The sequence below is a fragment of the Globicephala melas genome, chromosome 4 (assembly GCF_963455315.2).
Source record: "Globicephala melas chromosome 4, mGloMel1.2, whole genome shotgun sequence".
NCBI classification, from domain to species: domain Eukaryota; kingdom Metazoa; phylum Chordata; class Mammalia; order Artiodactyla; family Delphinidae; genus Globicephala; species Globicephala melas.
The window spans coordinates 98,041,075-98,185,253 of NC_083317.1; the positions used below are offsets into that span (position 1 = coordinate 98,041,075).

General features: G+C 37.4%; 2 protein-coding genes across 4 annotated transcripts; one reads left to right on the forward strand and one right to left on the reverse strand.

The window, feature by feature from the left end:
- Positions 1-11,718: 11,718 nt before the first annotated feature.
- On the reverse strand, positions 11,719-79,179 carry SERPINI1 (serpin family I member 1). Of its 2 annotated transcripts, none has more exons than XM_060298435.1 (9): positions 78,694-79,179; positions 39,268-39,535; positions 37,606-37,836; positions 35,337-35,531; positions 33,429-33,633; positions 27,019-27,116; positions 13,875-13,961; positions 12,406-12,495; positions 11,719-12,047 (listed from the first exon to the last, which is right to left on the reverse strand). In XM_060298435.1, the coding sequence occupies exons 2-9, from the start codon at positions 39,515-39,517 to the stop codon at positions 11,971-11,973; spliced, it is 1,233 nt and encodes a 410-aa protein (XP_060154418.1). In that variant the 5' UTR covers positions 39,518-39,535; positions 78,694-79,179; the 3' UTR covers positions 11,719-11,970. The 2 variants fall into 2 exon arrangements, with proteins under 2 accessions (XP_060154418.1, XP_030720047.1); XM_030864187.2 differs by having other exon boundaries at positions 78,683-79,175.
- PDCD10 (programmed cell death 10) lies at positions 78,928-118,957 on the forward strand. 2 transcript variants are annotated; one of them, XM_030864224.3, is made up of 8 exons: positions 78,928-79,694; positions 95,624-95,834; positions 103,282-103,335; positions 108,093-108,210; positions 109,382-109,508; positions 114,834-114,912; positions 115,215-115,297; positions 118,325-118,956. In XM_030864224.3, the coding sequence occupies exons 2-8, from the start codon at positions 95,739-95,741 to the stop codon at positions 118,404-118,406; spliced, it is 639 nt and encodes a 212-aa protein (XP_030720084.1). In that variant the 5' UTR covers positions 78,928-79,694; positions 95,624-95,738; the 3' UTR covers positions 118,407-118,956. The 2 variants fall into 2 exon arrangements, with proteins under 2 accessions (XP_030720084.1, XP_030720078.1); XM_030864218.3 differs by lacking the exon at positions 78,928-79,694 and adding an exon at positions 80,088-80,236 and having other exon boundaries at positions 118,325-118,957.
- Positions 118,958-144,179: the final 25,222 nt, after the last annotated feature.

Sequence of the window (144,179 nt, forward strand, 5' to 3'; positions counted from 1 at the left end):
TCAGTAATGAATAAATTTAAAAATGAATAACTATTCATTAATAGGATCTCCTATTGTCCTGCCTGACTTCTTTTCCTGGTGGCTCAGACCTGGGAAGAAATGATGGGGGTAAGGATTGTTAATACCTGTAGCAGCCTCAGCCTGAGCGTGTGGGAGGGCGATCTATCAATCAGGTCTCTTCTTAAGTGCAGTTTAAAGTTCCTGAGAGAGAGAATCAGGCAAAAGATGCAGTGTCCTGAGGATGACTGGTCCGGGAAGCAAAGAACTGTTTCAAGTATGTGGTTCTTGGAGTCAGAAGCAGAGAGGTGGTATAAATCCTATCAATATCTATTAGTTGACACAGTAGGCCTGTGCAAGGGAGCTGCATAAGGTGCCAGCACTTGAAAATCCTTCCTGAAAATAATGTCCTGCATTATTCAACAGTTTCTAATGAAAGCGACCTCACAAAGATCGAGCATTAATGTAAAATAAATATGTCTTGATGATTGCAGACCACCTTGTATCTGGGATGAGTATATTACATAGTGTATTATTTTGATAAAACGTCAAGGACGAGAAAAACGGAAAAAAGGTGAAAAGGTATACAGCATGCATATGAGAATAAATCAGTTATATGTATGCTTAGAAAAGTCACAGTAGACTAACTGCTATAATAAACAAACAAATGTAGTGGCTTAACTCTACAAGTTTTGGTTTTTGCTCGTGCACAGGTCAAATGAGTCTTCCTGGTCCCTTGGCTCTTCTGGACATCTCTTCTACAAGTGGCAGCTCAGGGAACCAGACTCCTTCCCTCTTGGAGTTCTTCCAGCTCTTAGGGCCTGAGCCCCTTGAGAGATATTCCACAGCCAGTCAGCAGATGAAGGGAGAGAAAGTGGTGACATGACATACATAATTGCTCACATACCTTTGGCCAAAATTTAGTTACTTAGCTGGACACCACTGCAAGGCAAGCTGGAATCTGCTGTTCCCAGGATAAAAAAGGAACGAGTGGTGAAAAGTTAGCCATTTTTTTGCCAAAGGACTAGTCCTGTCTTTTGCCTTCTATGAACTGTTAGGTTTGGGGTTTTGAGGTGCCTTTTGAGCACCTTCAGTCCACGCCCCTCTACCCCTGGCCTCTGGCAGCCACCAATCTGTTCTCTGTTTCTGTGAGTTCAGTCTTCTCAGATTCCACATGTGAGATCATGCAGTATCTTACTTAGCATAATGCCGTCAAGGTCCATCCATGTTATAGCAAACAGCAGGATTGCCTGCCTTTTTTATGGCTGAATAATATTTCATTGTATGTATACATCATCTTTTCTTTATCCACTCATCCATGGGTACTTTATCCATGGGTACTTAGGTTGCTTCCATGTTTCAGCTATGCTAAATAATGCTGCAGTGAATATGGGGGTGCAGATATCTCTTTGAGACAGTAATTTCATTTCTTTTGAAAGTATACCCAGAAGTGGAATTGCTATATCATACAGTAGTTCTAATTTTAATTTTTTGAGGAAACTCTATACTGTTTTCCATAGTGGCAGCACAGGTTTACATTCCTACCAACAATGCACACGTGTTCCCCTTTCTCTACATCCTTGCCAGTACTTGTTACTGCTTGTCTTTTTGATGACAGCCATTCTAAAAGGTTTTGATTTGCATTTCCTTGATGATTAGTAATGTTAAGCACTTTTTAATTTACCTGTTGGCTATCTGAATGTCTTCTCTGAAAAAATATCTATTCGTTTCCTCTGCTTATTTTATAATCATATTGTTTGGATTTTTTTTTCTGTTATTGAGGCTTTTTGTTTTGATAATTGTAAAATTTAAAAAAATCTAATTCTCTGAGGAAAATATCTTCTGTTTGACAGTAGCTGACATTCTTACTTTAAGAGGAAGCCACAGCAGGAACTAGGTCAGACCAAAGAAGATGGTTAGGGTTCCAGGGTGGGTATGGGAATGTCTCGGACCTAGTTTAGGCGGCCAGTACTTGAGTTTATTCCCCAAGGAGCAAAGAAGCCGGTCAAAGATGCAAACACCACCAGATGTGAGTGGGTGGGCACGGTACTCCATTCCTACCTTAGAGAGGTTACCCAGGAATTGGTGGTCCTGGTGATGTTTTTGGAGAGAGATCTCCCCAAGGTTGGAAGACCATGAGGACTGTGAACTTGTTCTTGTCTACTTCCAGCCAGGTCATTGCCCAGGATCAGCTTATATGTCTGTCCATGGCTAGAAATCTACCACGTAGGAACTCTGTCACCTTGTAATGATGTAAAACCTCTGGCCACAGAAATTCTTTCTGTGCCAGCACTGGAGTAATCTCTGTTCCCTGAGCCTGAATGTCAAGGCCAAGGAGTTTGCCATGTATGCCTGGGCTGGGACTTCCCACAGGTAGGTTTAGCTGTGGCTATCACAGAGGAGAAGCTGTTTTCCTAACTCCGGAGACTAGGTTTGGGGATCAAAACATGCTTTACTAATGGGGACAGAACTTCTAGCTGACAAGATAAACTCATAGGATTTTCTGTATCTCTATTCTCCATTAAAGTATTGTAATTTTTTTTCACCTTTTCCTTTTTTACAGACCAGGAGATCAATAGACAAGCACTTCTTTGTTGCAGTAAGTTATGTGCTGAAGCAAGTAAGTGTGGGATTCCATATGATTATGCAGCCACATGAGCATTACTTCAGAGAACATCTCTTTAGAAATGTTTTCTATCTCCAAGTAAACAATTTCTTATATTTCATTGACATTAACAATGAAATGGTTGGTTTGATGAGTTAAGTAAATTTTTCAAACCGAAAAGAAAACTGAAATCATGCATTTTGGCAGGTTTTCTTTCAGTTTAGAGGGAAATAAATCAGCATGTCTAGTGAAAAACAGTCATCTGAAGGGCTTTGTTACCTCCTGTTTGAAATTTATATAGACTGGACCTCTTTACCCCCCCTTCCTGGTGAACTCACCTTTTCATCTATGCCCAGCTGCACCCAGTATGAGCTTCTATCCTAACCTCATCTGCTTAAACAGTTGCTTCCTTCAACTGGGTTTCAAGAGCTTTAAGAGTCTGTTGGCTCTGTGTCTGATTCATCTTTGTAGCTCTTTGTAGCATGATTAACTAGTAATTAAGTGAATAAATATGGAAAAAATTTCAGTAAAAGCAAAAGTGATGACCAAAGTTGCAGGTGGCGAAGGCTTTCATATAACTAGTTACAGGGATTTGCTTTTTAAAATTTTTAAATAGAAGTATAGTTATGTATAATATATTACCAGTAGTTTCAGGTGTACAACGGGATTTGCTTTTTAAAATGTTTTCAATGAGACATTCCTTTTTAAAAAGGGACAACTTTTTTTTAAAAAAGCCTCTAAATCCATGTATGCAAAACAATCAGTCCCTTGTAACTACAGCCTAAAAGTTCTGAATATAATATTATTTTACATGTTCAAAACATTAAAAGAACTTTCTTTAATAAAATCACAGGTTGTCCTCTCTACCAGTAATGGTAAAAGTGATCTTGAAAGAACCAACTAAACTCACTTTTCCCCATGAGTTTTTCATTATAGTTGAAACCGAGGTTCATACATTCCCTTTTAATCTGTGTGCTTTGACTATAGGATGTGAATCAGAAGGAGATTTTCAACTGGAAGTTAACAAGAATGAGTAGTTCACTTATAATTTTTGTTTTGAGTATATTACCAGGAAAGATTTTTTTTCCTTTTTTTTTTAATGGCCCACGCTGTGTGTGTTTGTTGTTTTTTTTGTTTTTGCGGTACGCGGGCCCCTCACCGTTGTGGCCTCTCCCGTTGCGGAGCACAGGCTCCGGACGCGCAGGCTCAGCGGCCATGGCTCACGGGCCCAGCCGCTCCGCGGCATGTGGCATCTTCCCGGACCGGGGCACGAACCCGTGTCCCCTGCATTGGCAGGCGGACTCTCAACCACTGCGCCACCAGGGAAGCCCCACATGTGTTTTTCTCACAATTTTATGTCCATTCTGGCTGGCAGTGGAGTCTTCCATAAACATCAAAGGCATCATAGAACTGGTATAAAGAGCTTTTATTGCATCTTTAACCTGGAGTTTTTATTTCCAATGAGTCCAAAGTATTATCCTACTTGAAATCTGAATCAGAAATAGGCTAGATAGGGCTTCCCTGGTGGCGCAGTGGTTGAGAGTCCGCCTGCCTATGCGGGGGACACGGGTTCGTGCCGTGGTCCAGGAAGATCCCACATGCCACGGAGCGGCTGGGCCCGTGAGCCATGGCCGCTGAGCCTGTGCGTCTGGAGCCTGTGTTCTGCAACGGGAGAGGCCACAACAGTGAGAGGCCCGCGTACAACAACAACAACAAAAAATAGGATAGATAGAATTGTGTCATAAAAATGAAGATGATTTTATTTAAGAAGAATGAAAGATTCTTACTCTATTCTATGAAAGTTGTCATTGAATGCCAGAGGCTCATTCCAGGGTGTACTTTTTATAGTTATGTTTAGATTCGAAAAGATAGACGGTAAAGCTACCAACTGCTTTGTGCCTATTGTGAGAGTTTTTTTCTCACCTAACTTCTTTAAATGTTGAAATAAAAGCAGTTACTACACTTATCAGTTTATGAGGATTACAGTGACATCTTGTGGCATGTTATTTTCCCTTTTAAAACTTGCCCAGGTAAAAGCTAACACTTTAGTTCTTGCTAAAGAATTTTAGCTTTATTAATGTAAGAGATATTAATTAAAAAACTCAGAAACTACTATTTGAAGTAGAAGCCAAATGAACAAAATGCATTCCACCTTATTTGGTTCAAGTAAATATTTCTGAATAATTTCAATTAGAAAAATATTTTCTTTCAGAAATACCAAGATCTAGCATTCATATAAAATTTTCTTCCATTGACATCATTATGACATAGGAAACGCCCTAGAAATCAATCCATGTAAAGACAATGAAATTAAAAATTAAAAGTCTGTTGCTAAGGAAGTATTGTGTGATTATAGCTTCTATAGCTTATGAATTGTTAAGACCAGCTAATTATAAACAATCTTATTGGAGGAAAGATTTTTATTGGAAGAAAAAAAATTTTCAGGACAAAATTAAACCTCTGGCATTTAATCTGATAATTATCAGCCTCCTCATGGATTGCCTCTAATTAGCATGTACAGTATGTAAGGCGAGAATGTTAAGCTACATTAAGAGATGTAATTTTTTTTAAAAAAGATAAACTAGATTTAATATCCCCACCCTCCCACTCTGCCTTCCTTACATGCATTCTGGTCATTAACAGTCACTTCTATGTGATGGATGTAAGAAAAATTCTTGTTTCAGATGTTTTTTAATGACCAAGTTCAGTCTGCTTCAGATACTGTGGAGTCATTTTGCTGAAAATAATTACCATTTGCAAGTAGCTTGTGAATATTTGCTGTTCTACTCCCTTTTTCCTTTCCTCTCTCACACACTCTCCCCTCCCCTCTTTTTGAATTTGAACTTCTAAATAACCCTTCTGAGAGCCAATGAAAGCAATCTCCCTGGGAATTTATACGTGACAACATTTCCACTCGCTATGTACTTTAATAAATGTGATTCCTTCACAAGTCTTGCTGTGAATAATATGCTAGTTCATCCAATTCAAGACATCAGTTGTAGGACACTCCTTTGTTTTACGTACAGCTTAGAAAGAAAAAAATCACTTTCAGTAAAACTATGACATGTTAAACAGAATGTTTATTTCAAACTCATTTGAAACATTAAGTATATCTTCCATTTAGACTTATTTAAATACATTTTATTGTAGATCATACCTATGTATATATTAAAAAGAAAATATAAGCAAAGTAAAATGTTTCTAAAATACAGAGTCCGGCTCCAAGTCACTCTCTGTGCAGTGATTGATGTCCACGTTTGCCCACACCATTATCCTCTACAGCACTAAGAGCACTGGTGACACAGTCATGCCCGTAGTGCAACTTCTGTCTCTAGGACTTTCTTCTAAGCTATTGATAAGTATTCCACGAGTTTTGAAACTGGCACTTTATCTGACAGAAAAATCAGTGAAGGTTTTCAGATGATAACCAGGATTCACAATGCTTCTTCAAATAGCCATTATGATTCTTTCTCAAATGGTTTGTGGACTGAGAAGCCAAGAGATTACAGTCAGACAGCCGTCATGCAACAAGATTACTGTGTGCGCGGGCAAGGCCGTCTAAGTCTTGGTTGTTACCTTCACCAGCAACTGTAAGACACCATTGATCACTCCATTCCCTTAATGTTAAAATGTGAAAAATTATGTGCCTTAGAAGAGCTGAAATATGGTAATGTTAATGCTAATTGCTAGCCTTTCATGACTGACTGCTTTGTGTCAAGTACTTATTATATTCCTCATATACATTATATCATTTAATCCTCAGATAATCCTATGAAGTAGTTGTTACTATTTGAATATACAGATGAAAATTAAACAACCTTGTTCCAAGGACAGACATCTAGTAAGTGGCAGATCTGTTTAAACTTGGTTCTCTCTCATGCGCACAGCCCATGTTTTTCCATAGGTACCTGGTTATAAATATTTAAGCAGAAAATACTTGAAGGGAGGTGACTCAATCATATAGAAAAATATGGTCTCTCCATCAGCAATTTTCCTTGAATAACAGATAAAGAGCAATTGCGTGAACAAGTGTCAGATTTATATATTTGTGAATTATCACAAAATTTTCAGAAAAGGGGAGAGATGAAACACTGTCTCCTATTTGAAAAAGAGAAAAAACTGCTGTATCAGCTAGTAGCTGGGATGACTGCTGAAAAAACGTTTTCTGGAACATGCCATATGTCACAAATAACCATGTAATTTTCCCCCAAATAGACCAAAAAACTCTGCAATTTTCAAAGAGAGGAAAAGTGTGTCTATACTCAATACATAATAAAGGGTGAATTTGGACAAAGGACAGTACGTGTTTTATTTGCATTGGTTTTGTTTTATTTTATTAAACACCTTTTTCACAAATCCATGCATCTTTGTCTCATCAAAATCAGAAGCCAATATATATATAATGCACCTTTAGCTTTTAGCTTATTAATGTTAAACTATCTTCTATAAGTAAACGGATTATTTTGTGGAAATATCTCTTCCAGTTTTCATAACTCACAGTTTTTTTCATGAGCTATTTTTATGTGCATGTAGAGGCTTCAGACTTCTCAAGAATAACTTAGTTGGCAGACATGAAACAAAGCAGCTGAGTTAAGTTTCATATTCTCTAGGTTTGCTCTCTTAGAAGAAAACATAGGGGAAAATATCCTGATACTGGTCTTGGCAATAATTTTTTGGATATGACACCAATTTTTTGGATATGACACAAAAGCAAAAGCAACAGGTGGGATTACATCAAACTAAAAAGCTTCTGTAAAGCAAAGGTAACTATCAACACAATGAAAAGGAAACCTACAAAATGAGAGCAAATATTTGCAAACCATATATATGACAAGGAGTTGATATCTAAAATATATATCCAAAGGAAAAGAAATCAGTATCTTGAAAAGATATCTGTAACTCCCGTGTTTATTGCAGCATTATTCATAATAGGCATAAAACAACCTAAGTGTCCACTGATGTATGAATGGATAAAGAAATGTAATATATGCATTCCTGTGTAACATATGTATATATACAAATACACACAAATGTATACACACACACAAAGGAATATTATTCAGCCATAAAAAGATGGAAATCCTGCCATTTGCAACAACAGGGATGACTCTGAAGGATACCATGCTAAGTGAAATAAGCCAGACAAAGACAAATGCTGTATGAACTCACCCATAATGCAGAATCTAAAAATAAAATAAAATAAAATAAAATAGTAGAATACACAGAAACAGAATAGAATGGTGGTTGCCAGGGCTGAGGGGGTTATTTATAATAACAGAGATAAACTCAGAAGGCCTTGTGCTATGTGAAATAAGCCAGACAGAGGATAACAAATACTGTATGGTATCAGTTGTATGCGAAACCAAAAAAATAAAATAGACTCATAGAAACAGAGAGAAGAATGGTGGTTTCTAGATGCTGGTGGGTGGGAGAAATAGGGAGATATTGATCAAAGGGTACAAACTTTCAGTTATAAGATGAATAAGTTCTGGAGATCTAACGTACAGAATGGTGACTATAGTTAAGAATACTGTATCGCATGCTTGAAATTTGCTAAGACAGTACATCTTAAGCATTCGCACCACACACACACACACACACACACACACACACAAAGGTAACTGTGTGAGGTGATAGATGTGTTAATCAACTTGATTGTGGTAATCATTTCACAATGTATACATATATCAAATCATTGCATTGTAAATTTTAAATATATATAATTTTATTTGTCAGTTATACCTTGGTGAAGCTGAAAAATTATTTAAAATAAAAGCAGATGTATAACTGTTGTTGATTCCCCCCCCCCAAAATATAAGAAAAATAGAAAAGTTTTCATAAGCTGGCTGTGCACATTGTGTGTGTGTGCGTGTGTGTGCATGGGTGTATCTGTGCTAACATACATTTTAAAGGAAATGGAACTGAACTATTTCATTTTTCTCCTCAAAAAATTAAAAATATAACTACCATATGATCCAGTAATTCTACTCCTAGGTATATATCTGAAGAAAATGAAAACACTAATTTGAAAAGATATATGCACTGCGGTATTCATAGCAGCATTATTTATAATAGCCAAGATATGAAAGCAATCTAAATGCCTATCGATAGATGAATGGATAAAGATGTAGTATATGTATATGTATGGAATATTACTCAGCCATAAAAAAGAATGAAATTTTGCCATTTGCAACAATGTGGATGGACCTAGAGGGTATTCTGCTAAGTGAAATAAGAGAAACAAATACTGTATGTTATCACTTGTATGCTGAATCTAAAAAATAAAACAAACAAATGAATATAACGAAAATGTAACAAACTTACAGATATAGAGAACAAACTAGTGGTTACCAATGGGGAGAGGAAAGAGGGCAGGGGCAAGATAGCATAAGGGAGCTAAGAGGTACAAACTACTATGTACAAAATAAATAAACCACAAGGGTATATTGTACAGCAGTGGGAATATAGCCAATATTTTATAATAACTTTAAATGGAGTATAATCTATAAATATTTTGAATTCCTATGTTGTATACCTGAAACTAATATAATATTGTAAATCAACTATACCTCAATTTAAGAAAAAGAAACTAAAAAATAAGAAGATTTACTTTTTCAATAGAAAGGAAATTATTGAAGAAATTATAAACAAAATCAAACAATAGGAAAAACTTGGTACTATCAAGTATTCTATTTTTAAGCACTCCACAAACATGCTAATAACAGGGCAGAATCCATTTTCATTTAAGGGACATCTAAATTGTATTGAAATATTTTATGGTAAACATTCTGAATGGTAGAGTTTAATCTTATGTCAGCTAACACAAATTGCATTTTGGGCTTTATAAAAGCCACACGCTTGTCTAATAATGTTTACTCTTCCTTATAGGTAACTCATTTAGTTGACTGATGGCTACACAGGTATAGCAATATATGTAATGCTTAAGAAGTAGTGATGGGCTTCCCTGGTGGCGCAGTGGTTGAGAGTCCGCCTGCCGATGCAGGGGACACGGGTTCGTGCCCCGGTCCGGGAAGATCCCACATGCCACGGAGCGGCTGGGCCCGTGAGCCATGGCCGCTGAGCCTGCGCGTCTGGAGCCTGTGCTCCGCAACAGGAGAGGCCACAACAGTGAGAGGCCCGCATACCGCAAAAAAAAAAAAAAAAAAGAAGTAGTGATATGGTAATAAAGAACATCACAAACTCAGAATATCAATACTGAATCAACATTAGTTAGCCCAACCTGTGTACATTATAAATGAAAACAAGAACACTGGTCTCCAATAACCCAGCTTTATGAATATGTCTTCTGAATATACAAGCAGTAAAAGATTCAGTGATAAGTATTGTGTCCTTGGATACTCATAAATTCTTTCATGGGCATTGCCTATAAATGTCTTTATATTTTTAAAAACTGTATTTCAAGTATTCTAATATGCAGAGGAAGTCTGCATTTTTCCATGTGTAACAGAAAAAGAAACTTTAGGGTGAAACCATTTTTTTCTTTTTGTATAAATTCATAGCACTCTTAATGTAAACTACAACCCCAACTCCTGAATCTCTCCAAGTTGCATGAAAATTATACAGTTTTTCTGTTTCCATAAGTAAAAATATCAAACATGTAAACCTATGTTAAGTGGAGCTTTGCTACCAACCTGAATCCGTGGGTCAGCAGCCATGGCGTCACCTGGGAACTTGTTAGAAATATAAAATCTCTGGTCCCACTGCAGATCTACTAAATGAGAATTTGCATTTTTAATAAGATCCCCAAGTGATTCCATTACACATAAATTTGAGAAGCACTAATTTAGGATACTTCATTGATTGACCTAATTTTCTGTAAATTAATCATATTTAAACAACTAGTGTATAAGTGTTCCACCTGTATCCTTTATTTTAGCAATATTCAAGATGTAATGTATAACAAAATCACCAAAGGAACTTGTTTAAAATGCAAATTTTCAAGTTTTTTCTCCAAGTTTAGAATTCAGTATGTCAAGGATCAGGCCTGGTTGCTTCAAACCACAACTCTCCTGAACAGAATTAAAGTTAATAATAATATCAATTCTTCTTAACAGCTCCAAACCATAGCAAAATGCCTAACACACAAGAGAGTCACATACAAACTGTTTCTGTTAAATTTTGAAACGTTTCAAACTTTTTAAGAAATTATTAATCATAGAATCAAAAATTTGGTAATAAATGGACCTGGTTCCATTCATGGAACACGACAAGACCATTCTTTTTTTTTCTTCCCCCCAAAGGAATGCCATTATTTCAGCCACAGGATAACAAAATAATTTACTGGAGAACTTAAGAAATTGACACTGTCCCCATTGGAATCGACTACTCTTATACTAGAAAATAAGACCAAAATATTATGCAAAGGACTTATTACAACTCTCAAGAGGTCTCAAACACAAATGCATCCTGGAGCCATCAGGTAACCAATGGGGAAACAAGGAATGTGTTATTCCAGTTACAGACATTCAAGTTCAAAACATGAAAACCTCTTGCACAGAACAAACAAAAACATCCCTGTGGGCAGCTCTCAGCCTATGATCTGCTAGTTTCTAGTATCTGTACTAACAGAGTTTTTCTAGTTAACTCTCCAGTGACATACCAGAGGGCATATTTTTATCATTAATTTGCTCATTTGACTTATTGGGGGACTTTTGGGAACTACGTTACAGTTCAGATTTTACTTGCCACAGCAAAACATGGTGATATATCAGGCTCATAGTCTACATCACCCTTATAAAGCCAATGATCTTTAAAGACAAAGTCAGTAAGCTATAGCTATAATCTATGGGTTGGCATAGCCCTATTTTTTTCTAACAAGTTTTGTGATGGAGCCACACAGAAGATGTTCAGTGTGCAGGTTTTTATATTACACTATACACTGTCTTCAGAGAAACAGCAGTTAGAATTTTTGCAGAGTACCTGTCTTCACCTCACTTGTTGTTGCTTGTTATGTATAAGTGTATGATGCTAATTTACTTTGGTGCTTTGTTTCTGCATGATTATAAAAGACTTAAGATGTCCAGAAACATCATTGTTTCCAAATTTCACCTAGAGGTATCTTTATACTACAACTTCTAAAATGAAAAACAGAGCTGTTCACACGTTCACTATGTACTTTTATTTTAAATTCTAGCACAACAAACACAATGACATGAGAGGATCATTACCTCAATAATACGGATAACATTCCTTGAGAAGTTGGCTTATAATTTACATACATTGCTTTTATCGGGAGCTATTTTAAGTATTATCTTAAGATATATTGTAAAACACAAGTCTCAAATATATACCAGTTGCAAACATAATGTGCTTAGTTACTATTTTCCTTATTATTTAAATAAAATGATTTAAAGTTCCTCAAAATCATGCCCACTGGTGTTCATGGTTTCAGGATGCATGACTCGTCCCATGAATAGGATTGTACCTGCATTGGGTTGGGAATGAACAAAAGAGGAGTTGAACAAAAGATATTTATTTTCCTTCTTGCTTACAATTAGCAATGTTCTAATTGTACATTATAAATGAAAGCAAGAACACTGGTCTCCAATAACCTCAGATTTATGAATAAACTATAAGTTTTCTGAATATACAAGCAGTAAAAGATTCAATGATAAGTATTGTGTCCTTGGATACTCATAAATTCTAAAGATAAAAATGTAAGTAAATTATTTTCATTTAAAAAATCATTTGAACACATCTGATAAATAATGCGGAAAATGTTTTCAATTAAAAAAATGATTTCTTTTTGGCTTATTAAAGTTCTGTTCTCATAACAGCCTTACCTGTTCTCCTGTTCCTAATAAGAAAGAAAAATGGATGGTCGACAATAACTTGAGGATACAGCACAGCCATCCTGCTAATTGCAATCATTCCTGTAACGCAGAGAGAAAGTAATTACATGTCTGTGGATGTGCGGGGACTAATGAGTAATTTCTCCAAACTATCTATGTTTAATGCAAAGGTAATGATTTACACGAAACAAGATTTTAAAGACTTAGAGAAAAATTGTAAATGTGTTAACATTTCTACTTGATCTTAAAAAAAATCAAATACACACACACACACAGTTCCCTCCCTATAGAACCATTTATTTTGCATGTTACAAATTTTTATTCTCAGATAAATACTTACAGCTTTACTAAAATGACCTTTGAGTCAAGGAAAGGGGAAAAAAAAACACCGCAAACAAGCAAAAATCAGTTTCTTTATATTCTCAAATCATTATTTCTTTTACATGAAATGGGGATTTTTACATAGCAAGTCACCAGGCTTCTAGCAAGTGGCCAGAACAGCAGTGATTAAAGAGAAAATACAGCAGGGAGAGATGCAGTGGTGTTTCCTACAGCTGGGAAATTGAATTCCCTCGAGATCCTTATTGTGGGATAATCATTTTATACTTTCTGCAGGGTGATTTGTTGTCAGGAGAAGGCCAAGATTAAATTATGTAAGATTTTAAGCTTTCTCGGTGCCTGAGACTACTGTTTCTATTTCCTCCCGAAAACACCATTTTAACTGATGAGATCCTTTTAATGGACAAATGTATGCAGAAGTTAAAAAGAATTTGCGCAAATATGATATGTTGCATTTTACCGGAGAAGGGAAAAATCCTGCCAAAATTTCATGACGGCTGTTGAACATGATATTGAAACAAATCCAAAGAAACAAATGAAAAAAAAAAAGAAAAATCCTTCTTGCTTAACTAAGGAAGTCAGAACATTCAAAATAACCAAGGACATTTACCATTTTGCTTTGGACACGTAATTTAGGTAAATTTAAAAAGAATTTTATTTATAATTATTTTATTATTAACTTAAAATTATGTATTGCATGCTATCATGCACTCTTGTTTGTACATGTGCTTTTTAAAAACTCAAAGCTCTTCCCTGACAAAATTAAGAAGTAACTTCCAAAAATAATTAAGTAGAAAGAAAAATGATTAACTGGGCAGCAGGGAAATATTTAAAATATTTAAACAGGCAGCACAGCAGGAAAATCTATTCTGCAGAGCTGACAATCTTCTCCTGCCTCTCATTAGAGACGGGAGTTACTCTGTATGGGGCACTGAAATGAGTGCATGCTTCATATCCTATTTGGAAAATTCTAGCAGGTTCATCATTAGCTTGACTTCTAAGTTAGAGCAGGGTCAGTTTTTTGGCTTAGTTCTAAATGATCCCCATTCGCCACCCAAGATGGCTTTAAAAATACAAATCTCAAAAAAGTGAGAAGATTTTGGAAAACAATAATTTGGCACCTGAAGCAGCAGCAGCTTCTGAACCTTCTTCATTAACCTCTATGAAGGACTTGTGAATTGCTTTAGAAAGGAAAATCTCTTTGTTATCTGCAAAAAAAGAGATAACAGAAGCATTTTTTCGGTATCAGAGAAAGGGAAGCACTTTTTCTTTAGTTAAACAGATTTGAGAAATATAAGTGATATAAGATACTGATATAAAACATAAGAGATAATGTTGTAAGATTACATTCATGATTTGAAAGAACCATTGAAGATGTATTTTCTGTTTTGTCCTTATTTGATATTCTCTTGTTGATTTTCTCCTTCATTTTTATTGGTAATTTTCCCATCGTTTATTTCTTATATTGCCAGGAAAAGCAGAAACGTGGCTCTGTTTTTAATAGCAACCTCAAATTAGTTCATAACTCAGGATAAAACTTCTTACATGTTTCTCCCTAACTTGAAATTTCAAAACATAAAATGAAAACAGAAATCCACGTATAACCAGAATAAAAAGTTTTTAAAACTCTAATCTCTAATTACTGTGATAATAGAAATATCCTTGGCAAAGGAAAACAAAATTGACTTCTAGGTTGTAGAAACAGGAATATATTAAAAAGCTATTTCCCATTCCAATTAATTGGTTTATCTGAGGATTCAAAAACATGCTTTATCCTAAAGTCAGAGGAAATAACACATTTTTAATATTAGGAGGACTGTCTTTCCCTTTGAATTGTCTTTCTAGTTATGCTTACTTTTAAATTAATGGCTGTTACAGGCTGAATTTGTTCTCTAAAATTCATATGCGGAAGCGCTCACCCCCAAGGTTTCAGAATGCGACTGCATTTGGAGATAGTCTTAAATTTAAATGAGTCATTCGGGTGGGCCCTAATCCAGTATGACTGGTTTCTTTACAAGAAGAGGAAACTTAGGCACAGACAGGTACAGAGGGAAGACCAGGCATGATGGTTAATTTTATGTGTCAGCTTGGCTTGGCCACAGTGCCCAGATAATTGGTCAAACATTATTCTGGATGTTTCTGCAAAGATGTTTTCTGGATGAGATTAACATTAAAGTTGGTGGACTTTGAGTAAAGCAGATTACTCTCATCATGTGGGTGGGCCTCGTCCAATCAGATGAAGATTTTACTAGAACAAAGACTAGCTTCCTCTGAGCGAGAAGGAATTTTGCCAGCCTTCAGACTCCTTCCTGTGTCTCTGACCTGCTGACCTACCCTGCAGATTTTATATTTCCGAAGTCTACACAATTGTGCAAGCCAATTCCTTAAAATAAATCTCTTAATCTCTCTCTCTCTCTCTCTCTACATATATATAGACACGCAAATGCATATATCCATCTCTCTCCATATATATATATGTACATCCATTCATCCTGTTGGTTCTGTTTATCTGTAAAACCCTGACTAATACAACATGGGAAGACATAGGGAGAAAATGGCAATCTATAAGCCAAGAAGAGAGGTCTCATAAGAAATCCACCCTGAAGACAGCTTAATCTTGGACTTCCAGCCTCCAGAACTGTGACAAAATAAATGTCTGTTATTTAAGCCACTCAGTCTGTGGTGCCTTGTTACGGCAGCCCTAGCAAAGCATACAGTACAATAGCCTTCAGTCTTGGGTTTCCTACTTTTCCCCAAGATTAAAACAAAACAAACAGAAGATACTTCAATATATATAAAAAGGAAAATAGCACAAGAAGCAAGATAAAGGATTACTCAAGTTGTACCGTTTTTTTTTTCTAATCCCAGGAGGTCTACTTCAAATTTAAGATAGATAAACTTTGTTGCTCATGCCCAGCCCTATTTAGTAAAAGCACAATTGACTTCCCACTAAACTACTTAGTAATACTTTCAAAGACACATGATTAGCTGATGCCGATAGAAAACGATGTTCAACAACATTTTTGGTACACCTGTTGCAAAGCACCTGCTTATTTTGAATAAGCCCCAAGACAAACTGGTGGCATCTCTGAATATATTTTAATAGGGATACTCCTTCCTCAGCTCATATTCAGCATTAAGATAGAAGCACTGCATTATGAAATTGTCCATCTCACAGATTATGATATTTTCTTCTAGAATGCATTTGATAACCAGAAGAAAAATTAAAAGCAATAAAGTTTTACATCAAACAATTAAGTATAATTAGCTTTCTCAAATCCAGATGACTAGGCTTTTTTAGCAAATGGAAAGAAAAAATATCAATTGCATTAAGTAACTAGTCAAACTAATTTAGTAGGCAAAACAAACACTAAATTCCAAGACAGTAAAACGTAACTATTTAGTAGTTAACAGATGCTATATTATTTCCAGATTCTGCTGCCCATTTTCATCAGTCTGCCAGTTAAGGTAGAGTCATGCATCAATGGCCCTAAATGCGAAAGTGACAGCACCCAGTTCCTAAAGGATAAGGAGTGTCCACATTGCCAGGTAAGCCCTGTTCAGAAATTTGAGGGGAGGAACTTCCCTGGTGGTGCAGTGGTTAAGAATCCGCCTGCCAACGCAGGAGACACGGATTCAATCCCTGGTCCAGGAAGATCCTACATGCCGCAGAGCAACTAAGCCCGTGAACCACAACTCCTGAGCCCGCGTGCCACAACTACTGAAGCCCGCACAGCTAGAGCCCATGCTCCGCAACAAGAGAAGCCACCGCAATGAGAAGCCCGCGTGCAGCAACAAAGACCCAGTGCAGCCAAAAATAAATAAATTTATTAAAAAAAAAGAAAAAGAAATTTGAGGGGAGTTTTCAATAACACCGAATGATATTTCAGACACATTAATTTGCACAAAGGAAACTGCCTCCAATATCCCCTGAGCCTGATTTGCTGACTGTACTAAGCACCTTCAAAGAAGGAATCTCCTCCCTTCAACCCTGGCGTCTGCCCCAAGTATACCCTCCTCTAGACTCCAAACCTCTCATGTGCTCTCATTTACCTCCACAGAACGGTTTTGAGGGGAGGGATGCTGCAAGACATCATGGCAGAAAGATCAAGAAAGCAAGAATGCCGAGGGTTCTTCCCAGAGAGCTAGTTATTTAAAAGATAATGAAATGGACAAACCTATAATGAGATTCACAAAGAAGAAAGAGAAATTACCCAAGTAAACAATATTAAGACAAAAAAGTAGAACATACCTAAAGATAACAGAAGAGAATTTTTAAAAATCACAAAAAATACTATATAATTTTCTGCAGATAATGTTAACTTTAAAGGGTATACTTTATTTACTACTCATTGTATCTATTTATAATACACAATTTGGTAAATTTTGATAGATGTATATATCTATGACCCCACCTCTACAAATAAGATAAAGAATATTTCCAACTCTCCCCACAAGTTTCTTATGCTTCTTTATGCAGATAACTTTGAAATAGAAGATTTGCCATCAACTACAACTTTATAAAAATATTTAAATTATAAAGTTGAATCAAGGAAAAAAATAGAATGAATAGTCCAGTAACCATTAAAGTAGTTGAATCAGTAGACAGAATCTTCCCCTACCCTCAAAATTAAAGACTCCACGCCTAGATGGTTTTCTAGGGAACTTTAACCAAACCTTCTAGCAACAGAATTTTCTGAGATAAAACTATTCCAGACTCTAGAAAGAGAGTAAAAGCAATCTAAGTCACCTCTGGGTCATCTTACTTGCTATTAAAATTTAAAAAGGACTGTCTAAGAAAAGAAAATCATAGACCAAACTCACCTATTAATATGGAGGTAAAAGTTCTTCGAAATCAGAAAATTAAACCCAGCAACACATACAAACAACTTTTTTAAATGAGTTTCTGGGGATGTCAGTGTATCATGACACAGCAGTTAAAACTACTCTAACTGCCTCCCGTTCACATTAAAGCTTCCTCTGGGATGATCATCAAATACAAACCAATTCATGCTACTCCCCTACTTAAAACCCTTTATCACCTCTCCTGCTAGCTCTACCTCCCATCTCCCCCTCAGTATATAACACACCTGCTCAGTATGTAATATGAGGGCCTCCGTGAGGTTGCCTCTGCCTCTTCCAAATAGCATTCTTCACTCTACACACTGTGCTCCAGATTATTTGAATGGCAATGGCCTGATCATACCACACTTTATCACTTCTGTGTCTTTGCTTCCCCAGAAACTCACTGAACCCTTGTACAGTGAGACACCTAATCTACTTTTAAGGCTCAGCTTCAAACCCTACCAGGACTTTTCTGCTCTCTCCCGATTCCCACCCTGCGACTAAAGTAGAACTGACCACTCTTTCCCACGGAACCCACGATCTAATTCTATTTAAGCCTTCATAATATATCATATTCACATTGCTATCTCTCTCTTCCTGGACTGTCCACTTCCTTCAGGCAAGGATTGTGTCCTTCCCCTAGTGCCCCTGGCTTCTGGCATTTAGGGAGCTTAATGAATGAACTAACCTAAGTAGAGGGAGTTTGCTGGTAACGTGTAATTTTCCAGTAGTTAACCCAACATTTAGTAACTGTTGAATGAAAGGTGTTAGTTATTTCATATTGTAAGACTTTGGGTGTTGTCACTCTGTGGGCACCACGACCACAATTCTGTTCACAATTATGGCTATAAAGTTTATTCTTGTTATAAATAAAATATGTGACACTAACTAAGTAGATGGTCTAGGAAAATTGATGGAAAACAGCCCCAGAGAGAGAAAGAATACAAAGACCACACACAGACTAGAAAACTTAAAAATCTAATTGAGTAGAAGAGCAAAGGGGATGGGATCTAACAGACCACTGTCATCATATATATTTCAAAGACAGCAAAATAAAGATTGAATCCAATGTTCCAACTCCTGGGGGTGACTAACTGCTACACCAAGGACAGCAAATGTCTCCAGTTGTAAACAAGACTTCACAACACTTAACCTTCAGCAAAACACCACCCCTTTGGATGTACAAGTAGGAGAAAATGTAACAAGGAAGAAATCACATCATGAACACTGAGGGAACAAAAGAAAATGAAACTTTTTTCTCTAGGCACAAACTTCAAGCTGTCACATTAAAATAAAATATAAGCTGAAAGTAGTTTAAGCAAGAATGTGTCTGCTGCCACATCTTAGAAGGAGATCAGATCATACAGGAATACAGGCGAGTTCATAGCTTCTATGTTTGGCCTCCAGTATTGCTCATTCTTGTGTAATTATATGTCAATCAAGGCCATTTTTCCTGCCATGCACTTATTCCCTGAGGGCCTGGACCCTCCTGTCCTATTTATCTCCTCTCCCTATCCCCAGTTCCTTGCACACTTCCCGCCACCAAGTATGCACTCAGGTATTCAAGGAATCATAATATGAGGGGAGTTAAAGAGATTTACACTGATGAGTTTGTCTTATTTGTTAGAGAAAAGTTAACTATTCTCTAAAAATGGAAATCAATCAATCAATGGCAAACAGAACTACCAAAAAAAAAAACCCACACACTGGTCCCAAGCAGTCTTCTTCTTCTGGCCACAGCAGACATTGCCGCCAAATAACTGGTCCTACTTTTCTCCAGGCAGCATGGAGCAAGGCTTTTCACGATGGATAAGATGGAAACAGTGCCAGCAAACCCTAGGTTCCCCAGAGAAGAGCTGGACAGTAATTCAAGCTCTTCTGGAAAAAGCAAGGCCAAATACTAAGGCATTCATTCAGTCACTGAGCAAATATGTATCAAGTACCCTGCTCGTATGAGGTACCGTGCAGGGCACCAAAGGCTCTAAGTACCTGTGACTGACATAACGCTGGCCAGATGGCCATTCATGCAAGAGTATGCCCCTACTTCCTTTGTGGCACTGTTCCTAATCAGCCAATTTTAATGGATTTCTGCATCACCAAGGACATGCTTAAAATAACAGAATGAACGGAGTTCCATAACAGAACCCTAGGATACCAAAAATGTCTCTGTCTCTGTACTTTAGTTGCTAAAATACTTTTAGCTTTGGCCCCACCCATGAACTTTAGAAAGGTTTTTAGAATTTGAACTCCTTCAAGGTAGGAATAGTGTTTGCTTATTTGCTTCTCTGCATAGATTTTGTTATAGACCAGCAAATATTCATTTATTTATTCACTCATTCATTTATTCATGTACTGAGGACCTCCTATGTGCCTGACATTGTTGATGCCCTGGGTATACTATGGTGAGCTAAATAGTTCCTTCCGGATGGGGGAGCGAAGACATTAAATAACAAGGACAATAAAAAAGCAAATCAGGGCTTCCCTGGTGGCGCAGTGGTTGAGAGTCCGCCTGCCTTTGCAGGGGACACGGGTTCGTGCCCCGGTCCGGGAGGATACCACATGCCGCGGAGCGGCTGGGCCCGTGAGCCATGGCCGCTGAGCCTGCGCGTCCGGAGCCTGTGCTCCGCAACGGGAGAGGCCACAACAGTGAGAGGCCCGCGTACCGCAAAAAAAAAAAAAAAAAAAAAGCAAATCAATAAATGACCACAGTTTCAGGGTATGGTAAGTATAAGAAATAATATAAAGTGATGGGTTGGCTGGTGACTAGGGAAGGGAAGAGGAGCTACTTGACACTGGATGTTAGGAAAGGCTTGTCTGAGAAGGTTAATCTGAGCTGAGACCTAAAGAATACAGAGGAGCCAGTCCCAGGCAGACTGGCGGGAAAGGCTGGTGCAGAGGCAGATACAAGCCAGGTGTGTTCAAGGACCCAGAAAAAGCCTGTGTGGCTGGAGCATGGGGACTGAGGAGGGCCAGAGGCTTGAGAGAAGCCCGCAACTTGGAGCAAGGCAGAGCCCAGCACCATCTTCTCAGGGCACGCACCCACCCAGCATCTATCCTGCTCCCCACACCATGCTGGGCTCTGAGGACAGAAAGATGTCTATGACACAGTCCAGGCTTCTGAGGGGCTCCGAGCTCAGTGACAGGTATAAGAACAAACAATCCAAGGAAAAAGTAGAACTTGTGAGAGCACTTTGCACCATCAGAATCCAGATAAGGGAAAGTAAACCATCTAGGAAGGGCAGGACGTCAGGGGAAGCTTCTCAGGGATGCTGACATTTGGACTGGTTCTTGAAGAATAAGTGGAAGAGTGAAAGTCAGAGAAGGGGACAAGGGCATTCCAAACAGAGAATTATATCTGCAAAGTGAGAGAAGCAGCGGTGAGGACCTGAAGGTCCAACTGAAGCTGGGGCTAGAAGGAGGAGGGGAGTGGCAGGGAATGTGCTTGATTTTAAGAGCTTGGACCATGATGCTAGAGAGCCCGGGCTTTGGCCACAAGTAACAGGACATGACAGCTTTGATTTTAGAAGATATCGGTGGCAGCAGCTGTAAAGCGTGAATTGGATGAGCAATCAGCTGGGAGCAAGAAGATCAACTGTGTCAGCTGTTGCAACAGTCCAAGCAAGAAAGTGGGGCAGAACTGGAATTACGGTGCTGGAAGAGAAAGACAGCTCTCTGACTTACAGGTAGAAGGAGAAAGAGAACAAACAAGGGCAGGATGTAAGAGTCAGTCCAGCATAAATCTAAGCGCTCGAGTCTGACCTGAATATGGCTTTTGCTGTGTCTTCTTAATTCCTTTATTTCATTGGCTCCTTTATTAAAGCTCATACTTCGTGCTGAAGGATTTAGTACTCTCTCTTTCCCCTTACACCTTCCAAGAGGATTATCTATTAATCCAAATGCTGATGGTCCTTCATTTCCCTTACAAAAATAGCCCTACTCTATAACAGGATCTTCGCTGCAACTAGATGAGCATTTTAAATAGAGCCTGAGAAGAAAATGATTCTCAGCACTCTCTAGATTCCATGTTTATTGCATGAGTCTTTACTATGTTTTATGTTCATGGAATTTAGCGTCAAAAGCAATGGACATCAAAGTGAGGTGAAAAAATAAACACAATAAATACAGAGCATCTCATCTTATTTGTTCCTTCATTCAGGGAGTACGAAGCAGAAAGCACGGTGCTGGGTGCTTCTTAAACACACATAAGGATCAATTATGTGGAAGTTTAAATTCTGGTGGGAGAGATACAATGCATAAATAATGATAATATGAAATTAAATGTGGTATGTGGCATAAGAAAAATAATAGAATATTGTAGTATTTAAAAAGGAGTGATTACTTCTCGTTGGTGTAATCATGGTGGCTTAATAAAGTTGGAGATATTTGACCTGAGGCTCAGTTCAAAAGGTATTTCAGGTGGGAGAAATTTCATAAAGATGAGGGCTGGGGGGATGTGAGGTGCAGAGCGAATGTTCAGTTTGGCTGGAGCACACGCTGTGTGTAAGGAATCAGCCAGAGATGAGGCTGGACGGAGCTGAGGTCTGAACGCCCTGCCGAGCGGTGGACGGTGCACAGCAGACCGAAGGGAGGCTCTGAACAGGAGCTGGAATGATCAGAGAGTGAGTTTTAAGGTGATTAATCTTGGCAGTGGTAGATAAGACAGATTAGATGGTAGAGAGATTGGAAACCGTTTAGGAGGCTATTGAAATAGTCTAGGGCAGCAGTAATGAGAGTCTGAAATGAAAGTAGATGCCATGGAACAGAAAATGAAAGCATGGATTCAAGAGGTCTTAGCAAAAGACTCCCAAGTCATTCCATTTTTCAGAAGCAAGAGAATGTCATGTAGGGTATTTTTGGTCCACTGCTGAATCACATTAACTATTTTTAAAGAAAGATAAAAATCTCATTACATGATTTTAGAATGTAGTAGTGTCCCAATAGTACTGAATTGGTTTCTGGGTACTTTCGAGTTTTCAAATTCTACTAATAATGTTATTTTTAAAAGATTTCCCCAGTTTTTACATAAGGCTTTTAATTAAAGAAGTAATACATACACAAGGTAAATTTCCAAGCAGTACACAGTGGTCTATGAAACGAAACCCCTGCTCTCATCTAAGAGCCTCTGGCCAGTATTCTCGAGGCAACCACTTCTATCATTTTCTAAGATGTTGTTCAAAAATGTCCTATGCATTTAGAAGCTTAAATACATGCTTATGAGGGGGGTGATCTAAGATGGTGGTGTACAAAGATCCTGAGGTCACTCCTCCCACAGACACACCAAACCTAAAGCTACATATGGAACGAGTGTTGAAAAAGAACTAATAATTAGCTGACCAACTGGAGGCACCACAAAGGATAGAAGGGCCTCACGGCAGGAGATGCAGAGGGTCAGTCCCACCAAAAACTCCATGCCCCTGTGCAGAGACCTCCAACAGGGAGGAGTCTCATAGGTCCAGAGCTACACTCCGAGGAGCAAGGTATTTGTGCCCCACGTTGGGCACCCCAACCCTAGGGACCTGCACTGGGGACACGAGGTCCCCAAAACATCTGGCTTTGGAAACCTAAGAGGCTTATGTCCAGGGCACCCAGGGCGGTGTAGAGACCTGAGATACTCCTTTGAAAGGACTTGCACACTGTCTCACTCATCCCAGGACCCAGTACAAAGGCAGCAGTTAGAGAAGTGCCTGGACCATATGTGAAGGAGGTTCATTTGCTCATCTTAAAGCATCTGCTGGAGGGGCAGGGACAAGTTGGGACTTTCTTTGGGGACAGAGGCATGGGTGAGCGCCGTTTTACCTTGCTAGTGCAGGTGGGCACACACAGCATAGCCTTGCTGTAGCCTTGGGTGTGCCCCATTCCCAGCGCTCTTGCTCTCCCTCGCTAGAGGCAAGGGTGTGCCCTTCCCCCAATGCTCTTCCCTGCTGGGGGCGAGCACAGTCCACACAGGGGGCGCCCCTTGATTGTCTGGCCCTGGTGGCCAGAAGGGCTTGCATTTCTGGGCCCCAAAGGACTGTGACAATCAGAGAAACAGTTCTGTGCAGGCTATCACCCCCCGGGGCACTGCACAGACAGCAGACTAAAACCATCCCCAGTCTGTCTGTGAAAAAGGTCCATTTCCTTGTCTTGGGGCTGCAACCCGAGGGACAGGCTACAGGTTTGTTACACATCTAGGGGCTACAGAGGAGCTCGCAGGGAACGTAGGCAGGGAGATACCATCCTTCAGCCCTCCCTTGGCCTCGCCACAACTTACTGGTACCTCCCCAGAGTTTATTCATTCATGTGAAACGCTGATTTTTGCAAACTGTCACGCAGGAACATGTTCAGGTCTGGTCTGGAAGTCAGCAGGGTTTGTAATTGTGGACCCACAGGGCTGCATGGATTTGCATACTTTAAAAGCTGCTGCCTGAAGAGCTGGCTTCTAATCAGCCTAAAACCAGGTGCTGACTGAGATCCGTCTTATTGGAACACTGCTGGGTTTTCACACACTGTCCACACCTGGGATTTATCAAGTATTAACCAGGCTACTTAGACAATCACAAGGGTTCAGGAGTCAACCAAGAGCTGGGGAAAGGTTGAACAATAAGGTTCATCTCCTACATGTGGTCATTTCATCAAGACTGGGAGAGGCACCTGTTTCGCTTAATTCATAGAAACAAACACAGAGAGTCAAGCAGAATGAGGGAGCAGAGGAGTGTATTCCAAATGAAAGAACAAGACAAAACCCCAGAAAAAGACCCATTAAAATGGAGATACAGAGAATAGATTGGTGGTTACCAGAGGAGAAGGTTACCAGAGGAAGGGGGTGGGCAAAATTGGTGAAGTAGGTCAATTGTACAGTGACAGACGGTAACTAGACTTAACAGTGGTGATCACTTTGTAGTGCATACAAATAGCAAATTGTGTTGTACACCTGAAACTTATGTAATGTTAGCTACCAATTTTACCTCAATATGAAAATAGAAAGAAGAAAAATACATATAGTCTCTTCCTCCATCTTTTGACCCAATATGCTCCCTCCCATTCTCCCCTTTGATTTTTTTCCTTTCTGCTTCCGTAATGCTTTCTCTAGTACAGAGTTTCTCAACTCATTGCTATAGAAATTTTGGGCTGGATAATTCTTTGTCATGGAAGCTGTCTTGTGCAGTGTAGATCACAGGGATGTAGAAGCATCCCTGGCCTCCACCCAGTAGATGGCAGTAGCTCTCCCTAATTGTGACAACCAAAAAGGTCTCCAGCTATTGTCAAATGTTCCCTGAAGGGCAATATTGTCCTGGTTAAGAACCGCTACTGCAATAATACATTTCTATCACTCTTCCTTTTATTAAATCCAGCTGTTTATGTCTTTCTCCCCACGAGTCTATGTGCTTCTTCAGAACAGGTAGGATATCTTAATTATTTCTTCATTTTTATGACCTACTTTGCTCACACTATCTGCCTCACAAAGAGTTGTTAAATGAAAGGAATAGACATGGCATTGAATAGAATTAATCTGTATATCCTAAACACCATGAAAATTCTCACTAAAGTAGAAAGTAATAACCAAATACATGCTAATAATTTCCCTGGGTACTTGTGGGGTTACTGAGTGTCATAAACACTTTAATCATCAAGGTTTTCATGTAATTTGGGGAGGCAAAGAAGTATACATGTGAACAGGACACCAATCATGTAAGGCAGAGCATACGGTGCCCCAAAATGATGCAGGGAATAAAGGCTATTGAATTTAGAGGAAGCAGAAAGGAAAGTTTTACAGCTGTGTCACTAGAAAGTTCTTGAATGAATGATTCATAAAGTAATGTATGTATTTGTGTATATGTGTGTGTGTGAGTGAAAGAGAGAGAGAAAGAGAATGAAGACCGTATCGGTTGAGGTAGCTGGCATGCCGGGACTTCTAAGACTGTGGCAAAACTAGAAATTTAAGAATCAAAGAATTCCCACCGAAAACTTGAGAAGCTGGTTTTAGATCAGTTATCCTGAAGACCTGAACTGGGTAGTGTTTGAGGATGACCAGGTACTGGGAATGCAGCTGTGAGCAAGATGCTGAGAAGGATTCAGGTCTGATGGAGGGTTGATCAAAGAGCAAAGACTTTCCGCTATAGACTCTATGAACTCTGAAAGAGCCTAGTGTGATTTCAAATCTGCACTCATATGTACATTTATGCCCTATTGTCTCTGTACATAGTAAAGGCAATTAAATATTACCTTATAAACCTTCCAGATATGTCAAAAAAGTTGACCTACACTGACCACAATAATTGATTTGCCACTGCAGTGATACTCCTTCGGGACTGAAAAGCAGTAAATATTCTATGTGTGTGAGATAACTGCCTAAATGTTTGGGTGACACACTGAGGAATCTCTAATCAAACTGAAAACAGACCCATGGTAAGAAAGCAAAATATAATTATTTAGTTGGAATTTGGCCAATATAGCATTCGTTGAATTCCTAAGGAAAGGAGCATATGAATTTTAAATTATCCTGTGCTTGAACCACAAATATATATATATTTCTGCCTCAAGTACAATGTACCCATTACCCTTTGAATATCCACTTATTCTACCTTCATGGCTCACATCCAAGCTCCTAGGGCTCTAAACTCTTGTTTTATCTTGATATCAATCTGTCTTTATCTCATCAGAAAACATACTGTTTTTTTTCCTATGTTCTATAGAAATGATGAAAATTATCATTAGCTAAGCTAACTAAATCTTACACTCACAGGTACCTTAATTCAATACATGTCTTGGGATTAGCTGCTTTAAAAATATTTCCAAAAGGATTTTACATTTCTAAGTACTTTAATGTTCCTAATATGTTAAGATTTTTATCCTGACCAAATTAGGGCATCTGAATCAAATAATTTAACTGGTTGTTTTCCCTTGGGATATTTTAAATAAATTACTCAACACCCGATATGTCAAGTATATTTTGAAGCTAATTCTTCAAAACCACTGTTCTTTATTGAAGACTTAAGATAATAGTTACATCATCTCACAGGTGTTCTTTTTAAAAGCATCTAGTTCTCACAGCAGGCACTCATTTATCCTCTCTTCCTTCTTTCTTTCCCATATGATTTATTATAACCGGACATATTGAGATATTCAATCAATACATTTATTGATTATCTGCTCTGCAAGGCATTCTGTCAGATGTGATGGGGAATTCAAAGATGCATAAGACAGGTCTTCTGGAGAATATAATCTGCTATCAAAGATAGACATGGAGCAGAATAATACAAACAATGTTGTGACTGTGTTTATAGTTTCGCTTGTAGAAGTTAAATATATTTCTTATATTTATCTGGCAACTGATAACTATATTTTACCTCAGAACTCCTTAATAAATAGAGGTTTCACCACCATCATTTTAAAAAAACTTTATGGAATAACATTTTTTTTAAATTGGTGTTTATTTCCTACCAGACAAGGCTGTCAAATTTGCATTTTTGATGAAAACTTCAGTTATTCCAAGAGCCTTCAGAACATGTTTTAAATCAATTTCCTGTTCCACTGTGAACCTGGAGAACACAGAGGGGAAAAAGTATTTAGTTACAGCATTTTAAAAGTATTTAGTTACAGCCTTTAAAAAGTATTTAGTTACCCTGCTACCTGGGACAGGAATAAAATGTTAGATATGTTGATTTTTAAAAGTCTGTTTTATAGAGGGTAAATTATACTAAAACTGGATTTTGACTATAAGTAGTATTTGATTGTTATTGTAAAAAAAAAAGGGAGCATCGAAAAGAATAACATAACAGAATAGTATTAAATTATTAAGTAGGAAGCCAGATTGGTCTTAATATGGAATCTCTCCCAATGAGATTGTATCAAACCAATGAATTGTATCACCCATCTTTCCAGTGAAACATATGGACCGAGCATGGCTGTATTAACAAGTGCAGTTTTTAAAAGCAAAGGCTTTTATTACTTTTTTATAAAAAGTGAAAAACTGGTTAGAACTAAATATTTCCTTTTTTAAAAGATGTTGCCTCCTAATCAATACAGATCATAAATATAAGTTTTTAGGCAATGGGCTGTGTCCTTAAAAAAGCTAAGTCTGTAATAGTCACTAAACATTACTTTAGCATCATTTCTGATGTCTGGTTTTAAGAAGAATGAAAAGAGAATGATTGCTATAAACAAGACTCAGACACCAAGAGGAATAATCAGGGGAAAACCAACAGATGAGTAGAAGTATAACAAACATATTAGACTAAGTACTAAATTTTATCTATTTTAAAATAGATACTATTTAAGTACTATTTAAAAATAAGTACTATTTTTATCTTACACTTTAACTTGCACCTAACATTGTTTATTTTGTTTTCCACAAAAAGCGGATATTAACTGTGAAAGCAGAAAAGGGGGATGAGTAGGGAAATACATTGGAGAATATATTCAGTGACTTGAATGAATTCTTAAAGTGTTTTCTCTGTGTGCTTTGTTATTTATTTGTTTGTTTATTGGTCACATATGTAGCTTACTATATAATAGGAACTGTTCCAACAATATAAAACAGATTAATTTAACAAAAACAGATTAATTTAAATATCACTACAGCTCTTTGAGGTAGGTATTATTGTCCTCAGGTAATATTTGAAGAAACTGAGCAGCAGAGAGATGGAATAACTTGACCGAGTTCATACAGCTAGTAAGTGGCGGAGTTGAGATGTGGATCCAGGTAGTAGTATATATATCCTGATCTACCTAAAATAAGAAAGTGAAGGAAGATTTCAGTAAAGGTTCTTTTTACTTCTTAAAAGCAGCTTGGTTTGTTTCACACTTTTTAGGCTGTTTAGGTGACAATGCTATTTTAGCTAGATTGAATTTGGGCAAGTTCTCTAATTTCTGAACCTTGGTTTTGGCATATGGAAAATGGCAATAATAATGCCTACTTCACAGTATTGTTGAGAGGATTAAATAAGTTTTCTAAACATCTTAGGATGATGCTGGCTTGTAGGAGGCATGCAGTAAAGGGCAGATATGTTAAGAGTACTTACCATATTGCAGTTATGTGTAACATTCACATTATTATCAATGTTAAGGTGTTGAATATTTGCATTTTAGTAGTGGTGGAGTAATTTGATTAAATAGGTATACTAATCTCTGCTACTTTAACTGTAAATTTGTCAGATCTAGTGTTTTTTTCATTTTAATATTTGTAGTATCTGGCATAAGACCACATACGTAGGGTGAAGTGAAATAAAATCTAGGTGTCCACGAGAGTGTTTGTTTAAAGTTGAAGACAAGATGTAAACAATTTCCACTTATCCATTCCTTGTCTTTGTTCCTTATCAAACTATTAAAAAATAGCTATTATCCATATACTCTCTCTTTCCTCTTTATATAGACTAATATTAATATAAATAATCATTATCATCTCCCATATACTGAGTGTTTACTATGTCCCAGGCACTATGCAAATCCTTTTATGTCTAGTATCTCATTTAATCATCCCTGTGATAATCTCACACAATCCTATGAGACAGGTATTGTTACCTCTATTCCACAGAAGAACAAACTGAAGTTCAGTAAAGCTAAACAACTTCCCTAATCACACAGCTAGTAGGTGGCAGAATAAAGATATGAACTGAGATCTTTCTGACTGCGAAGTCCTCCCACCCTTAATCACTATAATGCCAACAATGGCTTATTTAAAAACAAACAAACTACAGGAAGATTTTACATTTCACCCACTGATTTTAAAAATAAAAAGCCACAATGCTACTTTTTTAAAACCAAAAGTCATGGCTGTTTTTGTAAAGGCATTTGATGTAATCTTGTATTTGCAATTTTCTATCTGAATAAATTAAAGAGGTATGCGGAGGGCAGAAGCATCGGAGACTAAGCAGGGACAGTGTGGAGCAAGTGTTAGAAAAGAACAAATATATATTACACATAAGGAGATTTATAAAAATGTGTAAGAATTAATCAAATTCTTTGAAGAAAAACCTAATAAAAGCACTCATGATAAAAAATAAAATCAGATGGCTTATGCACTGGTTTTCTTTAACAGACATGAAACTGAAGTGCTTTATTAGTAGACAGTCACTTCAAAATAGCAGGATGGTTTCTGGTTACAAAATAGAGAACACTTATCCTTTGATTTCTAGTACTCTGATCACAAATGAAAAACCTAAGACTACAAAGGTAAGAGTGGAAAGATACTACAGCCAGGTACATCTGCATTCCAAGTATTAGAGATTTCATTTTTATTTTATCAATAGAAAGATCTTTTTATACCTAAGCTGTATCAGTAAGACTGAAAAGTAAGAATATACAATGAAGAGGGTAATTTCATTAGAACCAAGTTTAAAAAAATCCTACTTAGGGAAAAGTATATAAAAAGATTGATTAACAAAAGATAAATACTAGGACTTAAAAATAAACAAAAATAGTAATATTAGATAATAATTATATGATGCTTACTTTATGGCAGGCATCATTCTAAAGTGCTTTTTAGATATTTTACATATATTATATATATATATATATATATAATATATACTTTTACATATTAGCCAAACTATTTTTTCTACCATGGATAAATTTTCTACCATGGATAAATTGGAAGAATATTTGGCAATCTCATTTAAATCTTAGAGATGTATGACTGTGCATAAATCTTGTGGTATTTCACTGGATTTGGTGATATCACATAGAAATAGCAATCTTACCCTCTTCTGAATAGATTCTTGTATTTTGGATAAAAATACAATTTCAATTCAGCATCTGATTCCTGTAGGATTTACTGTTTAGGGGAAAAAATATTAATACAAAAGTAATTGCCTTTCCCCCCCTCCCCCTCCCCCCAAGTACCGTATGCCTCTTAAGGGAAAGTATTTTAAAGCAACTTCTATAAAATCTGGTATAATAGAAAGTAAAAGTACCTGTGAAGTAGGACAAGAATGTGGTCAAATTCAGAAATGCACAGTTGCATTTTTAGAGTAATGTCTCCATGTGAAAAAACTATACAAACCCTTTAAGACAGACACTTGAGTAAAGCTGGAGCACAACTATTAGAAAACTTTTACCTTTGCTAAAATTGAGTCACATAAATCACTTCCTTCACTGAACATTTGGTGGGTCCTAATGCTGTAAAATGGAGGGATGGATAGTGCCCATTGATTATTACCAACACATTGGTATTTGGAAACACTCAATCTCTTAAAAAGGGACACCAAATTTATCTTATCTAGCTACTTAGCCTCCCACTCTATGCATTAGCCATGCAGAAGGAGAATTCATGGAACTCCTGGAGAAATGGATACATGGTAATTAACCATGCCTAGTTTAGTAACAGGCATTAATATGAGCAAGCAAGCTAAACTCTTTCATAATTGAAGAGTATCTCTTAGAGAATGAAAATTTAATTTTCTTCTGCTGCCGCATTCAGTTTCTCAGTGGACAGGACCCGAAGGCCACATTTTCTAGTGAATGTGGTTGAATTACAATATGTGATACTTAATAAACATTCCTTTAGAATTCTTTTAAAATACTCTTAAATAATTTTGCATCCCTACAGAATTAAGGCATTTGGAGATGCTGCAGTCAATTCATAGAATTTAATAAAAGAAGCATTAACTCTCTACTGAATTTCTCATATTATCAAAAAGAATTCCTTATAAAAATGCAAGGGAAAAATACAAAATTAATGATAAAAGGTCACTGGATGAAGGTTTAAATCTGATTTAGTTATTTACATCTAATTAATATTTAGAAGTAAATTGTTCTTTTAGAGTTAAGATATATTGTTCATATATTAAATATGTAGATGTCAATTATCATATATTAAAAAAAAAACCTGGTTTTGTATGTTAGATATTCATTGGCTACCTCTCCTTGAGAATAGACTTACAGTGAAATCTTTCTACATAAATGTATTGTCATGGTAAGTTATGCAAGCTAAATATCTTAGCTAAAAAGAAAAAACATTTGGACTATGATTACCTTAATTTTTATATGTAGACTGAGAAGTATATGGCTATATACTATATATGGCTGTATATTATGAACTACATTAACATAATGCATCAATATATGCATATTTCTAGCCAAAAATGTCTACAGTTCCAAATAGCTCTCCTTCATTAACATAATGTAGCAGACATCAGCTAAGTTTTGGAAAAATAAGCATTCATATAAGATGTAATTTTAAATGACAATTCCTGAAATTAGAATAAATATGAATGAGTCAATGAGGTTTTAGTAATTCAATTTTTTTTTTTGCGGTACGCGGGCCTCTCGCTGTTGTGGCCTCTCCAGTTGCGGAGCACAGGCTCCGGACGCGCAGGCTCAGTGGCCATGGCTCACGGGCTCAGCCGCTCCGCGGCATGTGGGATCTTCCCGGACCGGGCCACGAACCCATGTCCCCTGCATCGGCAGGCAGGCTCTCAACCACTGCGCCACCAGGGAAGCCCAGTAATTCAATTTTAATACTAATATTTATCATCCTTCAATATTCATACTAATTAATCATATTTGTGTAATTTTCTTACATGCAATGAATATTGGAACTCTACTTCCACATACACACACACGCACATGTTTATTGGCTGTTTGCGTGTTTTGTTTTCTAGCCTAGAATTTATATATTATGTTTATAAATTTGGTTTGCTGGTCTAGCTCCCCTATTACGTTTTAAAGTATTCAAGGGCAGAATAATATCTTTGGTTGGGTTTGATTTTGCAAACACACTGTATCTCTAGGATAGGAGAGAGAACTGACTTTACCCTAGAAGAATTTACAGAAGGAAAGCAAGACCTACAAAAAAGGTAATTTTGTTGTGGGGTGGTAATGTAAATGTACTGTCATAACAGGGAGGTGCATAAGTGAGGCAAAGTGAGGGTCACCTGCTCCATCACACGGTTCATGGAAGGCTTCCTAGAAGAACTGGTGCCAGACCTGTACGCTGAAGGCTAAGTAAATAACATCTGGCAAAGGTATGTGAGGAGGGCACTTTAGGCCAATGCAAAAACATACGTAAAGGGCTTCCCTGGTGGCGCAGTGGTTGAGAGTCCACCTGCCGATGCAGGGGACACGGGTTCGTGCCCCGGTCCAGGAAGATCCCACATGCCGCGGAGCGGCTGGGCCCGTGAGCCATGGCCGCTGAGCCTGCGCATCCGGAGCCTGTGCTCCGCAACTGGAGAGGCCACAACAGTGAGAGGCCCGCGTACCACAAAAAAAACCCAAAAGCAAAACAAAAATCCATACATAAAGACCCTGAGGCATAAAAGAGCCTATGGTGTCTGTGGCATAACTACAAGCACAGGGATAGTACCTACTACAAAAAATTGAACGTGGTGAGTGGCCCGAGATAGGGTCGAGGAAGTGGATGGTAGTCAGAACATCAAGGCCCTGCACGGAGAATTTTAAGCTTCTTCCTACTTATTTATGGTTGCATCTTGGCACCTAGCCCATGACTTGCTTGCACTTCTTACAACAAAGTAGAAGATTATTTTTTCTCCAGCTATTATCAATTTAAATATGAATGAAATACAGAAGACTGTAGATGCAAATGATATTCAGAGACAATCTGTTGAAAAATCTTCTAAAATGAAGCTAAGAATATTGATTCATATCTGAAACTAGGTCTTGATAAGTAGTATAGAATGATCAATGAGTCAGCCTGTGTCTCTGGGCAGGACTGAATGAGTATGAAAGAATACTTTTTAAAAGATGGAGGAGGTGGAGGAAGAGAAAGAAGAGGAGGAAGAAGAGAGCAACACAAGACAGAATTCAACAGCAGTGGCAAGAGTTTCTCTGCGTCAGAACCTTCATTGATACCCTCCCTCCATGCTATCAGAGAGAGTCACACAGGAACCTCTCACCTGGGGAGGTACACTTCCACTTTTTGCTTCTTCACAGAGTTTGCCCATTCTTCAATCAGCTGTGCTTTGACCAATGGCTCCAGAGTGGCCAGTGGAACTTCCTGTCTGGACAAGACCAGCATCATACTTATCTCATCCCCCTCATAGGGTATTTCCAAGACTTGGTAGATACCACCAGCTTCATTGGAGCCGTCACTAAATTCCCCTAAAAAGAACAGAAAGGTGATAAAAGGCCCCTATCAAGGCTTAACTAAAATGTTTACATTTGTTATAACTTTCTTCCAAAATAGTGTGTAGAACATAAAAAATTCAGGCATCTGAGAAGAAGAGGGTTTATTTTAAAGTAAGCCCTGAAATTCAAGTGAATCCTCAGCCCTACAGAATTTATTTTATTTTAGGATCCCCAGAATTGTTTCACATTTGTCATATCATGTTCTCTAGATTTACTTTTTATTTTTAAATGAGATATCTCAAATGAATATATTTTAAGGATATCATTAAAAAAGTGAAAAGTCATGATTAGAAAAATAAAGCCCTGGATCCAAGCTGGATGTAAATCACATTTACCAATACCCACCTGATTTCTGAGAAGGGAAAAACTGACTACATAATACCTGGTACTCTATTATTACCACAGCTAAAAGTTTTGAGGCCAAGGTAGCACAGCCAAAGTGAAATCTACTTCATTCGGCAGTAGTTATCCAGAGCATTTGTGGTGATTAAAATCTCCAAATTAGGTAATTAGGTAAATTAGGTAATTGGCTTTGTGTTCTATGAACTTAGCTAAGTTGACCAGGCTTTCACTAAAAAAAAAAAAAAAAAAAAAAAAAAGTCTTTAAAACAAATGGTCCTGCCACTACTTTCAAATTTCCCCCATTTTCAAAACAAACATAATGCTTTTGTTCTGAATATTTTCATTTAACTGATCTAGGTCCTTTAGATGTCACATTAAACATTTTGGTTCTCAAATAAATAGGTATTTCCCTTTCTTATTTTGACTGTTCATTTGATTAACTGTGATTATAATATTTTAATTTTACTGTGTACCTTTGAATAGAATAAAATATTAGTTCTAACATATACTTAGCTTGCAATTACATTTCTGCTTATGACAATAAATAATTACAGTTCAGTATGGTATGGAGAAAGGATTAGCACCCTAAACTTCTGAAAAGGCCAATGAAATATCCCTGAAAACAATGCCAAGGATGCTGACCTGTATCACAAATTATAGACTCTCAGTAAGTGAAACTATGAATGAATAATTACGCCTGACCAAACATAAACAAGTCTGAAAGCAAAATTTTAAAGGAATGCTTATAATTCAAAAAGTGGGGCTTCCCTGGTGGCGCAGTGGTTGAGAGTCCGCCTGCCGATACAGGGGACACGGGTTCGTGCCCCGGTCCGGGAGGATCCCACATGCCACGGAGCGGCTGGGCCCGTGAGCCATGGCCGCTGAGCCTGCGCATCCGGAGCCTGTGCTCCGCAACGGGAGAGGCCACAACAGTGAGAGGCCCGCGTACCGTACCGCAAAAAAAAAAAAAAAAGTGATGAGGTGTCCAAATCAAGAGCTGGTGGAACATATGGCTCACTGAAAACCACCCCAAAGCGAATGACTTTCTGGAGTGACTCAGAACATTCTGACACAGGTCAGGTATTTTCACATGAATAAAGCCACTCTGTAGGTGTAATCAACTTCATAAATTAAGAAACATATTGGAAAACTATCAAAACATATCATATTCACTCAGGATCTAATTAGAGGCCTGTGAAAATGGGGCCAAGAAAATTGAATTGTAGCCCAAACCAGATTGTTGAGAAATCTGAGTAACGAATATTTCATGTTTTTTTCTTAGAAATTTGTTGATACACTGCAAGAAGAGAGAAATAAAAGCCAAACTGTCTTACCATAATAAAATTCTCCTTGTTGATACATCATTGGAATTTGGACTTCACTTTCATCATCTTTAGTGAAGGAAAAAGTTCTGGTATTTTCAGGTCTAAATTGTGACTTCCAATTCCCTTTGAAATAAACAGCATTGATGAGGGCCAGATGAGTGACGGCGTCAAAATCCCTTGGGGATACCAACTCTTTCAACAGACCTATTCAGGAAAAAATGAATGGATGAAAATTCATATTAAATTTGAAGGTGAAAGGAAACCAAAAGATTATCAAACTACCATCCAAGAGAGTGCTTGAGATGAACTTTATATCATTATAAAATTTACAATAAAAATTAAAAGTATCTAACTTTAAAAGGAAAAAATGTAACACACACACACACACACACACAAATATACTTACAGACTAAGGGCATCTAAAATACCGTTATACACCACCTAAAATAACACTAACTAGTAGTATCTTGACATTTGCACAAACTACAGAACCACATACAACAGAATCTCAGGCTTTACTACTTTCTAGTTGCAATCTTAAGACAGATTAAACATTCAACAGATACTTCTAAGTTTATTCTTGAACAATGTACATGATCAAAATGTCATCCAATTCAAACTTTTCCCCCATGTACATTGGATATCTATCAGATATAACAACTGCTTTTGATTAGGTGAAAACAGATGAGTAAAAGCCAACTTAACTAATGATACCTTAATTTTTATCACTTATAATGTTCCTTTCTAAATCCATTTTGAAAGACATTAGGACTTTATTAATGGCTGAAATTGTTTAAGAAGAGTTTGGAAATAAACAGCTTTCAATAATCCAATCTAATGCAGCTGAATTATTATTCTTATTCTTTGAATGTTAAAAAATAACCATGTTTCTTTTATCTTACATTTTAATTTCACAGTTAGAAAAGATAGGACCACATTCACTCCGTATTCTCTCATTTTATTAGTCATAGCACGTCTTTAGGTACTTAAGAAGGTGCCTCAGCATTTGGGGGAATATAGAGCAAAGGGTATGGGATGATGGTCTTTTGTTGTTGTTGTTCCAGCATAAAATGTATTAGATTAACATTATTTTCAGAGTTTTGACAACATGAATTAATTAATTTAAGGAACAGCCATAGTAATCTACTTTCAATTTGGTCTCATTTTTTTATTCTAATTTCAATTATTTTGTTGGTAAAATCGGAAAATAAAATGGTAAAATATGAAACATTTGGAGAGCTTAAATAGTTTTTTTTTTTTTGTTTTTTTTTTTGTCGGTACGCGGGCCTCTCACTGTTGTGGCCTCTCCCGTTGCGGAGCACAGGCTCCGGACGCGCAGGCTCAGCCGCCATGGCTCACGGGCCCAGCCGCTCCGAGGCATGTGGGATCTTCCCGGACCGGGGCACGAACCCGTGTCCCCTGCATCGGCAGGCGGACTCTCAACTACTGCGCCACCAGGGAAGCCCCCCTAAATACATTTTAAAAATATGATTTAGAATTAAAATTTGAAACAAATGCATCCTTTTCTAATTCCTCTCCATTTGTTTGGGCTTAAAATGGGCTGCTCTTTTTTTTAAAGGAATCCTGTACAAATTTTTTGATTAGCAATCAAGTTCTGTGGTTTAAAAGCCAACAAATATCTTTAAACTCTCTTACTCTATTTTAATCATATTGTTAAGAGAGCCAGCAACTGTGATTCTAACTAGTATCTAACTTATTAAATGGTCAGCCCACGCAAAATTCCATACAGTAGTTAAGATTACCATTCGAATGAAACTCACCAACTGGAGAGCACAGATTTCATATTAATTTATCAGTACCAATATTCTATACGTGCCAAAAGAATCAACTTTTTCTCAAATATTTATTCATAAACAATGCTTCTAAAATAGGCTGTAATCAGGGCTTCCCTGGTGGCACAGCGGTTGGGAGTGCGCCTGCGGGTGCAGGGGACGTGGGTTCGTGCCCCGGTCCGGGAGGATCCCGCATGCCGCGGAGCGGCTGGGCCCGTGGGCCATGGCCTCTGGGCCTGAGCGTCCGGAGCCTGTGCTCTGCGACGGGGGAGGCCGCAGCAGTGAGAGGCCCGCGTACCGCAAATAATAATAATAATAATAAATAAAATAAAATAGGCTGTAATCTATACAAAATAATTAGTAGATACTCAACTAAATGCAATGTAACATTCAAAATGTAAAAGGAACAAGGGGACAAATAATTTCAGAAGTAAAAGGGAGTTAAAACTAAGCTATTAGAGAAAGAAAGGAACCAAATGACTTACTATTTGTATTATTCTCCACCCACTTATTGATATGGTTGGCCACAGCTACATTTTGACTGAAGTCCACATGATTGACTTCTGCGTTAAAGTACTTTTTTATCATCTGCAAAAACTCATCATTGATATGAAATCCATTTTGCACAAAGAGGGCATTGGCAATTTTCATCACATACTGACTCTCTTCAGCAGTCACCATGTGAGAAAGATTCTTCAAGAAAGAAAATTCTTCACCTGCAAAATGACAAAAGATAAGTTTATTAGTGGAACAAACACAGTGAAAGATCCTGGAGAGTGGAGGAGCACGAAAACACAGCAAGGGGGATTAATAGAACAGAGGCCCAAAGGAAAAGCACTGGCTTATTCTCCACACTGACATGGTAACTCTGGAGGTTCCAATATTTATGCTGTTTCTAGATGTTCAAATTAACTTTTTGCAGTTTAGTATTATCAACTGATATTATTTTCATTTTAATTGACTTTCTTGGTAAAAATCTATAAAGTAGAGATACTTGGATTGTTTTCTTTCAAAGGACTTAGGTTACTTTAATTAAATGAGTCTTATTTTATGATGATCAGAAATAATCTGTTTCTGTTATCAAGTTTAATTTTCTAGTTTAAAAGTCAAAATATTCCTTTAAATTTTACTTTAAGTAGACTTTTTTTAACCTTACAACTAGAAAATCCAATTGAAATTGTTTTAGTTCTCAACTTTTTAATGAGTTAATTCACATGTATATTAGAAACATTAAAATAGAAATTATACATCATTGAAAAGTAATTACAAAATACATTTTGGTTAGAAATTTTCTCCAGTACAAAAATTTTTCATGATAATACAACATTCAAAAAAAACTCTTGGGACTTCCCGGGTGATGCAGTGGTTAAGAATCCTCCTGCCAATGCAGGGGACACAGGTTCAAGCCCTGGTCCAGGAAGATCCCACATGCTGCAGAGCAACTAAGCCCGTGCACCACAACTACTGAGCCTGCGCTCTAGAGCCCGCAAGCCACAACTACTGAGCCCATGTGCCACAGCTACTGAAGCCCACCCGCCTAGACCCCGTGCTCCGCAACAAAAGAAGCCACCACAATGAGAAGCCCGTGCACCACAACAAAGAGTAGCCCCCGCTCACCGCAACTAGAGAAAGCCTGAGTGCAGCAACAAAGACCCAACGCAGCCAAAAGTAAATAAATAAAATAAATAAATTTATAAAAAAAAATTATTGGATGCCATTTAAATAATGAAGGTACTGTTGATTTTAAGTAAAAATTTCTGATATTCTTAGAGCATAATGGTTTTTTTATAGTACTCATCACAGTTATAATTTCTCATTTATTTATGTGATAATTGATTAATATATGCCTCTCCCTCTAAACTGGAAACTCCAGCAGAGCAAGAACCATGTTTGCTTTTGTTTATCATAGTGAGGTTTGTTTAAACAATAATAATAAAAGATACAATTTCCTTGGATTAACTCAGCCAGGGATACAGCTAGGAACTAAGAACTTTCTTGGGTTTCCTAATGGTTCTCTTACCCATATCACCTCAGTGAGACCTCTTTCTTACTCTTTGTACATACTGCTGCCTCAGGCATAAGGCAACATAACTGAGTTGAATGTTAATGTCAAACCATCTTGAGAAATTAAATCTAAGCACACTTACCATTTTTCAGGCTATCATATCCCATTGAATGACGGATTTCTTTCAGGGTAGACCCTTGGGCCCCAAGTTCCATCATTCCCATTGCAAGGGTGACACTCAGTGGAGAGAAGAGAATATTTTCATCTTCTCCAGTGGCTCGAAGATGGTTATACATATTCACTGACAACTCAGCAATGGTTTCATCAGTGAAAGTGGTCCCTAATGCCAAACTTTGCAGAACCAGCAAAGAGAAGAGTCCAAGGAAAGCCATGTTGGAATAGTTTCAAGCCTGGAGAACAATATTTTACATATTAATTATTAATTACCTCAGAGAAAGGGAGTGAAAGGTAAAAAAAATAATTTCATGGCAAAGTTGTAAGTAAACCAAAAGTTTTTAAACATATGGAATGTTAGTGTCTCTATAACAAAAAAGCCCATTAAAGGATTTGTTGGAAGATCCTATTAAATCAATTAATAGTCAAATGAGCGAATAACACTGCTAAGTCCTGAGGATACTCCCAAGAACAAGATAGCCCTGGTCTCACCCTCATGGGGCTGAGTATATATAGATATATATTCAACAATGTTTGGTGAGGCTAATTTATCAATTTGCATAGCTTCATCATGCATATTTCAGTCATGACTTTGAAACAATTCACTCTAGTGTACACTAAACTACACAGGTGCAGGACAATTAAGATGAAAACCAAAAGGTATTCACAGGGTTTAAGAAGAATTAGTGAAGTTAGGCATTTGAAAATGCCCCTTTACCCATTTACTACAATTTATGAAATTAATGTACCATGCAACTGTGTTACCAACTAGTGGGAAGAGATCAAACACACATTTGCCAGGAGCCCCAGTTTATTCAGCCCAGAGTGCAGAACCCACAGGAAGTGGTAACTCAGAGAAAAAGCAGATTCGGCACATCCTTGTGTGGTTTTCCTTATTTATTTATTCCCTAGCAGGCTGCTGCCCTCAGTGACCATCTCTGTGCAGGGAGACGCCTCCCTCTTACAACAATGTCCTTTCATTCTTAGACTTACATGACCATTTCAGCTTACACCAATACTCCAGTGATTTTATTTAAATGACTGTTCTAAATATCAAGCTCATCTGGTACTTGAACCGTGTTCTCTCGGGAAGAGAAAGCAGTGTCAGTGCCCAGATATCTCAGAATAATATTCCTGCCTTTTGGCACACCAGCATTCCACACGTTCTGTCTCCCCACAAACAGTCTGACTGGTACACATTGGGGACAGGAGTCCCTCTTTCCTCACATTCTCACACTTTGTCACTCTAGGCATCTGAAAGGTAAACTGCCGATTCAAACAGTTAAGCAGCTTCCTTTTTCTTGATCTTTAAAAAAAAAAATCATTAAAACAACAGGTAAATGGGCATCATCAGAAAATCTACAAACAACAAATGCTGGAGAGGGTGTGGAGAAAAGGGAACTCTCTTGCACTGTAGGTGGGAATGTAAATTGATACAGCCCCTATGGAGAACAGTACAGAGGTTCCGTAAAAAACTAAAAATAGAATTACCATATGACCCAGCAATCCCACTACTGGGCATATACCCAGAGGAAACCATAATTCAAGAAGATACATGCGCCACAATGTTCATTGAAGCACTATTTACAATAGTCAGGTCATGGAAGCAACCTAAGTGTCCACTGACAGATGAATGGATAAAGAAGATGTGGTACATATATACAATGGAATATTACTCAGCCATAAAAAGGAATGAAATTGAGGCATTTGTTGAGACGTGGATGGATCTAAAGACTGTCATACAGAGTAAAGCAAGTCAGAAAGAGAAAAACAAATATCGTATATTAACACATATATGTGGAGCCTAGAAAATGGTACAGATGAACCAGTTTGCAAGGCAGAAATAGAGACACAGATGTAGAGAACAAACGTATGGACACCAAGGGGGGAAAGTGGCTGGGGTGGGTGGTGGTGGTGGTGGGATGAATTGGGAGATTGGGATTGACATGTATGCACTAATATGTATAAAATGGATAACTAATAAGAACATGCTGTATAAAAAAATAAAATTCAAAAATTCAAAAAAAAAAACAGGTAAAGTGATATTGAGCAAACACATTTGGAAAATTGTATTTTGTTAGTATGAAGCATTAACAGTCCCCACTACTCAGTTAACAGAGTGCACACATGTTTAACCTAAGAGCGGTGCGTTTCCTACAGGTTTTTGAGTCAGAATGTCCCAATCAGCCCTGTAATATTTCTGATTCCAATTTCAGAGAACTTTGCCTGACCACTTTGCAAGTCCTTCATATTTTTGGGTTCAGTTTCAGGTATCAGTTTTTTGTCTGAGAAGTTCCAAGTCCCCCTGTATCCTGCCCCCCACTTTTGTATTAAGGTTTAAATAATTCTTGCTTGTTTAGGAAGGTAAAGCTCAGCCTATATGTAAATATGAACTCTCACAACCCACGCGGTGAGGAGGCTGAGAATAGCTACTGGCGGGAGATGAAGTATGTTGCTGCAGAACAGAGTCTGCAGTGCAGGCAGCATCGGGACAGAAGCCAGATGCCAGAGCACAGCTGTCCTGCTGGTCCGCTGGCTTAGGCCATTGATGGGAGGCTGCTGTGACATTCTCTCTTCCTCTGTCCTCTCCAGGGAAAGTGAAGTGGAAGAGATGAGTTTTCTCTCTCTCTCTAGTTTCAGATGGAAGAAATATAGCACGTGCTCTTCTAAGTTGAAAGAGAACTTAAAACATATCCGGTATTGAATACTTAAGATGTAATAGTGTTTAGAGGAACTCTGAAATCCAAGTCTGGTTCAAAAGCCCCTGCTCTTCATCATGACGCTGTACTGCTATCTGACGTGCCATCTTCACTCTACCAAGCAAAGACCCATTGCTTTCATTTAATGTTATCTAGTACAAGACCAAGAAATTAAACTCACTGTATGAGAGTAGTATCTGTCATTCAATAACACAACTATTGCAAAACCACTGCATTTCACATGAGGATTACATTTTAAGCTAATAAAAAGATTTCATTCATATAAAACAAAAACCTATTGCCAACCAATAAGCATCTCAGAAAGTAAGGCCAAGTCTATTGTGTTTGTAGGCATTTTTATTTATGTATGTACCATGAGATAATAATAATAGCTGGCATATGATGTATGACCTGTGACAAGTCATGTGCATTCTTTCAGTCTTGGCGCCACTCATGAAATGAAGATACCAATCCCTACTCTGCACAATTATTAAAGAAATAAAGGAGATAGTGTGTGTGTCTGAAGCACTCATTTTAAGCTACAGGTTATACTAATAAAAGACATTATCATTAAAAAATGTTTTCTAGGTTTGTATACTTGCTAATTCAAGCAAGAGGCTATAGAGTCAAAATGAGTATTTTATAATTCCTGTTGGCCCATGGAATGTAGCACCATTACCCATTCACTCAGCCAAAACTGACAGAGGTATCATGAAGATACCAAAATTTATAAGGACAGGCTTTTGTCTTTAGGGCACTTGCATCATTGTGCAGCAGGGCATGATCCATTACAGTGGTTCTTATCTTTTTAAGAAAAGAGATGCTTTTAAGAATCAGGTGAAGGGTAAATCATCTCCTCAAGAAATGCACACATGTGGAACAGAACATTACATTCACTGGCCAGGATTTTGCTGGCCTCGGGTTAGGAACCCCTGGTCTACAGCAGATGGTCCAATGCAGAAAGAAGTGTTTGATGGACCCACAGTTCTGCAACATTGCCTTACTGGGGGAAAGAGATGTTAAAACCACTCATGTCTCTTCAAGCTTCTAGAGGATTCCTGGAAGGAACACCCATATGTTTGTGAGACAGGGCTCTTCCCAGGGTAGCAAGCAGCAGGACACTGAGTCATATTGGGAAACTCCTTAATAAAGATTTAAAGAACTCTGCTCTGGAAACACACATTTGATCTATGGTTAAGTGATCTTTCCTTCTTTCAAAGGCAAGATTTACCATTGCAAGCAAAATGACCTCTGCCAGTCTGATGCAGCCTTTTTGATCCCACCTACTCCACCCCTGGCCCTGGCCCCCTTCACCTCTGCCACCCCAGACTCCTCCTTATGAGTGTTTTATTTTTTTTTAATATTTATTTATTTATTTGATTTTGGCTGCGTTGGGTCTTCGTTGCTGCACGCAGGCTTTCTCTAGTTGCGGTGAGCGGGGGCTACTCTTCGTTGCGGTGCGCGGGCTTCTCATTGCAGTGGCTTTTCTCGTTGTGGAGCACGGGCTCTAGGCGTGCGGGCTTCAGTAGTTGTGGCATGCAGGCTCAGTATTTGTGGCTCACGGGCTCTACAGCACAGGCTCAGTAGTTGTGGTGCACGGGCTTAGCTGCTCTGTGGCAGGTGGGATCTTCCCGGACCAGGGCTCGAACCCGTGTCCCCTGCACTGGCAGGCGGATTCTTAACCATTGCGCCACCAGGGAAGTCCATGAGTGTTTTTTCGTTTTGTTTTTTTCAGAGGAGAGGGGAAGATTTCCTTTTCCCCTTCTAAGCACAGGCATCTTCCACGGACCTATGCCTGGCCCTCTCCTCTGTAATGCTCTTCTTACTGCTGCTCCTGTGAACTTCTCTCAAAACAAAAAGGTGCTTCAACTATTATCCCTATTCATACTATTCCCAAATAAGTAAAATTCTAGCTCCGGCTTTATTTTTATCTTCATTTCCGACGTGCATTGCAAACTGTTCTTGCGATATTTAGTCTTTTACTCTTGCCAGCACTTTAAATTCAAGGTGGCTCAAATAAGAATCTTTGTCTTATCAATCACACCCACTCTTTTTTATTTCCTTAAAACATCAAAGTCTTTGACTCTTCCCCATCTCTTTTTCCCTTATGTTCAATGAACGTCAACCCTTATTCCATACCGCATCCCTGACACTTCTCCTAGCCATCGTCCATGGCCATTGCCCTGGTCATGGTGGCAGTTCTTCCTCTTAATGCATTCCCAAGGACTCTATCAATGACTCTCAGCCATTCTCTGAAATCCAACATTTGCATATCCTCCAGATGAACTGTCTTGATGTGCTCTTATGAACAGATATTCTTATATTTACAAAACCTTAGGCTTGCCCTTATGCCTGGAGACTAAAGCCCCAAATCTTGAACATAACCCACTGCACTGTGTTCCAGCATTTCTTTCTACCCACTACTCTCCTTCCTGGATGCTGCAGTTCTAGCCAGAATCCCCTTTGCAATACATATCCCAGAATTTCTCTCTCCTGTTGCCGGCTTGTGGAGTTTTCTTGCTCTAACTGCTTCAACCTGGTTCCATATGTTCAAATCCTAACCACTCCTCAAGGTTCTGCTCCACTTCCTTTTCTTTTATGAATACCCTGCTAGGTCTTCAGTTAAAACAACTATTTCCCCCTTTTTTGAAATCTTGGCATATTTTATCTCTACCTCTCCAATAGAATGTACTACTGTTGCCTTCTATTACAGATAATTCCGTACATGTGTCATCTCGTCTCCTAAGCTTTTTGAAGGCACAAATGGAAGTGCATCCATCTTTTTTTAAAAAAATTAATTTATTTAATTTATTTATTTTTGGCTGCATTGGGTCTTTGTTGCTGTGCATGGGCTTTCTCTAGTTGTGGTGAGCGGGGGCTACTCTTCGTTGTGGTGCACAGGCTTCTCATTGCGGTGGCTTCTGTTGTTTCGGAGCACGGGCTCTAGGAGTGCGGGCTCACTAGTTGTGGCACGTGAGCTCAGTAGTTGTGGCTTATGGGCTCTAGAGCACAGGCTCAGTAGTTGTGGTGCACAGGCTTAGTTGCTCCACTGCATGTGGGATCTTCCCGGACCAGGGCTCAAACCCGTGTCCCCTGCATTGACAGGCGGATTCTTAACCACTGTGCTACCAGGGAAGCCCCTGCATTCATCTTTTATATCTTCGGATACGTAATGCATTACACATAGTAGGTGCCCAATAAATATTTGTTGAATGAATACAGCATGAGATACAAAGGCCCACACAGCTGCATTAGAAGGAACAGCAAGAGGGGCTGCTGCTTCTAAATTCTCCAGGCTAATTTAATTTGAGCCCACAGGTAGTAGCTCATTTCCATTTTTTATTCCCTTGATAAAGTGTTTCCTTATTGAGTATGAGACTGTCTTTCCAGCCTGACAAAGTGGCACTGTCACCAATGTCGGCATGATGCAATGGCTGGACATGGGATGCATTAACAAACAAGTATACCACCTTGAAAAACTGCAAAAGGTGATACCCAAATGCTACTGTATTAACATTCATCTACAAAATGCCAGGGCCCCACCGTTAATCATAATAATCAACGCGTTCTAAAATACGTTACTCTCACACGGAGCGTTACTTTGTAGATTCATTACTTTCAAGTTACTGAATAAAATGCCTTTACATGAAAGCAAGTGGCTGCAGTACCAGACTAGTAGGAGACTGTGCTGTTGTGCTAGAAAAGGCAAAGGCAGCTGAGCTGTGAATAAACCACATTCATTCTTGCAATTCTCCTCCCATTGCCAGTAGTAAGGTAGGTTATGGGCACGTGTATGTGAGTATCCTGCTTCAGAAAACACTTCATTGAAACAGGTCGGAGAACTAAATCTTCTGGTAATCGAGGTATGAGGAATCACAGAGCTAAAGCTAGAACAATTAAAAAAGATAGTTTTTTTTAACTTCCTTGGTAATTAGTCTTATTTATAGAGAGGCTGATTATTCATATATGAAACATTTCTTTTTAGATAACCCAATTATTTGAAATTTTAAAAAAACGGTTTCATAATTTTGAGTTGAGAAAACAAGGGAGGCGCTCTTTAGAAGGTGAGACGAAAAGCTGAAGAAGGTCGTTTCTTCTGCAAGCAACAGGCATGGGAAATAACTAAGGAGAAATGCCTAATGCAAAGAACACTGCCTGAAAGCCCTCTGGCCTATTAATTCTCAGATTTTTGCATGTAAAGGACTAGTAATGTTTTAACTGAGGGAACCGATATAGGGTTGCTAAATTTTTATTTTACCAAGTAAATATATTGGGATGGGGGCAAAAAAAATTAACAAGAATAATGACTCTTACAATCACATGAAGGAATGAACACATCAATCACATGAAAGAATGAACACAGCAATCACATAAAAGAGTGAATGTTTCAACATGAAAATAAGACAGTCATTTAAAGTGGATATATTTGAATCCATGAAGGTTTTGTTTGTTTATTTGTTTGTTTTCTCCCTCATGGGTAGGCACTGAGTGTTTGGAAATCACTACTCTAATTTTGGTTAGCAGTAGCTCACTTGATGAAATTTGGAACAAGTTGAATTTTCCAGGTCTGTGTTTCCTGATTTATTAAGAGAAAGTGTTAACCTAGATCAGCAGCAATGAAGCTGGAAAATTTTTCAAAGAACTTGTCACATACAAAAAAAAAGAAATCATTACCTTGTGAAACAATATGTATTTAAGCAACCTATAATTTAGCAAATTTCCTCAACTGTAACATGCACGGTGTTCATCCCCACCCCCAATTTTACCTTTTCTGAAATTGGAGTAAGTCTTATAATCAATGTCCAGCTGGCCCTCAGACAGAGAGGCAAATTGTGTGACTGTTCCCATTGCCTGTATAAGTGTCATAGCCTGGAAAAGTGTGAACTTTAGGCTATTTGTCTATCCTTATTCTCTCAGCTGACTTATTTCCACTGATGCTGGCTCCCATAATTAAGTTTTTTGCTTCAACTTGGATCTAGAATTATCAGGACCATACTATGATGGCAGTACTTAAAAGAAAGAGGACCACATACAGGGACGAGAACAGAAAGGAGAATGTAACCTACTGTAAGTGATGCAAGCATGCATCACTAGAGAAATGAACCAACTGATTTTCTTGTAAAACAAAAACCAGATTTTTTTCTAAAGCACCCAAGAACAGAAGACACGTGTAAGAGTTAATTTGCACTAGTAGATAAATCTTTTGTCCTTGGGATATATACAAAGAACTGTCTGTTGGATCCCAAGCAGTACAATTAAAGGCAGAAGAATTTGCCAGATTTCTCAGGATAAATCATAGTGTTTTCAAAGCAAGAAAAGGTGAATTACCTATGCATGCTTTGTGAAGGACTATTGTTCAGGTGCTAAGCTGGCAAAAGCTTGCTGTTAACTTTCAAAATTAGCTGTATACGTACATGGGGATGGATAAATCAAAGAATCAAATGGAAGTGTAGAGAACACATCACTATTCTTTGAAATGCCTTAAGATTACATTTTCAATCACAACAGCACTAAAAAGTTTTGATCAGAAAATACATTATGGGGCTTCCCTGGTGGCGCAGTGGTTGAGAGTCCATCTGCCTATGCAGGGGACACGGGTTCGTGCCCCGGTCTGGGAAGATCCCACATGCCGCGGAGCAGCTGGGCCTGTGAGCCATGGCCGCTGAGCCTGTGCGTCCGGAGCCTGTGCTCCACAACGGGAGAGGCCACAACGGTGAGAGGCCCGTGTACCGCAAAAAAAAAAAAAATGTTTATTTTCATGGGATACCTCAATAATCAGAATAGGAAAGAACTGCAATATTAGCCTTTTCTGAATCACTGAATATTCCTTAATTATTGGTTGAATCAGTATTGTACCAGTGGTATCCCAAAGTGATTTGGTAGAATTCTGTGGCTTGGAATTACTGATCATATAGCAGCCAGTGCTGAGCTGGCTCTGCTATAGGTTTAAAGTTCTTGAGTATTTTGCATGCATCCAAGAGGTAGATTAGGGCTGGAAGAGTCTATGGCGGGCTGCTCATTTAGGGACTAACTAGTCCTAGAAATGTGGAGAAATAATCAAAGGAAGCTACAGTGCCAAAACTTCCCAGAATTTATAAAGTGCTTTGGTATATATTAATATAATTAATATATAGTCCTCAGGCTAATTGGAATGAAGATGAACAGTAACTGAGAAGCTTGCCTTTCTTTGGAAGTACCGAAGGCTTCCAAGGAGTTTTTGAGTTTTCCCAGTAACCTCCCTGGGCCACATCATCTATCTCGTAGGAGATAGGGGCTATAAACCTTCAAGAATATTTCACAACAAAAATAGCCTCTTGGCTATTTTTTTTTTGGGAAATTGTTTTGACTCAATAAATTGGTTAATTGTTTTGACTCAATAAATAAATGCTGGATAGATAAATCTCTGGCCAAAAGTTTTGGGAAATTGTTTTGGGAAATTGTTTTGACTCAATAAATAAATGCTGGAAATTGTTGGGAAATTGTTTTGGGAAATTGTTTTGGGAAATTGTTTTGGGAAATTTGGGAAATTGTTTTGACTCAATAAATAAATGCTGGATAAATAAATCTCTAGCCAAAAGTTTTCCTACCTTAGGCCATAAGAAATTCTAAAATTAAAATCCAAAATATTTGATTACTCTGTATCCTTCAGAAAGTTAGAAAAATGTGGTCCAACAGAACTCTCTGCGATGATAAAAATATTACGTATGTGTTCTTGTTCATAAGGTAGTCATTTGACACTAGTAACTATTGGGTTTTGTAATGTGACTAATGCAACTGAGGAACAAGAATTTTACTTTTGTTGAATTTTAATTAATTTAAACAGCCACATGTGGCTAGTGGTTACCATATTTGAAAGTACAGAGCTAGAAGTAGGCTAAACAGATTTAGTCTTCAGTAACATTGATTCCTGACCATAGTACAAGTGTTTGAATCAAAAACAGAAAATCAGTCGCGTGAGCCTCACAAAACGCGTCTCTTTTTAAAAACATACTCTCTTTCTTTGAGAGATCTCAACTGATAAGGAGGCTCCTTTTGGAATTCCAAAGGCATTTGGTTACTGCTGGTGACTACTGAGGAAAACAAAGTCAATGCCCCCAAGAACCAGTGAGCTGGCAGGTCCTTAGCCCTCCTGGAACTATGATTTGGGCTCTCCATTAAATGGTAATGAATGATTCTGCTTGGCACAACAACTGGGGGAGACTTCCTACTGGCCAGTGAAAGACTTCCTTTGGAATGTGCTGTTGGGAAAGCTAAACAAGTGACACACAAGCCCTTAGGCAAAATTCAGTGAACAGTTTCAGAGAGACAGGTTAAAAAGTCATCATCTATCAAGGTCATGCATGGCCCAAGGCCATTTTGGAACTAAGCCATACATTAATGGTCTCAGCTTACCCATTAATGTTTTAAGAAATCCCTCTGCTTGCTCTCTTCCCTGGCCTGAAGGTTTAGCTGTTTACAAGATTGTACCTTTCTGCTGGAAACACCTTGTCCAGCCCCTCATTTTATACATGAGGAAGGGAAGTCATTTATATGGAACATCTTCTTGTACACAAAGGATATTTAATGAGCTACTATGGATGTTTAAAAAAAAGCCCAAAACTTCAAATGTGAATACAGAATTTCATTCACTCGTACGATAAATATTTATCCTTGACAACTAGTTACTAGGGATGTAGAGGAGAACAGGGTGACACAAGAGATGCCTCTGGGGTATTTTCCTTCATGTGTTAGGTCTACATTGTTCAAAGAGATATTCACCTTTTTATTCAGAGCTTCAAAAATATTTGATTTTCTAATTTTTCAATATTAAAATGTTGCTTGTGTAATAAAGTTTTTAAAAGTTGGATGTGTCCCTAAAAGTCTAAAAATACCCAGATGTAAGGTTGCTTCTCAATTATTTTGCCAGTGGAGGGAGTAGTAGCCTGACTCATCTTTCAGTCATTCACTAACACTTGAGTACACCCTGAAAGGCTGAGAAATGAGGTGAAAAATCCCGAGAAGTTATTTGGTGCACCAACCTAAAGAAAAAATTCTCACAGAAAGACTTTCAGAGCACTCAAAGCCAGTTTTAAACTTGTCTTGATAATTACAGTCAGAAGTGTAAATACACTATTGTAATGTGATGATATCCTAATAGAGGACAGTAGTGGTTAGGGCTCCTGGCCAGACACACCAAAGTATCCCAGATACTAGGTATTTATATTTGTATTTTTATTAAATTATATTTGGGTTATAATTACAGTGTTTCTGTTTCTCCTTCTTCCCTCCCTCCCTCCCTCCCTTCCTTCCTTCCTCCCTGCCTCCCTCCCTCCCTCTCTCTCTTTCTTTTTCCTTCTTTCTTTCCTTTTCAGATTCTCTGTCTCTCCCCACTATAATGCAGCCCTCACGGCTGTTGTTATTTTGCTCCTTTAGCTTTACCCTCTTGCCTTGTTTTATAAGATTGTGTGTGAGGGTCTGGGGACATCTAAACTCTCCTGAGGCGAAATGCATAGGTTCACTTTGCCTCAGTGTCTGTTAAGGCCACACAAATATACTTCCTTATCTTGGCTAATAACTATAACATTACCAAGACCTGCTTGCTCTTTTAGTAAGACGGTTTAGGCTCATGGGATTCTGACACCAAGGTGAATAATGAAGGATATTAGTATTATATCGAATCCTGTGAAACTGCCATTTTTGGAAGTCAAAGTGGTCAGATATCAGCAACTTCATATGCTTCAACCTACTCCTTACTGAGCATCTATCGTGTGCCAGGCTGAAGATTAGAACATTCATAGGCTGCTTTGTTACTTAATATTTCATACAGTTGCTTCACTGTTTTGAGAGGTCACAATATCTCATATTTTTAAAATGCATCCTATTTAAGAAATCTGGAAAAAAATATTATGATTTTTGTCTTAGAATTCTTTTCTCTTCACCTTGTGCTGGAAACGCTAGAAACTGACAGAAGGAACTCTCCAACTGATACAAAACACCAACCTAAATTAAGTGTCTCTTTCTTTAAAAGAAAAAATGCAAAATCCTCATGGCTCATACTTTCTGTACCCTGTGGAAATTAAGTTACATACATTCCTTTTTAAATGGTCTCTTGCTGGACTACAGACTGTGGGAACAAGAGGGAACATGTCAAAAAATAATTTCACTACTTTGTTTTTTAAACTCTTATAAACTTAAAGTACAAAATTTTCCTGATATTGACTAACATTGTATTAATGCTGTTTGAAAATATCCACCTGTTAACTCTATTTATAAACCTGCCACACTGTAATAGGGGATTTCTAACAGTACTTTGGTTTCCTCTTCCTGTTCATCACTGTGAATGACTGAAAAAGCAACTTGTAATTTTTATTGCTGAGTGTGGGCAAACAAGTAGAACGTAAGTATGTAGATATAAAGGGCTCTATGAAAGCATTCTAGTACACTTCCCTGTGATTTTCAGAAAAATATTTACAATATAGTAACAGCTTTAGGAAGTGTGTAGAAAGATGAATCAAGGAAATCAGCCAATGTAAATGTTGTACAGACAAAAAATAAAATAAAAATAAAATAAAGGGAGCTAGTGTACTTCTTCTCCACAAGGCAGAGTTAAACTACTCCAAATGGTAATCAACCTCTCTTCTTTTCAGAGCTCTGTAGAGATATAGGCTTAATTCGTTTCTTCTGAATGTCTTCCAAGTTTAATAGTCCTCACTGATAGGAAATGGTCCCCATCAAGCTCCTTGCATAGCACCTTAAGGCTTTTCCCATTACTGGACAGGTAAGATGGGAAGGATTTCTCATGGGTCTTATATCGTGAGCACCAGCGCTCACTGCCCTGACCTGTTAGGGTGCAGCTCTCTTCCTCTGAGTTAACTACTGAAGGATCCAGAAGAGTCTGGTGAAACGCAGGTAAGGATACTGGCTTTTCGCTTTGTTAACTTGTGGGCTGCCTCTTACATGTCTTAAGCATTGTCGAAAGTTAAAGCTAGTTGTGTCAGAGAAATTTCAGAGTACATTTTTAGGACTCCAAGATATGTGTCAGAGTCTATCTTGCAGATGAGACTTGTCTGTAAGTAAATTGGAATAAAATGAAATCGCTCTCTCAACTTAGCTTTTTAAAAAAATTCACATCATTGGCCTTGCAAAGAATGACTGAATGATGGGCATCCTGAGCCTCGTAGGTTTTACACTGCAACAGAGACTTAGAACTATAATTTTAAATATACAGTTTTACAGTCCCAGTGAGAAAAACAATGAGAGGCAAAGCTCAACTTGAGACAAGTGCGTGGGAGGCCACCCAAATAGGATGGGATATGTTGCCCGATTTCTCACTTCTAGGATTGCTTGAGAGTCTACATATGACTGGTTGGGAGCTTGAAGACTAGGTTCAAGCTAATAAACTTCAAGAATATGATAGGAATATTTAAGTTTCAAAATGAAAAGGAAAATTATTCCCATAAAATATATCCTTGACCTCAATTTTCTCCCCAGGGACCAATTACTTCATGGAATTCTAGAGCTGAAATAATAACATAATGGATCAGCCATCTGGACGTAATACAAGTTATTGCTAATCCTCATAACAAGCTGGAAGGTAGGTGAAGGTAACCCCGTTTTGTAGATGAAGAAACTGAAACCTAGTAAGTTTAAGATATTTTTACCATGTTCATAAGTTTACTAAGGAATAGAAAAGGGATCTGAACTTTTGCCTGAAGGCTTCAAATTCCTTGCTAATTTTACTGTGCCATGCTGTCCGTGTTGGGCAGGAATTCCCTCTACAAGACTGACTCTGCTTGAATTCTGTGTGCCAAATAATGCTACAACAGGCTTTAAACATAACTTCTGTTAATTGGGATCTTAACCTGTTATATAATACATTACAATACTTAAATTTTTTAAGCTAAAAAAATTAAATAGGTAAAACATTCACAGAGTACAAACTCAAAAGGTATGAAGAGGCATAGAGTGAAGATTCTCTTTCCCACACTCTCTTGTCCCTTAGTCAGCCAATTTCTCCTGGTGGAACCAACCAGCGTTATCTTCCAGAAATATCTTATGTATATTCAGTATATGTATTTCCCATTTTCTTACGGAACATAATATACACACGCTGGTTTGCAACTTCATTTTTTCATTTAGCAACATATCTTGGAAAATATTTCCCATCATTACATAAAGAACTTCCTAATTTTTTCTTTTACCAGCTTCAAAGCATTTCACTGCATGGGCATGTTATAATTTACTTAATTAGTCTCCTACCAATGGGAATTTAGATTATTGCAATCTTTTACTATTACAAATAATGAGGCAATGAGTAATTTCAGAAATACATCATTTCACAGGTGTGCAATTATCTCTGCAGGATAAATTCCTAGAAGTTAAGTTGCTAGGTCACAAGACACATGTACTCGTAATTTTGATCAATGTTGCCAAACTGCTCTTCTTAGAGGTTATATCATTAAAAATCCTAGAAATATGCTCATAAAGAAACAAGGAAGGTATACACTAAAGAAAAACTGAAACGTCGCTGAGAAATAGATGAAAAAAGAATAGAATACTTCATCTCCTACGGGGTATTCTTCCTAAAATAAGGACAGATGAACATGTTAAACAACACCGTGGGGGTGTAATTGACAAGATCCTGATGATGGGAAACTCCATAGGACAACTGATTCAGTTTCAACAAATAAAATGTAGAAATAAAGGGCAGTGGGAGGCAGGGAGGCAGATGGCTTTAAAAAGATTTAGACAACTGTGGCTTCCCTGGTGGTGCAGTGGTTGAGAGTCCACCTGCCGATGCAGGGAACACGGGTTCATGCCCCGGTCCGGGAAGATCCCACATGCCGCGGAGCAGCTGGGCCCGTGAGCCATGGCCGCTGAGCCTGCGCGTCCGGAGCCTGTGCTCCGCAATGGGAGAGGCCACAACAGTGAGAGGCCCGCGTACCGCAAAAAAAAAAAAAAAAAAAAGATTTAGACAACTAGAGAAAGCCCGCACGCAGCAACAAAGACCCAACGCAGCCAAAAATAGAATAAATAAAATAAATTCTTAAAAAATAAAGTTTATGTAGAAAAAATCAGAAAGCAGGAACGGCAAGAAAAACTCTGAGGAAAAAAGAACAGTGATGAGATACTAAAATGTATTAAAAAGCTATAATAATTAGAATAGGGATGGTGAGAAATATAATTTGGTGTACGATAGAACTTAGCATGTCAAATCAGTGGGGTAAGAGAGATTATTCAGTAAGTGATAACTCGTGTTAGGAGAACAGAATATCCAGGTATTAAAAAATAAAGAAATGAATATTCTAATTTATTATTTTGAATCAAGATAAGTTCCAGATGGACCAAACTTTAAAAGTGAAAACTGAAACTTGAAAATTCCAGTGAGAAATCATGGGAATTTTAAAACATACATTCATAAGTAAATATATATATATATGCATATATATGGTTCATGCATACAAACATATATGTATATATATACATATGTATACATTATATATGTATAGGTTGCATATATTTATATTGTACTATTATTTGTATACATATATATAAATATATATATTATACACACATGTATTAGACACACAGTGTTGAAATGGAGAAGGCCTAAGTGTGACAAAGACCCAGGAGCCATTAAAGAAAAGATTAATAAATTTTACTAAATAAAGATAAAAATCTGCACAGCAAAAGCCATATGAGAAAAGTCAAAAGACAAGTGACAAACTGAAAAATCTTAAATTACAGACTAAGGCAGGGGTCCCCACCCCCCGGTCCACCGCCTGTTAGGAAACAGGCCACACAGCAGGAGGTGAGTGGCGGCGAGCGAGCGAAGCTTCATCTGCCCTCCCCATCGCTCCCCATCGCTCACATTACTACCTGAACCACCCCCACAATGTCCGTGGAAAAATTGTTTTCCACGAAATCGGTCCCTGGTGCCAAAAAGGTTGGGCACTGCTGGACTAAGGGATAAGTTCTCTGTTCTGTACAAGACCTCTATAAATTAATAAACCCAACAAAAATCCTATAGAAAAATAGGCAAAGGATATGAATAGACAGGTTACCAAAAGAATGTTAAACAGCTCTTAAACACATAAAAATATGGTAAAACTTATCAGATTGATAAAAGTAATATTAAGGCCTAAACTATGCAGATATAACAATAAGGCCTTGAAGTCTTAGGACCACTTAGGACCACTTACTACAGGCACATTTCTTATGAAGATCAGGGTATTAATGTAGTACCCAGTGTTAGAGATTCAAGATGATGACCTTGAACCATCTCAAAAATATTAACTTATTCTGTTTGGTAGATTCTGGAGGGATACAAATAACATACAGTTACGTAAACTACCATAAGGCATCTGAAACAAAATACTGGGATATTTACTAGGGTACATTTCAATTGTCTTTTTCTAGACACACAGGAAAACAAATTCTTCCTTGGACACAGCTAACTATGATATTACTGTAGGTTTAAAGACAAATAATAGGGAGTTCCTTGGTGGCCTAGTGGTTAGGATTCTGGGCATTCACTGCTGTGGCCCAGGTTCAATCCCTGGTGGGGGAACTGAGATCCTACAAGTCACGAGAAGAAGCCAAAAAAAAAAAAAGACAAATAATAAATCATCATTGGTGTGCTTTTGTTTTTAACCCGCAAGTCAGATTTTCCAAGCTTCAATCAATCTGAATTGAGTAATATCTAACTTACCTTATGATTATTTACAAAGGAATACTTTCGTGGGTTTATGCCCTTATTGTAGAACATGGCCACATGTCATATATCAAAATTACTTGCCTTAGCATAATTATATCAACGGAGTGAAATTATGTTCACGTTTGAGTCTGCAAGGCTTAATCATGGCAGCAGTCAGCACCATCTGTTGATAGCTTTCCTTAGTGTCTGTGGCAGGAAGGCTCTCTGAGGTCAATATTCTTTTTGGTTGTGGCTCTCTTTGCTATTCTGTACTTTTTAGCCATGTAAATGGATGACATTTTAAAACTCTTTCTGTTTTTTGCAATAAACCTACTAGGCAAAAAAAGGTGCCCTCAGGTGGGTGAGTTATTTTAAGATTGAGACTCTAGTATGATTAGATAGTGTGTGTATAGCCTCTAGGGATAATTAATATCATTAACGTGAGGCAAAAGTCCTGGAATAAATGGCTTCTGGGAGAGCATAATTTATTCAAAATGATATGACTTTAAAATGTTTTTATTGTTACCTATTATTAAAAAGAAAGATGATAAAGCTATTTCTTTAAATCAGCACTTCTCAGTGTGTGGTCTGCATCAGAATTTCCTAGGATGAGGTGAAAATGCAGGTTGGAGGCCACATCACCAACCTCTTGAATCAGAAATTCTAGACACGGAGCTCCGTTGCCTGTATTTTTAAGAGATATTTCAGGACACAATCAAGTGTGAAAACCAAGTTAGTAGGATATCAACTAGGATATACCTGTCAGTAAAACTGAGGTTAAAACTAGGCACTGGTGGCGTGAGAGGCACACTGTTTACATTTGTTTCTAGGACTATTGTTTAATATCTATCTCCTCCCTAGACTGCAAGCTCCATGAATTACATCTGTCTCACTCAGGACTGGCTGGACTTAGCCCATTGCTTGGTCTAAGACTGTCCTCAACATTTGCTGAGTGAATGATTTAAGTATATTGTGCCCACTTACAGGTGAGCAAACTGCGACTTGAAGAGCGTAGACAGCCCAACACCACTCAGATGATAGAGATCTGAGTGACAACTCAGATCACTCAGTGATAGCCGCTCACTGGCTCCAAACCCAGGCCCCTTCCTTGTCACGGGACATTCAATGTGGTCGTAGAGGGGACCTATATTAGCTTTGCCGGTTAAACACTCAAATCCTCAAAAACCCCTATAATGGAGTTTATTTAGAAAATAAAAAGTTTTATAGTGTTTTAGAATGTGTTAATATCCTGGAAAGAAAAAAAAAACTCAGCATAAGGGGATAAGAGAGTGAGGGGGTGTGAAGAACTATCACAATTTTAAATAAAATGATTAGAAAGTCTTTACTGAACAAGTGATTTTTTTTGAACAAAGTCTTCAAGGAAGAAGCAAACCACTGATACCTGGGGTTGGAGGCCAGGGATCAGCAAAAGCAAATGCCTGAGGAATGAGTGTGCCTGTTTAGTCCAAAGATCAGCAAGAAGCCAACACAGATAGAATGGAGAGGGTGAAGAGGAGAGGGGGTGAAACGTGATCATAGTGAGTTATAAAAGAACGGGAAGAGGGGACTCAGAAACTGAGCAAAGACAACTCTTTGGAAGAACAGAGAAATCGGGCAGCAGCTGGGTGGAGAAGGGGTGAGTCAAGAGGGAGTTTTCTTTGGGGTCCCCTGGTGGCACAGCAGTTAAGAATCCGCCTACCAATGCAGGGGACACGGGTTCGAGCCTCTGGTCGGGGAAGATCCCACATGCCGCGGAGCAAATAAGACCGTGCGTCACAACTACTGAGCCTGCGTTCTGGAGCCCACGAGCCACAACTACTGAGCCTACGTGCCACAACTACTGAAGCCCGTGCGCCCTAGAGTCCCTGCTCCACAACAAGAGAAGCCACCGCAATGAGAAGCCCATGCACCACACAGTAGAGTAGCCCCTGCTCTCCGCAACTAGAGAAAGCCTGTGCAGCAACGAAGACCCAACACAGCCAAAAAAAAAAAAAAAAAAAAGAGGGAGTTTTCTTTGTTTGCTTGTTTGTTTAAGGTAGGAGAAGAAACAGGATGCTTGTTTTCTGGTAGTAATGCTCCAGGGGAGAAGGGGGAATTGATGACTCAGGAGAGAAGGGCGTTGCAGGAGCGGGATTGTGAGGTGAGAAGGCTGAGGACCTGTGCACAGGGAGGGGGTGGCCTTAGAAGCACAGACAATTCACCTACAGAAATAGGAGAAAAGTTAAAGTATATGGGTACAGAGCCATTAGGTGGTAGCTAGTAGGTGGTAGGTACAGAGCCACTGTGGTAGTGGGAGGTTGCGCAAGTCTTTTGATGGGTTCCCTTTTCTCCACGAAATAAGATGCAGGTTCATTAGCTGAGAACAAGGCTGGGAGCAGGTGTAGAAAACCCGCCTTAAGAACATCTTTCACTGCAAATCTACTCATACATAAGCACCGTACTTGATATTTCTGCTTAAGCATATGAAAATATCTTATGCACATAATTTTGCCAATGCAGTGTTACTCATCTTTGGTTAGAATTAGGTTGGGAAGTAAACTGTACAAGTAATGACTTGAAATATAAATTAATACACACTGAAAACCTTCTCGTCTGCTCCCGTTTGTATTGCAAATATATTCTCTCAAAATTATTTCATGTTCTGAATGTCACTGAGAAATTTAGTAGATCACTGAGCTGTACCGCAGAGGTGGGTTTCCAACCATAATTTAATTGGAAGGGTCATAACTAAGTTTCACCATATAGGGCTGCCAGATGTAATCAATGCAGTATAAGTTTGAAGAAGACATTGAGTGTGTCGAAGCACATTTTATAAGCAAGGCAAGCTATCATTTATGCAACAGAAATCACTCTAATGTCATGAAATTAGGACATCAGTAGAATATACAAGTGTTGTAGAGTTAATGAAAAACAAGTAATTTTGGTTGAAAGATAGCATACCATTTAAAGACATACGTAAGTCAGATAATAAAGGTATTACTCATCGTTCCTCCACCCTACCATATCAATCAAATCCGTAAGGCTGACATGGCTTGAAGTTTTTATGCCAATACAATTGATGATACAATTGGAAACTGATACAATGGGGAATTTAGTTTTATTAACAGAGAATCTGGGCAAATTCCTCAGCCATAAAGTAGAGGCCCATAAAATTTTCAACCTGGGGCCAATGAATGGTTTAACAAACTGAAATCGGCATTACTGAATTTTCAGCTTGGGATCTCGATTCTTAAAGTCTCAAAGCTCTTGCAACTCAGTGGCTAGCCTTGCAACGGATAAACCTAACAACACCTGTGATCCCAAAAGTTTATCATTCCGATGTTTGAAGACAGGCTCAGAACAAAAGATCACAACTGAATAAACCATATAAAAGGCATTGTCTTCTCCCCCTCCAGGTCGGGTTGAAGAGGGCTCTTGTACAAGCAAAGAGTTCATCTGCCCTAATTGTGCATCAGTAGTAGCTACTGTACTAGTATTACATCTTGCTCAAATACAGATGCATATATTACACATGCCACCAAAACAACGGCATCCAAAGCTAAATATCCAAGATTATCCACCATGCAGGGAATAATCATCGGGTTTTACTCTCCCTCAACTTGGCTACAGTTATTTGCAGAATTGTGATGAATGAATCTAAGAGTTTAATGCCTTAAGTTATTTGCCTACAGTTATTTGCAGAATTGTGATGAATGAATCTAAGAGTTTAATGCCTTAAGTTCCCACAATGTGGGAGTCCCCCTCATGGACTAATCTGGACTAATCTGAGCACATGTGTGAAACCAGTGAAGGAAAGGCAAACGCAGATAATTTGAACTGCGTGATGTGTGGCCAGATTAGATAAACTGAAGAGAGATATTTCACTTCAAGGGTTCAGCAGGTTGGGACTTCCCTGGCGGTCCAGTGGTTAAGACTCCATGCTTCCACGGCAGGAGGCATGGATTTGATCCCTGGTTGGGGAACTAAGATCTCGCATGCTGTGCAGCCAAAACAACGACAACAAAAAGTAAATAAATAAAAATATGAAAATTACTGTAATTAAAAAGGAAAGGGGGTTTAGCAAGTCAAGGGTTGTAAAGTAGTCAAGAGCACGCACACACACATACACACACACACACACAATTTGGAGCCAAGCTACCAGAGCTGAAGAATCTCCTGTTGCCAGCTGGAGAATTTAAGCTGAGACAGTATGTTCAACCCAGGAACAGAGTGTGAGAGGATTGGAGGCCACACTTGTTCTCTGGTCAGTTGCTTTCTGCTGCCCTGGTGCTAGGCAGGCGCATCTTCTCTTGACATCAGTTATCCAGCCACCCTTCTCCAGCACCATTATAACTTTGGTAAGGTCCGACTGGTAGCACCGCACAGAGGAACTGTTGAGGCCAGCCAGCTGGACCACAGAGATATACGGGCGACAAGACTAACTTAAGCTTTCCAGTGAAGCAGAATGCAAGTAAACTCTACAACAATTCCCAAAGCAAAGCTAATGTGAAGAAAATAAAGTTTACTTTTAAACTGCAGTCTGTAAGTGGCCTTTCACTGGTAGATGGGCACTAAATGCTTACACAGGAGTGAATAAAAGGAACTGTGAGGATGCTGGGCCTCAAGACCAGTTCTGTGGTACTCTTGCTGCCATCGTTAGAGGCCAATTTACCACCCTCCCTGCTCAGAATGATGTCCTTGGCTTTTTTTACCTGGCTAACTTCTATTTCTCTTTCAAAACTCACCTCATCGAAGGCGGCCTCCAAAAAGTAATTTTCATTTTTGTATGCACAGTGCTCAGTGCAGTGCCTTGACTAGAAAATTCTAAATAGATATTTGTTGAATAAAAGAGAGAGATAACTATATGTATGGAATATGAATGAAAAGAAAATTGGATTAAGTATGAGAAGACTTGAACTTTAGCTCTCATTCCACCACTCCCTAGCAGTAAATCTTTTACTCTTGCTGGAACTCTGTTTCCAAGTCTATAAAATGGGAATCATAATGCCTTCTCCTTCTTCTTTGTAAAGTAGCTATGAGAATGAAGCTGCTGTGGTGAGGACCTAACAGGACACATGACTTTATAACGGGTAGCCTTGGGCAAATCACAGAAATGATGGGCATTTATTTCCTGTGTCAAGGGAGGATAAAAAAAACTTCCCTATTTCTTAGCATTCTTTTTTAAATAAAGGGCCATTCAAATGTTAGAAAATGTTAGAACTTTTTAATTTATTTATTTTTAAGTTTAAATTTTTAAATTTTAGTCTTGAAATAATTTTGGACTTAGAAAGAAGTTGACAAAAGTGCAAAGTATTCCCATATACTCTTAGTTTCCCCAAATGTTAATATCTTACTTATAACTGATACATAATAATCAAAATCAGGATATTAACATTGATATAATACTACCAACTGATCTCTAGACCTTACTCAAATGTTTCCAGTTATCCCATTTATGTCCTTTTCCTGGTCCTGGATTCTATCCAGGTTCTCACCTTGCATTTTGTTGTCTTGTCCCCTTAGTATCCTCCAATGTTTAGAAATGTATCTCATGGGTGCATACATTAAGACAATGCAAATATCCTATTTCTCATTATACTTTTGGCCACTCATTTTAACATCCATGTGTTATTCTTATCTGCAACAATGAACATGGTGTTTGCCAAATGGTGATTTTTTTACTTCTGTCATTCTTTCTACATTCATCAGTTGGACTTCTATTGTAAGGAAGAGCTATCCCTTCTCTCGTTTTTAGTAATGTATTCAAGTTACTTATTTGTATGAGTATGGACTCATGGGTATTTATTTTATATGCATTACAGTCCATTGCTATCATGATTTATTTTATTTCTCAAATTGTCCCAGATTTACTATGGCCTTTTTAGATGGTTCAACTCACATACATCAATGCCTTGCTAAAAATCAATCCACCCCAAGAAATGCCTGTTTTTGAGATGTGGCATAGGAGAAAAAATTAAAATGTATAGCTAGAGAAGGAAAAAATGTCTGGGGTACAAAGGACAAAGGGTACTGAATCTAGATCCTGGCAGCTCCAAGAATGAAAGACAAAAGACCTATAAGGATACAGAAGCTCAGGGTACCGGATACCCCTGACATTTATACTCTGGCTGGAGATTTAACACCTGGCAATTGGTAAGAAGGGTGTTAAGAAATATTTCTATCTCTGGATCATCTGGACATACAGAGGCCAGCCAGAAGCCATAATTACAAGTTCAATAACTTTAACTCATGGGTGTGTGTGTCCGTGTGCGCGCAAGTGTGAAAGGGCAGGGTGCGGGGAGAGATTAAGATATCACCAGTTTAGGCTACTGTAATGAGAGGGAACTTTTTGAAAACAGATAAGATCAACCTTGAATATGATTTGTGTAACACAAATCCCTGTGCAACAGACAGGTGATCATGTTTGTTCATAAAATCACTTATTAATTCATCCCACAGACTCATACTCTGAATGTTTAATATGTTCCTAGCACTGTGCAAACACCACGGATATAAGCAACAATTAAACACTGTCTTCAGTGACCTTGCAGTTCAGTGGAACTGAGGTCCTTTCAAAAAGCTGGAATGTTTCAGGTGGTCTTAGAGAACGCTTTGGGCTTCATCAGTAAAATGGGAGAGTTGGTCTTTGATCTTTAAGATTCTTTCCAGCACTGAAGTCATTTGATATTGTAATTCACTAACTTGATTATTTAAAAATTACCGCTCAATGTGCCTTTTGTAGCAACACTAAACAATCATTGCATGGTTTCTTTTATTTTTTAAAAAATATTTTTGCCTAAAATTGACAGTTCTCTGATAATGAAGGCTTCATTTATCAGTTATTATTCCAGTGACATTGGTTCTAGGCAAGATTTAGACGTGTTTCTCAACCTTTGCCTCAACACACCTGAGGAATATAATATACTTAAAAATAGCCACTCTGTAGCAAGCAGTGGAGGTGAGATGCAAGTGCAAGGAGTTTGAAAAACACTACAGAAATTATTCTAATGCACCTACCTCACTGTCTCCCCATTCTCAATATTCATGGGGGCCCAGGGCTTTTGAGAATCATGTGTGCAAAAAAAAATCAAAATTACTATTTGAAAAAGGCATTAGGGTTTCCAGCATTTATTGAGCACCTGCTGTGTACTAGGTACTTCCTATGACTTTTTTTATTAACCCTCTCAGAGTGTCACTAGAAAGGAACTCTGCAAAAGGAGAAACAGAAGCTTATCTACTCAACAAATATTTATTAATCATCTGTTATACACCAGGGACTCTTCTTATCACTGTTGGGATACAGCAGTGAATAAAATAGACAAAGTATATGCTTTCAAAAGCTTACAATCTAGGGGCTCAGAAAAGTTGAGTTAACTCACCCCAAATGAAGATGAGATTTGAGACCAGTCCATGTTTCACATATTATACAACACACTTCCAGAGGCCCCTCATCACTGCCTCCTCTTCTGAACAATCTGGCTTCCTTCAAGCACCAACATCGAAGATAGATTGTTTTTCACTTTAAGCAGATAGCAGCTACTATGTACTGGGCCCTGGACATAGTACACAAGGTGCCTGCCTTACGGCGTTTATATTAACCAAATAAACATACATATAAATGTCTAATTGCAAACTGCGCTAAGTGCAATGAAGAGAAATTACAATGTGCTATATGATAGAATCATGGCGGCCTACTTTAGAGAGAGGACCGGGAAAGGTCTTTCTGAGCAAGTGTCATTTAAGCTGAGCATTGCAGGATCAGTAAGAGTTAAAGAGGAAAGCAGTATTCTAGGTGGAGGGAACAGCACAAAGCCCTGAGGTCAGGAAAGAGCTTTGTGACCGTGAGGAACTGACAGAAATCACTGAACAAAAGAGAGAGAAGACGCTGGCTTACGTAGGTAGGGGCCAGGACATACAGGGTCTTGTAGGCAGCAAGGATGTTGCATTCTCTCCTAAATGCACAACAATTTAAGAAGCTGATATTTACAGAATGGATTTCAAGGGAGTCCAGAAGTAGAAACCTAAGGACAAATTGGGTGGTTATTGCAACAATCTAGGTGAAGGGAGTTAGTGGCTGGATTAAGGTGGCTACCATGGAGATAGAAAAGAAGTAGACAGAGTCTCTATTCTTACATAAGAGATAGACTGAATAGGACATAGGTAATGGAAAGGAAGGACAACTCCTTGGTTTCTCCTGGACCAAAAAGGTGGGTGGAGGTGCCCTTCACCAAGATGCAGAGGTTGAACTAAGAACAGAGAGGAGTGAGAGAGGGAGATCAGAAATTTTGTTTTGGATAGGTAAATCTGAGATGCCTATGAGATATTCACTTGAAGAGGCAAGGAAGTACAGTTAGAGAAATGAGGTTAGAGTTCAGAGTAGAGGTCTGGGATAGAGAGACATTTGGGAGTTGTCAGCACATTTAAGACTATCAGGAAGGATGAGATTTCCTGGAGAGTGTGGTGAATAGCCTGCCTATGGCCAAGCTCTGGAAAATTCCAATATTTGTGAGACTTAGGAGGATGGAGCAAGAAAATGAACATCCACGTGAGCACAGGGCCTAGCAGGAAGCAAGGACAAAATGCGTGTTTATTATTAGCCTAGAAACAAAACCATCTTTTAGTTTCTGTTGAAAAACACTTTCCCAGTTTGAAACAATTATATCTAGGTTGGAATAGCTGATGTGCTATGTTAAACCATGTGAACTGTCTTTTTCTTTTTTGTAGGTCAAAAACAGTCAAATTTGGGCATTTTTATAAAGTTCAATCTTATACAAACATAATTTGGAAGAAAATCCATTTGTATCACAGGACAGTATACAGTTCTAAAATGTTGCCCTTTCACACATGAAGAGTAATCTTTTGCTAACATTAGAAGCTTCTTTATTACCTTAGATATTATAAAAGTTATTAAAACAAATCATACATGGTAATGTTGCATAGCACTTAACCAAATAATTTTACCCTGTCAATCAAGCTGACAGCCTGAAAATGCCATTGACAATTTATCATTGTATTCTGACTACTGACAACCCCAATACTACTACTCCCTGGGAAACCTACACGTCCATCAGGGTAAGCACTTGCAATTTGACACATCTCAAATTTTCTGTCTGGTTTAAGAAAAATCTGACTTCCTGCTTCTTTCTACAGGGAAAAAAACATTAATAGGAAATTAATAGACATGGTTGACAGCTCTATAATCTAACCTTAGTCTGTAGGGACTATGCTTTGAAAAACTATTCTCATATAGCTTGAGTTACTCTGTATAATCACAGGTCTCTCTCATTTTACCAGACATATTCCAAAACATTGTTAATAATTCAACATATTTTCAATTTACCAAGGACTCATGATTTAAAGCCAGGATTACAAACTTAGATGTCAGATATGTGAATTGGGCCAGTGTAATAGAGAGGAGTGGCATCTGTGGCAAATAAAGAAAAAGAAGTTTTTTCTAAAACATAAACTCTGCAAAAACAATTCAGTAGGGATGAGGTGAGGTGGGAGGATTTCAGTCTGTCCAGCTGGAAGTTTGAGATATCTGATTTAAAGTAACCTCGCAGTGGATTTTTTGGTAGGATCACTGGACATCCTCCAGTTTTGTCTGAAGTTAGAATTTTAAAATTTGCTTTCGTTATTTTTAAAATGGTAAGACCTATAATTGTAAATGTTCTCATTTTTTTTTAAGAATGCTGGAGACTTTATAGTTGCAGAATGCAAGGTGCATGACACACACGGTATGCAGTAACTATGGAGAAGTCTATAGAAATACACAGAAGATGTTGGTCACTTCTGAAGTAATGAATATAAGCCACGCTTAGGCTTAAAAAAAATGCAAACTTGGTCCTATGTGGTGATACCTGAGATAACCTACACAACTTTTTATGCCTCATTTTCCTCATCTGTGAAATGGGGACTAAAACAGTACTTGTCTCATAGGATTATTATAGAAATTAAGGGGGATAGTGTATGTATATAAACATACTAGCACAGTGCACAGGTCGAGGTAAAAGTCTAGTCTCCAAAAACAGTAAAGTACTCTGGATCTCCCTCTGCACAACACCCACCGCCTCCTCAAAGCTTTCACCCTATCGTCACACACTAATAACAGTCTCTACACGAAATGCAAACAAGTATCAGGAACATACGATTGCAAACCCATTGCTCAATGTAGCCTTTTCTATTTCATTAATTTCTGTGTGCAGTCATCCTGTTCTTATTTTCCCACACCTAACTGTGCTGATGAAATAATACTTCTCGGAGAGCTTTCTAAACCCAACCAGGAAAAGAGAAAGCTGTCATATGCACATGTCTAAAGTAAATAGCCATCATATGCACATGTCTAAAGTACATATCCCAACATTAACAACCATTATTTTAGATATTCAGATAAATACATATATGTAACTACACATATAAAAAGCAAAACTCTGGTTTTCTTAATTTCTCTGAAAATAAGTTGTCCTGGCTGGGTGTTTTGCCAATGATGGGAATTTACTACTTATGCACCAAAATTTCTATTACCATTTTCATGAAACTTAAAGAAAACATGTAATCTACTTTTTTCTCAGAAAACTGGAAACATAACAATGTATCCTCTTTGTCACTCTGAACTTACTGTTCTTCACTCATCCAACTAATACCCACTGAGCATCTCCCATTGTCCTAGGGCTCATGTGTCACAGGACTTCACTGAGGTTTTAAGACATGTACTTTTCAGATAACGAAGCTTTTTTAGTTCCATTGTTCTTTTTCCCCCTCCCATTTATATTGAGAGAGTTTCTATTATTGAACCATTGCTAAACATACAAATTAAACAGTTTATTAAAAGTAAACAGGCTATGAATAAGGGCTGAAGGGGCTAATGAATGCATAAAGTGAGTTTTACAGTAAGAAATTTGGCTGGATTAGAAAGCTGGGTTCTAAGGTATGTTTTGGTTGGGATTCTGGATCCATTTGAAAAATGAGATCTTTCTGTTAAAGGTTTTCACTTACAACTTATTCTAAAAGGGAGAAAGAAGAAAACATTTCTTGAAATATCAGCTGGCACACTATTATATTTTAGGTGAAACTGGGTTTATGGTTTTAAGTTGTCAGCCACATAATCAGAAGACTGTCTTTACTTGTTTAAAGACAGCAATTACTACAGTTAATGATTCTTAGTGATGGATTATTCATGCTAGTTAGCTAGCTGAACATTATGTTTCTATAACAGTAACAAGCATAATTAATATGTTTTGTGGCAGTTAAGAAGCAGGTGTCAAACCAAAAACTAAAATTTTCCAATTAGGGTGACAGAAAAAGGAAGGTGATATGAAAGTAAACTAGAGCAACTACAAAAATTTTAAGACTGAAAAGAGAGGAAATGAGACAGTATTTTAATTAAAGTTGACTTCCTTAATCTAAGAGCAAGGGGACAATTTTTACATAGTGATGTATCAGTCTCAATAAGCCATTACTTTTTATTACAAAATGAAGCAAACTGAATGCAGGTGAGTGAACACAATCCTCTTAAGACAAACAGATTTAAATGCTTCAGCTGATTTATAATTCTTACTACATTTTTCAGGTTTCTAAACTTATTTTTTATTGTGGTAAAAAAAAAATCCATCTTCACATTTTTAAGTGTATACAACTGTTACTTTTTTTTTTTTTTTTTTTTGCGGTACGCGGGCCTCTCACTGTTGTGGCCTCTCCGGCTGCGGAGCACAGGCGCTGGACGCGCAGGCTCAGCGGCCATGGCTAACGGGCCCAGCCGCTCCGCGGCATGTGGGAGCTTCCCGGCCCGGGGCACGAACCCGTGTCTCCTGCATCGGCAGGCGGACTCTCAACCACTGCGCCACCAGGGAAGACCAATCGTTACTTTTTGAACTACTACGATTATTCATTCTCCTCTTATTACTCAGACTCACTATTTTCTTAGCCATTTTTCCTTAGCCATCTCCCTTACCTCATCCCAGGGTTCACACACTGAAATGCCTACAGAGGCTGGGGTGGGGGGCGGGCAGGGGAAAGGCAAATGGCCCCAACGAGCTCAATATAAGACAATAGAGAATGGCAGTGACTGTGGAGAACTGGCATTTAAACACACGTGCGCGCGCACACACACATACCTGTGGGCTGACTTCTGACTTGTTTTGTAATCCTTGGGCTAGAGCTAATAAAGGGACAAGAACTGTGGATTCCGTATCCCAAATCTTGAATCTACATCATTGTTGCTATCACCCCTGGGCCACTGTCATCACTTCTGCTTCTTCCCAAGTCCACTTTTGTCCTTTCCTTATTCTTAACATCACATGTTTATTTGCATGTTTCCCTTGAATCCAAATGACACCAAAGGCCATGTTTTCTTTTTCAGATTGTTTTATGTATTTTAATTCTATATGACCAGTACAAACAGATTCATGGCTATTAAAGCCTCAGTGTGGATTACATCTTTACCAATATAAATTATCCTTTTTGACCAGACTAAAGCTTTTTACTTTGAATTCTGTCATCTTACAAATATGCCACCTACACTTTAAAATTTATTTTTGTCTATTATTGCACTGCCATCCTTCTACTTTAACTGATATTATTTTGCTTAGCTTTGTCTCTAAAAAACTTAATAGTTTTTGTTTTCCACCCAGCACGGCAGATTCTACCTTTCAATAAGAGACCAAAACTATTGATAATTGCAATACGTTTGTTTCGCATTTTGTCATGCTTCTTATTCTTTTTTTTTTGCATTGATCGCATTTTTTTCTTTTTTCTTAAATATAGTTTTTCTATGAATGTGAAGAATAAAACAACATTTACTGACTCCACAATCTGTAAAATAAGGCATGTGATATTCTTTCTTATACATCTCTCTCTGTGTTTTTGAAGTGACCTGGGGTACTGGACCCAGAATATTATTATTTTTTCTACCATAAGGCACCTTGTAAGAATTATTTTTAACATCTGAATTGTTTAAAAACAAAATAGGAACAACTTATTTAAATGTCATTTGTTTCATCATTTTATAGTTCCTTGAATTCAAACTTGAATTCTTGATTTTGATTATTTGGGCAGCAAAGTATGCATTTTTTGTTGTTGTCGTTGGCAGCGGTGGTGGTATGTGTATGTCTGCCCTTGTATGGCTGAGAAGATCATTCTTTTGTTCTCATGCATATTGAATGCTAGCTCAGCTGGAAAAGCAAGTTTGAATCGTAAACTTATTCCACTGCAATTTCATAGACATTATTCCATTACTCCTTATGTCATTAAATGACACAGAAGAGAAGTCTGATCACAAGCTGATATTTTCACTCCCTTTATTTTTTATCTGTTCGGAGTTCTTTAGGTTCTTTTTCCCCTTCATTTTAAAATTAAAAAACAAAACAAAACAACTTTACCAAAGTGTGGCTAGATTGCGGTCTCCATTAATTTTTCCTGGTGTTCTGAGGACAAAAGATATAAAATGAGAGTGTTTCCTTTTATCTGCTAGTTCTGGGTTTATCTGGGTTCCTTATAATTCAATCTTCTATAACTCTTCTTTATGTTTTTTAAAATCATTTTATATTATATTCACTTACACTTTTTACAGGTTCGCTTTTAAAGTGTACGATTTAGTGGTTTTTGAAAGCTGTGCACTCACCACCGCTATCTAGTTCTAGAACATTTCACCCCAGAAAGAAACCCCATAACCATTAGCAGTCACTCCCCATTCCCGCTGTCCCTTAACACTAATCTACTCTGTCTTCATGGATTTGGCTACTCTGGATATTTTATATAAAATGAAATGTGGCCTGTTGTGTCTGACTTTCTTGTTTAGCATAATATTTTCAAGAGTCATCCACGTTGTAGCATCTATCAGTACTTCATTCCTTCCTATGGTTAAATAATATTCTATTGCATGGCTATACAACATTTTGTTTATACATTCATTTATTGATGGACACTGGGCTGTTTCCATTTTGGGGCTATTATGAATAACACTGCTATGAACATTTGTGTACATGTTCTTACGTAGACCTATTTTTCTCCAATTCTATTAGGCTTATGTCCTGATCTTAAGGAGAAATATTCAGTCTTTCACCATTAGGAAAGATGTTAGCTGTACGTTTTTTGCAGATGTCCTTTATAAGTTGAGGAGGTTCCCTTCTATTTCTAGTTTGTTGAGTTTCATGTTTTCACCTGAAAATCTGTTGGATTTTATCAAATGATTTTCTGTATCTATTGAGATGATCATGTGTCTTTTGTTCTATTGATATGGTATATCAATAGATTTTCTGACTGATTTTCATGTTTAACCAACCTTGCATTCCTGGAATAGATCCCACTTGATCATGGTATATAATTTTTACTTGTTGCCAGATTTGATATAAGGATTTTTGAGTCTATATTCAGAGTTTCTATTTCTTCTTGTTTTGATAGTTTGTGTTTTTGTACTAATTTGTCCATTTCACCTAGGTCAACTAATTTATTGCCATATAATTTTTCATACTATTCCCTAATACTATCTTTTATTTTTGTAAGGCTAGTAGCAATGTCTCCTCTTTATTATATTCACTTTTAAATATAATTTTGCTCTAAGTTTTAATAAAGTATCTTAATTTCGCTTTTAATTGACTATCATGGCTTCCTACGATATTTAATATGCTATTCAGTCTTTATTAATTGTATTTTAAAGTCTGGGCTTTACTATTCAGTACATTTATGTTGTTTGGCTCTTACATCAATATCATTGTCCCTATACAATATTTTACGCAACTCTTGAAAATTTCTTACAATAAGATGATACCCTTCCCAGTTTCTTGAACTTTTATTGTAGGGGTAGGGAGTACTTAAATTTAGAGATTCTAATCCCCATTTGAATTAAAAGTTATAGTTCACTTAAAATAATAAATCATAATAAAATAAAATCTAATATTTAATAAAATAACATTTAATAAGCATATAATACACACCAGGTATTACAATGCACTGTATGTGAAATCTCCGTGTATCAGTATAAACATCCCTGGAGTGAAGTTACAGATTACAAAGCCAAATTTGAACCCAGTTTTGCATGACAACAGAAACCACGTTCTTAACCAGTGGTTGACAAACTTTTTTTTTAAAGGGCCAGATAGGAAATATTTTAAGTTTGTGGGCCACAGGGGCTTTGCCACAGTGACTCAACTCTGCTGTTGTAGCAAGAAAGCAGTCTTAACAATATGTAAATGAATGCACATAGCTGTGTTCCAAGAAATCTGATTTACAAAAAAAGGTAGTGTGCTATAGGCCATCAGTTGTGGTCCCCTGCTCTTACCAGCACACCACACTGGCCTACTTCTCAAAGCCTTCCCTGATTACCACATAGATCAATTTCTTCTGCTTCTTCTGCTTCTGGACATCTACCATAGTAACTGTTGTAATACCATCATCCTAAATCATATATCCTTGTTTATATATATATATATATGTCTTGTGACGCCTTCTTTTGTTAACTATATTGACAAAAGCTTATGCCAAGGAGTTAAGTGATTTTACATATCGCAATATTTTGTTGTATCTCTCTATAACACCCAACCCCATGCTACAGATTATAGTAGTTTAGAAATTTACTTGAGTATATCTGGAGAGTTTTGCCTCTATAAAGCCATTCATCTAAGTTCACATAATAGAAATGTAAAAACTGGACAATAAAGATGTTGATATGGAAATGCAGACAACTGCTGTATAGCCAAGGTTCTATGGTCAACATCTTTGATTATGAGGGGGTTTTTTTTGTTTTTTTTTTTGTTTTTTTTTTGCAGTACGTGGGCCTCTCACTGTTGTGGCCTCTCCCGTTGCGGAGCACAGGCTCCGGATGCGCAGGCTCAGCGGCCATGGCTCACGGGCCCAGCCGCTCCGCGGCATGTGGGATCTTCCCGGACCGGGGCACGAACACGTGTCCCTTGCATCGGCAGGCGGACTCTCAACCACTGCGCCACCAGGGAAGCTCTATGAGTTTTTTTAAAGTAGAAAAAAATTTGTTTCCATTTTCTCAGTTTCAATTTTCTTCTCAGACTTTCCTATCTCAAGGAATCCTAATTTATCAAAACTACAAGTCCATGATGTATTATTCTAAAAATGAGTAATAATTTAGGTAATAATCAAGGTATAGATGTTGATAATATTTTTCACATTTTAGAAATGGGTAATAACACCATTTTCCAGGATTAAAATTTTTTGGAATGAGTTCCTTTCTATGAAACAATGGCTTTGTGGCTTTTTTGGGCAGATAGCATTTAAGATTTTTTTAATATTCAACTGTTCTTTCATTTACATTATACCCATATTTTTAATTCAGTCTGTAAGAAGATACTTTGATACCTTGAGGCTCAAAGCAGATTTAAAACAGAATTGTCCTTTCAAGTGTTACTGAATACATCTGTAATGAAAAGTACAGGACAAGTATTATATGTGGTATGGGCTACAGGGTCTTTTAACTAGAGATGCCGTCAGTCTCTGAGAAATGCCTTTGCCCAGAGACTTGAAATTTGGTAGTCACAGAAGTGAAAACTTGGTGTAAGAAGGTTAGAGTTTTCTAACCCGGAGAAAACAAACAAACAAATGAACAAACAGGAAACATAAACATCAGTCGGAACGAGAAGGAATACAATTTAAAGTTAGCATGGTTTTAATTATCAGACTATGGCTGAAACTATGGACTGGTTACCCCAAAATCACACTCGAACCACTGTTCCCCTGCTTCATCCACCACCAAGGCCCAAAGTCCCTGATATCTCAACATCCCTTAAAAATAGGGACAGCTACATGCCATGAGCCAGTAAGTCCACAGTCGACATTTGCTAGAGGTCACTGGGAAAGCTTTTACTTCCTGATTAAAAGAGAAAGACTCAGTAGGCACAAGCCTTTCCTCATTCTTCCTGCCCTGAACTAGAATATGATGTCTCGATCTGCAGAAGCAACCATCTTGCATCAGGACAACACCCTGACAACATTAAGCCTCTAAACAAAAAGGACACAACCGCTTACCTCTAGACTTCTTGTCCTGGAAAAAGTAAATCCCTATTCTTTTATGTCATTGTACATAAAACTTGCAGCTGAAAGCATTTCTAATTGATATATACTTGAAAACTACTTTTTAAATTGTCAGTTACTTTGGGGCCACATAATGTGAGTAAAAATTGGCTTTTAAGATAACCTTGGACAACAGGATTTCTTTCTCTTTCAAAATGTTTAATTTCATATTAATAATTATTAACAAAATCTGTTATATTAAAAAATGAATAGTTATTATTAGGTCTTCATAATTTTGTTATTGACATTTTATTTTTAAAAGAACAAATCAAAAACTCTGAAATACAGAAAAAGTTACTTTTCTGGCTTAACATACCTTGTGCTCAATACCTCACAATATAATTTTTAAAAGTTCCCCGACTTAGCAAGGACAAAAATTACACCATTGTTACATAGCTGTCAGAATACTGGAATTGTATAAATTTCATCCAGTATTATACGTCAAATGACGTATGGTATAAATCCAATTTAACCTGCCTTAGACATAGAACAAGAGATTTAGGATACTATGTGAAGGTTTCTTAACTGGAAGGCTGAATGTATCTAAAAAACATTAATTGCTTCAATGATTTTAAATTGCTTTGTGAAGTACACAACAATTAAATGCTCTGATAATTGATTTAATTCAAGTGAGTGGCAAAAATTATACATCATAATACAGTATTTATAGCATACTACTAAAAGATGAAAAAACAATAAAATTAACTCTTCAAGTTACATAGGATTAAAAGACCTCAAATAAAACTTAGGCTCAGAACAAAATTTAGGTTATCGAGAAAATGGCAGAAGCAATCCAATATTGGCAAAATATCAAAAGTATCTTGGTGAGCTCTTTCGGGTCCATTCAAAAGAAGCTAAGACACTAAGGGGAAAATAGACTACAGGTTGATAGGTACTCACTGAATTGCTAGATTGTGCAATAGAAATCACTTTCTGACACTTGAGTTACTGTTACTGGGAACTCTGGTATATCTGGGAAAAACAATACACTTAGGCAAATGAGGTTATTAAATCAAAGTAAATTCCATCTGCCTTTCTTCTCACACTAAAATTATGAGCTGTGTGCTCAGAAGGCTCCTTTCCTAGGCTGAACCAGAAGGGGGCCTTGAAGCACCGGCTAGAGCTGGAGGTCCCATGCACACTTCATCAGCTATGCTGTACGGAAGGTCAGCACTGAGTACTGTCAATGCCAAATCTCAGAACTCATCTCTTCCCCATGCTGGCTCAAAGATGACAAATACCTGAATAATTTAGATTTAATAAGCCTGAATAAGGTCTCCCATTGTAACCATTTCACTGAAAACAGAACATTCAAGAGCAGTTAAGTTTTAGTTAAGATAAAGCCTCATGTTACGTTTATATACTTTTCTCTAAGTCTCTATGTGTCAAGAAAAAAAGTCATAAAGTGTGTGTATATACACATAGTACGGAATGTTACTTAAAAGTACATCTTTAAGTCAGCAAAGTTCTAGAGACAAGGAGAGACCACACAAATTTCAAATGGCATTGAATTAATAAATTTACATTTAAAGTATACACACATGCAAGGTTGTAGTTAATAGCAATGTTTACTCCATTCAGAAATCCAACAAAATGCAGTGATATTTATATTTAGCTCAATATAAGCAACTGTTGTGGGCAGAGGGCTGAATTTAGTGCTAAAAGACATGTTTAAAAAAATTCAGTTTTCTAGGTGTACTTGTGAAAAATGTAAAATGATGCTTCTTTACAGGTTGTCAACTATAACTGTTACTGTTAAACTATTATGTGTAAGGCTCTCAAAGTAAATACCAAGATAAATGAAACTCAGTCTTAATTCTGAAGATACTAAGCATCTGGTGAAGAAGACAGGAACTCACCTAACTCTATACAAGGCACTATGCTAAGCATTTAGAGTAACGCCAACGAACCACGAAGAAGGAAGATTAATCAAACATCAGTTCTAAGCCAAAGTGTATCTATCGCATGCTAGTAAAGGCATATTAAAAAGCAAACAAATGATAGTTAAATATCTGCTATTATTAAATTTACTACTAAAGAACTATTTACAATTAACTAGAATTCTCCAGGTCTTATAATAATAAAAGAAAAATCACATTTGAATTCTTAATTCTAACATTAATCAGATTAATTTGTTTCTGGAATAAATGCCAAATTCCACATGTGCTTAAATACAATGAGTCTGGCTCTTTTTTTTAAAAAAAGAACAATTAGAAAAATGGAAGAGCGAATTCAATTTTTATAGAATAAAGTATGCTTTTCCTAAATAAGCTTCTACAAAGGTATCTTACTGGAAGTAAACAGTGGTGAGCCACAGGCTTCCTTGGCTGTAGAATGCAGACCTTGAGTATCACTGGTGGGAGAATCCTTTTCCTTACCTATAACTGCCTATCTCTGGAAGGATTTAGAAATGTTGGCACATGAAGTTGTAGGTAAGTCTTTGCAGTCCACATAGTCTGAATCAAATTGGGCTCAAGTAACACTTTTGCAAAGGTTAACCAGCACAAGGTCATTCTCAGAAGGCCTAATGTATAGTACTTATTCTGTGAGGGCAACTGACTCTCGTTTGTCAAAGTGCAAGATGTATCAATGCGTACATTAAAGAAGTATTGGTCCCCACTTCTAATTCAGTCAGGTTATAGGGCAAGTTCTTTCTGCTGAGCATTATATAAGGTGCTGAGAACAAATAGGAGATCGGAAAGAAGCATAGTGTCTAGGAACTAATAATTGTTAACTTAAAACACACTGATCCAGACTTTAAGGACTAAATTCTGAAAACATTAGACATAAGATTGAAAATACACGAAACAAATCTTTACCTTTGTATAACAATCTTGCTCCCCAAAGCCTGTTTAACCTTAGGAGATGACTTTAAAAGGCAGCAGGGGCTGGGAGGGGAGGGTCCTGCTCATCTTTAGTGTCTGGTTCAAGTACCTTTGCTATTAAGAGGGAAAACCTCAGTTTTTACTTTTAATATTATATCCAAATAATATTACGGTTCACTTAGAAGTGAATGTATACATGCAGGATCCTTTTCACTTTGCTTCAGTAACCCATAATTATTCAAAACCTAATGAATTAATGTCAGTCTGACTCCAGTTAAAATGACAATGTAGGAAAGTACTGTCTCCCACTATGGGTATAAGCCTCTAGAAATTAATAACTGGGAAAACAGGTCATGAAATCACTTACAGGCATTCAACAAAAAAAAAAGGTCAAATCTCTTGCTCTCTTGCTAAGGGTATGTGTCTCAAACAGGTTTCTTCATATCTATGCCCCCTTGTACGCCACCTCTCCCCCACTGCCGCCCCCCAAAAACCATTTGATCTTGAACCTTTACGTCTTGCTCTTTTCTACTGCATGCATCAGTGAATCCTCCTGTTAGAAAGAGAAACCCATGCCACTCAATTATTTTTACTCAATAGGCTTAGAGTTAGAATTATAAATTTTTAAAAAAATCCAAAGTATATTGTAATTTGAAATTAACCAAGTCTTTCAGCTAAAGAACACTAATTTCATGAGCATCTTCCACTTGAGAGACATTCTGCACTCCGTTGGTTTTCTTCTTTCTCATCACATGCATACTCTGATAGCCATACACAAAGAGTAAAAATCAAGCACAGAATAATATGCTTTTAACCTAGGTAGTACTTCACATAAAATTGTAAACTGTCATATGATGAACATTTTCAACACCAGTAATGTACAAGAAGTCTTCAGATTATCTGCGATTTAATGTGAACACCAATTTAAAATGTGTCAAGAGTTCAAGGTAACAAATACTTAAGTGCCACACACTGCCAATGATTTTCTTCCTTATAAAAACATGGTTTTCTTACTCTCAAATGTTATAGGAAGCCAATCTCTTTCACTGACACAATAAAAAAGATCCATATCTTGGAAACAGGTGAAAAATCCAGTACTTTAATACCACAGACTCATTCATTCCTAATGAGATTCTATCCTTTTTGATACTTCAAAGCAGAAGACCTATAAATAGTTGGGATTCAAAGTACATCTGAATTTCGACTGTTTTGGTATTTATTTTCTATCTCACTTACTTGATTATTAACTGATTCCCAATCAAACCCTTTCAAAAATATCTTCTGATAAAGGCCCTGAAAGAACTTCATTGCCAGTATTATTATTAATTATTACATGGGGGAAACGACCCAGTGACAGCAAGTATTCAATTTCACAGAATCAATCAGTAGCAGAGCCTGAGAGAGAATCTGAGACTCTGATTCAGGATGATCTATTTAATCAGAAATAACAAGGGCAAACACAATCTTTTCCAAGCCTAACTAACTATATACCCTAGTACCCATTTTTCCCCCTAAAATCATTTTCACAGGGTCATATCAGCTACGTGGATTAACAGACTCTCCTGTGATGTAGCAAAGATAAAATCCTATCCTTACCATGGCTGCTAAATTTAGTGGCTACTGTTGCTTTTTCTTTTTTCTAAGCTCTTTGCTGTTTCTAATACTTACCTGATCTACTTGAGGACAATCGAAAAGCAGCTGTTTTTCTAAGATCTGTCCCCCTATATATTCCTCTAGTGGGTGAGAGTATGGGAGGGAGTGTTGGAGTATATACATTGATAAGTCACTTAGGCTTATCAGTAGTAGCACTCAGTAGGATTGAACTTGAAGCTATGAAGAGAATTCTTTCCAGCCATTTCTTTTCAAAAAGGAATTTTGTATCACAGAAATAAAATCCCCAAATCATGAGTAAATCAGCAAACCATGAAAACAAAACAAAACAAACAAGAATAGAAGGTAATTACTCCATTTAACTGACCCTAGTTCAAAAAAAAAAAAAAAAAACCCAGATTAAAGTATTCAGGCAGACTCTGAAATATACAACTGTCACAAGGAAAGCATTTCAGAGCAAAATGTGCTGCAATATGCTACTATGATTAAAAGCCATGTAATCTGGAGAACCTCTGTGACAAAAAGAAAGAGAAAATGAACTAGGCAAATAGCTTTTTACAGTTTTTTTCTAAAACAAAGGCTGTAATTTTGTCATAGTTACACAAAGGTAGATGTGACTTTCATCTTAGTATTAAAACATATTTTCACCTATTGGTGTTTAATTACACTCAAAGAAATCACACGTGGTTTAATACTAAGAATAAACTATTATTTTATGACACTATTACATGTGTTAAGCCTGAGCCCATCATAACACATACTAAGGGAAACCATTTAGCATACACTGTCTAAACAGAAAAGATCCTTGCACAGCTTTTCTGGTACTTTTGTTTTTTAAAATGTACAAATATTACTAGACACAAATGAGAGAATAAGGAGCAGCTGTGAAGTACACCATACGTTCCCACTGTAGGCTGAGTCCTAGTCTTTGTTCCGATAGTTTAAAGCCACTGGAAGGAAAGCGAAGTGTCTCCATTAAAAAACAGTTTTACATTATTGCTGGCAAAAGTTATACTTCTGATAGGTTCAGTCATCGTGATTATTCCTGACTGTACTTCCTTCTTTAATAGACATCTCTTTCAATTCTAGGAACCTGCAGTATAACCACCCTGGAAAACAGGTCGGTAGCAGGGCAATCTGATAAAACAACGTGAAGGATAGATAGTAAAGAAGAATGCTAAGTTATTTTCCTAGTGAAACAGTTCTGAAGTAATTCTCTATCAGTGACAAAATTTTTGTTTTTTACCAGCTACGCACCTATCCAAATATCCTCCACCTTGTCCTCAATTAGCAGTTTCCTCAATATTAAAATTTCCCAGAATAGTTTTAATGGTACAACTCAAACCAAAAACACTAACCACGCCCTTTATACCCTGAGTCAAGCCACCTTTTGCTTTTTATCCCCCCGCAAACTCCAAAAACGTACATCTTTCACCTAAAAGGGTTTGCACCAGTTCCCTAACCCGAGTCAGAGACTCTTTTTGGCTGTGCCTTGATAAAATTCCTATTGGAAGACGCTTTCTCCCGGGCAGAGGAGACGCCCATAGAGGCACCCACGCTTACCTCCCACACACCTGCAGCCCCTGGCGGGATGCTGGAGCAGAGGCTCCGAGGACTGCGCTCCTCTCCTGTTCCTGCTCTCCTCTCTCCCGGGAAACTACAGTCCAGGCTGCGCCTTCTGCTGCTACAGGGACCTAAGCTCCGCCTCCCCCTCCTCTAGTTGGCGAATTCGGCAGCTGTTGCTCCTCCCCCTGCTGTTCCGGCTGTTGCCCTGGCTGAAGGCGGCGGGAATCTGCTTCCTTGGTACCTTCGCGCTCCCCGCACTTCTGCAGCTGCTCTGCCGCTTCCCTTCCCCGGGGACCCCTCTCCCTTCACGCAGTGGCCTGACGCCTACAGCAGCCTCCCGCCCCGTCCGGGCACCTCCGCGAGGAGCCCAGGCTCAACCTATCCCTGCCTGAGCCGCAGGTCTCGCCGCTCGGTGTGCCTGGTGCTTGGCCGCTTTCGGGGAAACTGCTCCTCCAGCCAGGGTGAATCCTCACACCGCGCCCTCCCTCCATCCTGCCTATTATTCCCGCGGCTTCCTCTCCGCCCGCGCAGCTCGACCGCCCCACGTTCCCCACTTGGAGTTCTCCCCCCGCCCCGCTTCCTTCCTCGGCTCCGCTAGCCCGCCCCCACAATGGGTGAGTCGCCTGCCGGGCCGACCCTGCATCTTGATTGGCGCAGGTGAGAGCTGACCCCTCCCTTCCTCTTCTTTCCGTGCACCCTCTCTCTTTTTCTCACCGCCTCCCGCACAGACAGGGAACTCTCCTACTATTGGCTAAAAGTGTCCCCACCCATCGCCTAAGGCTCCACCGCATGGCTTGACGGGAATTGTAGTCTTGCATGTGCAGGAATTGCCGACAACACCGGCGAATGGGACTACGAGTCCCCATAGGCCCCTGCGCGACTCCGGCAGGGCAGGATTCCGGACAACGCCTGGTTCCTCTCGGGTCCTTCCGGCGTCGCCGGAGTGAATTGATCTGGGAGTTGAAGAGGGCTCCAAAGGTGGCAAGTGAAGTCATTGCCTCAGTTGCCGGTAAGGTGTGGCTGTTCTGTCCCAGTCACCGTAGTCCCTCGCGGAGCAGAAGAGCTCTGGGGTCACACGGGGGTCGTGGCTGAGGCACTCGGGCTTGGTTCTGGCAGGCGGAGCGGATGGGGCTGGGAACGGGGCCCTATGGGCGTAAGCTAGGTTACCCTACGCGAGTGGCGTAAGGCGGGTTTGTAAATGCCGCCTGCCCTGCTCGGGCCTGAACGCCTCCAGGAAGTCTTCTCTAGGTGGGGGCGGGAGGGGAAGAGCGAGGTTGGCCTCTGGTGCCCCCGGAGGAGGGAGAGGGCGGATGTGCCTGGGGTGGGGTCCTCTGAAGGTGTGGCTTGGGGCGGGGAGGTGAGGCTGCTGTTTTCCCCCTGCTTTAGAAATAGGAGAGGGAAGGAGTGGAGGAAGGAAGGGGCGCTTGGAGTCTGCTTTTGAGGTGACTCGGGTTATGCCCTTTGAGGGAAGAGGAGAACTGTAGAAGAGTCAAATGTTGACAGAGACCTACGGATTCAGTACCAGTTTCATGACGTGGTCCCTCTAAGGAGGTAATTTTACCCTAAGTAGAAAAGCTTAACGCTATAAAGATGTAATTCCTAAGATGTATTTACTGTTTACTGTTTTCAAAGAGCATTCACAGTTGGATGCTAATGAGGAAACTGAGGGGATAAATGACGTGCCCAAGGTCACACACGTAGGGACAGATCGTCTGAATCTAATCTAGTTTTAATCCAGCTTCTGCATCGGAGCTGCCGCACCAGAAGGGAGTAGGGAGTTTGTTTTTTTTTTGAAGAGGGTGGAGGAAGTTGCAAAGTAATGAATTTTAGGTATTTCTAAGAAGCCATCTGTGAGGTGAAGAGTTTCTTTGAGCTGGAGAGAAATTCCTCAGCAAAAGAAAAGCACGCACTCTAACCTGTTGGAAAAATAAGAAGAATCAGTTGCAACTTACCTATTTTTTCCTTTTATTAGAGGTATATTAAATGATGGACTGTGCTACCATTTTAAAGGGTAGTTGATGGGACAGGAGAAAGTCAGGTAACAATGCAGCTCATCCTTACTGGTGAAAGATATTCCTTTCCCTTTCTACCTTAGTCTTTACTCTGTTTTTTTACTTTCAGCTGAGAACAATGGGATTAGGATTCTTTCACGAAACTTATTTTACACTTTTTCAAATAATGCAGCAGCAAGAAAGAGTTTATTTCTAGTTGTGCTCATTACTAGAAAAGAAGATACGTTGCATTTCTTGGAGGTAGCATCACAGTTTTGTTGATTTTTATTTACTTCCCCTCATTTTCTTGGCTCGTGTGTGTGTTGTGTGTGTGTGTAATTAATAGCATCAGGCTCTTGTATATTCTATTTTTCTTAGCATCATCTATGAGTTTTAACTCATCCTTATTTTATATTAAAGAATGGAAAAATGGACATTTGTGTTTTATATTGAGCAGAAAGCAGTGTGCTTGTTCCAGTCTTACCCATTGTTGTGACCAATTATAATTACAGTTCACATATATTATTATTAGACAGTTCTTTAATAGAATTTTAGGAGTATGTTCATTGACATTAAGATCTCTTCCTGGTAAGTTTATAGCTAAAAATCGGGTATCTACTGATAGCAGGTAATCAGTCATGGTTTACTGTTGTATAAGTTGACCATTTAAATAGGCAGTATTTTGAATGTACTCTGAAATTATTAAAATTATCCACAATGTGTTTAACTTTTGAATGCAAAAACACTTTATAAGATCAGAAATACTCTTACATTCCTCTTTGATTGAAACTCAGATGGTCTGGAAATTAATATGACTTTTAAAATGAAAGAGAGGTATGATGCTATAGAATGAAGTAAAATAAAAAATAATTAGTACCATAAGTAAGTAATGCAGTAGACAAGGAAGGAAGACTGACTGAACAAATGGAAAATTATGTGGAGGTAACTGGCTCAGTGCTGTGTTAGAAGGGTGCGGTAGTTTAAATAGACCATAAACTGAATATGAGTCAGTTATGGTAAAGCAAGAATGTGAAAGTATTTTCTATATGGCCATGTAGGCATTTGCTTTTTGTTGGAGGAAGTGAGAAATGAGTTCTTATTTTTGACATGCAGTTAGGAGGTTGTGGAATGACTTTTGAACCAAAAGCCAGGAAAACTTGGAAATTAGTAAAATTAATATAATGCACTTGTCTAGTGAGTGTTAATTTTTGTCCTTGGTTCGATTCTACACCAACTGCTCTTCATCTCTGAGCTTCATTATAGTATTGATATTTCACCAATGGCGAATGGTGAGTAACGGAATGGCGGGATAATGTTTCTATTGTATTTATCATCTTTCAGTCACATGCTGGAGTACTGTGGTCATTTTGGAGCTCTGCACATTGAATAACTTAGGGCTCACAGAATGATGTGTACGCTTGTATTTTTATAGTAGTTTGCAGTTCACCAGTGTCCACATTTATTGTCATTTTGGGTTTTGCAGGAGCCTTGTGTGAACTTTTGGACCTCATCTCTTATAGGGCTTAGGTTGTGTCCCATATACATGATTTTTTTTTCTTTAAGGATGTAAGATCTGTAAGAACAGGACTGTTGTGTTATCATTGTGTTTCCCAGTAGGTAAAATAATTGAGTACCTGTTTACAAAGAGAATAAAGAAGTTCAGATTGGTTAAGTGCAAGATCACGGAGCTAGTAACTGGTGGGACCAAGGCATAATCCAGGTCTTCTGACTATAGATATTTAATATTGTGGAATAAAGACTCAGTTCCCTTAGATTATTTATTTTACATGAGAAAAAGGCTTAAAATGATTTAAATATTCAAATACTGTTACCCTCTTACTCAGTTTAATGCTCACAGTTTCTCTTGTCTCCTATCTAACTCTCCATCCTTAACCCCAGCCTTTCTCATTTACCGTGCTTTTCAATTACTACCTACAAAAGCTCTTTCCTGACCTTTGTACATGTTACATCCTCCAGCCTGGGCTGCTTCCCCTCCCCTTCCCAAGTCTGGCCCACTCCTAGTTAATTTTCAAGTCTCAGTTTAAATGTTATTTCTCAGGGGAACCTTCTCTGACCATTGACCCCTCCTTCCCCAAACTACAGTAAGTTCCCACTATATCTTCACCATACTCTGTAATTCTTTGTAGCATCATCACAAGAGGAACTTAATTATTTCTGTGTTTATTTGGTAAATGTCTGTCTTGCTCACTAGATTGTAAGCTACCTGAGCAGGGCCCTCATTTGTCATGTGCCTTACCTCACTACTTATACAGTAGTGTCTGACACAAAGTTAACTACTCAGTAATTATTTGCTGAATTTATGAACAAATGTAAGTGCATTCATGCACAGTGCCTCCAGCACTCTACTAGGGGCAGAAATACAGAAATTAATAAAGGAGACATGTTCCCTACCTTTGAATAAAAAGGAGTTATTTTCAGAAGTTTAATATAAATTGTAGAAAGATGTTTGTTCTTCCTTAGAGGTCTGTAAAATCAGGGTAGTTTTCTCTGTGGACATGGCAAAGGAATCATTTTCTATTACAGCAAAATTTCTGTGTAACAGCATTTTGGACACCTTGTCACTATCCTGCTTTTGCAAGCAACATTCATTATAACAGAATACAGATGTGGAAGAAACTAACTTTCAGTGGATTCTGTTCTTCCCTAATGGTATCTCATTCTGTCCTCAACAAAATTCATGCATTTTCCTTTTTTCTTTGTTGTTTTGTTTCATTTTTTAACCACAGTATCTTCCTTCGAGTTTTTACCTTTAGTGTCACCTGCCTTAGGCAAGGTGACTGTAAAATTGAGTAGTACTTATTTCAGAGGAGCTTATAGTTTGTGCTTCTTGAAAGTTTTCATATTTCAGTGAGTCTTATGGTAATATCTTATTTGCTTTAACCTAGATACTTATGAGAGTAAAAATATTATTTTCAAAACATGCAGACTAAATTCAGGAAAAAATTGTGTCAGGTTTTGGTCCTGAAAACAAATTCTCTGATCTTTCACAGTACTGTAATAATGGCATAGAATAAATTCAACAGCTCTGTGTTGCTGTAGCTTTGCCTGCCTTCATGAATTTACCCATTTACTCTTCCACAAGATATTGTCGAAAAGTGATTGCTGATATTTGGCTTTAAAACTTGATAATGCTCCCAGTTTTTATTTTTAAATGTAAGTCTTTGATAAGTCCTAAATTTAATTTTTAAAAAGTAAGTCGCTATGTTGTTTGAATCTTGGATAAAAAATTGATATTGACCTAGCATACTAATATGTGAAAGATAAAACTGAAGTACTGCTTCTTATATCTTGTTGGGTTATTAAGGTTGATATGATTGGTAATGTATGCCAAGAATTTTAAGCTAATTCCATGATAAACAATTTTTTTCCATAATATAAACTGCAGAAGTGATTTAGATGTTAAATAGTGTCATCGATGGTGTGTATTATTGCATTTGAAATGTTATAGAAAGTTACAGTCTTAGAGATTTATGTTTTAGCAATCTGCGCGTGCACATACACACACACACAATGTAAAAAGTGAAAGCATCTTTATTGTAGCAGTTAGAAATAATTTATTGGCAGAAAGGTAAACAGTATAGTTTGGTGATCCATTTTCGTCTGTATGAAGATGAAGAATTCAGTTTTCTCATTTTAGCTATACAATTAATTGCATCTTGGATGTAATATTAGTTTTATTTTTCAAGGTCACCCTTACATTTTTGGTATGTATAATCTTTTTTTTTTTTTAACCACCCAAAAAGTGAAATAAATATTCAGTCTCACTATGCAGTTGCCTAGAATCAGGTGTTGCTATTAAAAAAAAAGAAAGAAAGAAAAGAGGATTTTTTATCAGCAAGCTTATGAATTATTGGGTAACAGCAGTAGAGCTATTAAGTGGTAGTCACTACTGTTTACTTAGGCCAGTCCTTTGGAAATAAGTTTACCAAAAGTAAGTTAGATTGCATAATAATGATACTTTGGTTCATTCATTTATCAAATATTTATTGAATATATATTATGTATAAAATTGCCTTAAATCTTCTTTGTACCAACCCTATGATGTAGAGGCACTATTATCCCCAAGGTAAATGAGAAAACTAAAGTACAGGGAGGCTAAGTAACCTCCCTGAGGTCACACAACTACTTATTGCTTGGAATTAGGATTTGAACCCATGCTGGCCGAGTTAAGACACCATATTTTTAATCATGGCAGTAAAATGATGTTAGTGATTGAGCGCCATTGGAGGGCAGTTAGAGTTGCAGTTACAGAAAAGTTGTATCTTAGATGCTAAGGTCGGTGTGGCAGGCAAAAATTACTTATCTTCAAGCTTACTCTAAAAAAAAACACTTAGGAAGTTACCACATTGGAAACTAACAGAGCGTCAACACATTTTTCCTCTAGCATTGGAATAGAATTACTTTTCCTTTGAGTGCTGGATCAGGTATTTAACTTGTTATTCAGAGATCATGTTGGAAAAGAAATATGTACGTTATAATACATAATCACAGTGTGATTATGTGCAATCACAGTGTGGTGAGCTGCTCATCATGAGGGACAACTATGGCTCTCAGTCTGATTGGGGGGGCAGCAGATCCATGTCTTTATCTCTTTCATTCTGGGGCTTATATGCGTGGAATGGAATTATGATCACCTACCTATTTCAATAGTTCTCTTTTTTGTTGTTTTCTTCAAAAAAAATTGTTCAGCATGTTCATTGAATTTGCATAGAAAAGTGTATATATAGTATGACACAGGTATGCTCCCTGGAGTTATGTGAAGTGGCAGCTTAACATGTTATTTCTTTACTGTCTCTCTTCCCTGCAAGACTGCACACCCTCAAGGGCATGGACTATATCTGGCTTTTCATCATCACATCTCTAACACTGTTGCTGATGTAGACTGACTATATAGAGTACTGAGCTAGGTACTAGAAAATAGAGAACAGAATAAAACTTCTCTACAGTGTTTATAATTTGGTGGATAATAGGGGATGGAAAGACCGTCATATGGACATTTAGCCATTCTGATATATTAAGTACTTGAACATGCATCAATTCATTTGATAATTTTGGATCAGAGCTGATAGGAGGGGGGAAAATGATAGTTTCTCTAAGTTACCTTCTGGTCCCTGGCACTGAAACATGCCTTCCTGCTTTATTCAACCATCCTGTCTTCAGGATGAACTGGAACTCCAGTGGAGTTTGGAGTTCAGGAAGGACAAAATCCTAAGATGTTACACATCTGCTGCCTTCTTAGACTTCATTAGGTTGCTGCAACCAAAGGCATTTGGGAATGGTAAATGAATCAGACATGGCCTCCAGATTTCAATTGCTCCCTATACCAGCTCACATTGTTGCAAGGCTTTCTAATTTAATTACAAAGCATTTTGAATATGGTCTTTTATTCAGAAGTAGATACTTGTGGATGCCTTCGTCGGTAATCAAATTGGCATTTTGGCAGTATTTTCAAAACTTGAGAGATTTCTGAGGTCCTACCTTAATTTTGGTGTGCTTCCTTGAAGAATGAATTACAGTTTTGCAAGTGAAGGTCAGGTGGAATTGTATGTATGGTTTAAGCAGAGACCATTCTATCTCCCTTATTTCTTCTTGTGACTAATAGAATTTTTATTTGAGATCAGTTGGGAGCTAAAGGTGAGGTTAAAGTTCATCATCATGATAGAATCTTGTCCTTATTAGCATCTACTGGTAAACAAATGAGTCAGAGTCCATTTATCATCTGAGGCTAATAATTTTATCAACGTTTAAGTGCTTTGTGGCAGTGTTGTGGTGCAAAGAAATTTGATAAGGTAAGATAAGAAAATATACATTGCATACTGTAGAGAACCTTAAGCAGTAAGGAGTCATTAAGTAAGATAGTAGGTATATAAGATTATAAGTGTTACAGAGCAGGTAAGCCTGACCCATGTGGTACAGTCTCCTTACATTGTACTTCCAAGCATAGAGAACATAGGGACAGTATGAGAGCTTGAGTTTAATTGAATTTCTAAGGGGTTTTAAAGGAAAGCTTTAGCATTATATTTGAGAAATTAAAACATCACAAATACTAATAAAAGGGAAAATGAAAAGATGTACCTCAATTAAATGCTAAATGACTGTTCAGTTAGGCATTATTTAATTCATGAACCACTAGATTAAGAACTTTATGGGCATAAGTGAACACATTCAAGGGAACAGATTTGTTTCCTGCCTTCCAACAAATGTTTTCATTTAAATTTTGTTCAGACCAGAATTTAACAAAAATTTAGGCATTCGAATAGGAAAAAAAATTGAGGATTGTCACAACCAAAGAGACGTATATCCTTTTTCCTGAACCTGTTGTGCAGAAATATCTTAGAAGCCAGTTGTTGCTATTTTTGTTGTTCCCATTTCCCATCAGCTAATTCAGAGGTAGCAAGCCTTTTGATTCTATTATCTTTTGGTTTTCCTATATAGATTATCCCCCTTTATGGCTTATCTTGAGAAAATCTTTGATCACATCTTGATTTCACTCTGCTACTGAGCCTACTTCTGGGCCATGGCTTTCTTTATTAAATTGCTCTATGTACATTAAGAGAATAAAAGGTAATTTTAACACAGGCTTGCATTTGATGATCACATTCTTTTAAGGATTCCTAAACTATGTAATTTGATTTGGATGATATATGTAACTTTTTTGGGTGGCCCAAGTAATTTATATATGCCTCCATTTTGGCAAGTGGGGGAGAAAAGGTTTTAAAAATATGCTATGTGGGGCTTCCCTGGTGGTGCAGTGGTTGAGAGTCCGCCTGCCAATGCAGGGGACGCGGGTTCGTGCCCCTGTCCGGGAAGATCCCACATGCCGCGGAGCGGCTGGGCCCGTGAGCCATGGCCGCTGAGCCTGCGCGTCCGGAGCCTGTGCTCCGCAACGGGAGAGGCCACAACAGTGAGAGGCCCGCGTACTGCAAAAAAAAAAAATGCTATGTAAGTGGCCTTTATGACATTGTTATATCAGTATTAGGCTATCCTTGTGTGTGCTATGCAGGGACAGGACTAGGGTAGGCAGGGAGGGTCTAGGGTACAAAATTTAAGAAGGCGCTCACTCTCTGTCAGGCAGGTGAGACCTTAATTTTGTGCTCTAGGCATCCGGTTTGCCTCACCCTAGTTCCATTCCTGATGCCATGTCAGGTTCATAGAATCTTGAATAAAACATTAATAACTAATAATATGAATTGAATGTTTATTGTGTGTCAGACAGTGTAATGAGTACATGCATTTTGTACTCTTAATTCTGTGAGGTGAGTACCTCAATCGTTATTTCCAGTAATTTCTCATTGAGTTTAGAAAGAGATTAAATAACAAATGATATCACCCACCTGAGCAAAATTCAAACTTAGACCTTTGTTTCAAATCTAAGCACTTACCTACTGCTCTGTACTGTCCATCTGTAGAAAAACCTAATTACTTGTCCATTTTATGATTTCTGTATTAAGAAGCTACTCCCGCAAATTTGGAAGTTCTTACACTGACATGATGCAGGTAACTTTTAAAGTGAGTGAGTCAGAGGTCTCAGCAGCAGCAAATGGAAGATCCACAAACTTGTGCTGCTGAGTACCCTAGGGCGACCTTGAATCAGAGCCACATTCCCACTGGCTTCCATCTCCAAACACTCTGCGTGGAGTCTGGGGGTCTTGGCTCTCAGCTGCAGGACCAGTGGAGGACACAAAGAGCAGGGCAGGTGAGCCTAGAAGTAGATCAGTTTGGCAGACTAAGATGTCCTGTACAATAGGTTATAGTAGGTCAATTGCATATTTGTTTAAAATATCTGTGACTAGTTTCTTAATGTGAATTTCTGGGGACTTTTATTTCTAAATTGTGAAATTTGGAGATTGGACTAGATAATATATAGTAATGTATACTAATGGTTGTTATCGCTTTAAAATTTGAGGGTCTTTTTTTTTTTTTTTTTTTTTTGCAGTACGCAGGCCTTTCACTGTTGTGGCCTCTCCCATTGCAGAGCACTGGCTCTGGACGTGCAGGCCCAGCGGCCATGGCTCACGGGCCCAGCCGCTCCGCGGCATGTGGGATCTTCCCGGATCGGGGCACGAACCCGTGTCCCCTGCATCGGCAGGTGGACTCTCAACCACTGCGCCACCAAGGAAGCCCCAATTTTAGGGTCTTAACATTTAGGTTTCTTAAATGCATGAGCATGTGACAACAGTACAGATAAATTTACTGGTGAGAAATTGAGATCTGGAACTATCTGAATTATGGAAAAAATCTGGGTCTGGATATCTTTTGCCAGTCCTTATCCTTACTATTCGGACCACTCACCTTTGTTCTTACGATGCTTTGTTCATAATGCTTGTGTAGTGATTGTCCCTAGAGCAGTGATTCTCAAATTGTGGAGAGAGGTGTTTAAGGGCTCCTGTGAGAGGAAGGGCTGGTAAACCATAGTTATTACTTAATACATGTATTGAATAAATGCACAGTTGAGTGTGTTTTATCTCACATTTAGGATTTGGTAAAAGAATTTATTTGAAAAACAAAACAGTTCTGCTGTTCTAAGGTTTACAATCACTTATCTTCCCCCATTTATCTGGTTTTCAAGAGTCCTTGACTCTCCTGGCTAGATGGTTGATTGTACAGAGGACCTGACCTCTAGAAAGAGATCTTGTCATACTAGATTAAAATGTACTTAATCATAATAGCTAATATTAAATAATTACTGTGTTCCATGTACTGTTCTAAACACTTTATCTGTAATAACTTGTTTAATCTTTACAACCTTAAGAGACAGATACTATTGTTATTCTCATTTCATAGATGAGAAAACTGTAGCACAGAGAAGTTAGATAACTTGCCCCAGGTCACAGAACTAGTAAGTAGTAGATCCAGGATTGATTCCAATCGAGTCTGGGTCTACAATCACTATGCTTGTCACTTATCTCACTAATGACAGTGCTGTTAATGTTGACTAAGTATAGTAGGCCCTCCCTTTTTCTGGCTATAGGTTCCAAGACCCCTAGTGGATGCCAGAAACCTCAGATAGTACCATCCCCTCTATATACTGTTTTTTCCTATACATACATATGTGTGGTAAAGTGTAATTTATAAATTAGCAAGAGACTTTTTTTTAAGATTTTTTTGATGTGGACCATTTTTAAAGTCTTTATTGAATTTGTTACAATATTGCTTCTGTTTTATGTTTTTGGTTTTTTGACTATGAGGCATGTGGGATCTTAACTCCTCAACCAGGGATCGAACCTGCACCCCCTGCATTGGAAGGTGAAGTCTTAACCACTGGGCCACCAGGGAAGTCCCAGCAAGAGATTAACAATAACTAGTAATAAAATAGAGCAATTATAACAACGCACTGTAATAAAGTTATGTGAATATGGTCTCTCTCAAAATATCTTATTGTACTGTACTTACCCTTGTGATGATGCAAAGTGATAAAATGCCTGAGTGATAAGATGAAGCAAAGTGAATGATGTAGGCATTGTGATGTAGTGTTAGGCTACTATTGACCTTCTGATGACCTTCAGAAGGAGGAACATCAAGCATGATGATGTCAATGGTTGCATGTTGGGAGCAGACGATATCTATGGTTGGGGGTCTCAGGCTGGAGGGTGTGAGATTATGTCATGCTGCTCAGAATGGCGAGCAATTTAAAACTTATGAATTGTTTATTTCTGGAAATTTCCATTTAATATTTTTGGACCGCAGTTGACCTCAAGTAAGTGAATCTGGATTGGTGGGGGTGGGCACTGTATAATTCAAACAGCCCTATTACTGTTTTCCTTTAGGTAACATTGTGAACTTTGAAGTCTTTCTTAGAACCTTAACCCTCACGTAACCCTCTATAGAAAAATAAACAGTAAGTTTTAAATGACTGATTTATAAGTATATGTTTAGAACCAGATCTGCTTAATAGTTAAGGAACACTTGTCTGTGAAAGCTGTATGGAGTTTAACAAAGAATGATAAAGTAAATGGAGTTAAATTGCTAAATTTTACATTTAGCCATTTTTCCTTCGTGGGTCATTGTGTGCTAATTTGCCAGTGTTACCTATTTTCAAAAACATCTTAATTTTCAGATGTTGTTTTAGTTAGAACTTCTATTATTTCTTAATAACTCAGGAAATGCTTGTTTGGTCAGTCATGTGTACAGAGATATTAGAGATTATATCTTTTTTATCTTGTTTTTTTTTTTTTTAAAAAAAAACAGTTGGTGGTATCCGATTCCTGGAAATTGTGGTATAACAGAGGAGGTGCCTTTACAAATCTGACTGAGATCAGATCTTCCAGTGAAGTGATAATTCTTTGCAGACTGTATACTTTCTTTAAATAGTTACTTAAAAGTGCAAAAATACAGTGCTTAGTAACTTAGTAAATTAAAGTGATTTAATATAGAGGCTTTATGGTTTGATTTAGAAATTACTTCATCTTTCAGTCTAATTATATCACTTTCAAATATACAGCTCGGTTTTGGTCCATCTTAAAAAACTAAAGCATAGATAGGTCAAGTGACTTGCTCAGAGACAAGATGGTTTATAATGACAGAATTTGAGCCCATGTTTTCAGATCGTTCTTACACTCCTTTCACATATCTCTGCACAAATTGTGCATTTATTATTTTGGAGAAGCCTAGAAAAAATTGATACATGTAAACAGATAGAGTGGCAAAATGTAATATATTACACCTACCATTAAGAAGAGATTGTTCCTAGAGGTCCCTAAATGCAAAATTCTATCAATACTAAGCTGACAGCAGTGCATGTTCAGGGAGATTGAGTTCCACGTTACCTTATTCAAGAAGAAAACTGTTAGAATGGAGGACCTTGAATTATAGAAAATATAATTTGCAGAGGAAGGAGAGAGATGTAGGTGTATCCTGAAGGTTCAAGCTCATTTTGGTCTAAGTAGGATCTCTTACTTACCCTGTTCCTCTGCCTGCCTTTTTCCTAGCTTCCTCCTCTAAACCTTTTGTCTCTTGTTTGGAAGTGGCTACAATATTTTGGCATGAGAAGGCCCTAAAAGGTAGGTTGTGATATCAGATGCCCACCTTTCCAGCTATGTGAATTGGCCAGACTGGTCTATACCCACTTTGGAATAAATTCAGTTTCTGGGTATGATTCGTGATGCCGGATGCTTAAGAGAAAGCAAGGGGTTGTCAGTTATTTGAAACCCTGAATCAACCAACTATTGAAGAGGATCTCCTTATTGGAATTCGTGAATTTTTTTAAGATCTGATGAGATCTCTTTCTTTTTTAAAAATTTCCCACGAGATTACTTTGGAACCTTTAGGAGATACCAGTAATAAAATTTTATTATCACTGAATTTTAGAGTACCATGGCCTTTAAGATGATATAATTTTTACCCCGTTCTGTTTCTGATGAGGAAACAAGGTCAGTGATTAAGTGAAACTTCTACAAAGTCAGGACCAAAAAACCCTGTCTCAGGTACTGAGTCAAACTTAATTTTACCTATGTCTCAAGACTGGCCTTAGCAACTCTTTTTTCTGACTCTAGCCACTGTTCTTTCCATACCAGTGATTTCCAGCCGGTTCTGTTGACAAGAATCATCTAGGCTGGCTGTTAAAATACAGCTTCCTTGACCCTTTCTTGGAGATTCTGATTGAGTAGTCTTGGGGATTTGTGTTCTTAATAGGCCCTGAAGTGATTGTGATGCCTTAGGTCATCCAACATTTGGAAACTGCACCACTCTTCCACTCTTTCTCATAGGAAAAGTTTTGCTTTCTGCTAAAAGTTGGGTGATTTTTTGGATATTTCTTATGTGTAAAGCAAGGTTAACCAATGTTGGAGATGCTTGCACTTTGAGAATTTTGTGAACTATTATACACCAGTTATGTCCCTAGGATCGCGTCCTGGTAGCCTTAATAAAATTGAGACATTAGAATTTATAATCTCTGTTTTATTTTCTTTGGTTTTATTTGGTTTTCATGTAAATTTCTGTTGGAATTCTGGTTTTATTTGCAGTTATCTGATGCTTATATTCTCTTAGCTTACTATAGTAGGAAGAGCTTGTGATAGCCAAAAGAAGTAAAAACTGGTAAATGTAACTGGGTCCAGACTTTGTTAATAAAATTATTTAGATTTCTGGGTCTGTTTTTGTTTTGCTAACCTTGATATTTGAAAAGTATTAGCAAGACTGATTCAACTTATAAATTGCCCATCTCTTAACTCACTGATTTATTCGTTCAACAAACGTTTATAAAGTGTCTACTATGTACTTGCTATGCTGACTGTAATGGCTATTGGAAAAAAGAACTACACTTGTAAACTGTAACATGAACTCATGGGTTCTGTTTACTGCTAGAATAAACAGACTTCTTTTAGCTAAATATTATGGACAGTTTGGAGAGCCAACAAAAATAAATAAAACTTCCCCTCTTTAGGGAGAGAAATTAAAGGGATTATAAGAATATAGGACCATGTAAGGGGGCTAAGTACTAGATTTCACTATAGAGAAAAACAAGACAGATAGACCTGCCTACAAATATTTTTTAAGTGTAGAATTTACTTTACTTAGGAAGCTTCTGTTTCTCCCCAAGAACTGCATACATCAATACCAAGAACTTCCCTTTGTTCACTCATTTTATTTGTGAGTAAATAGCTTTGGCTCTGTTGTGCCCAGATGGAGTAAAGTGAGGCTGTTTCAGGAAATGCTGATTCTGAGCCTTAAGATACACCCAAGTATAGTTCTTTAAATGAACAGACTCCTGTGGGTTGGTTGGGTAGTGCAGGGCAGAAACTCCTGAGACTGAGTTTGGCATTGGAGTGGCTTGGAGTAATTGGCAGGTTGTCCATTAAACCATTTCAAATGAAGAAGCATGTAGAAGGAATGACAGCATATTTTAACTTGAAGTTGAATTAAAATTGGCAGAACAATTTAATATTTAAAAAGCCTTATTGGAATTGTTGATTTTTAATCTCATGTAAACACTAATGAAACTGTTTGGCCCCAGCTTGTGAACGTGTGTTCTGAAAAGGCCAGATGTAAATTGGTTCTTTGGAACATTTTCCCATAGGAACAATATTTAAAAAGGTGGTTAAGTGTGGAGTGGGCCAGCCACCTATGTAGCCCATAATGTTGTTATAATATTATCTTTTTGATGACAAATAGTAGCTGATAGTCCTGTAAAGTTAGTTTAAGAAGCAAGAAATAAATATATATATATATATTTATATGTATAAAAATAAATGTATATATACAGAGGGAGAGACAGTTGACTTAAATCATAAATATTTTAAGTGAAAATTTTCTGATGTGGTACAATACTGTGGTATTGTACTGATGTGGTAAAAAAAAAAAAATGAAATAGCTCTTCAAGTTCTGTTGTTGGCCCTGTACTGCTATTTTTCACTTTCTTTTTTCATAGATACTGATGCTTTTTATTTACTACTTATACTGTACATCCAGTATCCATCATTTTCATTTTGACAGCACTTCAGCCCCTCTTCTTTATTCCAAGTTTATTATGAAAAGGTATTCACAGTTAATTTTTAAGTGGAAAAGCAGATTACGAAATGGCTTATTAAGAAATCAAATAGGAACAGCAGGGCCAGAATTGATATTTATCTGCTTGCTCTTGCTTATTATTCAGGTCCTGTTGATCTAGATGCACCAGATTTCTTAAGTTTTCCTTGCCTTCAACTTCTGTTCCTCCATTCTTTCCTTAATGCTATGACCAAAGCAGTCTACTTAAGTACCAATTGTCTCATTAGGTAATGATTTTCTTTTGTCCTATAGAATAAAATTTAGGAATTGGCCTTTTCTTCCTTTTATTTATTATTTATTTGGTTCTGTGAAGTCAGGGAGCAGATTTAAGCTCAGAAACAGGAAAGACTTTCCATGTTTAGAACTACCAGAAATAAGGCTAAACTGTTTTTGTAAGTGTTGAGTTCCCCTTCACTGGTAGGGATAAATGGAAGAATAGTAAGCAGTTCTCAAACGGGACAGGTTATTGGAAGTTTTTAAAGCTATGAGTACTGGCCTTTGTAGCTTTCAAACTGCTTAGGTCTTCCGCAGTCTGGCTCAGATAATGTTTTAATGATTAAGACCACACCTTTTTCATCCCCCATTGTATCTTGCATGTAGTAAGTGCTAAACATCTATTTATTCAGTGAATGAATAACTTCTGGGCATTTTCCTGGGTAGATGAGGTTCTGGGTTTTCACTTCATACTTTATTTTCTGATTTGGGAGTGTCAGATCTGTATTCAGAGCACAGGGATCAAGTCACAGGCCTCTACATGTGTGATCTTTGGCAAGTTATTTATCATCTCAGAGTCTACATTTTCATCTGTAAAATTAGAATGACAGTTACTCTAAGGTAAGTTATTAGGACTAAATGCATGTGAAATGTGTTTTATAATCTGAAAATGCTTTATAAATGGTAGAAATTATTCAAAATTAATGGCTTTTTGTTTAACATGTATATCATTTAATATACAGGTATGTTACTACTGTTACTCTCTCACCTTATAATTAGGCTCATATTTCAGCCTAGCAAAGGAATTAAGTACAGTTGCTTTCTCTTAAAAAGCAACACATTTCTTCAACTCCTCAAAGCAAAATTTCTCTCTTATATTGTTGAATTCTCAATATTTTATTTCCAAACTACCAGTGTCTGGGTTTTTCTTCTTAGTCTCAGTGTCAGATTTGGACAAAGATTCAAAAAATGCCACTGGCAAAATTAAATAATATTAAGTGAATTATTTAATTAATAAATTAGGTCAATTTTTTTCCCAAATAGATCACATTTGGTAGAATGTAAAATTTTGCCTTAAATCTTTGATGCTTGCTATGTTTTGGTTATTTTTTAGATGACAAAAATCAATGAACAATTAGCAAAAGAATTTTAATGAAAATGTTAAACACCTTAATTTTTTATTGTTAATTCTAGCGTAGTAAATCTCTGTTCTTTCGTCCCCTTTAACCAGGTCAGCATATGTTTTGTGCCCTGTTCTTTTATCACAAAAAAGAGAAGAAAGGCTGCAGTGAATGAAGATTCCTCTGCATTTTAGCACTGCTTTTTCTACTGTAGTTGGCTTTTGAATGAGGATGACAATGGAAGAGATGAAGAATGAAGCTGAGACCACTTCCATGGTTTCTATGCCCCTCTATGCAGTCATGTATCCTGTGTTTAATGAGGTAAGTGAGTAAACATTGCTTCATATAATCTCTGCAGTTCCTTAATGCTTGCTTCATTTATTCATTCGTTTGTTCCTTCCTATAATAAGTACTTACATAAATGGACTCCATCTGTGTGTTAGGCATTGTGCCAGGCATGGACATAAAATATCGTGGGAAAAACCCTGACTTTTTGTTCCTCCTCTGGAGGTTTCACTATAGTGGGAGAGAGAGACATTGAACAAAAGAATACAAGTAATAATAAAAATGAAAAATTGTGGTAAGTGCTAGGAAGTTTTTTTTTTTTTAAGTGTGTTAAATAAAATAGCAGGTAGGACCTACTTTAGGGGCCAGGCCTCACTGGTAAAAGAGACATACATGCTAACATCTGAAAGAGATAAATAAGGGTTAGAGTGTTGAAGAGTTGGGGATTAGCACATTTTAGGCAGCCAGAAGAGCAGGCACAAAAATATCCTAATGAGTTATAGTCAGTAGCAACAAACATAATTTTACTGATAAATGGAAGATACCATTCTTCGTATCTAGAGAATATATAGTTGCTTTTTTATTTGAGGAATTTTCCAGGACTTAATAATACCAATACATTTTAGGTTTTTCTTTTAAGCTTATATGCTAAGGTGTGTAGAGAATTTTAGAACTGGAAGTTCCTTAGAGATAATTACTCCCCTCCTTTTAATGGTGAACTGATATCCTGATATGTGAAATTATTTTGCTTTAAAGTTTATTTCTTTACATAAAAAATTCTGGAAGTAAGTGGTCCAGGAGTAGTAGTATTATGAGTCAGTATCATCAGAAACTCAGGTTCCTATCTTCTGTTTCATCATTCTAGTGCTTGCCTTCCATTATCAAGGTCACTTCAGTATGTAGGATGGCCGCTGCTATTTTGTCTTAAGTTGTTGTCTAGAAGGGGTAAAAAGTGGAGCAAGGGGTGGGGAGTTATTTCCAGCTGATTCAGCTTCCTTAAAGTAACCTTTTTGAAAGTCCTACATAAGACTTCCATTTACATCTCATTGGCAAGAGTTTAGATTTGTGACCACACCTAGCTGGGTGGTTAGGAAATTGAGAAGTTTACTAAAGAGGAAGCAAGGAGGAGGCATCTTTTGAAAACCTGTCCCTATTATCCTGCTACCGTGGTAGCATTGGAGGCACTCTTTTAGGGCTGGTTATATCCATCTCTGGCGGCTGTAGCCAACGCTCCAGTAATTCTGCCATTTTGTTCTAACACTTTACCCAGTCATTGCAAGACTACAGTTATTGTTGGAAGCAAGTGCTTCAGTGCTGTTCAGTGAATGTAATGCCAACTGTTAATTTGTCAAGTACTCAGCAAGGGTCTGGAGATATGGAGAAGAAAAAGTCGGCATACTTCTTCCTAAGAGTTGTAGGGAACACAGATGTTTAAGCAAATACATTATTAACTATTTAATTATTCTTGTACCAGGTATGAGGTAAGGAGAGGGTCACTGAACGGTAGGTGAGTAACCTATCTTGACGTTTAGTGTTTGAACTTCTCATGTTCTTCAAGAACCATCATGACAGTTCCACCCAGAGGTGCTCCCTCTTTTCATGTCTATATAGCTAACTCTGTAGGCTATTGGATCAAGTTGTTTGGGGGCATTTTCTGTATTTATCTGGTATTTTGAGTCTTTATTTGAAGGGAGGGCAATTTACATTGCAGAACTTCAATTTGATCCTCTGGTTAATGAGGGAGGAATGAGAAAAGCTTTTTTCCTAACAATTTGAGTGACCTTTTCCTACATATGGTAAAATGATTTTATTTGAATCTTGACTTTGGAAAACTGTTATAAAAGATGTGGGATTCTGGTAAAATGAACTGTTGGGATTAATACTAGTATACCTCTTATAATTGATTCATGTGTACAAAAAATTAATTTGAAAGAAAAAGAAATGGCTATGAAGGGACTAGTAAATCTCTTCCAGAAATCTGAGATCTGAAAACATACATGGGTTAATGGGCCCAGAATTAGAACATGTTGCCAAATGATTTATAGTTGCTTCAAGAACTAATTGTTAGAAGTGAAATTTGAAAATGAAATGTCTGGATGAGGCCGACTGAGAGATACTATGTTAAATTGTCAGGATCTAATTCTCACATTGAATTTACTGATCTAACGTCATGGTATCAAGCTTTTTTCTTTTTTAAATACTAGCATTGTTCTCTGACATTCTAGTGTATTAATGTACCATCTTAAATAAGATACCTAATCAGTTAAACAATATTTAACTATAGTTCAAACATGGATTTTTCTATAAATAGTCATGGGGAAATTAGAGTTTAGTTTGCCTCTGTTTTTCTCTGCTTTGCAGATTTAAAGATAAAATGGATGTCAAATTAATTTTACAGAATATAGCACCACAGTAGGGGTAAAGTTTTACTCTGAAGCTAAATTGATTCACTCAGTTTTATCCACAGTGTACTGTGAGAGTTAAAAAGCTTGCATTCTCACCTTAACATTACATTCATAATAGTAACAATGGTAGCCCGGAAGTCATTTTGCAGAACAGATTTTTAGGTAGTAGGACATCCTTACACCTGGGGAAATTTTAGTACTGTTACTGCAGCTCATAGGGGAAAGTTATTTATGGCATTCTGGGACCTAGATGCTTGCTAAACTTAATGAAGCTATGCCAGCACAGCTGAGGAGTAAGCTTCTCGTTTAATCAGCTGCTGCAGAGTTCAGAGTCCAAGTATATTGCATGTGTTGTAAATGTACTGTGAAATAGGTGTCCTGGTTGCATGATGGAATAATGAGTTTATAGAAACCTCATGCCAAGTCTTAGATCAGGTTTTTATGTACTGTATTATCTTTTGTTGATTCTTTGTATATGGAGGAGGAAAGATATATGGTTCAGTTCTTCATTCCAGGAAAAGACATATCATGTATCTTCTTTTCCTATGACTTTAAAGGAACGTTCTAAGGTGAAATATAATTATAAATATAATTTTTCCTATTGAAAAAATCAAACCTCAAATTTTGAGCATAGTAAATATACACTTCTCCACAATGAAGGCATGGGTTTCACCTGCAATCCCACCATCGAGAAGCCATCATAGTTAATATTTTGCATTGCATTTGATTTATTCCTCTGCCACTTACTATGCTATATAATCTTGTCTTAGTTTCCTAATCTGCAAAATGAGGATAAACAATTTTACTTAATACTCACAACTCTGGGAAATAAAATGAGTTGATGTTTCGTAATGCCTAGAATAATACCAGGCATGTACTGTTAGTAGTAAGTATTAGCTATTGAGTCTTCCACATAATTTTCTGACAAAATTGCGATCATACCCTAGAGTTTTGCATATTTGTAGGCAGTGTTTTAGTGGAATATTTTTATACTAGTTAGATGGCTCTGGTTACCTTTTTGCCAGACAACTTGGCAACGCCAGGAACTTTTAGCACCAGTTACTGAACTTAATATCAATCTGTACAAAACAGATGATTGCATTTTGCCTTCTCTGTGGACTCGTAAAATTTAACGGGTGGCCTCTTGATTCCATCTACTTCTGTTTTTCTTCTGGCTTTTCTTTTTTTTCCTTTTTTTGACCTAACTCACCTCATTATCATTTGAATCACAAGAGGTGTTATGTGGAGTTTTTATTCTTTTTATTCTTGGCTCAGTTTAACTCTTTTTAAAGAATATGATCAATAATCTTCGTGGGGGTGGGGGGGAGGGTGGGAAGAAGGGTAAGGGATATCAGCATGTGGAAAATATACCTAATTTTGAGGAAGCAAGATTTATAGACAATTTGGAACCAACTAATTAATTATTTTGACCTAAAAAACAAAACAAAACAAAAAAACTTCTGAAAGATTTTATGCAAGACTGTTTAAAACTTGAGCAACCAAAGGGTTAAGTGGATATATTTTTTATAATTACGGGTTTAAGAAACAGCTTGATACTAGAAAATAAAGTATAGGAATGAACTGATATTTCTGGAGGGAGCAAGATAATAAATGAGCTCTTTGTGGAATCAGAATTAGTTACAAGCTTTTAAAATATTTTTATAAATGACCCAGAAAGTTAAATTTGACAAGTTTGCAATTAGTTAATAGTTAAATGCTCTCAAAATCTATGAAGAGTCAGTTGCAGGAGGAGTTCACACAACTGAGAGTAGGCAGAACGTGAGGTTGGGGTGAGACCTTAATGTTGGGCTCACCCAGCCTGTCATTTCCCTCCAGTTGCACTTCCCTCTCTTTAGGTGAGGGGAAATGTTATGCGCCCTTTTCTCTCACCCTGATTCTCTCTCTTTTTTTTTTTTTTTTTAAACTCTTTTTACTTGTGATGTAGAAGTTCTACATGGCAGAGACCCAGGAGTGCCTCTCCATGTCCCAGTATCCATTATCATATGCCCCCTCCTTCTTTGGACTTAAAACATGGTGTATGCACTATCAGATACCACTGAAAAATGATTGCATTGGCTCTTTAAACATACCCTAGTCAAAGACCATTATCCCAAAAGTTGGAAAAATACTGGACCCATTAGTAAAAGTATTGGAAACAAAGTGGATATTATTTGTCTGTTCCAAACTGACATAATATCATTACGCCCCCTTGTGTTACCCTGAAGAAACACTAAGGAAGATGATTTTAAGGGACTACATTCTTCAAGGACCAGTTCAGATCTCACCTTCGTACTTTCCTTTGTACTTTAGCTGACAGTGATCCCATCAGTTTCCATGTAGCTACCTACTTAAATTAATCTTCTGGGGTTCCAGGACTATAGTCTATTTCTTTGTATCTCTCACACTGACTTAATCTCACATGGTAGAAACTCAGGACTTTGTTTGTTCTTAAGTAGCTGAAGAGATTCAGTAATAGGTTAGACTCCAGTCCAGAAAGGGTGCGTACGGGGAGGCAGGATAGCATGAGTGGCTTGTGTATGGGTTTTGGAACCAGACAGATCTGGTGTGAATCCTGTCTCTGTACTTATTAGCTGTTTTATGTTGGGTAAATTTATGCAAACTGAGTTTCCTCCTGTGTAAAATGGAGATGCTGATAGCTAGTTACAGATTTATTATGAGGATTAGAGATACTCTCTATAAAAATACTCTATATAATAGTCCATAATATGTGCTTAGTAAATGGTAGCTTTTATTAGTATATTACCAGAACCTGATACTGTCATGAAAGGTACAGGTAAGATGAACATGATTTTATTATGAAATCATCTATCACATGTAAGAGGCCTAAAATAGAAGCACTTTTTAATAGGGCATGTATAAACATATCTTGCTACCTGAGTATTACAGGCTGAAATTATAAATAGATTCAAGAACAATTTAGATAAATTTATGGATGAAAGATTAAGTTTCATTCAGAATATTTTTTTAATGTATGTATGTGCCTCTGTGCCTGGTACTTCCTGGGCAGTGTTGATATCATATGAGTAAAAAAGCCCAGTGGGTTTATTGCAAGATGTTGTGGGTAAATAATGTATCCCCAAATGACTCCTAGCAGAGTTCTGGTCAGGTGCTTCACAGCTCACAGATTTGTCTTTCCTAAGGGGGGGGGGGGGGGGTGTGTGGGGGTGTGTGTGTGTGTGTGTGTGTGTGTGTGTGTGTGTGTGTGTGTGTGTGTGTGTGTGTGTGTGTGTATGTGTGTATATATCTATATATATATATATAGATATATATATATGTAAACTTAACCTAGAAATCTAGAGATGTAGATGTCTGTCTTGACCAATTTTATAGTTCTTCACCGACTTTTGGGGCCTCTTTTACTTCCCTTGACCATTTCACATACCAGTCAGGGCAGTACAGAATGAGTTAATAATGCCAGTACTTGAAGGCACACATCTGACTCAGACCTTTGACTTGTCAGAAGAGGTCAGAGGGTGGTGTAACCCGAACAAGGAAATGGGTTCCTATCTGGGAGGAAACACTCATCCTGCTGTCGGCCCCTGCCTCCCTTGCACAACATGAACTTGAGATCAGAAGAGCTGTATTGTTATTTTACTGTTCATTGGGATTTATTGTGATTAAATGAATTTGGTTCGAAGAAGAAAATTTTAATTTTGGGAAATATACCTTCATTAATTAATATACCTATCTTATGTAGTTGCTTATTTGCTGTTTTTGCCTACCTGGGTCCCCTTGTGTCTTTCCTTTGACCCACAAGGGCAATGTTAGATTTTACAAGATTTGTAGAAGCCAAGTTAAATACTAAATTAAATGGCCCATTGTTTATTTTTGGAGATAAATTATTTGGCAGATTTTGTTGTTTTTGCCTTTTGCTTAAGGTGATAACTCGTAAGGAGATAAGGTTCTTGGCATTTCTGTCTTGTTTAGAAAATAAATTGATTTAAACTGTTGGAGATTCATTAGGGGTGTGTGTGTGTATGTCATTTATAAAGGGAAACATTTTCATTGCCTTAAGGAATTGAAAGGAATATTTATTGTATGATGTGATATATAATCATAAGATTTTTGCAGAAATATTCTACTTGCATAAAAATCTACGAAGGTTACATTGTTTTTGAACATTTAATATTGTCCCAAATAAAAAATATTTATGTTGAGTTTGATTGAGTTAACTGGCCTAATTCTTAGGGACTAAGGAAATCTGATTTTAACTGAAGCTAGTTATTTTAAGCCTGGCAGTTAACTCTTCAAAAAATGGAGTTTTTTAATGAAATTGCATGCCTTCAGCTCACTGAAAAGCAACTTATATAGTGTCTAATAAGGACATTTATCTTTCAGAATTGTAAACCTTACACATTCAACATAAGAATTAAAAGCATTTGAACTTTTGACTCATGATTTTAGGTAACCATTTTTTAATCCTGGTTAAAAAAAAAAATAGAGGACAGATAAAAGCATCTCTGAAATCCAGATGATCCACAGTCTTCAATTTAACTGTCAAACCTTTTATCAGTGCTATTTGCTAATTAATAAAAAGATTAATCTCAGTTTAATGCCTGACTGAGGGAATTGAAAAGCAATTTTAAAAGAGTACGGTAGTAAATACAAAGAATCTTAAGTAATAGATATTTTCTTTGTTTTGGTCATTTTATAGTCAGTACACACATAATTTGCCATGTATTTGCAACAGAGCACTGAGAGTTAATCTTGAACCCTCCCTGTTTTCAGAAATTTAAGTGAATATGTTTATTCTTTCTATAGGGACTTAATGTTATTTTGTATTCTGTGCTTATCTTAAAATAAATCTATCTTTAAGGTACAGTATTTTTTTAAAAGGAATAAATTAAGAGACTGATATACATGCCTTAATTTTTCATGATTTTAATGAAAATTTTAGATTGCCTGTCTGTTTGAAGAATTATGGTGATTTAGAATCATTAGCAAGTATTTGTGTTAATCGATGAACATATCAATGTGATTACTACAGAATGAAATATCAGAAATGTGCTTTTTCCAAGAAAATCGATGTTAATAATGATTTAAAATTTTCATTGCAGCTAGAACGAGTAAATCTGTCTGCAGCTCAGACACTGAGAGCGGCTTTCATTAAGGTGAGATGCAGATAATTTATTATGATTAAAAAGTATGTTATATATAAATCTAAATACCATGTGATAATTGCCAGTTTATTTCTTTATTTTTTTAGTGAAAACCTGTTTTGTTTGGTTTTTTAGTGAAAATCTTTTCAGTCATCTTGTGCTTGTTTTAGTGTACTCTTTAAAGCTTAAAACACTTGTAAAGAGTGAGCTGGAACAGGCGCTGTTTCCTTAGCATTCAGCTTTTGTCACTTCGTGCTTTTGAAACTGACTTCTTCAGAGTGTTCTCTGTTTAGCTTTAGAGTATATTTTAAAATTCTGTTTTATTTGACTTATTAAAACTTTTATAAAGTTATAACTCAAAGATTTTCTTCATATTGTTTACCTATAGAACGTAAGTATAAAACGGTATTTTTGAGTGGGGAAATAAGAGCTCTGTGTATGTCAGATTAAGGATATTTTGAGAATATACAGCTGAGTCACTCGAATGAATTTTTTCATTGTCTCTAGACCTGAGATGTTCAATTGATAATCACTAGCTATGTGTTGCTGTTGAGCACTTAAAATACAGCGAGTTCAAATTGAGTTGTACTCCAGGTATAAAATACACACCAGATTTTGAAGGTGAATACCAAAAAAAAGAATGTATACAACTCAGTAATAAGTGTATTATGTTGATTACATGTTGAAATGGTAATATTTTGGATGTACTCTTAAAATAACTTCACATGTTTTTTCTTTTTACTTTTTAATGTGGCTACTAGAAAATTTAAAATTACATAGGCTCCTCATTGTTTCTTGCATTACATTTATTGGACGACCCTACTCTACATATTGGGTACAGTCTTTCATATAAAAATTAATCCATCCCATCCTAAATACATATCAAGACACCCAAAGTCTTAATTTTTATTTACTTTTTGTGTGCTTGCTCCCATCAATAGCTAAAACAAGTTATATTTCAAGGAAGGTATTTTAATGTTTAAATCTAGAAGAAGTTTACAGTTGAGTCTCATTGGAGTTGAAACTATAAATCCATCCAGCTTGATTTCTTTTTATGGCAAAGATTAGTTTATTGATACCACTCTTAACTGATAGCACAAATAATGTCATTAGACATCTGCGTATTTCACTAGAAGAAATTACATTGTGTGTGTTGGATTAGAGCTATTTTGATTTGTTTAATACTCTAAAATGCAGTGCCTGTGTACACATACATACTAATTTCATTAGAATATATCCTGCCAAATCATTGGGTTAATGAAGAGAATCAGTGAAGCAGCACCATCCTTAGTGGTTTTTTTCCTTCTTTCCATTAAGTATCAGTGTGGTTTGGAAGGGTATATTTGGTCATTAGGGAGGCAGGATGGGGACTATTTTAAGCATCTTTGTGGCCAAAGAAAAGAAGGAAAAGTGATCTGTTGCACACTGTAGTATCGATAAGGCAAAAGTCAGTTTTTTAGCTTTTCTGATATCAGGAACAGAGAGAAATTTCTCCTGTGTGTCCTCATAAAGAAGACCCTCTCTGAAGTAGTATATGGTATATACTCAATGACATTCATAAAAGAGATAAAATAATGAATTTCATTAAGCTCTTTCTTATAGTATCTTTATATATAAGCTGATGTTTTAACTCTAAAGTACAGTTAAAAAGCAAACTGTGTTTAAAGTTTGTGATTATTATAGATCTGGCTTAATACATGGGTAATTTTAGCCACGGCACTGATTCTTAATTGGGGATAGTGGAAGTTATTTGGAGGAAAATATATTAGTTTTGCATTGATTTATTCTTAATTACTATATTTAATTTGTTAGAATTTCAAATGACTTTAAAGGAGGACATGCATTAAAAAGTTTAAGATTTTTGTAATTTTTATACTATAACTTATTTGAAAAAGATTTAAAAAACCTTGTTTCATGTTTCTTGCCCAGCCATATATCCATATTTATATCCATATATATATATTCATGTTTCCAGTTCTTGGTCCACAACAACAGTAATATTTATCAAGCTTTAATATCTAGTTTTGTTATCTGGAGAAAAAGGATTAAAATAATTTTTCCAAAGATAAAACAATACTAGTTAATATTGTCTTTTATGATATCTATCCTGCTGTTGATTCCTCTTCCCTCTGGGAAGTTCTGATAGTGTTGAGAATCATTGCTCCACAAGAGTGGATGTTAACTGCCTTTGGGATAGTTTCCTCTCACTCTTGGATTTTTCAGAAAAGTTGGACAGCAGAGTTTAAGGTTGTATTCTGAGGGATATCTTGAAGGTATAGATAAGAGTCTCTGATTTAAGGGTAGATATATTTGTTTTGTCAACTAGAGTCACTGATTAAATTTAAGGCTTTTAGGATTAAAAAAAAATAGCTAAGGTGCTAGACTACTGTTCCCAAAGTATGTGCCGAGGCACTCCAGGACCATGCAGCAAACTCAGAGTGGCATCGTGGGATATTTTAAAAATTTGAAGGAACACAGTGATACTCAACATTAGGTTGACACTGTGTGAATGACTCTCTTGAAATAGTTTGCAGCTTCAGCATATTTGATTGGGCTACGTTCCTTTCAATGATGTCATATCTTTGTGAAACTGGACTTTTGGCCACTGCTATTGATAGAATGCAAGTATCACAAGAAAATCAATGTACAACAGGAAATGAGGGTGGAAGGGTCTAATTCCAACATTTGAGAAACTGTGCAGTGCCCAACAGGTGCACACGTCTCGTTAGGGATTGTGGTTATTTAAGAATAAAATAAAATATTTTTCTTTCAATTCATGTAATTTTAAAGGTTACTAAGTTGTTAGGATGTAAGTATTCATTAAGTTGTTTGTACTTTACTTAATACGCAGCACTGTTAGGTATTTCTTTTGGTACTAAGAGCACTGTGAACAAGAAAGTTAGGGACCTCTGTAAGAACTCTGTAATGCTCCAGCTTTGGCATTTGGGAACTGCAAACGAACTTGGTATTGAAAACTTTGTTCTCAGGCTTTCAGCATTTAATTCTTTCAGTAGCTTATTATAACTTAATCAGAGAGGCATTATTTTTCTTTCGGCATTCTTTGGAAGCACATAGAGAATGCTCCCCTGCTTTCCAAGATAATTCATTATGTAGGTAGATTTAATGCTACTTAGAGAAGATAAACCACTGTTATCAAATAGTGGCTTATTTAATTAGTATACTATATGTTATTTTGTGGCAGTTTACCAGATTAATGATGTTGATACCGTCTTAAGCCACATTTGTACAGCTTTGCTTTTAATGGCAAATCTTATTTATTAAAGTAGATTCTTCCTTAAATATATTCATGAGAGGAAAAATCAAAACAGGTTATAAAAGAAACGGAATTCAGTAGGACATATTTTATTATTATTAATCAACTGTCAAAATGATTTTCCTGTATAGCATTTGACAGCAGTTAAAATGGTCCCGGGATTGAGATAAATGTGTATATTTTTTCTCCTTTCATTCCATAACCTTTCGGTTTTTGGTACTTGAAATTAATGAGAAGCAAAAGTTGTTATAATGTGAAGAGCAATAGGAACCAAATAAAGCTGAATCTGCAGTGATACCAGATTGAGGAGGCAGAGGTTAAACATAATTGGCACATCAGGAAGCAAATAGATTGCTATCTGATAGATCATAAGTTGTGTTTCTGTTTGCTATTTAATATCAGGGCAAAAAAGATAGGAAATCAGCAGCATAATGATTAAAATTGGCAGGCATCCTAAAAGAAACAGAATGTGATTATAAAATTTTTTAAAATAAAATGGGACAGAATTACAAGGGAAAACCAAAATCTCGAAAATTAACTTTGGTAAACTCAGAACTCTTTACGCTCAATCTTGAAATGACTAGAAGATTTTAGTACCGTAGAGAGTGTAAGTAACATCGAATCAATGCAAACTCATTAGTGAAACAAGCTCAGGAGGTAGTAAAAGGATTAATGATGTTCTGAAAGCTAGTGAAGGAAATACTCTTGCTGCAAAAATAGGAAATGAAAATCGTTGTGTGGGAATGTAGTTAAGGGATCACATAGCTTCAATAAAACCTCCAAAAGGGGCTTCCCTGGTGGCACAGTGGTTGAGAGTCCGCCTGCCGATGCAGGGAACGCGGGTTCGTGCCCCGGTCCAGGAAGATCCCACATGCCACGGAGCGGCTGGGCCCGTGAGCCATGGCCGCTGAGCCTGCGCGTCCGTAGCCTGTACTTCGCAACGGGAGAGGCCACAACAGTGAGAGACCCGCGTACCGCAAACAAAACAAAACCTCCAAAAGACGGGTTATTTTTTTGTTTTGTTTTGTTTTTCGTGACATTCTGTTAATTTAAATGTAAAGAATCTGCAAAAAAATATTGTGAGATGAGTTACTGCTTGATCCTCAAGTCGAAATAGCTAAAAAAGCTAAAAATCTTCAGTGTCTTTAATCTATTGAAAAAAGTAATTGAAGAACTACCAGTATATATATAATCTTTATTTCTACGTTTGTTATTAGTATAATTGCAAGAGAGTGTAAATGAGAAGTAGGAAATGTTAAATAATTTATGTTGAAATGGAAAATGGGACCGTGTCTGTAATAAGAAGTTACGGGTGCACAAGCTGTACCCAGACATAAGTGAGTGCCATCACGACACCTGCTTTGCAAAGATTTCTGCTCTTATTTATAAGTTGATCAGTTTAAGGAGGTCCCAACAGGTTCTAAACAATTAGGTTTTGGCTTTGAAATGCTGATTTAGTTTCTATATTTCAAAACTAGCTTCCTCTTTCTTATAGGCTGAAAAAGAAAATCCAGGACTCACACAAGACATCATTATGAAAATTTTAGAGAAAAAAAGTGTAGAAGTCAACTTCACAGAGTCTCTTCTTCGAATGGCAGCTGATGATGTAGAAGGTAATCAGAAAGAGTCTTGTTTAGTTCCTTACAGTTGTTGAAAAGCTTTTCCTCCAGATCTTTCTTATTTGATAAAAGGGACTTCCTCCCCTTCTCCCTTCCCTCTTATTGTTATTGCTATTGTTTTGAAAGTGGGAAAAAATAAACCCATATAAAATAGAAATGTAGTTCTTATTTTTATTTTATATTTGTCAGATTTAATTACTTGAAGTAAAGCATTTGTTTATGCTGCATGCTTTAATTTTTTTCCCCTACTGATTAATATGTTTGATGAGTTCTAGTTTCACCAAGAGACAAGCTGTTTGGAATGGTTATTTTATTTTGTGTTGACTTTATGCAAATACCAGTTTGAAAATAATGAGTTTCTTCTTTTTAAACTTTAGTATTGCGTATTTTTTTTTCAAACACAGATTCGAGAGAACAATGTAATAATCATCCTTTTGGCCTCTTTTCACATTTTTGCTTTTTTAAATAATTAGAAATGGGTTTCAGTTAAATTTAGTTTAACTGAATTAAATTCAGTTCCCACTAATTTAGAAAAACATAGAGGTATAATTTCCCATGTTTATTAAGGGAGAACAAAAGTAGATGTAGATGTTTTTAACTGATTCCATAAATTATGAGAAAGTCCTCATCATTATTCTAGATTTGAGCATCTGTAGCCTGTTAGGCTGAGTTTATTGAAGAGTTGGTAGAGTTGTAATGTTTCCAAGTCTATAATGAATCTGGTAGTACATTCAGTATAGAGGTTTTTATTAAACTCATATTCCCCATTGCCATTGTATTTGTTACAAATATTACTTACTTTAAGGTTTCCTTGTGAAATTTAGCTTGAAAGGCCTGAAAAACTTGATTAGGCCTCCCTTTTAATTTTTATTTATTTATTTATTTATTAATCTTTTTAATTTTTAAGGTTTCATGGGTTTCCATTTACCCCAAATTGAAAATGTTCAGTCTTTCATTTTCTGATATTTTATTTGGAGGGAGCCCTAATATAATTACAGAACTAAGTTGAACGGTAATGACTTCTGGTTTGCAACCTTGTCTTCCCTAATTATCTGGCCTTTATCTCCCCCCTCCCCCCCCACCTCCTTGACCAACACATTGGAAATTCTTAGACTTGAATTTGGCAGCAAGTTGCATTATTTTTTTTTATTATGTATTTTATCAGAGTATATGATTGAACGACCGGAGCCAGAATTCCAGGACCTAAACGAAAAGGCACGAGCACTTAAACAAATTCTCAGTAAGATCCCAGATGAGATCAATGACAGAGTGAGGTTTCTGCAGACAATCAAGTAAGCAATTTTTTGTTTGGTTCTTATTTTTTTTAAGTACTTCAAAGGAACCACTCATTCTTTATGTTTTACTTTGGTATGATATTAAATTGAAATTAAAAAATTGAAAATTTTAATTGCTGCATTTTTATCATTAACTTCTAAACTGTGCCTTTGGCTTCTGAGTACAGTAACATTTTTTTAGAATGTTTAAAAACAGTGAAATGTGCATAAAACTGGAATGCAGTTTGAACTTCGTGAGAAATGGAAAAATGTAAATGTCAGATTAAAGTGAAGAGAGGAGTTGGATAAATTATAGAGATTGATAACAGAGGATACCAATATTGGTTTTTATTTCAGAAATGGTACAAGTCATTAGCATAATAATGTATGTACCCTTAGTGATAAATAGCACTTTCTAATGTTGACCAACTGGTGAACCTCCAAAAATCCTTGCCTTTGGGATGTAGGTTAAAAAAGGCTGAGAACTGTGTGAGGCCAGGAGGCTGGTTGATGGGCAGCAGCAAAAAGGGTCATTCTCAAGCAGGGGCACGAGTGCCTCAACCCAGGGGCACTCTCCTCGGGGGTGAGAGGGCGGAGGAATGAGGGGGAAGCTCCAAGCATAATTTCTAGGTAAGTATTTTCAAACTAAAGAGTCAGATAATTTTCTTCAGCCTCAATGGGTAGAAGACGGAGAAAGCCGGGAATAACTGTAGTGGCACTATCAATGCAACCTTTTGGTGAAACCACAGGTAGAAATTGCTAGAAAGGAAGAACTTAGCACAGATCTTTTTCTGGAAGAAGCTGCATCATACATTGTATCTTTAAAAAGCTGAAAGAGGCTGCCTTGGAATAAATATTAGCATACTTCTCAGGGGAAGAGTATTCCGTGTAATTCACATTGCAAAATTCTATTTTAGCTATTTGGCCACCTATTTTGAGTGGGTTAGAGGGAGGAGTATGACCCATTTTAGAAAATAACGGTGATAGGTGCCAACCCAGCTATCAAGGAGTGACCCTCTTCTTTTTGGTCCTCTAATTGAAGATCAGAAAGTACAAAAGACTTCATTGACTAGCCATGTCACAGGGGATAAACCCTAAGGTAAATATTTTACCTTTATTGGAAAGCCCCAACTTTCTTTAACAGTTTTTAATACAGCTTTTTATTTTCAGTTTGGTATAAAGTGAACACGTTTGGCCTATAAAAGGATAAATTATCAGTGATCTCAAACACAGCTGTTTAAACACTTAGTTCTAAAATTTTCAAATAATTTAAGGTTTAATTTATTTTGGTGATCACATGCTACATTTCTATAACTTGGTTTGAACCTAAGCAGACTGACTCCAGGGACTTCTCTGCTGCTTCCCAATTATAGATTCATAACGTTGATCTAATCTGGTGATTGAAGAAAAGAATGTTTCTGCTGTTTGGAAGAGGTGTGGTAAAGGACATCCTATCTAGGGTGTCAATAGGAAAGAGGCAGAATGGTGTTGTTGTAGTTGAAGCTCGGATAGAGATGGTAGGTTCGGAGCCCTCATCTTGCTACTTTGATACTCTCTTTCCATCTTAGGAAGTCCTGGAGGCATCTCTGCTAAACCCAGTGTGGCTCTAAAGAGATACCGTTTGAAAACCAATTTATTAATAGCCACCTTTTGATCAAAAGGGAGTTGAGGTCAAGAGCCTAAGAGTCTTGTCCTTAGTCATTGACAAGGGCTGAATTGGGGTCTTGTCTCTCATTTATGGGGCAGTAGTAATATTTCATTTCTGTTTCCTGGAGTGTACTCAGCCAACTGAATTAAGATTATTGGCAATTAAAATTTATTTCATATCCATTTTAGGAGGGATAATTTGCCATGGAAAGTTTGTTGATAATGTGTATTGTTTCTGAGACTGAAATTCAACCATGTGTGTATTAGCATGGATGGCTAAGGTATAATTATTTGCATCACTGATATATATTGATAACTTTTGATATATATTGTTACCAGTGTTAATTGTTTGACAAATTAGTGGATAAAATTGCACAAAAATATAAAATGGTTTATCCTTCAAGCACAACATATTGTACAGTTATTATTTTTCTTTAAAATATTTTACTTTCTCATATTTAAGGTGGATATCCTCTTCTTTCAAAATATTTTAACAATATTTTTCAATAAGCATGGATCAAATACCTACTATACCAAGTACTGTACAATATGTTATAGGAGGAAAGATTCCTGTCAGCTAACAAATATCCATATATTTTTGTATATATCAGCAGACTTAGGTTTGACTCCCCATTCCAGCGTATTGCTGTGTGACCTTGGATAATTTGCTTAGCTTCTGTGATTCTAGTTTCTGCCTGTGAAGATGAGGGTAATAGTTGTGAGAATTGAAATGATATACATGGTACCTAGCACAGAACCTAGCATACACTCACAGCACCTAAAGCATTGTGAAATAAGATTTTTTTTCCCTCTCTCTATGAAGTTGATTAGGAAAAATGATCCAGCAAACAAATTATTTTAAAAGTACTTTTGATTAATGAATGTGTTTGACTACATTTGAGCTTATGCAAATATTTTATAAAATTCATTCTTAGGATACATTCCAATTAATGGATGACTAGTGGAAACTGGTGATTTAATAGTCCAGAAAGCTATGCATTTATCTGTTTACTCTTTTTTTTTTGCTGTATGCGGGCCTCTCACTGTTGTGGCCTCTCCCGTTGTGGTGCACAGGCTCCGGACGCACAGGCTCAGCAGCCATGGCTCACGGGTCTAGCCGTTCCATGGCATGTGGGATCTTCCCGACCGGGTCACAAACCCGTGTCCACTGCATCGGCAGGCGGACTCTCAACCACTGTGCCACCAGGGAAGCCCCTGTTTACTCTTTATAATCTACATTTGCATATTCAGAGGTGAAAATTTACCAGTGTTTGGTTTTGATGCTGGCCTCAAAATAGCTTTTCCAGAGGTGTCCAGTCTAGACCAAACTAAACATACAGTGTAGGAATTTCCTTCCTTTAGAGTGTTTGTATAAACATAATTATACAAATTTGGTGGATACAGTTAGAAGCTTTACTATTCCATGCAGTTTTTTTAATAAGATGTATTATGTTTCTTCTGATGCCTGTGGTCCTCTCTTTCAGCGTATATGTTCCCCAGAGTTGCCCCCTTAACCCCTTTAGCAACCTGCAAGTTGCTAAAATTCCTTTCTATTTACACATACTATATGTACTGTATCACAGAATCCGTTAACTCCAAACTGCATATAATTGCATTATAATTATTTTACCCTCAGGTTTTCCCCAGTTCTTTATTTTGTTTAATTGTCTGAAGTATTTTGTGTGTGTGTGCCGGTATTTTCTCTTATAGGAGACAAACCCTCTGGTAGTTACTAAAATAATTTAGCTTCCCTCGTGCAAACCTTAGTGCCATAAATGAAAATGCTGTTCCATGTACATACAGATGACATAATATTTGACATAAATTGCTGCAGATTGTTTTAGAAAAGGCCAGGCCTAGGGATAAACAGCCTTGGTCTTTATAAAGCTCCGTGGCAAATAGTGGATCAAGGATTAGCTCTAGGTTCTGGGTTTCCAAGCAGTGGTTTCCAAACCTGGTTCATCAGCAGAATCACCTGGGGAGATTTTTTTCCCTTTTCTTTTCAAGTACATACAGACTCCCAATATTCATTAAAGTACACAAGAAGGTATGGTTGTGTATAAACAGCTGTCTGATCACTACAATTTTCTTTGTTGTATCCCTTTTGAATAAGGTTATTGTGGGTTTGAAGAATCTTCCATATTCAGAGATTTGACATTTTTTATTTGTTGAAACTAATTTTTCTCACATAATGGGATGGTCATATGACACCATTTTATTAAGCAGTAGGGGGCTTACGCCCATCACAGCAATACAGAAGGATTCAACTTTCTCAAAAACATAAGTGAAAGGAATAGTTAATGTAACTTAAAATTGTTATTACTAGAGGCCAAAAAACAAAAAAGAGTGGACAGATGTAATTATGTAAATTCATTATCCTGTTTGAATATCTAATGTTTTAATGTTTCAGCCTGATGCCAATATTTGAAATACAAGAGGAAATAGTTATTGAAATATTTAATAAAAATATCATTACTACTTCAGAATAGGCTAAAATACTTTTTTATACCAAAATTCTGTATATTTGTAATTTTTAGAATTTCCATATGCTTATTTACTAGAAATAAGCTGTGAAACACACATACACACAAAAATCTGGACACGGAGCCTTTTGTTTTCTTTAAATAGTATAGCTGAAATGTTTTAGGTGTGAAATAACTGAAATCTTAGATTTGTGACTAAAAAGTAGGTAATAAAAGGTTATGTTTGGGGTGGTCTAGGTTGATGTTTTACTAATTCATATCTTCACACTTGCATTGCATTTGAACAGTAAAAGTTTTTGTAGCAATTAACAGCTAAGAATGGATGTGAAAAAGAGAAGGTTTGCCTTAGAGACTGAGAGGCTATTTGAGAATGCAGAATTATAGTAAGTTCAGTTTGCCAAAATATTACTATGAAGTTAGAACATGGAAATTGAAAAGGCCATAGATACAAAAGATAAGAAGACTTTTTAGAAAATGGTACATGGATAGGAAGAATAGTCAAGTCAGATGAGAATTATTGATTTCTTCTCTCTTTCTTTAGAAAGGGGAGAAAAGTGCTGATACATATATACTCAAAGGATGATTGCTGAAAAGGTTAAGGTAGAAGAGTATTCTGATATTGTCTCCCAGAAATTTAAATATATTTTCTGAAGGAAATAGTGTCAGCAAAAGTTTGGAAGAGAATAAATGTGTCTTAAGAGAGAAGAGCTACATCTAAGGAGGAAATATTTTAAACATCAGAACTATGTTTGAAACTATGTTTCAAAACTACATCAGGTCTGTAATTTGGTGTTTTAAGTACAGAAATGAGTTACATGTAATAGCAAAATTTCATATAATTGTTCATGAAATAGCAAAAGTGGATGATATGGTTGCTTGATTTCACCTACATGAGCCAGAAAAAGGAAGAATTGTAACCGGAAAAGGTGAGAGGCAGAGGTGTTTTCTTATAAATTTGAGTGCGTAATGCTGAATGAAATATTACTGATTTGGGAAAGCTGATGTTAGTTGTGCAGTGTTTTGTCAGCAGTGCAAGAGTAGCTGGGATCACAGGAGGGTACAGGCCAAAACCCTCATTCAACTAGCCAGTCAAGTATTTGTGCTTGATGCAGTGTTCATATGGTAGTTAACAGTGCAGTGATTCTTTAAAAAAATGTAGACTTCTTTCAAATGAAACTGATTTTAAGAAGATTCTTTTTTCCTCACCCAACAGGGATATAGCTAGCGCAATAAAAGAACTTCTTGATACAGTGAACAGTGTCTTCAAGAAATATCAATACCAGAACCGCAGGGTAAGTTTAGTAGAAGCCTTGCAAGCTGCCGCCCTAGATATTGGTTTACACTTAGTCATTTTACTGAATTAAATAATAAGACTGTTGAATTATTGGAAATGGTTTTGTATCATTAATGACTGGGTTTGTCCTTGCATTTAAATATACTGTTACATATATTTAAGTAAATACTCCTAAAAATGCTTATCTGTAATATAAGGTACGTTCGTATTCTGTGTAATCTCCTGTCTTTAACTTTGGCTTTTGTGTTAACTTCTCTTTTTTTATTTAGTATTTTTTAAAATTATTTTTGATGTCTGCAGGCACTTGAACACCAAAAGAAAGAATTTGTAAAGTACTCCAAAAGTTTCAGTGATACTCTGAAAACCTATTTTAAAGATGGCAAGTAAGTATTGTCATTTATCATCCTTTTCTTTTAAGAATTAGAAAATTATGTGGTTTTATATGATACTAAAATCATATAAATTAAACCCTTTTACTATATTATTAATACTTACACCAACTTACTAAGATAGACTGTTAAAAATAGAAAGGGAATGGTTGATAATCCAGCCATGACTCTAGTCTGGAGCAGGAGTTGCAGACTTTTTCTGAAAAGGGCCAGATGGCAGATATTTTGACTTGGTGGGCTTGTTGCAGCTGCAGCACTTCACCTCTGCTTTTGTAGTGCAGAAGCAGCTGTAGACAGTGTGGAAACAAGTATTTTTGTGGCTGTGTTCTAACAAAACCTTACTTATAGACACTGAATTATATAATTCAGCTGTCACATCATAATATTTTGATTTTTAAAAAAATTTTTACTCTTTCAAATGTAAAGTATTCCTAGCTCGCAGACCATACAGTGAGTGAGATTTGACTTACTGGCCTACTTTACCAACCCCTGAAGCAGTGATTCTCAAACTTTAATAGCCTCAGAATCACCTGGAGGAGGGCTTGTTAAAGACAGATTGTTTTTGGGTTCCACCCAGAGTTTCTGATTCTGTAGGTCTAGGGTGGGCCCAAGAATTTACATTTCTGAGAAATTTCCAGATGTCATGGATCCTGCAGGTCTGTTAAGAACTGCTGCACTATTGTTAAAACAGTGGTTCTCAATCCTGTTTGCACATTACAGTCACGTGGGTTCAGTGTTTTAAAATCCCAGTGCCTTGGCCCTACCTTCAGAGATTCTGACTCCATTGGCTTGGAATGGGGTCAGGGTTCAGGTGTGTTTTTGTAAAAGTGCTTCACGTGTTTTTAAAATGCTGTAAACGGTTGTGATCCACTGTCCTGGAATAGGGAGGGCTTTCTATAAGACAGGAAGTATATACTAAAAAGGTAAATATGACATTATTTTAAAATTTACATACATTTGGCTGTAGAACATTCTAGAAAGCCAAGTAATCTTATGTGATTTATGTATAATACACATGTACATATAATGTATAAACTGATGCAGAGGCTATGTCTTCTGCAGCTTCATACCTTACAGAGAATTCTTTGTACCTCAAGTAGAGTTTTGTGGACAAGACCAATTTCCTACAGTGCTTGAAGCAGAAGAATAAGTGGTGATTATTTCAGCTCTAATTGGCAGGGACCTCTAACATCCTATCCCACCATTGACATTTTAAGATCCCAATATCCATGTCAAACTATTACAATATTACTGTAGTAATATTAAAAAATAATAAAAATACATTAGAATGGTATATTGATTTTCATAATTATTTTAAATAGTTCAAACAGGTTGAAATATTTACATTTTATTCTAACTTAAAGATATTGAGCTAAATATTATTAATGGTTTTGTGTTGTTTCATACTACTATTCAGGTTGCCTAGGGGAAATGTACCTTGTTGACTTAGTTTAATGAGCTAGCAGGTGTGTTCTGAAAATAAACTTACAACTATTTTTCCTTGGTCTCCCCTGCTAAGCCCAAATAACCAAAAAACACATTAAAAGAATAATTTGCATTAAGAAAATTATTTATGATACTGATTAATTGAGAACTATCGTGGAATAAGCACACTGAAAGGTATAAATTCATTTGGAACATAATTTTCATTAATCTGAAATTACTCACTCTCATTCCTGTTTGTATGTTAGAATCACTTGGGTTCAGTTTTTAAAACTCCTGGTGCCTTGGTGCCATAGTTATTTTTAACAGTTTAAACAGGCATATGGATTATTCAAGCTCTCTACTACTTTTTCGCCAGCAGCTTGTTTAAATTACCATTATTTGCATATGAATAATGTGCCACAACTTTTGTCCCTGTTTCCTCAAAATTGAAAATTATTAATAGAGCCTGATCTTTGAGCCATTTTTCAGTAGGAGGATGAATTTGCATTGATTCATCTAATTCTTCCTAGTCCCTCTTTTTTGAGGAATGTTTAGGATGAAGATACAGTCAGCCCTTAGTATCTGCAGGTTCCACATCCCTGGATTCAACCAATTATGGATTGAAAATATTTGGGGAAAAAAATTCCAGAAAGTTCCATAGCATTTATATTGTATTTACAGCTATTTACATTACATTTACATTGTATTAGGTATTACAGGTTAGAATCTAGAGATGATTTAAAGTGTACTGGAGGGTGTGCATAGGTTATGTGCAAATACTACACCATTTTATGTAAGGGTATTGAGCATCCACAGTTGTTGGTACCTGAGAGGGGTCCTGGAACCAGTCCCTCTTGGATACCAAGGGACAACTGTACAAGCTTAGCTTTGCTACTGAGAAACTGATAAGGCCACGCAAGGGGACTAGGGCGTCACCTCTGTGCTCCAGGTCATATGAAAATGGACTGATAAGAAATATGGTGCAGCATTAAGTAATTTTTTAAGAACATATTTTTATATATTGTGGACTCATAAATATTGAAACCATATGATTATTTTCTTTTAAAAGTATATTCTAAAAGTAAAATCCTCGTTTTTTTTTTTTTTTTTGAAAGAAGGTGAGAGATTGGGATGAATCAGATTCAAAATAATGAGCTTTTTCTTAAGTATTTATCATGCCCATTGATATACAGATTTTGAGACTGAGTATAATGTTTTAGCAGATGTTTTTTTGGTAACTTCTGTGAAACTGCAGCTGGAGACTATGTTTGAATCCTCTTCTTTGGCCAGTTATTTTTTTGACCTATAAGTGAACTCTGGTTGTTGAGGTGCCACCCATTATTAGCAGCCCACCAACACCTTATTGCCAGCCAGAACCACTAGGGGGCAGTAATTCCTAGATAGTTTCAAATGATGCAGGACCCTTCAGTTCCAAGCTGGGATAAAATTTGTGATACTCAGTACTATCTTGCCTTTTTTTTTTTTTCCTAAATTGATTTTATTGCTACTGCTAGTAGGGCATTTTAAGTATAAAATATTTTTAAAGGATGATTTTTGGGGGGATAAAATTAATTGTTTTTTTTTTTTTTGAAACAGGGCAATAAATGTGTTCATAAGTGCCAACCGACTAATTCATCAAACCAACTTGATACTTCAGACCTTCAAAACTGTGGCCTGAAAGTTGTATATGTTAAGAGATGTACTTCTCAGTGGCAGTATTGGACTGCCTTTATCTGTAAATTTAAAAGTTTGACTGTATAAATTATCAGTCCCTCCTGAAGGGATCTAATAATCCAGGATGTTGAATGGGATTATTGCCATCTTACACCATATTTTTGTAAAATGTAGCTTAATCATAATCTCACACTGAAGATTTTGCATCACTTTTGCTATTATCATTCTTTTAAGAATTATAAGCCAAAAGAATTTACGCCTTAATGTGTCATTATATAACATTCCTTAAAAGAATTGTAAATATTGGTGTTTGTTTCTGACATTTTAACTTGAAAGCGATATGCTGCAAGATAATGTATTTAACAATATTTGGTGGCAAATATTCAATAAATAGTTTACATCTGTTAAACATTTCTTTACTTGAAAAAATGCATATATATATGTGAATATATATATGATCAAAAGACCAAGACGACTTGGTGTAATGTGTAAAGAACTTCTAACGGGAGCTTATTAGCAGTTTATCAGATAATAAAGCAACAAGAATTCCTATTTTTTTTGTCCTTAATCACTCTGGGCAAAAAGTAGTTAATGGAGATATTTTTGTTAGTTATTATATTTGAGGTACTGAGTATTTTTCCAGCCTTTGTTTTAAGAGACTTATGAGAAGGAGATAGCAGTTTATAGTGTCTTCACACTGTACTGCCACTTTTGAACTCTACAGTGTAAGACTGAGTATTTCTGGTTTGCTGGGCCCTAATAAGCTTTGCGCCTTTTTTCCATAAATAGCCACAACTAAGTTGACACTATACCAATGCTAGTTGGTTTGAAATTGTCAAGAGTGTTAATAATATTATATACACTCTTGAAATATGGACAGTTTTGTTTTACCATAGAGAAGTTTTAAGGAAATCATGTATCAAGTATTCAGGTTAAGTGATTTCATTTTTCAATTATAAAATAAAGGAAAAAATCAGAATTTATCTTTTATAAAGATTTTAAATGTTAAACTAAATTTCTGTTGGCAATATAAATTTTTTTGCTATGATGCAATTTAGTTAGTTTTTAAAATTCTTTCTCCCATTTCAAAAAACAGACTTTTAAAGAATTACTCTCATTAGCAACATAAAACGAAATCGTCCTGTTAGATGTAAACAGGAAATATGTGGAGGGAAGCAAAAAAAACAATAGACAATTGGATGAAATCTCATAATTTATGGACATTTTACTGAACTGATTTTTTTCTTCAGAGATGCATAGCTAGTAAAACACAAAGAATTAGCGATTTTAATACTGTTTGGTTTTGGCATAAGCTATTTTTCACTCTTGGAAGTAGAAGGATGGGTATTTGCAAAATAGACCTGTGAATATATGAAGAAAAAAATATACTGTTTTTCTTTGTTTTGAGCAGCAGACCTTTCTAAGATAAACAAGTACTGTCTTTCTTCCTCTTGTCTTTACCTCCTTAAGAGACCTCATCAGTTACCAGCCATGCCCCAACTCATCTGTTTTTATAAGTCTTGTGTCTTTTTATTCTACTATGCAATATATCTGGCTTCTATTTTCATGAAATTTACCTCCAAAAAGGAGGTTTATTCTCAGGATAATTCAGTTTCTTACATGATCCTAGTGGGTTTGTGTTTTGGGGTCAAGGAGGAAAGGACCAGTGTGGCCGCAGTCATATACAACTCCAGAGAATAGAAAGGTGGCTACCAAGCAAAGGAAGAGAGGAGACATTTGTTGAGCACCTCTGTGTCAAGCATTATTCTAGATACATTAATTTAATTCTCTTAACACTCTGTGATTTAGCCATCTGCCTTACAGTTGAGGAAACTGGCTAAGAGAGCTTAGGTTACAAAGCTGGTAATTGCTGGAGCCAGGATTTGAATTCAACATTTGTCTCCAGACTCCATGCTCTTTCCACTGAACTGTACTTCATCCATTGTCGAAAATGCACCACTTAGAATACTAATTCCCTAACACCAAGCTGACATAGCTGTCCCTGGTCCACGGGGAAATGAGAAAAATTAGGATAATATGATGTCTTTTTCATAAATCTAAATTTATTCATTTTAAAGGACCATTCTTTTATTTAACATCATTGCTATGCTTGGGATGTTTAATATGCCCTCTCCTCACACTTTTTTAAAACAAAGTGATATAATTGTAGATGGTAGTAGTATGGGGTTTTTTCATGATTGCATTGTAATAACCTTGTTTGGCAAAACATGAGGTTAGTAACCCAATGTCAGGCCTTCCTAATTGTTTTTCTAACTTTTTATATGGAAATAATTTCAAGGGATTTCAAATTTACCAGATATTGGCAAGAGTAAGAATAGTGCAAAGAACATCAACACATCTTTTATTCAGATTGACCTATTGTTAAGATTTTACCATTTTTATTTTATCATTTGTTGATTTGCTTACCTTCCCTTAATCTCCTTTACCCTGGGTCATTTCCATGGCTGCCTTTGTTTTTTATGGTGTTGAGCTGTTTTTGAAAAATACAGTCTTCTGTCTCCTCCCCTATCCTCCGTTTAATAATAGAATGTTCCTCATTTTGGGTTTCCTCACGATTAGATTCAGGCTATGCATTCTTGGTCAGAATAACTACACGGTGTCCCATCTTCTCCTCACTGTTAATTTTGGTCAGCTGGTCAAGGTGTCGTTCAGTTTCTCCAATGTATAGTGACTTTTTTTTTTCTTTTTTTTTGCCATACGCGGGCCTCTCACTGTCGTGGCCTCTCCCGTTGCGGAGCACAGGCTCCAGACGCGCAGGCTCAGCAGCCATGGCTCACGGGCCCAGCCGCTCCGCGGCATGTGGGATCTTCCCAGACCAGGGCACGAACCCGTGTCCCTTGCATCGGCAGGCGGACTCTCAACCACTGCGCCACCAGGGAAGCCCTAGTGACTGTTTTTTACCTTACACCTGATAAGCAATCTGTGGAAGGCTCTTTTTAAGTCCATGCTTAACATCAACATTTTCCCCCCAATATTTAGCATCCATTGATGATTCTTACTTATTCTGTCTTTACTTTGACAGTTACAAAATGGTGATTTTCCAACTCCAGCATTTCTTCTTACGTACCAGTTGACACAGCGTTCTCTGTAAGCCTGAACCCTCCTTTCTCTCCCATCCTTCCATTCATTAGTCCATATCTGTCCACATGAATTTTTATAGTTACTGTTGTTTTGGACTCCTGTTTTTCTATTTTTTTCAATGGCTTATAATTCATTACTTACTTTGGTACTTAAAATGGTCTGAGATTTGACCAGTTAGGAGTACCTTCCATTTCAATCTTGTTTCTATGTCCTTGTGGCTTCCACTACCTTTTTTTTTTTAAAGGACATTATCTTAAATATGTCCCAGGATCTGGAATCAGCAGTTTCTCCAAGGAACTCTGGGGAATGATAACAGATATATAGATTTGCTGGCTGCTGTGTAGGCTCATTGCTACTACGTGTCATTGCTACTGGGTGTCGTTTTGCTTCTAGGCCTATTCAGACAGAACTAGAAAATGTGTATATACAGACATATACACACGGATATGCATGTACACATACATTTTACATGTCATAGGCACATGATGTTTGATTTCAGAATCATGAGTTCACACTAGTACCTCCAATTGCAGTCTATCCTCATAGGGTTCTTTCTTGCTTTCCCCGTTCCGTGTTTCTGTGTCCCTTCTTCCTCAGAATCCTGGCTCCCTGAAAAATCAATTCATTCACTTGTTCAGTCCTACAGTACATCTGAAACAGTCTTAGAATTTCTTTTGCCCTATCTCTATTAAAAGCACACTTAAAAGACTACAGGACTGTTTGCAGTTCTTTCCCTGTCTGTACCCTGCCCAAGACTAAGAATGTGTAATTACATTTTGTGTTCATGAATTACTTGGATTAATTCTTTTTTGTCCTTCACTGTGATTGTTATTTATTTGAAATAAATTGGGTTCATTTGTTTCAGTTTTCTTCCAGGTTTAAGGTTCCTTCCCCCTGCCCATCCCCACACACTTCCCATCCTTGTAAATTTAATTTTATTCATTTAAAAATACATAGAACATTAACATGCTTCTAAACATCAGAACTATACCAAAAAGTACACTAGAGAAGTGACACTCTTACCGCTTCTGCCCCATTCCCCACCCTGCCAGTTAAGTATCCAACTCCACTGTTTTTTGGTGTTTATCTTCTGTGTTTCTTTTGGTGAAGAAAAGTAATGACAAATGTGTTTTCTCATTCCCCCCCCCTTCATTCTTACACAAAAGGTAGCATTCATGTAGGGAAACCAACCCTCTCAGTTTGCCTAGGACTGTGAAGTTTCTTGGGACACAGAATTTTTAGTGCTAAAACTGGGAGAGTCGGACAAACTGGGAGGGTTGGTCCCTCTATATACATGCCTTGTTTTTAAAAAAAAACTTTCTATTTTAAATTGGAGTATAGGTGATTAATAGTGTTGTGTTAGTTTCAGGTGTACAGCATAGTGATTCAGTTACACATATACATGTATCTATTCTTTTTCAGGTTCTTTTCCCAATTAGGTTGTTACATAACATTGAACAGAGTTCCCTGTGCTATACAGTAGGTCCTTGTTGGTTATCCATTTTATTTTATTTTTTTAACATCTTTATTGGAGTATAATTGCTTTACAGTGGTGTGTTAGTTTCTGCTTTATAACAAAGTGAATCAGCTATACATATACATATATCCCCATATCCCCTCCCTCTTGCATCTCCCTCTCACCTTCCCTATCGGAGCGGCTGGGCCCGTGAGACATGGCCGCTGAGCCTGCGCGTCCGCAATGGGAGAGGCCACAACAGTGAGAGGCCACGTTAAAAAAAAAAAAAAAACCCATAAAAGATTATTTTACTCACTTCAATAGAAATGCACATCTAAAAACCTAGAGGAAATGGATACTTTCTTAGAAAAACGTAATTTAACAAACTGACTCCTGTAGAAAGCTTAAAAAATTTTGCACACTTGCAAAATTCAAAGTGATTTTGAATCACTTTGCCCAGCCGCTCCGCGGCATGTGGGATCCTCCCGGATGCAGGGGATGAACCCGTGTCCCCTGCAAAGACAGGCGGACTCTCAACCACTGCGCCACCAGGGAAGCCCTCTTTTGTTTTTTAAACATTTTTCTCTGTCTCAATAGCTATTTCTTTGTTATTATTACTTACTCTGTATATTTGTACTCTCTCCCCCTCCCTTTTTTTTATTAAACTGGATAATCCTTTATCTATGTTGTTCCTGTTTTTCCAGGATTTTATTCATTAATTTTGTGTACAGTTTTTCCTTCTCTACTTCTTTAATTTTAATTTCTGCTCTTATATTTATTATTTTCTTCCTTGGGCTTTTGTTTTACTTTGTTGTTGTTCTTCTAGTTCTTTCAGTTGGGAATGTAATTAATCTTTGTTTTTTTATAGATACACGTTATTTAGTGCCATGAAATTTTCTCTGATCACTGCTTAGAATGTATCCCATAGTTGTATTTATTATCATTATTTTTTAGAAATTCTGTAATTTTTGTTTATACATCCCGTTTTGCCCGAGTTAAGTTTATTAGAATATCTTTAATTTCCAAGTAGAGGATCATTTTTGGTTGCATTTTTAACTTCTAGTATTATTGCATTGTGATCAGCAAGTACTGTTTGCAATAACTTTATAGTATCTGCTGATACTATAAGCAGATAGTATATCTGCTTTGTATTTACTTTGTATATCCCTGCGAATGTTTCATGTATACTTGAGAAGATTGTATTTTCTCTATTATTAGTATGTAGTATTCAATATATATCCCCGCCAAATTACTTCCTGTTGTTTAGTTCTTACATATATTTTATTTGGCTTACTTGACCTGTCTCGTAGTGTGTGTTAAAGTATCTATTAGCAGTGTGTTTCTGTGCTTCTCCCTGCATCTCTTGTAGTATTTGTTTTACATAGGTGGTTGCTGTGTTATTTGTTGTGTAGATATTCATACCTGTTACATCCTAAATGTGAATGTGGATTTTAACATTATAAAGTGTCCTTTTTCTCCCTCTTGCTTAGTGCTTTTTGAAATTTGTCTTTTGACCTTGATTTAAACCCATTCAATTTATTGATATGACTATTATGTTTGGGCAAATTCTGTTATATTATAATTTCTGCATGTATTATGTTATAATTACTGTGTATTCTTTTCTACTTGGTTGTACCATCTTTGCTTTTTAAAAAAAATTCCTTTTGTATTTAGGAAGGTTTATATTTTTATCCTAGTGGTGGCTTTGTATTAATATATTACAGAATTTTTAACCCCTTGTTTTTTTGGTTTTTTTTTTTCTTTTTTTGTTTTTTGCGGTACGCGGGCCTCTCACCGCTGTAGCTTCTCCCGTCGCGGAGCACAGGCTCCGGACGCGCAGGCCCAGCGGCCGTGGCTCACACGCCCAGCCGCTCCGCAGCATGCGGGACCTTCCCGGACCGGGGCACGAACCCGTGTCCCCTGCATCGGCAGGCGGACTCTCAACCACTGTGCCACCAGGGAAGCCCTAACCCCTTGTTTTCTTACTTAAATTTTCATTATCTGGTATGTCAGTTTTAAATCATATCCTTTAACACTCACCTATTACCTAAATGAGAGTCAGTGTTCTTTTTCTGCATTTCCCTTGTTCTCTCCCTTCTCTTATTTCTAATTACATTTTTCTACTTTATCAGAACACAGAATACCTACATGGTTTTCTTCTACCTTTGTTTCCACCATCATTTCAGTCTAAATGAACTCTACAATTAAATATATGAATGCTCACAAGTTGTCCCTTTGCCTAAGTTTTCTCAGTTGTCTGCTGGTTGGATGAAGCTCATCCTCTAGTAGCTTTTATGCTATATATTTATATAGTATCCTCTGAGTTCTTGCAAGTTCAACATTATTTTCCTATAGTCTTGATACTTAAAAGAATATCTTGGTTGCATATAATATCCTTAGTTCACATATTCTTTCCTTAAATTTCTTGAAAATTGTAGCTTCGCTATTACCTTGCTTTGTATGTTGTTTCTGAGATGTCTGGTGTTGATCTCTCTTGCCTTTACATTGTTTTGTCTTTTTTGCCTGGAAACCCTAGGATTTTTTCCTTATTTTCAGACTCTAGTAGTTTTATTGAGATATGTGTCAGAGTTGGTCATTCCAGGTCAATTTTCTTGATAACTAATATGCCCTTTCTGTGTGTAGATTGAGGTCTTCCTTTATTTCTGTAAAGTGTTCCTGGATTACAGTTTTAAATATGAATTCTATTCCATTGTTTTGTCTTTCTGGGACATCATTTAACATGTTGAACTCTCCTTACCTGTCATCCACTGTCTTTTTTTTTTTTATATATACTCCAACATCTTTACTGGAGTATAATTGCTTTACAGTGTTGTGTTAGTTTCTACTGTATAACAAAGTGAATCAGCTATATGTATACATATATCCCAATATCCCCTCCCTCTTGCATCTCCCTCCTACCCTCCCTATCCCACCCCTCACCCAGAAATCCCACTACTGGGCATATACCCTGAGAAAATAATAATTCAAAAAATTCATGTACCACAATGTTCATTGCAGCACTATTTACAATAGCCAGGACATGGAAGCAACCTAGGTGTCCATTGACAGATGAATGGATAAAGAAGGTGTGGCACATATATACAATGGAATATTAGCCATAAAAAGAAATGAAATTATTTGTAGTGAGGTGGATGGACCTAGAGTCTGTCATACAGAGTGAAGTAAGTTAGAAAGAGAAAAACAAATACCATATGCTAACACATATATATGGAATCTAAAAAAAAAGAAAGAAAAAGAAAAAATGGTTCTGATGAACCTAGGGGCAGGATAGGAATAAAGACACAAACGAGGAGAATGGACTTGAGGACACGGGAAGGGGGAAGGGTAAGCTGGGACAAAGTGAGAGAATGGCATGGACATATATACACTACCAAATGTAAAATAGATAGCTAGTGGGAAGCAGCCTCATAGCACAGGGAGGTCAGCTCAGTGCTTTGTCTTCCACTTCCTTTGTGACCTTTTTTTACTTCTTTATTTAATTATTTTCCTGCTTTTCTTCAAGATCCTGTTAAATTTTTATCCAAATCTACTCTCTCAGGCACTTTGTAATTTAACCTTTATTTCTTTTTTTTTTAAATTGGAGTACAATTGCTTTACAATGGTGTGTTAGTTTCTGCTTTATAACAAAGTGAATCAGTTATACATATACATGTTCCCATATCTCCTCCCTCTTGCGTGTCCCTCCCCCACTCCCTATCCCACCCCTCTAGGTGGTCACAAAGCACAGAGCTGATCTCCCTGTGCTGTGCAGCTGATTCCCACTAGGTATCTATTTTACATTTGGTAGTATTTATAAGTCCATGCCACTCTCTCACTTCGTCCCGGCTTACCCTTCACCCTCCCTGTGTCCTCAAGTCCATTCTCTACGTCTGCATCTTTATTCCTGTCCTGCCCCTAGGTTCTTCAGAACCATTTTTTCTTAGATCCCATATATATGTGTTAGTCTACGGTATTTGTTTTCCTCTTTTTGACTTACTTCACTCTGTATGACAGACTCTAGGTCCATCCACCTCACTAAAAATAACTCAATTTCATTCCTTTTTATGGCTGAGTAATATTCCATTGTATATATGTGCCACATCTTCTTTATCCATTCATCTGTCGATGGACACCTAGGTTGCTTCCATGTCCTGGCTATTGTAAATAGAGCTGCAATGAACCTTGTGATAGATGACTCTTTTTGAATTATGTTAACCTTTATTTCTGGTGTAATTTTTTTGTATTTCTTTCCCACATTCAACCAACTCTCATATCTCCCTATTTGCATGCATTTGAGTCCTTAGTACTTGTATTTCTGATTTAGTCTACTTTTTCATATATCACATGCTTATTTGAGGATATTTTATTTAGTTGGGGTATACTGACTCCGTTTTCTTTTAGCAGCTTCTTTTTTTTTCATTATTTTTTCAAGGTAGGGGGATTTTCAGCAGCGAGAATGAATTGTGTTGCTGTTGGGGAAAGAGGAAGCCCAGTGTGCCTTGTTTCTTTTCTATTACCACCAGATACTTAATTTCCCCTTCTCATTTTCTTCTTTCCTTCTCTGCCTCATTCTTCTCTGGATGCGGTGCTTCATCAAAGCTGTCACATCCAGGGCTTCCCTGGTGGCACAGTGGTTGAGAGTCCGCCTGCCGGTGCAGGGGACGTGGGTTCGTGCCCCGGTCCGGGAAGATCCCACGTGCCGCGGAGCGGCTGGGCCCGTGAGCCATGGCCGCTGAGCCTGCGCATCCGGAGCCTGTGCTCAGCAACAGGAGAGGCCACAGCAGTGAGAGGCCCGCGTACCGCAAAAAAAAAAAAAAAAAAGTCACATCCAGTCCTGCCTCTTCCCTGCAACTCGTGCTGCAAACTTTCTATCAAGTACCCACCTCTTTTCAGAATACTGGCCTTTAATGTTGCACTTTCTCTTTCTAGAGATGATTTTACCTTTGCTTTTTCTAAGTCCTCTTTTCCTTTCTGCTCCTTTTCAGAGGCTCTCTTAAACTTCCCCTTACTTGCTCTCCCTGCTCACAGGCTTGCCAGCAGCAGGAGAGAAGTAAGAACTCTTGGATTTTTCTTCTCGAATCACAGCTGATTTGAAGGTCGCAGTGTTTGCTGTCTCCTAGTAATACTGAAGGCATAAGTCAGCTAAGGTTTCATTTAGTCTTACTGAATTTCTCGTTTCAAATAGGAGAATGTGTGGGATATTAAGAATCAGAGAGCCACCATTGTTCTCCAAACCTGGAACTTCCTTTTCCAATATTTCAAATAATTTTGCTGGTTTGTGAAATTCAAAATTCCTGAAACCTATGAATTAAAAGACTGAGCTTTAGGGCTTCCCTGGTGGCGCAGTGGTTGAGAGTCCGCCTGCCGATGCAGGGGACACGGGCTCATGCCCCGGTCCGGGAAGATCCCACATGCCGCGGAGCGGCTGGGCCTGTGAGCCATGGCCGCTGAGCCTGCGCGTCCGGAGCCTGTGCTCCGCAACTGGAGAGGCCACAGCAGTGAGAGGCCCACGTACTGAAAAGACTGAGCTTTAGAGGTAAATGAAGACCCTGTGTTTTGGGAGGACAGATTCAGGGGAAAGCTGTGGGCTCCCTCAATCCTCCCAGTCCCCTTCTTCCACAGGGAGCACTGGTAGGAAGTAAACTCCATTTCTCTTTTCCCCAGTCTTGGTGCTCTTGCTGTTAACTGTCAGGTTAACCTGGGAGACAATTTTCTATTCTGAGAAGGTTCTAAATTGGCATACTCATGTTGGCTAAAATAGGATACTCCTGGGCTTCAAATTAAGAAATAATATGTCTAGAAAGTCCAAAGACTGTTTCCAGCCATCCAGTGAACTATGCAAATCAACTGTGGTAAATGTAAAAGCATGCATTTTGAGTAAAGCCTAGTGTTATTAATGAGGATAAGCCCACTTGTATTAGTCTAATCTGGCTGTCATGAAATACCATGAACTGCATGGCTTAAACAACAAAATTTCATTTTCTCACAGATTTGGAGGCTGGAAGTCTGAGATTAGCAACAGAAAATAAAATCAGGGAAGAGAATGCTAAGTAAAACTATTGAACTGCAGCTATGTTAAGGAAGACCTAAGATAGATGGTCTCACTTGCTAAAATTAATACTAAAGAAAGGAGGGAGGGACCCCATGAAAAAAACACACAAGAATGTAAAAATGAATTTGCATACCGTGGCTTTCAGCTACAAGATATTAGAGGAAGAAGGAAAATGGCCTGGAAGATGATTCTAAGTAACATTGCCTTATAAATGTGCTGAAATGTTTCACTCAGTATGAAATAATAAAGATATATATTGTTTTGTAAAGATGCTAAATAAGAGAGCAAAGAGTGCTTCAGAAAAGATCTCATCACCTGGGCACGCTGCATGAAAAGCTACAAATTATCAACAGGATATTATTCTAAATGGAATTTGAAAAAGAAGAAATTACATAGATTGAATTCCAAATGAAATTAAGAGTTGGGGGGGCGTCAATTATAGCTGAATACTGATCTATTTCACCTATTTTCTTGGTTGGCATTTATATTTGACCTCTTTTATAATGTTTATGCATTTCTCTTTTCTATTAAGCTTTTTCCAGAAATTGTTTGAGAGATTTTTATGATTTTGACAGTTTGACATTTACATTCCAAGCAAAAGGGCTAAGCTTTTTCAAGCATGTGTTACTAAGGACTTTGAGAAAATAAACCCAGTCATTTGATACCACTGCCAAGAAATAGCACTCATCCTTCTAAATCAAATCAGCTATTCATAACAGCATATTTAATATCTCATTTCATCTGAAATTATCCTACAGAGTCTGGCTTTGCAAGTATAGTTATAAAGTTATTCTCTGAATACCATTATACTCACTAACATATTTCATTTTTTTTTTAACATCTTTATTGGAGTATAATTGCTTTACAATGGTGTGTTAGTTTCTGCTTTATAACAAAGTGAATCAGCTATGCATATACATATATCCCCATATCTCCTCCCTCTTGCGTCTCCCTCCCACCCTCCCTATCCCACCCCTCTAGGTGGTCACAAAGCACAGAGCTGATCTCCCTGTGCTATGCGGCTGCTTCCCACACGCTATCTATTTTACATTTGGTAGTGTATATATGTTCATGGCATCTCTCACTTCGTCCCAGCTTACCCTTCCCCCTCCCCGTGTCCTCAAGTCCATTCTCTACATCTGCATCTTTATTCCTATTCTGCCCCTAGGCTCTTCAGAACTTTTTTTTTTGATTCCATATATATGTGTTAGCATATGGTATTTGTTTTTCTCCTTCTGACTTATTTCACTCTGTATGACAGTCTCTAGGTCCATCCACCTCACTAAAAATAACTCAATTTCGTTTCTTTTTATGGCTGAGTAATATTCCATCGTATATATGTGCCACATCTTCTTTATTCATTCATCTGTCGATGGACACTTAAGTTGCTTCCATATCCTGGCTATTGTAAATAGAGTTGCAATGAACATTGTGGTACATGAAACTTTTTGAATTATGGTTTTCTCAGGGTATATGCCCAGTAGTGGGATTGCTGGGTCATATGGTAGTTCTATTTTTAGTTTTTTTAAGGAACCTCCAAACTGTTCTCCATAGTGGCTGTATCAATTTACATTCCCACCAACAGTGCAAAAGTGTTCCCTTTTCTCCACATCCTCTCCAGCATTTCTCATTTGTAGAGTTTTTGATGATGACCATTCTGACCGGTGTGAGGTGATACCTCATTGTAGTTTCGATTTGCATTTCTCTAATGATTCGTGACGTTGAGCATCCTTTCATGTGTTTGTTGGCAATCTGTATATCTTCTTTGGAGAAATGTTTATTTAGGTCTTCTGCCCATTTTTGGATTGGGTTGTTTCTTTTTTTGATATTGAGCTGCATTGGCTGTAAATTTTGGAGATTAATCCTTTGTCAGTTGCTTCCTTTGCAAATATTTTCTTCCATTCTGAGGGTTGTCTTTTCATCTTGTTTATGGTTTCCTTTGCTGTGCAAAAGCTTTTAAGTTTCATTAGGTCCCATTTGTTTATTTTTGTTTTTCCATTTCTCTAGGAGGTGGGTCAAAAAGGATCTTGCTGTGATTTATGTCATAGCGTATTCTGCCTATGTTTTCCTCTAAGAGTTTTATAGTGTCTGGTCTTACAGCTAGGTCTTTAATCCGTTTTGAGTTCATTTTTGTGTATGGTGTTAGGGAGTGTTCTAATTTCATTCTTTTACATGTAGCTGTCCAGATTTCCCAGAACCACTTATTGAAGAGGCTGTCTTTTCTCCATTGTATATTCTTGCCTCCTTTATCAAACATAAGGTGACCATATGTGTGTGGGTTTATCTCTGGGCTTTCTATCCCATTCCATTAATCTATATTTCTGTTTTTGTGCCAGTACCATACTGTCTTGATTACTGTAGCTTTGTAGTACAGTCTGAGGTCAGGGAGCCTGGTTGCTCCAGCTCCGTTTTTCTTTCTCAACATTGCTTTGGCTATTTGGGGTCTTTTTTGTTTCCAAACAAATTGTGCAAATTTTTTTTTTTTTTTTTTTTTTTTGCGGTACGCGGGCCTCTCACTGTTGTGGCCTCTCCCGTTGCGGAGCACAGGCTCCGGACGCGCAGGCTCAGCGGCTATGGCCCACGGGCCCAGCCGCTCTGTGGCATGTGGGATCTTCCCGGACCAGGGCACGAACCCTTGTCCCCTGCATCGGCAGGCAGACTCTCAACCACTGCGCTACCAGGGAAGCCCAAATTGTGCAATTTTTTATTCTAGTTCTGTGAAAAATGCCATTGGTAATTTGATAGGGATTGCATTGAATCTGTAGATTGTTTTGGGTAGCATAGTCTTTTTCACAATGTTCATTCTTCCAATCCAAGAACATGGTATATCTCTCCATCTGTTTGTATCCTCCTTAATTTCTTTCATCAGTGTCTTATAGTTTTCTGCATACAGGTCTTTTGTCTCCTTAGGTAGGTTTATTCCTAGATATTTTATTTTTGTTGTTGCAATGGTAAATGGGAGTGTTTCCTTAATTTCTCTTTCAGATTTTTCATCATTAGTGTATAGGAACACAAGAGATTTTTGTGCATTAATTTTGTATCCTGTAACCAAATTCATTGATTAGCTCTAGTAGTTTTCTTGTGGCATCTTTAGGATTCTCTATGTATAGTGTCATGTCATCTGCAAACAGTGACAGTTTTAACTTCTTCTTTTCTGATTTGGATTCCTTTTATTTCTTTTTCTTCTTGTATTGATGTAGCTGAAACTTCCAAAACTATGTTGAATAGTAGTGGTGAGAGTGGGCAACCTTGTCTTGTTCCTGACCTTAGTGGAAATGGTTTCAGTTTTTCACCATTGAGAACCACGTCAGCTGTGGGTGTGTCATATATGGCCTTTATTATGTTGAGGTAAGTTCCCTCTATGCCTACTTTCTGGAGGATTTTTATCATAAATGGGTGTTGAATTTTGTTGAAAGGTTTTTCTGCATCTACTGAGATGATCATATGGTTTTATCCTTCAGTTTGTTAATATGGTGTATCACATTGATTGATTTGTGTATATTGAAGAATTCTTGCGTTCCTGGGATAAATCCCACTTGAATATGGTGTATGATCCTTTCAATGTGCTGTTGGATACTGTGTGCTGGTATTTTGTTGAGGATTTTTACATCTATGTTCATCAATGATATTGGCCTGTAGTTTTCTTTCTTTGTGACATCTTTGTCTGGTTTTGGTATCAGGGTGATGGTGGCCTCATAGAATGACTTTGGGAGTGTTCCTCCCTCTGCTATATTTTGGAAGAGTTTGAGAAGGATAGGTGTTAGCTCTTCTCTAAATGTTTTATAGAATACGCCTGTGAAGCCATCTGGTCCTGGGCTTTTGTTTTTTGGAAGATGTTTAATCACAGTTTCAATTTCAGTGCTTGTGATTAGTCTGTTTATATTTTCTATTTCTTCCTGGTTCAGTCTTGCAAGGCTGTGCTTTTCTAAGAATTTGTCCATTTCTTCCAGGTTGTCCATTTTATTGGCATATACTTGCTTGTAGTAATCTCTCATGATCCTTTGTATTTCTGCAGTGTCAGTTGTTACTTCTTTTTCATTTCTAATTCTATTGATCTGAGTCTTCTCCCTCTTTTTTTGATGAGTTTGGCCAGTGGTTTATCAATTTTGTTTATCTTCTCAAAGAACCACCTTTTAGTTTTACTGATCTTTCCTATCATTTCTTTTTCATTTATTTCTGATCTGATACTTATGATTTCTTTCCTTCTGCTAACTTTGGGGATTTTTTGTTCTTCTTTCTCTAATTGCTTTAAGTGTCAATTTAGGTTTTTTATTTGAGATGTTTCTTGTTTCTTGAGGTAGGATTTTATTGCTATAAACTTCCCTCTTAGAACTGCTTTTGCTGCATCCCATAGGTTTTGGGTCATCGTGTTTTCATTGTCATTTGTTTCTAGGTATTTTTTTATTTCCTCTTTGATTTCTTCAGTGATCTCTTGGTTATTAAGTAGTGTATTGTTTAGCCTCCATGTGTTTGTATTTTTTACAGATTTTTTCCTGTAATTAGTATCTAGTCTCATAGTGTTGTGGTCAGAAAAGATACTTTATACAATTTCAATTTTCTTAAGTTTACCAAGGCTTTATTTGTGACCCAAGATACCATCTATCCTGGAGAACGTTCCATGTGCACTTGAGAAGAAAGTGTATTCTGTTGTTTTTGGATGGAATGTCCTATAAATATCAATTAAGTCTCTCGTTTAATGTATCATTTAGAGCTTGTGTTTCCTTATTTATTTTCATTTTGGATGATCTGTCCATTGGTGAAAGTGGGGTGTTAAAGTCCGCTACTATTATTGTGTCACTGTCAATTTTCCCTTATGGCTGTTAGCATTTGCCTTATGTATTGAGGTGCTCCTATGTTGGGTGCATAAATATATACAATTGTTATATCTTCTTCTTGGATTGATCCCTTGATCATTATGTAGTGTCCTTCTTTGTCTCTTGTAATAGTCTTTATTTTAAAGTCTATTTTATCTGATATGAGAACTGCTACTCCAGCTTTCTTTTGATTTCCATTTGCATAGAATATCTTTTTCCATCCCCTGACTGTCAGTCTGTATGTGTCCCTAGGTCTGAAGTGGGTCTCTTGTAGACAGCATATATACAGGTCTCGTTTTTGTATCCGTTCAGCCAGTCTATGTCTTTTGGTTGGAGCATTTAATCCATTTACATTTAAGGTAGTTATAGATATGTATGTTCCTATTACCATTTTCTTAATTGTTTTGGGTTTGTTTTTGTAGGTCTTTTCCTTCTGTTGTGTTTCCTGCCTAGAGAAGTTCCTTTGGCATTTGTTGTAAAGCTGGTTTGGTGGTGCTGAATTCTCTTAGCTTTTGCTTGTCTGTAAAGGTTTTAATTTCTCCATCAAATCTGAGTGAGATCCTTGCTGGGTAGAATAATCTTGGTTGTAGGTTTTTCCCTTTCATCACTTTAAATATGTCCCTTCTGGCTTGCAGAGTTTCTGCTGAAAGATCAGCTGTTAACCTTATGGGGATTCCCTTGTATGTTAATTGTTGCTTTTCCCTTGCTGCTTTTAATATTTTCTTTGTAATTAATTTTTGATAATTTAATTAATATGTGTTTTGGCATGTTTCTCCTTGGATTTATCCTGTATGGGACTTTCTGTGCTTCCTGTACTTGATTGACTATTTTCTTTCCCATATTGGGGAAGTTTTCAACTATAATCTCTTCAAATGTTTTCTCAATCACTTTCTTTTTCTCTTCTTCTTCTGGGACCCCTATAATTCAAATGTTGGTGCATTTAATGTTGTCCCAGAGGTCTCTAAGACTGTCTTCAATTCTTTTCATTCTTTTTCCTTTATTCTGCTCTGTGGTAATTATTTCCACTATTTTATCTTCCAGATCACTTATCGGTTCTTCTGCTATGGATTTCTTCTAGAGAATTTTTAATTTCATTTATTGTGTTGTTCATCTTTGTTTGTTTGCTCTTTAGTTCTTCTGTGTCCTTGTTGAATGTTTCTGGTATTTTCTCCATTCTCTTTCCAAGATTTTGGATCATGTTTACCATCATTACTCTGAATTCTTTTTCAGGTAGACTGCCTGTTTCATCTTCATTTGTTTGGTCTGGTGGGTTTTTACCTTGCTCCTTCTCTGCTGCGTATTTATCTGTCTTCTCATTTTCCTTAACTTACTGTGTTTGGGGTCTCCTTTTCGCAGGCTGCAGGTTCGCAGTTCCCATTGTTTTTGGTGTCTGCCCCCAGTGGCTAAGGTTGGTTCAGTGGGTTGTATAGGGTTGCTGGTGGAGGGGACTGGTGCCTGTGTTCTGCTGGATGAGGCTGGATCTTGTCTTTCTGGTGGGCCGGTCCACGTCTGGTGGTTTGTTTTGGGGTGTCAGTGATCTTATGATTTTAGGCAGCCTCTCTGCTAATGGGGGGTGTTGTGTTCCTGTCTTGCTAGTTGTTTGGCATAGGGTGTCCAGCACTGTAACTAGCTAGTCATTGAGTGGAGCTGGGTCTTAGTGTTCAGATGGAGATTTCTGGGAGAGGTTTAGCCGTTTGATATTATGTGGAGCCGGGAGGTCTCTGATGGACCAATGTCCTAAACTTGGCTCTCCCACCTCAGAGGCTCAGGCCTGACACCTGGCTGGAGCACCAAGATCCTGTCAGCGACACGGCCTCAGAAGAAAAGGGAGAAAAAAAAAAAGAACGAAAGAAAAGAAAGGAACAGAAAGAAAATAAATAAAGTTATTAAAATAAAAATTTAAAAAATATTATTAAAAATTAAAAAGTAATTAAAAAAAAGAAAGAAGAGAGCAACCAAACCAAAAAGGAAATCCACCAATGATAAGAAGCGCTAAAATCTATACTAAAAGACAAACAAACAAACATAAAATGGACAGACAGAACCCTAAGAAAAATGGTAAAAACAAAACTATACAGACAAAAGCACACAAAGAAGAATACACATACACACTCTCTGAACCTGTTCCCTATCTGCAAAGCAGAGTCAGGGTTAGCAGTCTGTTTTGCTGGGAGGATAAGTGCATGTAAAATGCCAAGCAGGACCCAGTGGGACTCCTGGACACAAAAACCACTAACATATTTCCTATGTTTCCCTTTTTTTTCTGATAGTAACCCTACGTGAGTTACTTGGTTTCCTCCAGACTCCTCTCTTGAAGGAATGCCCCAGCCATGGTCATTGCTGAAGGAAAGGGATCTTGGCTATTTTTATGTGACCCTCCCTATCAACACTGATTGGAACAGGGGTGGAAAGCTTATCCAATGGCAAAAATTACTGGGGTTGGCCTTTGAGATAGCCAGTCTGAAGTACAGCTGTGCTCCACCATGATAAGCCGGGCCACTTCAGACCCTTGCTCTAAATTCTAAACTAGGTAATTCTGAAAATTGCTTGGCAGTGGGAGAGGAAACTAAAATAATACAATGAAGCCATGAAGCAGAAGACATATGGGCCAACATTAGGAGGAAACAGAGGCCACCAGTAAGGATGAGGTGGAGAAAATTGATCAGAGGATAAGTTGTCAGTTTGTAGTGAAAAAGTAGGGTGTAGAAACACAGAAACAAACAGCAGAAGAGTTGCTCGAGTTACATTTAGGTGAAAATTCAATTGACTGCTATTGAGATAAGATAATCCAATTCCCAGACTTGGTTTTGTTCCAGAATAACCTTCCAGTACTGCATCAGACTTGGCACTACTGTGAAGGCATACCTCGGAGGTGTTGAGGGTTCAGTTCCAGATCGCCACAATAAAGCAAGTCATAAAAATTTTTTGGTTTCCCAGTGCATATACAAGTTATGTCTACACCATACTGTAGTCTAGTAAGTGTGTGATAGCATTATGTCTAAAAAAAAAAAGTACATGCCTTAATTAAAAAATACTTTATTGCTAAAAAATGCTAACTGTCATCTGAGCCTTTAGCGAGTTGTAATCTTTTTGCAACAGTAACGTCAAAATCACTGATCACAGGTGACCATAACAAATATAATAATAATGAAAAAGTTTGAAATATTACAAAAATTACACAAAGACACAAAGTGAGCAAATGCTATTGGAAAAATTGCTCAACACAGGGTTGCCACTTTGGCTTTTACAGCTGGGAATCACCCAGCACCCCTCCTCCCACCCAGGTGCCCAAGACCGTGTCCATTCTCCAGCACAGCCTGCCTCTCATAGTACTGGTTATTCATTTCTCCAAAGTCATTTGCAACAGGGAAGTACAGGTGCTTGAATTGTAGCAGTCCTTAGTCAGACTCTCATTTTTCTTAGGTCCAGTATACATAAACTCCTTATAAGTCCTGGAGTTACTATGGCAAGGACGATTCACTTGAAATCCTACTGAAACAGCCGTTAATTTTTTTCTAGCCATCTTGCAAGCAATTTGGGTTTCCTACCCAGCATCCCTTCCCTGTCTCTTCCTTGGTAACAAAACCCTGTTTTCATACAGAAGAACATTGTACCCAACACCAGGCAAGATAGCCTGCATTTCCCAGACTGCCTCATAGGCAGAAATGACCACATGACAAATGACACGATTCTGGCCAATTAAACCATAAGTGGAAGACTGTTTGGGGCTCTGGAAAGGCCTTTGTTTTTACATGATAAAATAGGAAACGCGTTCCCTCTTCCCTTCATCCTCAGGAAGTTCATACTGGAGTCACTTAACCAACATCAGCAACTGCCTTTTTCTAGATTTCTAGCTATATTAAAACAAAAAACAAAACAATTCCTGTTGCTACTTGCAAGCTAGTACATTCCTAATAGATACAAACAATTAGGAAGATGATAACATTTGTCTTGTTAGAAAATACTGGAGAATACACAAGGTTAAAAGCAATAAGCACAGTTTTAGACTTGCTGGACCTAGGTTTCTGGGAACCAGCTAACTGTGGTGTCCACAAACCTTCATTTTGTAAAACATGCTGTATTTGTGAAGCACAATAAAACAAGGTACGCCTGTAATTCATTACTTCTCCAGGAGTGCCCAGCGTATCCCTCTCTTCCTCTTTTTAATCACACTGTATAACAAACCCCCATTACTTGACTATGTCAGTGAGTTTGGTTTTTATGACCCAAATAGCCTGACCTACATTGCCTAATGGTAGTGTTTGGGTAGCTCTCTTTGTGGAGTATTGATATTTAGGTACTCGTATTTATTTTCCTAACGAGGTATTCTCATAGTGTCTTCAGTACTATGAGATGCAGGCTGTGCTGGAGAATAGACACGGTCTTGGGCACCTGGGTGGGAGGAGGGGTACTGGGTGGCTCCCAGCTGTAAAAGCCAAAGTGACCCCAAAGCCACTGGCTTCCCTAAGTGAGGATGTCCTCACACACTCAGCTGGGTGACAGTGGGTGCTTCCCCTGCTGAAGCTCAAATCCTGAAGTTTGTACTTTTATCTTGAAAAAATTTTAAAGCTACAGAGCTGTAAGAAGAGTACAATAATATCCATCGATGTGTGTAAGTGTGTATTTAGAGTTGTTATATATGATCATTATTGTTGAGCCAGTTGCAAACATTACAGGCATCATGACCCTTATCCTAACTACATCGCCATTTATCTCTAAGAACAAATACATTCTCTTACATAACCACGGGCCAATTATCAAATTTGGAAAATTTCATATTGATTCAATACTATTTTCTAATATACAGTCCATATTTAAATGTTGCCTTTCCTCCCAATGCTGTTCCCTCCCTTCACTCAACCCCAATTCAAGGAGCCAGTCTGGGATTATGAGTTGCATGTAGTTACCTTGTGTTTTCAGTTTCAATGATTCTTTATCATTTCATGACATTGACATTTTGGGAAGAGGATGGTTGGATGTCTTATGGAATTCTATCTATTTGGATGTGTCTGTTTACTCATGAATAGATTCAGTTCTGGGTTTGGCAGGGATATTGTGGAAGTGATGCTGGGTCCTTCTCGGCACATCACATCCAGATGCACATGATGTCAGCCTGTCCCATTATTGGCGACATTAACTCCAATAACTTACTCCACTGCAAGGTACCCCTTTTGCTTCTGTAATGTAAGTAATCTGTGAGGAAGATACTTTGAAATTGTGTAAATATTTTATTTTTTAAGAACTTTAATCAATTGATGATCTTCTCCTGAATCAATTATTACTAAAGTTGGTTGTGAAATAGTGATTTTCTAACTCTATCATTTTTTACCTCTTTTTATTCCCTACCTGTCCACTTCCTTCCTTCCACCCTTTCCTTCCTCCCTTCCTCCCTCCCTTCCTTCCTTCCTTGTTTCCTTCTTTCCACTTTCTTCCTCTCTCTCTCTCTCTCTCTCTCTCTATATATATATATATATATATATTTGTATCAGTATAGAATCATGGACCCTTCTTAAAAGTTCTTTGTGTTACCCATTCCTGTCATTATTCATTTTGTTGCTCAAATTGACTCCAGTTTGGCCAGTGTGAGTCCCTTTTTGCCTTCACCGATTTCTTTTTGATGTGTCTATCATTTTTAAAGCTTTTTTTTTTTTTTTTTTTTTTACTTTCTAGCAAACAAGATATCCAAGGTTTGTCTTGTACTACTCCTGCCCTGGTTCTGGAATCATTTAGTTCTCCAAGGAGAATCATATTTAGAAATGAAGACCTGGGCTAAATGTGCTTATTGCATTTGAGTTGTCTCAGCAGTCAGAGCTAGGAAATAAGTGTGTGTGTGTGTGTGTGTGTGTGTGTGTGTGTGCGCGCGTGAGAGAGAGAGAGAGAGAGAGAGAAATTAGTTTATACTGATATTTTCTAATTCCAATGCAACAGCATAGAGTTCTTCTCGCCTCTTCCCATTCCATATTTGTATCTCCCTTCTGCTACAGTGAAAACCCTGATTCCTAACAAAATCAATGTTCATTTATTTGTGCAACCCTGTAATACACACAAAATAGTTTCAGAATAGTTTCAAAATGTCACTGCAATGAAGAAAACTATTAGAGTTCAAGATTCTTTGTAGTTCTTTTTGTCCTTAAATTGAGGTTATATAGTCAAGGTCCTATGCTCAAGCATTCTCTGGACTGGTTTTGTTTTTTCTCTCCTTGTGGTTATGTTATGCGTTTGGCTAGGTATACTTGTTTCTATTTGTGTTCAATTTTCATTTTTTCCCCCATCTTATTTAATTATTTTTATTTTTTAAAATATTTAAACTATTAAAATGATTTCTGAAATCTAAAACATACAACAAGAGGTTTCAGAATTGTGTTGATGCTTATTCTGGATTTTTCTCTCCTCCACACTTATCAAATACTCTCTCTTGTATTTCTGATACTTTTCTGGGATAAATAAAAACCATCATTAGCTGTCAGCTTTATTACTTCAATTGTCTCCTAGTTGATCCTGCCTCTTTTTTTTTTTTGCGGTACGCAGGCCTCTCACTGTTGTGGACTCTCCCGTTGCGGAGCACAGGCTCCGGATGCACAGGCTCAGCGGCCATGGCTCACGGGCCCAGCCGCTCCGCGGCATATGGAATCTTCCCGGACCGGGGCACGAACCCGTGTCGCCTGCATCGGCGGGCGGACTCTCAACCACAGCGCCACCAGGGAAGCCCCTGCCTCTTTTTGACCCAGTAGTTCTGAATTTTAGTTGTACAATGGAATCATCTGAGGAAGTCGAAAAATTACTGGTGCCTGGATTCCACCTCCAGAGATTTAATTTTTTTAATAAATTTATTTTTGGCTGGGTTGGGTCTTCACTGTAGTGTGAGGGCTTCTCATTGCAGTGGCTTCTTTTGTTGCAGAGCACGGGCTCTAGGTGCATGGGCTTCAGTAGTTGTGGCTTGCGGGCTCTAGAGCACAGGCTCAGTAGTTGTGGTGCATGGGCTTAGTTGCCCCATGGCATGCGGGATCTTCCCAGACCAGAGCTCGAACCCATGTCCCCTGTATTGGCAGACGGATTCTTAACCACTGTGCCACCAGGGAAGCTCCCCACCTCCAGAGATTTTAAATAATTGTTCTGAAGTGGAACTGGGCATTGAATTTTTTTAAAGCTGCCTAGATCACTTAAAAATTACCTAGATGAGAACCACTGGGCATCAGTGATCTTCCATGAATGCACATCTCATCATGTTACATCCTCTGCTTAAATTTTCCATAGCTTTACTGCCCTCAGCATGACCACCTGGCTCCCCAGCACAGCTGTCATGATCTAGACCAGCTCACTTCTCCAGCCAGACTCCCACCCCTTCCCCCAGCCCTCCTTCCCTATGCTGTATGAGCCATCCAAACTAAACTATTTTTATCCCCAGGAATCCACCATGAACTCAGTCACCTCCAGACCTTTGCACATATTGTTTCTTCTATTTAAACCCCCTTCATCCTATTCTTTATATGGCTAATACCTACTCATCATTTGGGCTCAGAGTGTGGCAGGTGGGCAAATGCTTGACCGACAGGTCCATTAATTGGTCCATATGATAATTTAATTTATCATCAAAAAAGTATTTATGATGTCAAAAGACGTGTCCTGGGTACTGTGGGTACAAATGCAATAATATTACCTAGGACATGGAATATTTTCTCTTCCTGCAGAGCTCACAGGGCTCTTATGCTTTCCCCTCTCCTTTTTCTTAAAATTAGGTACTGGAAGAGAACTTAAAGATCATATGATTTAACCTTTTAATTTTACAGATGAAGATTCTGAAACCGGAGAAGTTGAGTAACTTTCCCAAGGTCATGCAGCTGGTTATGATCATAGATTTGTATCATTTTTCTCCTTAGTTGAAAATCTGACTCACTTCCCTAAATTTAGCATCCCACTTGGTAAATCTGTGTTCCTGACCATTATCACTGCTGTATTTTCCCAATAGGTAGATAAGCTTTTTCCTGAGCTAACTGGCCCCCTACACACACACACATCTGTAGAGGACATGAACAGAGTAATCAAACCTCCTGCCATCTGCTCTGAACATGCCTAACTCCCTGCCCCATTCCAGAGTGCATTTTTAAAGCTTGCCTTTAAGGGCCTCATGTTTTTTCAGACATTGTCAAGAATTAATTGTGAAAATTGTAAAACCAAAATATGTTGAGTAAATTAAGATCCATTTTCTCTGACAGCATTTGGTCTAGGCAATGATTGCAAACATTCCATCTGCATTTTCTAAGATGCCTTCTCTATGGGTACACGTACAACAATTGATTTAGGAGTGTATTTCTGATATTAATTTGACCGTTGCTGTTTCTGCTGCAGAAAAATAGAGGCCTGTGGTCTTCAGGGCTTTCATCAGAGCACCGTGTCTGGGAGCATTATGTTCTGTGAGAAATATTGTTGTGGCAGTGTTCTCTCTGGGGATCACAGCTTTCAATCTTTTAAAGTGCAGTTTGTCTCAGAACTTTGATTTTTACAAGTTTTGACTTTTTCTATTTCTTTGCTTTCCTAGACAGAATTTCTTAGAGTAAACAAAGGTGAAATGGCAGCATTTTTCATAGGAGTGTGGATTTTTCTGATTTTTCTTGTGTGTGATAAGTAAAGGATTGGTCCAGGGGGGGAAAAGAAAATATGAAACAGATAAAAAATATATGTTTGTTGCCAATCCATTCCTCTTTCTGCGATCTCCTTTTTATTTATTAAAACATTCATTCGGGGACTTCCCTGGTGGTCCAGTGGTTAAGACTCCATGCTCCCAATGCAGGGGGCCCAGGTTTGATCCCGGGTCAGGGAACTAGATCCCGCATGCCGCAACTAAGACCTAGCGCAGCCAAATAAATGAATAAATAAATATAAAAAAATTAACTCAATAAGTATTTATCAATATTTTGTGCCTACTATGTACCAAGCACTGTGCTAGGTGCTTAATATTATATAATATTATAATAGTATATTATATTCGATATAATTATATAATAATAGCATATTATTGTATTACAATGATTATATTTACATTTTTATTAGCTTAATAAAAATAATAAATATATTAATAACATACATTTCTATACATAAACAGTTTTTCTTGTATTACCATATAAACAATCGTAGTAATTTCCAAGGGCTGCCATAACACAGTACCACAGACCGAGTGGCTTCATTAAACAACAGAAATTTATTATCTCACAGTTCTGGCTGGAAGTCTGAAATCAAGGTGACAGCAGGCATGCTCCCTCTGCAAGCACTAAGGAAAGATCTGTTCCAGCCCTCACTTCTAGCTTCTAGTATTTCCTTGGCTTCTAGCAGAGTAACTCTAATCTTCACGTGGTACTGTGTGTGTGTGTGTGTGTGTGTGTGTGTGTGTGTGTATGTACAAATTTCCTCTTTTTATAAGAATACCAGTCATACTGGCTTAGCGGCCAACCTTACTCCAATATGACCTCATCTTAATTTAACTAATTGGCTCTGCAATGACCCTATAACATATAAGGTCACATTCTGAGGTATCAGGGCTTAAGACTTCAACATACGAAGCAAGCCATAACAGCAACTCCAGTGCCACCTCTTCCAAAGCCAGCTTTGCTCCATTCACAATGCCCCCTCAAATATATTTAAGCAATCTCTTTCTTAACCAAATCCATGTAGTACTTCATCTATAACATTTATTTTACCTACATGATTCATTTTTTAGACTTTATGCCCTTTACTGTTAAGACCCATGACTGATAAGCATTGGTATCATGACGATGATGCCCTACACATGTTAAGTGACATAAAAGTATTATAAAATGAATGAATGAATCAACCAACAAATAAATATTTACATAGCTCTTTCTGGTTGGCAAATGTCTTCACATACATGATCTTCTTGGAGGCTTAAATTGAGTCTTTGAAGTGGGTTTGTAGGAATTATTATCTCCACTTACGACCAAGGAAACGGAAGCCCAAAGGTAAATGTCCAGTGTTACATGGACATGGTAGGACTACATTAAGATCCAGGTCTCCTGACTCTGACCTTAGAGCTCTTGTTCCCTTACATTTTATCTCTTCTGGAGATATTTTTATCTCTCAATTACACCTCTGCCACCCCAGGTAGTGACCAGCGCTGTGACTGCCCATGACCTTCCCTTGGTTTGAGACAACTTGTCTAGAAGCTCCCAATCTTACACTCTTACGTGGCTCCTCCCCCTCTGTCTTTCTTCTCCTATATGCATATGCATATGTATATGTATATGTTTACATGCATGTATCCTCCCTTAAGGCTAAGCCATCTAGAGAGTAATTTCCTTCTAAAACAGAGTTTTATAAACAAAACATCTGATTCTGGGGATT

Coding starts and splice junctions, on each gene's coding strand:
- SERPINI1 (XM_060298435.1), bottom strand. CDS start 39,517: ATGGCTTTCCTTGGACTCTTCTCTTTGCTGGTTCTGCAAAGTTTGGCA. Junction 33,634..35,336: donor ACAAGGAGAATTTTATTATG/GTAAGACAGTTT, acceptor TGTTCTTTTTAG/GGGAATTTAGTGACGGCTCC. Junction 12,048..12,405: donor TATTAGGAACAGGAGAACAG/GTAAGGCTGTTA, acceptor AACCCAATGCAG/GTACAATCCTATTCATGGGA.
- PDCD10 (XM_030864224.3), top strand. CDS start 95,739: ATGAGGATGACAATGGAAGAGATGAAGAATGAAGCTGAGACCACTTCC. Junction 103,336..108,092: donor TGAGAGCGGCTTTCATTAAG/GTGAGATGCAGA, acceptor TCTTTCTTATAG/GCTGAAAAAGAAAATCCAGG. Junction 108,211..109,381: donor GGCAGCTGATGATGTAGAAG/GTAATCAGAAAG, acceptor GTATTTTATCAG/AGTATATGATTGAACGACCG.